The sequence below is a fragment of the Oryza sativa genome, chromosome 3 (assembly GCF_034140825.1).
Source record: "Oryza sativa Japonica Group chromosome 3, ASM3414082v1".
Classification (NCBI taxonomy): Eukaryota; Viridiplantae; Streptophyta; class Magnoliopsida; order Poales; family Poaceae; genus Oryza; species Oryza sativa.
Window position 1 is genome coordinate 14,481,258 of NC_089037.1, and position 139,008 is coordinate 14,620,265.

The 139,008-nt window shown below is 42.1% G+C and overlaps 15 protein-coding genes, 1 long non-coding RNA gene and 1 pseudogene across 24 annotated transcripts in view; 9 read left to right on the forward strand and 8 right to left on the reverse strand.

Moving 5' to 3' along the window:
• The first annotated feature begins 14,107 nt into the window (after window positions 1-14,107).
• Window positions 14,108-17,134, forward strand: LOC4332896 (uncharacterized). 2 transcript variants are annotated; one of them, XM_015776043.3, is made up of 2 exons: window positions 14,108-16,268; window positions 16,391-17,134. In XM_015776043.3, the coding sequence occupies exons 1-2, from the start codon at window positions 14,190-14,192 to the stop codon at window positions 16,862-16,864; spliced, it is 2,553 nt and encodes an 850-aa protein (XP_015631529.1). In that variant the 5' UTR covers window positions 14,108-14,189; the 3' UTR covers window positions 16,865-17,134. The 2 variants fall into 2 exon arrangements, with proteins under 2 accessions (XP_015631529.1, XP_066164510.1); XM_066308413.1 differs by having other exon boundaries at window positions 16,400-17,134.
• Window positions 17,135-17,459: 325 nt separating this feature from the next.
• On the reverse strand, window positions 17,460-18,705 carry LOC136355615 (uncharacterized). Its single transcript, XR_010739938.1, has 2 exons — window positions 18,607-18,705; window positions 17,460-18,531 (listed from the first exon to the last, which is right to left on the reverse strand). It is a non-coding gene; the product is annotated as an uncharacterized lncRNA (long non-coding RNA).
• On the forward strand, window positions 17,853-20,460 carry LOC9267940 (uncharacterized). The gene is made up of 2 exons (XM_015776047.3): window positions 17,853-18,544; window positions 19,712-20,460. The coding sequence occupies exons 1-2, from the start codon at window positions 17,963-17,965 to the stop codon at window positions 20,246-20,248; spliced, it is 1,119 nt and encodes a 372-aa protein (XP_015631533.1). The 5' UTR covers window positions 17,853-17,962; the 3' UTR covers window positions 20,249-20,460.
• A 33-nt stretch (window positions 20,461-20,493) lies between these two features.
• On the forward strand, window positions 20,494-21,439 carry LOC107280292 (protein THYLAKOID ASSEMBLY 8, chloroplastic-like; annotated as a pseudogene).
• Window positions 21,440-21,486: 47 nt separating this feature from the next.
• LOC4332899 (uncharacterized) lies at window positions 21,487-23,886 on the forward strand. Of its 2 annotated transcripts, none has more exons than XM_066308414.1 (5): window positions 21,487-21,957; window positions 22,391-22,469; window positions 22,575-22,668; window positions 22,752-22,901; window positions 23,324-23,886. In XM_066308414.1, the coding sequence occupies exons 1-4, from the start codon at window positions 21,529-21,531 to the stop codon at window positions 22,882-22,884; spliced, it is 735 nt and encodes a 244-aa protein (XP_066164511.1). In that variant the 5' UTR covers window positions 21,487-21,528; the 3' UTR covers window positions 22,885-22,901; window positions 23,324-23,886. The 2 variants fall into 2 exon arrangements, with proteins under 2 accessions (XP_066164511.1, XP_015631534.1); XM_015776048.3 differs by having other exon boundaries at window positions 22,752-22,890.
• A 188-nt stretch (window positions 23,887-24,074) lies between these two features.
• LOC4332900 (sugar transporter ERD6-like 7) lies at window positions 24,075-29,403 on the reverse strand. The gene is made up of 18 exons (XM_015776044.3): window positions 29,006-29,403; window positions 28,795-28,857; window positions 28,273-28,362; window positions 28,134-28,193; window positions 27,983-28,048; window positions 27,610-27,675; window positions 27,447-27,522; window positions 27,315-27,379; window positions 26,804-26,896; window positions 26,416-26,496; window positions 26,217-26,301; window positions 25,860-25,903; window positions 25,562-25,624; window positions 25,392-25,451; window positions 25,002-25,055; window positions 24,755-24,814; window positions 24,532-24,646; window positions 24,075-24,313 (listed from the first exon to the last, which is right to left on the reverse strand). The coding sequence occupies exons 1-18, from the start codon at window positions 29,351-29,353 to the stop codon at window positions 24,201-24,203; spliced, it is 1,602 nt and encodes a 533-aa protein (XP_015631530.1). The 5' UTR covers window positions 29,354-29,403; the 3' UTR covers window positions 24,075-24,200.
• Window positions 29,404-35,795: 6,392 nt separating this feature from the next.
• On the reverse strand, window positions 35,796-40,608 carry LOC4332901 (sugar transporter ERD6-like 16). Its single transcript, XM_015776046.2, has 18 exons — window positions 40,193-40,608; window positions 39,418-39,480; window positions 39,208-39,297; window positions 39,059-39,118; window positions 38,910-38,975; window positions 38,718-38,783; window positions 38,559-38,634; window positions 38,408-38,472; window positions 38,103-38,195; window positions 37,944-38,024; window positions 37,711-37,795; window positions 37,592-37,635; window positions 37,458-37,520; window positions 37,314-37,373; window positions 37,047-37,100; window positions 36,799-36,858; window positions 36,564-36,678; window positions 35,796-36,219 (listed from the first exon to the last, which is right to left on the reverse strand). The coding sequence occupies exons 1-18, from the start codon at window positions 40,457-40,459 to the stop codon at window positions 36,080-36,082; spliced, it is 1,548 nt and encodes a 515-aa protein (XP_015631532.1). The 5' UTR covers window positions 40,460-40,608; the 3' UTR covers window positions 35,796-36,079.
• A 2,224-nt stretch (window positions 40,609-42,832) lies between these two features.
• LOC4332902 (pentatricopeptide repeat-containing protein At5g18950) lies at window positions 42,833-46,468 on the reverse strand. 3 transcript variants are annotated; one of them, XM_015776854.3, is made up of 3 exons: window positions 44,046-46,468; window positions 43,671-43,806; window positions 42,833-43,478 (listed from the first exon to the last, which is right to left on the reverse strand). In XM_015776854.3, exon 1 carries the CDS (start codon window positions 46,419-46,421, stop codon window positions 44,727-44,729), a length of 1,695 nt encoding a protein of 564 aa, XP_015632340.1. In that variant the 5' UTR covers window positions 46,422-46,468; the 3' UTR covers window positions 42,833-43,478; window positions 43,671-43,806; window positions 44,046-44,726. The 3 variants fall into 3 exon arrangements, with proteins under 3 accessions (XP_015632340.1, XP_015632342.1, XP_015632343.1); XM_015776856.3 differs by having other exon boundaries at window positions 44,029-46,468; XM_015776857.3 differs by having other exon boundaries at window positions 44,014-46,468.
• A 129-nt stretch (window positions 46,469-46,597) lies between these two features.
• On the forward strand, window positions 46,598-51,223 carry LOC4332903 (serine/arginine-rich SC35-like splicing factor SCL28). Of its 2 annotated transcripts, XR_001544747.3 has the most exons (8): window positions 46,598-46,906; window positions 48,382-48,459; window positions 48,831-48,995; window positions 49,111-49,178; window positions 49,259-49,298; window positions 50,113-50,388; window positions 50,619-50,799; window positions 50,899-51,223. XR_001544747.3 is itself a non-coding variant. In XM_015776859.3 (7 exons), the coding sequence occupies exons 1-6, from the start codon at window positions 46,689-46,691 to the stop codon at window positions 50,779-50,781; spliced, it is 732 nt and encodes a 243-aa protein (XP_015632345.1). In that variant the 5' UTR covers window positions 46,598-46,688; the 3' UTR covers window positions 50,782-50,799; window positions 50,899-51,223. The 2 variants fall into 2 exon arrangements, 1 of the variants encoding a protein (XP_015632345.1); XM_015776859.3 differs by lacking the exon at window positions 50,113-50,388.
• Window positions 51,224-53,879: 2,656 nt separating this feature from the next.
• Window positions 53,880-58,293, forward strand: LOC4332904 (probable protein S-acyltransferase 17). Its single transcript, XM_015777208.3, has 10 exons — window positions 53,880-54,146; window positions 54,238-54,331; window positions 55,528-55,622; window positions 55,698-55,865; window positions 56,131-56,203; window positions 56,276-56,328; window positions 56,760-56,851; window positions 57,181-57,233; window positions 57,312-57,437; window positions 57,750-58,293. The coding sequence occupies exons 1-10, from the start codon at window positions 53,998-54,000 to the stop codon at window positions 57,993-57,995; spliced, it is 1,149 nt and encodes a 382-aa protein (XP_015632694.1). The 5' UTR covers window positions 53,880-53,997; the 3' UTR covers window positions 57,996-58,293.
• A 261-nt stretch (window positions 58,294-58,554) lies between these two features.
• Window positions 58,555-62,604, reverse strand: LOC9271725 (uncharacterized). 2 transcript variants are annotated; one of them, XM_015777210.3, is made up of 7 exons: window positions 62,360-62,604; window positions 61,551-61,663; window positions 61,218-61,456; window positions 60,856-61,114; window positions 60,064-60,243; window positions 59,275-59,430; window positions 58,555-59,090 (listed from the first exon to the last, which is right to left on the reverse strand). In XM_015777210.3, exons 2-7 carry the CDS (start codon window positions 61,551-61,553, stop codon window positions 58,914-58,916), a joined length of 1,014 nt encoding a protein of 337 aa, XP_015632696.1. In that variant the 5' UTR covers window positions 61,554-61,663; window positions 62,360-62,604; the 3' UTR covers window positions 58,555-58,913. The 2 variants fall into 2 exon arrangements, with proteins under 2 accessions (XP_015632696.1, XP_015632695.1); XM_015777209.3 differs by lacking the exon at window positions 61,551-61,663.
• A 4,053-nt stretch (window positions 62,605-66,657) lies between these two features.
• Window positions 66,658-69,644, reverse strand: LOC4332905 (uncharacterized). Its single transcript, XM_015772929.3, has 4 exons — window positions 69,411-69,644; window positions 67,651-67,839; window positions 67,531-67,570; window positions 66,658-67,027 (listed from the first exon to the last, which is right to left on the reverse strand). The coding sequence occupies exons 1-4, from the start codon at window positions 69,627-69,629 to the stop codon at window positions 66,966-66,968; spliced, it is 510 nt and encodes a 169-aa protein (XP_015628415.2). The 5' UTR covers window positions 69,630-69,644; the 3' UTR covers window positions 66,658-66,965.
• Window positions 69,645-77,066: 7,422 nt separating this feature from the next.
• LOC4332906 (probable serine/threonine-protein kinase PBL15) lies at window positions 77,067-79,444 on the forward strand. Its single transcript, XM_015772735.3, has 4 exons — window positions 77,067-77,922; window positions 78,036-78,171; window positions 78,280-78,416; window positions 78,487-79,444. The coding sequence occupies exons 1-4, from the start codon at window positions 77,452-77,454 to the stop codon at window positions 79,084-79,086; spliced, it is 1,344 nt and encodes a 447-aa protein (XP_015628221.1). The 5' UTR covers window positions 77,067-77,451; the 3' UTR covers window positions 79,087-79,444.
• Window positions 79,445-83,354: 3,910 nt separating this feature from the next.
• Window positions 83,355-91,101, reverse strand: LOC4332907 (stomatal closure-related actin-binding protein 1). Of its 3 annotated transcripts, none has more exons than XM_015773021.3 (13): window positions 90,694-91,101; window positions 88,308-88,622; window positions 87,888-88,016; window positions 87,556-87,648; window positions 87,296-87,436; window positions 86,686-86,754; window positions 86,502-86,585; window positions 85,366-85,546; window positions 84,876-84,992; window positions 84,736-84,794; window positions 84,264-84,398; window positions 84,017-84,166; window positions 83,355-83,909 (listed from the first exon to the last, which is right to left on the reverse strand). In XM_015773021.3, the coding sequence occupies exons 1-13, from the start codon at window positions 91,096-91,098 to the stop codon at window positions 83,871-83,873; spliced, it is 1,917 nt and encodes a 638-aa protein (XP_015628507.2). In that variant the 5' UTR covers window positions 91,099-91,101; the 3' UTR covers window positions 83,355-83,870. The 3 variants fall into 3 exon arrangements, with proteins under 3 accessions (XP_015628507.2, XP_015628509.1, XP_066164938.1); XM_015773023.3 differs by having other exon boundaries at window positions 88,308-88,638; window positions 90,694-90,947; XM_066308841.1 differs by lacking the exon at window positions 86,502-86,585 and having other exon boundaries at window positions 88,308-88,638; window positions 90,694-90,947.
• A 12,049-nt stretch (window positions 91,102-103,150) lies between these two features.
• LOC4332908 (probable mediator of RNA polymerase II transcription subunit 26b) lies at window positions 103,151-106,354 on the forward strand. The gene is made up of 9 exons (XM_066308805.1): window positions 103,151-104,193; window positions 104,286-104,354; window positions 104,433-104,515; window positions 104,658-104,710; window positions 104,814-104,935; window positions 105,094-105,121; window positions 105,207-105,541; window positions 105,634-105,733; window positions 105,914-106,354. The coding sequence occupies exons 1-9, from the start codon at window positions 103,747-103,749 to the stop codon at window positions 106,048-106,050; spliced, it is 1,374 nt and encodes a 457-aa protein (XP_066164902.1). The 5' UTR covers window positions 103,151-103,746; the 3' UTR covers window positions 106,051-106,354.
• A 13,089-nt stretch (window positions 106,355-119,443) lies between these two features.
• LOC107276848 (GDSL esterase/lipase At1g28570) overlaps window positions 119,444-139,008 on the forward strand; it is a 22,810-nt gene continuing 3,245 nt past the window's right edge. The window contains exon 1 of the mRNA XM_015774034.3: window positions 119,444-119,768. Coding sequence (XP_015629520.3) covers window positions 119,513-119,768 — 256 coding nt within the window. The 5' untranslated portion in view covers window positions 119,444-119,512. The remainder of the gene's footprint in view (window positions 119,769-139,008) is intronic.
• On the reverse strand, window positions 128,876-134,970 carry LOC9268223 (uncharacterized). Its single transcript, XM_066308262.1, has 8 exons — window positions 132,691-134,970; window positions 132,549-132,600; window positions 131,003-131,136; window positions 130,803-130,916; window positions 130,613-130,732; window positions 129,483-130,530; window positions 129,200-129,389; window positions 128,876-129,104 (listed from the first exon to the last, which is right to left on the reverse strand). Exons 3-6 carry the CDS (start codon window positions 131,132-131,134, stop codon window positions 130,438-130,440), a joined length of 459 nt encoding a protein of 152 aa, XP_066164359.1. The 5' UTR covers window positions 131,135-131,136; window positions 132,549-132,600; window positions 132,691-134,970; the 3' UTR covers window positions 128,876-129,104; window positions 129,200-129,389; window positions 129,483-130,437.

Here is a 139,008-nt window from a genome sequence, read left to right on the forward strand (position 1 = left end):
TCAGGACCAGGGTGCCAACAGAGATCAAGGCAGCGATTGCACGAATAAAGGCAGTTGAAGCCGACAACTGTTATACAAAGTGTAGTCGATTACAAATGATCTGAGGCCCTACTCTTCAAAAAGCGGGAGAACAGACTCTCCCAGTTCACCAACCTCCTCCATCACGCCCTTACGAGCGTCGTTGGCAGCCCCCCGGTCCAAGGTCTGCTGAAGATCGAGTTTGGGGTGCGCCAGTCGGACACACGCTAGGACGTGACAGGCCCCGTGTAAATCCCGTTTGACGCCTCCTCCACGACCCTGGCCGCATGCTTGGAGGGTATCGCCTCCATCGCCGTAGCCAGTTCCGCAAGTGAGGACGTCAGCGAGAACTCGTCGGGGTTCGCTGGGATGGTTGTCGTGACGCCACACTGCCCGGCGAGCTGATGAAGACCGGTGTAGGTGACCCGCAGCGACCCACGGATCTCCGACAGGTTGTTCTCGAGTTCCGACATCCGGTCCTCGAGTCCCCGCCGTTGCCACTCATTACCGGCCACCAGCTCCCTCATCTTCTGGAGGTCCTCGCGAACCTCCGCCAGGTCGCGTTCCAGTTTGTCGGCATGCTTGTTTGCCGACGACGCCGCCGCCGTCTTCGCCTCCTCGATCTCACGACTCACGCCGCGAGCGCCAGCCTCGAGGATGCGTTTCATCTCAGCTTGGAGCTCCCCCAGGTGAGGACATTGGCAGATGGCCCACGAGTAGGTCTGAGGGCACTGGACGGACCGCTTGGCATCGCTTCATGGCTCTTTGGCGCGACAACAACATCGGTTGAGGTTGCCGCAGGAGACGCTCCGGAGGCCCCTTCGGACTTGTCCTGCGCCGCTCTCGCCTGCGCCGCCCTTGCCTGCGCCGACCTGCAGAAGATCCTCAAATCAAGCCGCCAGAAGAAAAACGAGGAGAGGATCTCGACTTCCGCTTACTTACTTCTCGCCTAGCGTCACCAGCTTCCTCCGCTGCGGAGGTGGCGAAGACGCGTCCACGGCCTGGGTAAATCAAGCGCGAGTTGAGGTGACATCTCTTGAATACGAGATTAACAAGCCAAGGGACTTACCGGTGGGGAGGATGCTCTCCGGCGCCTACCGAGAACGGAGGTGAATGTCCTTCCCGTTTTCGGGACACGGCTGCCACTAGTCGTGGCAGCAGCGGCGATGGCCACGTTAGGCGTCTCCCGAGCGACGCTCTCCTTCAGTGAGGCCGTCGCCTGGTGGTCCGCGAGCAGTCCAATAACGTCAGTCAGAGGGAGAGCCTACACCGCATGAAATCATTTTCCGACCCGGGAAGCAAAAATAGTGAGGTTACCGAGTACACTCACGTTGATTGCGGCTTCACGCTCGATCGCCTCCTTATCATAAAGAGGCATGGGGACGTCGCTTGCCGTTGTCAGGCCGCTGATCATTAATTGGCCGACGCGGCGCTCCACGGTGGCGTCACTCAAGCCTGCAGATCAAGAACAGAATTCGATAAATTAGGGAGAACATGCACAGAAGGGGATCAAATTAAACACAAGAAAAATACCCCGAGGAGAAACCCGGGTCGCGTCCTCCGGCCAAGAGTAGTCAAAGGCTGGGTGGGCGAGAGCCTGGAGCAGCTGGATCCGCCTACTAATGAAGTCGGTAGCGACTTCATACCCCGACAAACCTCGCGCTCAGAGGTCATCAATGGCATCGATGAACGACTGAAGAGCAGGGGTCAAGGCGGGTTTTGCGGTCCAAGATGGGATTTTGTCTGGTTGTTCCTCAGGAACGACAAAGATCGGATCTGAATCCTCTATCTGAAGATAGAACCACCTTGCCCGCCATCTGCTACGAGAAGAAGGGCACTGGAAGGGGATATATCGCGACTTCAGGCCATCTCGAAGTCGGAAACCCACACATCCAGATACCCTAGTAGATTCCATCCAACGCAACTCGTAGTAGAAGCGAAAGAGGTCGAGAAACGGCTCTACCCCAATGTAGGCCTCACAAAGATGTGAAAAGATGCTGAGGAAGGCAATGGAATTGGGGTTCAAATGGAGCAGAGAAAGGCCGTAGAAATTCAAGACCAAGAGAAGAAACTCAGAAGGCGGAGGAAGAAAGCCACAGAGAATATAGTCCTCGATCGCAACTATACGGCCCAGGACAGGTTCAGGTTCAGTACCTCCTGGTTCCCTCTCCATGGCTCCGCGGCCGGGGAGGGCGCCATCCTCCTGTAGCTTCTTAAGCGACGCGCTGGTGGAGGTAGACATGCCGAGATCCATCGCCGCCGGAGATCGCCGGAGAAGGGGCTGAGATGAACAATCTAGGGCTTTGCAGGAGCGGAGGAGACAAGGAACGCCTGGAGGCTGGAGAGCTTTTTTCACAACGGGCGGACTTCAAAATGGATCCTCAAAATCCTCTTAAACAGACGCATTTCCGACGGTGCGAATTTCAAGGAAAGGAGAGAGAGATTACCGCCGAAAATTTCTAGGTCCGTTACGCGCGGCAGTTTTTCAGACTTCAGTTTAAATTCACTCATGACCGTTGGGCTTCACATAGTGTTGTCGATTGCGTCCTATCTCTACGGTTCGCACACCGAGAACGACAACAGCCTCAACACCAGAAGTCGCGATTGGTTACACGAGTCCATTTAAGCAGAAGTCGGGGGCTACTGTCAGGGTTATGGGTAAGGTATACCCTTTACCCTTCAATACATGTCGCGTATCGGTATGGTATACCTGCGCGTATACGGACGCTCTCTGCATACATTAAGGGAATCCATCATGGAGTTCAACAGATGGAAAGAGTCCTACTCGGGCAAGACTGGGTCGTCAGTGCATCATGCAGGGTCCGATGTCTCCAAGTTTTACTTGGAAACCGCTTGACCTGCGATATAAAAGGGACCCCCTGGGAGGACCTAAGAGGAGGAATCTGATAGCCAACATCATCACCATAGCCTACGAAGTCGGAGCCTGCGGAAGCCAGATTGCCGAGAGGTCTAGTCGGATTAACCCGATACGATCTCGTCGGTTTCATCGAGTTCCATCTTTCCCTTTGTAACCTGTGATTTCCATCATATAATCTCATACCAACTGGATTAGGGCTATTACCTATCAAGGGGCCTGAACCAGTATAATCTTCGTCTTCTGTTTGCTTGATGTCGTACTACGTAGACCCTTGTACCAGCGTACCCCAATACTCTCTATATCCGGTCTACGGGTATCACCCATCGACAAATTCTAAATTAGAAAAAGAAAAATAAGAATTCAATTAGGAATACAATTTATAAATAACTAAAATTTGTGATAAAAATAAAGACTATTGAAAGAAAAGACCATCTAAAATACATGACGAGATAAATTAAGTATCCGGCCTATAAAGGAGTAGAGTGGTGGCGATTGATACGACATATAAAAACGTTAATAAAACACCAAATAAAGGAGGGACGACAGGCATGCCATGAAGCAAACGAGCAAGGCAGTTGTCGAGACTTCTAGAAAGTAAAAAAAAACCCTATTGATAATCATATTCGATTTTTAAAATCTCAATGATAATAAAAAGGAGAAGTAGCGGGCGGGATGTATAGAAGTATAGTTGCAGAGCCGCCGACGGTTGACGGGACTTCTAGAAAATAAAAAATAAATTCCAACGATAGTTATGTTCAATTTTTAGAATCACAATGACAATAAAGAGTAGACGGCAGACGGACCGTAGAGGAGAATAGTGGCATCGTTTGGTGAGACTTCTAAAATTATAAAAAAATGAAACCCAACAAGACAATAAACTCTAAAAACTACAAGGTCCAAATTTTTAAAGGTTTGGAACTTCTAAAAAATAATGTTCGATTTTAAAATCTCAATGACAATAAAGAAGGGAGACAGCGGGCGAGCCGTAGAGAAGTACAATGGCAAAGCCGCTGATGGTTTGGCGGGACTTCTAGAAAGTAAAAATGAATCCAAATGATAATTATGTTCGATTTTTAAAATCTCAATGACAATAAAGAGAAGAGACAGTGGACAGGCCATAGAGGAGTATAATGGCAACGTTTGACGGGACATCTAGAAATTATAAAAACGAAACACAACGTGACAATAAACTCTAAAAACTATAAGATCCAATTTTTAAAGGAAGGAGATGACATGAGGGGTAGCAACTGGTCTGACTTTTAAAACACTATATAATTAGAAACACAGGGATGATAAGGTTTGGTCTTTCAAAAACTTAAGACAACGAGATAGCTATTTAATAAATTTTAAATAAAATCATACTAAAATATATATGATTTTATTTGGATGTTAGCCGTGTAATTGCGCGGGTCACCCAGCTAGTTTAAACTATTCTAAAACTAACTGGAGCAGCATTTTTTCCCTCTCGTCTTGTTAAGATTTGGGTTTTCCGGCTAATTCGCGCGCGACTTTTCAGGATAAGTACTTCTCTCCTCTTTAGTATCCCTCTTACCCACCTTTTCCCCCTCCATCCCATTCCATATCTCCATGTGGTTGGGCTCTTTTCTCCTCTAAGAGCAGGTACAATAGCAGGCTATAAGCCAGTTGCAAGCCTGCAAACATATTTTAAGTAGATAAATAAGGAGAGAGAATGGCAGCGAGCTACAGATTCGTAGCCAGCTGTAGCACGGACTCCAAGACACATTGTGTGTATGGCAGGTGGGACCAGGTATTAATAGCGTAGTATGTAACTATTGTATGAATGAGCTATTAGATTGGCTATAGATGAATTGGAGCTTGTAGTAGGCTATACTATTAAACTTGCTCTAAGGCTGTATTCGTTATTCCTTTCCCAACCAGAACAGTACGCATGGAAAATGAAGCGATCCATTAGCACATGATTAATTAAGTATTAGCTAATTTTTTTCAAAAATGGATTAATTTGATTTTTTTTAAGCAACTTTCGTATAAAAACTTTTTGCAAAAAAAAGCACCGTTTAGCAGTTTGAAAAGCGTGCGCGCGAAAAAAAAGAGGGAGATGGGTTGGGAAAAGAGGTGTAGATGTTCTTACCCTATGTTTCCTAACTCATCTCCCTCGTTTTCCACGCTCATGCTTTTCAAACTGCTAAATGGTATGTATTTTCAAAAAGTTTCGATACAAAAGTTGCTTAAAAAATCATATTAATTCATTTTTTTAAAAATAGCTAATATTTAATTAATCACGTGCTAATGGACCATTCCGTTTTCTGTGCGTAGTGTTCTGGTTGGGAATGAGCTCCAACGAACACAGCCTAAAGGCTGTCTCTAGGCTCTATTCACTTTATCCTCACAAGTAAGAGATTGAAGGGGACTGAGGGGATTAATTTCACACCTCAATTGGTATAAAATTATTCCTCTCCCTAAATCCCGCTCAATTCCTTTATGAGTGGGAACAAGACCTAACGGTGGTGTTTCTCTGCTGCCCTTCTGGCTCGGACAACAACAGTGCTACCACTGCCTCCTTGGCCACGACCTCGGCAGCCCAATGGTGGTCGGTGCTCGCCGTCGCGTCTCTCTTGGCCCAATTTTTCCTTTTTCATGAAGATACCCTGAAGCCATCAAGAGAGATGGGCTAGGCCGGTTACACGTGGGCTCACTTACATGTGCTTTCTATGGTATGGTTTGGTTTGTGGCCTAAATAGGCCTTACTAAATTTTGTCAGTGCAAAATTTTGGCAAGTTTTTGCATGACTACTTTTGGTAAGGTAAAGTTGTGTTTGGATTGGAGCCAAAACAGCCTAAGTTCACTATTGAAATGGCCTATTTTCTTAGGCATGCCAAAATTTGGCTTCAAACCAAATAGACACTAAACACTATTGAAATTACCAAATATTGGTAAGCCTAATTTAGGCCTCAAACCAAACCAGCCCTATGTATTTTTATTTTATTTTTCTAACTAGATGTCATCTACATATGTGAAAGCAGCAAGCTTTCTCAAAACTAATAAGCCACGTCATGTGAATAATAATTGCCTTAGGATGAGAGTAGGAATAAATTTAGACCGTTGGATCCATTTATGTGTATACCAATCACACATCAGGAGAGTTCCAGATGAATAGGTCATGTGCATCGATCAGTGCATATACAGATAGTTTCAGATGGTAGTCAGAGCAAAACTAGTATCAACTAAAACCACCTCCAATACTGTCATGGGATCTGATTTAAACGGTTTTTTTCTTTTCAAAGATGCGGGAGGGGACGGTGGTGAAAAATTCTGGTATAGTGGTTTAGGATGTCTATTAAACTCGATATAAAATGAGAAATAGCAACTGGATTTATTCTTTTTAGCATTCCGCAATAGAGAATAGCCGAAAGTATTGGGTCATCGAATCCAATAATATTTTGCAGTGTTTGAGAGATTGTACGCACATGGGCAAGGCCGAAAAGTATTGGGCCTACGTGCTATATTTTCAGATGGAATAAGTTCACTTCGTGACCCTCAACTAACCCTAAACCACAAAACCAGATATCTCGACTCCAAACTCCTAAAACTGTGTAATTTGACTCCCTCGACGGTTTTGGAGGGTGGTTTTGCTGACGTGGCGCCTACGTGGTGATATTGACACACTCTTCGTTCCACGTGGCGTTGACATGGCACTTAGGTGGCATTAGAATTAAAAAATATATGTGGGACCCACTAGTCATTAAAAAAAAGAAATGTGGGCCACTGACATGTGGAGCCTCTTCCATTTTCCTCCTCCCTCTCTCCCTTCTCTCTTTCTCTCCCTTTCTTCCCCTTCAGCCGGCGGCGGGCGGCGAGAATGAGCACGTGTCGTCGGTGGATGGGCGCCGCGACGGCGGGGAGAGGTGTCAGGGTTGGACCGTTGGAAGTGCCGCAGTCCTGGCACGCCCTGATGAGCGCGTAGCACCGCCGCAGCGCGCCTTGGAGCCGCTCGAGGGGCCGCCTGGTGGCCTCCCGCCGCATCAGCTCGGCGAGCTCGAGCTCCCGCAGCAAGCCGCCGACGAGCTTCACGTGCTGCCCCAGCCGCCGGCACTCGTATCTTAGGTGGAGTTGACAAATCTTCTTGATGCTGTCCAAGAAACAGAGACAAAGATGATAGAGATGTCAGCACTTAATCATCTCATATCAACACATGTTCTACAACAAGCTCAGCAGATCCAGTATTTATATGACCAGGTAGAAAATCTATTTAAGCCAGTACACCATATCTGTTATTTGTTTCTTGTAGATTGTCTTCTTATGTGAACATAGATGTAGATATTAGTGGAAAAAATATAAATGGCACTCTTTTGCTGATGTACTGTTAAACATGATGTGTCTGTCGTTTGTTATCATCCACTGATCTTTTTATTGGGATCTTTGGAACACGCATCTCCCTCATTAAATTAAACTTTCCTTTTCTGAATAACTGGCATGGTCTCTACCTTGCATTTCCCTCATAATACCATCTAACGAAATAGGTTATAAGATCTTTAACTGATGACTCAGGAGGTCCATGGTGCTATATATGAAAATTGGCAAGTGATCATGTGCCTTTATCTGTGTGTTTTCATTCCTGATTTCTTATTATAGCACAACGTATGCCTTCTTCTCAGGCAGTTGAAGCTACAAACAATGTGGACCGTGGGAAAGCTGCGACGGCGGGGAGAGGTGTCAGGGTGGCGGCAGCTGCGACGCCTCGGAAGGAGGAGTACGGCGGCGGCGGCGGCTGCACGGCTCGCTGCTCCTGCCCTCGCCCGTCCTGTCGTCGCCGCTCGTTCTCACCGCCCGCCGCCAGCCGAAGGGGAAGAAGGGGGAGAGAAAGAGAGAGAAGGGAGAGAGGGAGGAGGAAGAAGGAAGAGGACTGCCATGTGGGCCCATATTTCTTTTTTTAATGACTAATGGGTCCCACACATATTTTTTAATTCTAATGCCACCTAAGTACCGCGTCAACACCACGTGGAACGAAGACTCGGTCAATATCGCCACGTAGACGCCACGTGGCGCCACATCAGCAAAACCGCCCTCCAAAACCACCGAGAGTCAAATTGCACCGGTTTTAGGAGTTTAGGGGTCGAGATATCCGGTTTTGTGGTTTAGGGTTATAGATTAGATTTCGATCACAGTTAAAGGTCACGAAGTGAACTTATTCCTTTTCAGATTCTTCCTAAATTTCTTCGGCCCATTGACGAACGTCACCTTGCATTGCAAGCGATTTTTTTATTTTTTTTATTTACTTTTTAAAAGATTTAAAAAAAATCATATTTCAAAGTAGTTTAACAGAAATATACTCCTCTCGCTCTATGGTAGGGCGAGACATATAAATAACCTTATCATAGAGCGAGACATATAAATAACCCTACGGTACGACAATCAATGTGACGTGACAACCTATAAGAGAAAAACGATCCATCGCTGGGAAGGGGCAGCCTACAAAATCACCATCACGCGTCCCATACATCACCAAACTATTGCTAATGTCACTAAAATAAATCGTCCAAAAAGGGTGAGAAGGGGTTGTCTACAAAATTACCATGACATGCTCCTCCCACCTTATGTCACCTCACATAGCCCGCTCTACCATAGGGTAATTTATGCCCCGCCCTACAACAAAGCGGCCCTACAACAAAGCGGTTGTAGTATATTTTTACAAAACTTTCAAATGGTATATTTTTATAAATATTTTTTTTAAAAAAAGTAAATATTAAAAAATATCCATTGCAAGGTAGCTAGCCGCCGTGTAGTCGGTAGCTGGCAGTGAAATAATGGCGGATATAACGAGCGCACGTAATTACGTTGGAGGTGATTTACCTCAACGCTGAAGATGTATTCCAGTTATATAATCTAGCATGGAGATGTTACACATGTTAACTACTACTCCCTCCGTCCCATAACTACTAGAGAAGTGGATTTAGTTCATGTTTGTAACCTCTTTATTTTTAAGTTGCAACCGGTCGGGATTACCAACTATGAATAAAAATAATAACGTCATGTGGCTGTCGTCTTTTCTTTTCTTTTTTTATTTTTTTTTGCTACTTGCATATTGATTTCGCACCAAACTCAACGACAAAATCATCTACACAAAACATCACAAAATCATCCATGAATTGACATCACAAATTCATCTACAACTTCACATAAACATCTAAAAATCATCCACAAATTTACATCACAAAATCATTAACAAATTCACAAAAACATCAAAAAATCATCCATAAATTTACATCACAAAATCATCCTCAAAATCAACACAAAATCATTCCAAAATCATCACAAAGTCATCGATACCCTCCATCTTGCCCGCCATCTGCCACCTCTCCGTGTGTGCCGCCGCCGGCTGCCTCCCCTCCGAGCGCGCCCGCCACCCGCGTCTCCCTCCTCTCCCCGTCGGCGCGCCCGCGGCCCCCCCCCCCCCCCCCCCCCCCCGCGCCGCCTCCCGCGCACCCCCGGCCGTCTGTCGCTGCCTACGCCGACGAAAACATCGAGGGGAAGAGGGATCGATGAAGGAGAGTGGAGGGGAGGAGGAGTGGAGGAGTGTAGAAAGAAGATAAGTCTGGAGGCTGAGAGAGAGCGCAAGAGATGGGGATGACGCGGGAATAGAGATATTTATTCCCGGTTGGTATCATCAACCGGAATTAAAGATCTATCTTTACTCTAGATTGGTGTTAGCAACCGGAATTAAAGCTCGTTAGGGGCCTAGCAACTAGTGAACCGGGACTAAAGATATTTTTACTCTCGGTTTCTACTCGAACCGGGACTAATGTGATTTTACCTGACCCAGTAAAGATCACTTCTCCAATAGTAAATACAGCAACCCAGTACCGTATGAGACATTTTATAATGCAACGAATTAATCCGGACATAACTATAAAGTGTCTCATTCGGTACTAGATTGCTTTGATATGCATGGGACGGAGGGAGTAGTTGATACCCCGTGTTATATACCGAAGCGCGCTCAGCCCAGCTTGACAACGACCCCACGCGCGCGATCTTGCGATCGATCGGATTGGCTCGGCGACGGTGGATCCCGGACGTACGTCACGATCGACGCACGGGAGCGCTTGCGCTTGCGCGCGCGCGCGCGTTCGCCGTCGTCCGTCCCTCCTACTTGTTGGACCCGTTCGTCGATCGGTCGCCGCGCGCGCGCGTCTCGTGTTCCACCTCCACACGCGCGTACGCACGGCGCTGAATCGGCCTTCTCTCTCTCACACATACACACAGTTTTTTAAGGGAAGAAGATAACGTTCAATGCATGTGTTCGGCCGGGGCACCGATAGTGGCCTGCATACACGCCAACGCCAAATGCGCTGGTTGAATGGCTACTCCCTCCGCTCCACAGAAAAATAAAACTAAGACCAGACATACAAAAGTGAGTGGATATTCCCTTAAGGAATGGGTTGAGTTCTCCTATATTCTAATCTAATGTTTGTTTTTTTTATGGAGAGAGTACGTTTTTGTGCTGGAGGGCACACTTCACAGCTGCAACCCACGTATGGTCCTTCGTTTAATTTGTCTCTAGATTATTTATTTTTCCTATTCTCCTATACGAAGCTATATACGAGCACTTCTCTGAGACTACTCGTGCCAAGTTTAATAGTTTTGTAGTTTACTTTGAACCGGTGCACTGGTTTAACCACAGAGAAAGAAATCGACCAATTAAACGGAGCTTACTTCACTGCTTGCTTCTGTGATTGGAGAACCATATATAGTACCCCTCCGTCCTAAAATGTAAGGATTTTTCAATCTCGACACAGTCTTTAAGATGCTACTCTGATCAACAATATCTATAAAAATAAAATTTAGTAACATCAATTTTACATGATTGATCTTTTTTTTTGCTATTAATAGTTAAAATTGAAAATGATTGACTTGGCACTATACTAAAAATGCATATATTTTAGTACAGAGAGAGTACTATTCTATATACTAATCTTAATAAGTTCATGACAAGTTGACAACCGGTTTCGTCGTAATTTTATTAATTTTGGATATCCCTGCCATGCAAATCCATCATTCTTCCACGATGTCCATCAAGGGGGATACAGCCGTGAGATGTCAACATAGTAGTATTCTTTTGAACCACGCGATCAGGTTAAACCAATGATGTCGTCATCATCTATTCGTCTCCACGTACGTCGACCAGACGCGCGCCCCAATCATCAGACATTTTCTTCTCCACGAGTCGGGCATTCGGGTTAGTTTAACACTCTTAACTGCCAATTGCCTATACCTTGGAAAAGTCTACTCGTGCACTGTTTTTCCATATCACTCCAAAAAAATCACAAAAGGATATAAAATCTATAATATTATTATAAGATAATTTTGAAAGAATGTATCACGTTCAAGCTAGAAAATCCCACAATAATCAGAAAAAAAAGAGAAATATTTTGATCGTTAGACTCTAGCCGTTTAGATTTTGAGTGATTTAATGGTGCAAATTAACACATCAGAATATCGGGGTTCAACTAGAAAACGACTATATGAAATTGAGACCGTACGGTAAGTTAATTAGACCTTTATGATTAGGAGTCAGATACATCCACATGGAGAGCCTGTAATTAAATACATAGTACAAATCTGATCGTGTAGGACACGTTAACTAACTGTACAAACAAACAAAAAAAATGTCAATCAACCAATACAGAAGGAACAAAACAACGTAGGAATACCATGTATGCATGAGCCAAGTGGCCAGGAACATTAGGCCGGGCGTGCAAACGCAGAAACAAATGTAGTTACTGTAAAGCTTGTCCATCCATCGGAAAATAGGCAACCTCTTATTTAGATTGATTTTTTTTATTATATTGTATAGTGATTGATCAAGTCGTCTCCGCCGTATTGCTGCGTGCGTGCACTTCGCCGCTACCGTAGTCGTCGGCCGCCGACCGCCGCTAGGTCGATCTCCACCTTGCTGTGGCTACATCGATCTCCATCGTGTTGCTGAGCTGCGTGCGCGCACATCGCCGTCGGCCGTCGTTTCCTGCCGCGTGCCATCGTGCCGCAGCTGCCACAACCGGCCATCCGTTTAGTGCGCGCGCGCGGCCGGGTCGCCGGCGCCGCCCTTCTGCGCTCGCGCGAGTTTAGCGATTACTGGCTAAATTAGTTTTCTTCCCTAGTACTACGGTTTTGAAGGTAAAATTGCTTTAAGATGTGTGCATATGTTTGGTGGCAAGATCTGAAGAGGGGTGCCAGGGTCGGCCCTGACTTTTTTTTTTTTGCCCGGTGTAGAAAAAAAAATAAAGACCCCCATTCACCATAAAAATACAAGATAATATTTAAAAACTCAATTTCATTAACGAATTACACACAAATAAGTTTAAAATACCAAAAAGAAATACTCTAGAGTATTTAAAACAATTTATTCTAACAGTTCTAGATGCAAAATCAGTGATGATAGCGTCAATAACAATCTCATCCAGCAGCCTCTTCTCAATCCACAAAGTAACCTATCAGGCTTGGTACCATAGTATACATATTTTGTAGGCCCCTAATTTTTGGAGGCCCAGTGCGGTCGCACTGTCCGTACTGGCCCAGGGCCGGCCATGAGGGGTGCCAGTGCCACACATGCTTTTGTGGCATGAGGTGCCATATAATTTTTTCGATTTTGCTATATCTCACTCGAAAGATTTTTTCTTATCTCTCACTTGATTTTCTCACTCAAATTTACAGTGTATTTTCTTGTAAGTTACAGTGTAATTTATAAAACTTACGCTGTAACTTTTGTAAGTTACACTGTAATTTTTGAATCTTCGCATGTAAATTTTAAATTTTGTATTGGATTTGGTCTTTTTTTGAGGATATGGTATTTTAGTGTTTATTATGGTGTTTTTTAATTGCTTTTTGCTTTTTATTATATCTATCGGATTTTAATCCAAAGATTAAAAATCTGTGTGATACGATAATAAAAATCTTTCGAAAGATGTATAGGTACTCCCTAATTTTTTTCCCGTTCGGTTAGCCCTCAGTGGGTAAAAATCCATGCAATCCCTACCCGATTTTGCTATCCATCTCTCGCGATTTTTTTATGGCATTTGACACTTTTTTGGCCTCCATGCAACCACTTGCAATGCAGCGGCAATTTTGCAGGTCGAACGTTGCATGCAGTGCAGCTCGCCGGCCGGCTGGCACATCGACCAGTGTTACCAAGCTACCCCGCGCGCGCGCGATGATGGAGAAGCACGGTGTCAAGGTGGCCTCTGATTGGCGAGCTGGCCGCCATTAGTACGGCCAACGCTGTTCGGTGAGCGACACCGCCCCTCTCGTCATCGTCGTCGTGAAATATAGAGTTACAGTCCTATATAACTAAAATTACATTTGTAAATTTAGTTGATATGACATGTAAATGCACTGTAATTTTGATAAAAATAATATTTAAGTAAATATATATTTGTATTTTCTTTAAAATATAAAATTACAGTCCTATATAACTAAAATTACATTTGTAAATTCAGTTGATATGACATGTAAGTGGACAGTAATTTTGATAAAAATAATGTGTAAGTAAATATATATTTTTATTTTCTTTAAAATATAAAATTACAGTCCTATATAACTAAAATTACATTTGTAAATTTAGTTGATATGACATGTAAGTGCGCTGTAATTTTGATAAAAATAATGTGTAATTAAATATGTATTTGTTATATTCTTTGGGACCACCTATACATTTGTCGACAAATTTTCTCCTAAAAATTTGACATATATAATTATAGTACAATCGTAGTGTAATTACACTATAACTTGCATGTAACTACAGTGTAACTTGTATGTAAGTTTTACGTAATTTTGAATCGATAGATCTATTACAAGATTTGTTCTTGTGAGGAAGAAAAAAATCACAGCATACACATATATGAAAGGATTTGTTCCCAAGGCCTCAATTTTACCGAAATAACATGTTACGGAGAGATTTTTGAAAGTTACATATAAGTTATATTATAGTTACAGTGTAATTGCATGTAAGTTACTTACGATTGTACTGTAATTACATCTGTCAAATTTTTGGAAGAAAATTTATCAACAAATATATAGCAAAATTGTATTCTTTTGTAGTCCGTTGGATGTAAATCTAAGGGTAGAAAAAATCTAGGTGATTTTTTTTATTGGAAATCACCGGACAAATGGATAGACACAGTCCCTTTCAGGTTCTCTTCCATCACCAAGACACCAACGGAAATCAAGAACTCTTCCATTGTCTGTCTTCTCGCATAAAAGGTTCCACGTGGTCGATGCCTCAGCGTTGTTCTCCTAGGGTTCATTAGCTCGCTGCTGCGCCATGAAGTACAGGAAGGGGGGCAACGCCCCCGCCACCGAGCCCGACGACGACGCCACGACGAAAGGAGGTCACGACGTGCCGCCGAGCATCAAGGTGGACATCGGTGAGTACCATGGAGGAGGTATCGGGAACGGGGACGGTGGCTCGGCCTCGCTCTTCGAGCCGCGGCCGGAGGAGACACCGGTGAGCCGGAGGAACGATCGCGGCGGCGGCGGCGGCGGGCGCGAGCCGCCGGAGAAGCGGCTCACGCTGTTCGCTCTCCGCCTCGCCGTGCTCGAGAAGGCGGCGAGCGGGCTCGGGAAGCTAGACTTCGTGTGGGCGACGGTGGTGCTCCTCGGCGGCTTCGCGAGCGCGCTCAGCACCACCGACTTCTGGTGCGTCACCGTCATCCTCGTTGGCTCCGGGGCGCGCGTCTTCGGCCGCAGCCACGAGCTGGAGTGGCAGCACCGCTCTACGCTCACCTCCTCCACCGCCGGTGGCGCGCTGCGCTCCACCTCCCGCCGCTTGCTCCGCAGCCTCGGGCACTCTCCCGCCGCCAACCCGACCGACGACGGCGGCGCCCGTGGCAGTGCGACCGAGACGCAGTTCCAGCACCAGATCGTCGCTCGCACGAAGCAGCGCGTTTGGCACGTGCCCGACGTGTCGCTACTCCCCTACACCGGCAGGTTGTTCGTCTCCAAGAACATCGGGAGGCTCTTCAGCTGGCTGCAGGTGCTCTCCGCCTTGGCCTGCGTCGCGCTCTCGGTGATGCGCCTATGGCGGCACGACTTCGGCGGCGACCAGCCCAACAAGCGGCCGGCGCTACTGCTGTTCTACACGTTGGCGTTGATCGAGGCGCTCATCTTCCTGCTCGAGCAGGCGTACTGGGTATGGATGTTCTCCCGGCAGAATCTGATCAAGACGGTGAGCGACGACTGCAAGCTCGGAGAGTACTACGGCCCCGACTCGCTCAAGCGCTTCTTCTTCGACGCCTACTCCCGCTGCATCACGGGGAGCATCTTCGACGGCACCAAGATGGACCTCGTCACCTTCGCCGAGGAGCTCATCCTGTCAGAGTTCCTCGGCAATCAGCTCATCGGCGTGCGCATCCTGCAGCAGTTCACCACCGAGGGCTCATCGGCCAACGCCGGGGAATCCAATCTCAACACGCTGCGCAACGTTGGCACGAACGCTCGCTCCATCGAGCGGCTCGTGGAGATGATCAACTGGAAGAGCCCCGGGGAGGAGGAGGTGCGCCGGTGCGCGGCCGAGGTGTTGTCCAAGCTCGCCGACAAGAGCCGGAACGCGCTCCGCGTGTCCGGCATCCCTGGCGCCATCGAGTCCGTCATGTCCCTGCTCTACACCGACGAGAGCGCGCCGGACTCCGCGGCGCCACACGACGTCTCGCCGGCGGCGCGGAGCTACGATCACCAGCAGTTCAAACTGCTCGGCCTGCTCATCCTCAAGAGGATCGCCAGGGACCACGACAACTGCGGCAAGATTGGGAACACCCGCGGCCTCCTCTCCAAGATCATCGAGCTCACGGACGCGTCGCCGGAGCTGCTCCACAACACGCGGGCGCCGGAGTCGCCGGTTCGCATCGTGAGGCGCGCGCTCAAGGTCGTCAAGATTCTGGTGTCCGCGACGAGCAGCACCGGCAAGATGCTCCGGCAGGAAGTCGCCGATAACGTGTTCACGGTGAGCAACCTGCGCGGCGTCCTGCAGCACGGGCAGCAGCACACGGCTCTGCAGAAGCTGGCCACGGAAATACTGTCGCACCTGGCCATGGACGCCAAGGGCAAGCAGGTGATCGTGGGCACCGGTGGGGTGGTCAAGCTGCTGCTGTCGATATTCGTCAACGGCGAGAAGGAGCTCGGCGCGGAGGCCGGCGAGGCGCTGGCGATGCTGGCGCTGGAGAGCCAGGCGAGCTGCGCGGCGATCCTCAAACAGGATGACGTGCTCGACCACCTCATGTCGGCGCTGGAGGGCGACGGCGGGCCGCGTCGCCTGAACGCGGCGAGGGTGCTGCGCAACCTGTGCGCGTACGCCGGCGAGAAGCATCGGCGGCGCCTCTCCACGGTGACCAAAGCGATGCCTACGGTATACATGTGTCTAATATATTTACACAAGAACCTTTCTTGAGTCGTGAGTCGTGACGTAATTTTGATTTGATTGTTAATTACTATACACTACATGTTTTGTATGATGACTTGTTGCTGAAGGTACTGAAGGCCACCATGACGGGGAGCGAGAGGACCCTCGAGGTGTTCGTCGGCCTGACGGTGCAGATCTGCAAGTTCATCGACGGCGTTCGGTTCGCCGGCGAGCTGTGCGGCGCCGGCATCGACGAGAGAAGCTACGTGGAGCGGCTGGCGAGCATCCTGCGGGAGCACCGGTACCCGGACATCACGGTGCCCCGGATGCGGCGGTTCGTGGTGCAGCAGGCCATCTGGCTCATGACCTCGTCCTCCGCCGCCGCCGCCTCCGCCGCCGCTGGCGCAGACTACGTATCGCTTCTCCGGGAGGCCGGGATGGAGCGGCTGCTGGAGTCCATCGCCGACACCACGTCGGAGCTGGAGTGCTACCACGCGTTCTCCGGCAGCGTGGGCATCAGCAAGCACCGGGAGAGCTTCTCCGCCGCCGTGGACGCCGCACTCGAGCTGCTCGGCGGCGATGGAGCTCGAGCTGAGGCCTGAGCTGCATGCAACGGTCGGAACTCTAAAATGGCAAAGGATTTGTGGTGCCACGCTGGCACGCTCCTCCCGCACGTTCTGTGCGTCTTGATGATTGCACAACACAAAAGTCCTATTCTTTTTTTTTCTTAAAAACAAAAAGAAATACACTACACTTATACGAGTAGAAATTTTTACTATAGCTAAAAAATTTGCCACTATTACACAAGGATGTATATATGCACTATCTGTTCATGAGATTCACTGAAATAACATAGTACATATTTATAGTTTTGTCGTTGCTTTGCTTTGGGGGCATATTTAGGTCCTATTTGTTTCAGTTTAAGATTATTATAATCTAGATTATTAAATCAGATTACTCTAAACTGGATTATAATAAGCTGGCATAAAATAAGCTACGAGTTGTTTGTTTCTCTGGATTATTAGAGGCATCTAAGAGTAGTGGGTCATTAGCCACTCAATAATCTGAAAAAAAGCTCCTCTAGAGAAGATTATTGGATTATAGTAATCTGGCTTATAGATTATAATAATCTAGCATAATAATCTACTTGTTTATTTTAACTTGCTCCTAATAATCTAGATTATAATAATTATAAGCTGAATCAAACAGGGTCTTAGTTTTGGAATTTCTAACACAAAAATCTACAGGACATAAGTCATAGCATGATACCCCATGGTAGGTACGTAACCCAGGGGTTCATCAGTTGTTGTGCGCAACTCCGTTTGTACCGGAGCAGCATGATTTTTGAGTTGTGTAGAGTATCATTTTGATCGAGCAATCGATGCGTTACTAGTGCTACTTAGGAATGAAAAGTGCATTTTCTTTCACATTTACATCCCCTCTGCTATGGATGTATTCGAGTATTCAAATCCAGTCGCCCAAATCTCACACGAATTTGACGAAACCCTATAAACATTTCAGTATTTTTTTATGATCGCCGTATGGGCCATGAGGCCCAACAACGGGTGATGCTGTACCAGACGGCCCAGCAACTGCAATCATCACAAGTCTTCGACGGCTGCATCCGGCGGCGACGACGCGGCGGCGGCGGCTAAATCGGAGACCCGCCTCATCGCGGCGCGAGCTGCAGAGTCGCACCAATGGAAGCCGCCGGTGGCGCAGGCGGAGCAAGCGGCGGCGGCGGAGAGTCGCAGCCGCCGAAGACGCTGGTGGACTGGGCGCTGGAGATCCTCGGCACGGCCGACCCCGACGAGAAGGCCCGCCTGGGGGACCTCGCCGCCACGGAGTGGCTGCGCGGCGCCATCCCGCTCCCCTACGACCCGTCCCGCCCCGCGCGGCCCCCTCCCGACCGCCCCGCCCGGAGCGCCGCCGTGCGGCTGCTCCCGCCGTCGCGGGCGCCCAAGCTGGGGAAGGGCGGCAGCGCGCAGAGCCGGCTGGCGCTGCTGCACTCCCTGGCGCACACCGAGAGCTGGGCCGTCGACCTCTCCTGGGACATCGTCGCCCGCTTCGGCGCGCCGCTGCGCATGCCGCGGGAGTTCTTCGACGACTTCGCCCGCGTCGCCCAGGACGAGGGCCGCCACTTCGCGGTGCTCTCCGCGCGGCTGCGCGAGCTGGGCTCGCACTACGGCGCGCTCCCCGCGCACGACGGGCTCTGGGACTCGGCGACGCGCACCTCGCACTCCCTCCTCGCGCGCCTCGCCGTCGAGCACTGCGTCCACGAGGTGAGCATACTATTAATGCACACTATTAATTGGATTAGCATATCATTGCCAAATCGACTCACTGATGATTCGACTGAGGTGAGGGATGATTGTAGAATTAGAGTAGCATCTCATTGCAAATACGGCTTTATTACTATCATGAATGCAGTGCTGGGTTACCTATACTACTTTAGTGTTGTAAGAGCCAAAAACTTGAAAGCTGAGTGCCTTCCATGAAATTCAATTGATAAACAGATCAGTATTTTCATCATATTTGGTTGGTCTCATAATTGTGTCTCACAAGAAGTTGTAGATTTGTGTTTGGGTTAAATAAGCAAATTGATATTTTTGTTAAAAAAAAGACTGTATTTGATACACTGAAATGAATAGGCAGACTATAGAAATTTCCATCATATGTTTCTCTTACCTTTTGTATCAGTAAACTACTACCATTTTACTAGCTGTAAGACTGTAGGTAGTCTATATTTTCTTGCCTCTGATCTAGTATAAGTGTAACCGTATAAAGTACAACCGAATGGCATCTTCTTATGATCGTAAGTTAGATAATGAGCTGTCACTGCCATAACCGTAGCCCCTGGTATCATTTGATTGGTCATGACTTTTGATTCTTGTGACAGTCAATACTTTGAGGCAACTAAAATGAATTTGGACAGATCTAGCATACTGCTTTGCACCATTTACTGTTGTTTTGGCTGTTTGTGTAAGATGTTGATACTCATAGAAAATGAACGATACATTTATCCATAAGCTAGATGTAAACAAAATGCTGACTCACTTGTGATATGCATGATGATTTTAATAGACGCACAAAGTGTATATAAGACGTCGGTAATTCAAAATGGTATTTGAAACCTTGGGCTATGTATGGGGTCAAATGACCTTCCAAATCAGTATTTTGGAATGTTAATTTTGTGTGGAAGGCCTTACACACTAAATATATTTGTTCAATTTGCTGCTCTGCTAGTGTTTTTTTTCCTTGATGCGATTGGCGACTACTCTCTATAATTCGACCCTTAGGAGTTATCCAGTTTTACAGACCTTTAATTTTGAAATGCGATGTAGTAATAATAATATAATTTATGTAACCTATGTCAATATCCCTGACATGATAACTTCACTGAACATTTGTACAAGTACATGACTGATGAAGGTCCATTTGGAATACAGGCTAGGGGATTAGATGTTCTACCTACCACCATATCAAGATTCCGCGCAGGTGGGGATGAACAAACAGCCAAATTACTAGAAGATGTTATTTATCCTGAGGAGATAACACACTGCGCGGCTGGTGTTAGATGGTTCAGATACTTGTGCCTCCGGTCCCGCAATGGTGATCCAACTGCAAGTTCAATTCCGCAGGCTATAACCCAATGCTCTGAACTCCCACGAGATGGTACCGGTGACATCCACAAGGTCGAAGAGGTGGAAGGTGATGGACCGAAAGCCGAGTTAGCACAAGCCTCCAATGGCGATGACAAGACAGTCCAACAGGTGGAGGATGAACTGGCAAAATGCAAACTAGTCGACATTGGAGATGATGTTGAAGCAGCGGTCATTCGGACTTTCCACAGTGTTGTTAGAGAGTATTTCCGGGGACCCCTGAAGCCTCCCTTCAATACGGAGGCGAGGAAAGCCGCTGGCTTCGAGCCTGCCTGGTATGAACCCTTGGCAGTGAAGGAGGTAGAGGGACAAGCAGTTGAGTGAGATGTTTGATTTCTGCCATGTACTGTAGCAGGCTAGAACCTACATGGTGGGCATTACACTTCTGTTGAACCTCTTCTTCCCTGTTCCCTTCTTTTAGCAGGGAAAACTGTACTGAACTTGTGATCATGTTTTGTTTGCCATACGGAAACCGACTGGTCTGTCCGTGGACCAGCCAAACCAAATTAAAGACAGAAACTTTACATTTCATCGCATTAGCTTCGTTGTAAATTTCTTCCCCCAACGCAATGGAGGATTCCTTTTCGTTTAGTTGCAGTAAAGCACAATAGAAGTGGTTTCCGCAATTCTGTTGATAGGATTATCTAGGGCTGTATTGGGACCAATTGGGCCCGCAAGAAACGAGAAGGGAACATAACTGAGACACCACATGTCAGCGTCCTCTCTTCTCTTCTCTTATTTTTCTCTTTTCTCTCCTCTTTCCTTTCGTCTCCTCCCTTCACTTCTTCAGTAGGCTGGGAGGCCTGCGGGTGGGGCGGCGGCGGGCAAAGCAGGCAGGGGACAACGCGGTGGTGGGTGGCAGGCGAAAGGCGAAGCAGACAGGGGGCGGGGCGCATCACCTGCGGCCGCGCGACAACCGAGGCCCGCTCCAGCACGGCCGCTCCCTCTCCACGGAGGCCATCCTTGCCGTGCAATCCCTCAAGCGCATCACCTCTTTTGACCGCTCCCCAGCCGCCGCCGTGCCCTCGACTTCCCTCGGCGCCTCCTCAAGAGCGACCTCCTCGCCGCCATGGCTGAGCTCCAGCGTCAAGGCTGTTGGTCCCTCGCCCTCTCCCCACTCCACGTCGCCCGCATCGAGCCTTGGTACTACCCCAACCCAGCTCTCTACGCCACGTTCGTGTCCTCCTCGCCAGTCACTGAGGATGGCACCGCCGCCGCCATGGACGTGCTCGTGGAGGCGTTCCTAGAGGAGGAGCGAGGCGGCGGGTTCGTGGAGGGGGAGGAGGACGTGTACAAGCTGATGCGGCTTGTGCGCACGCTGGTGGCGAAGGAGAGGGCGCGCGCGGCGTGGAGGGTGTACTAGCTGGCGCGTGTGGGGACTACAGACAGACTTAGATGTAAAGCTGAGGGACTTCAGATGAACTTATTCCGACCGGGAATGCCTGGGCCCAATCGGACCATATACTCCGGCACTGGGCCCAATTGGGCCTGCAAGAAACAGCCCGTCGTCACCTGTGGTGGCTTGCTTTTCTTGCCATTGGAAGGGTGGAGGAGGAGGGGATAAGCGAGGTTGAAGGAGACGCACATCCATCCCGGCGGAGAGGATGCTGCTGCTGCGCGCCGCCAGGGCGTCGCCGGCGATGGCCGCCGTCGTCAGGTGCAAACCCACCAGGCTGACCCCAATCGCGGGCCTCTCCTCCTCGTCGGGTGGGGGCAGGAGGAAGAAGGCCGGGCGGCGGGGCGAGGCCAAGCCCCCACCCCCACCCCCGCCGCAGCTGCGGGGCGGCGAGACGAAGAAGAAGAAGAAGCCAGACGCGAGGACGGCGGCGGAGGCGGCGCAAGGGTTGCAGAGGCATGAGGTCGAGAGGAGGAAGAAGCCGCCGCCGCCGCCGCCGCCGCCGAAGCAGGAGAAGGCGAAGCGCGTGGTGCGGTGGAAGTGCGCGGCCGGGTGCGGCGCGTGCTGCAAGCTGGACAAGGGCCCCGACTTCCCCTCCCCCGAGGAGATCTTCGCCGAGCACCCCGAGGACCTCAAGGTACTCCCAACGATGCAAAATTCTGCCTAATCTACTACTACCATTCTGCAACGTACTACCTCCGTCCCGTCCCAAATTATAAGCATTTTTCGGCTTCGATAACGTCTTTACTAACAATATCTATAAAAATAAAACGTTTTAAATAAAAAGAGTTGTATATTATGATAGTTTGTTTAGTGATAAATCTAGGAACATCAATTTTACAGGATTGATCTTTTTTATTTTTTTCTATTAATAGTCAAAATTGAAAATGTTTGACTTGACACTATCCTTATATTTAAGGACGGAGGGAGTATATACTAAAACGATGTAAAGAAAAATCGACGATTACTTGCTGTTTCTATAAATTGCAATATTGTTATGACTTATGAGGTGATGCAAGCTTAATCAACCAACGCTGATGAATGAATGAAATGATGCTTCACGCCTGCAGCTGTACAAGAGCATGATCGGCGCCGATGGATGGTGTATCAACTACGACAAGTCCACTCGCACCTGCAACATCTACGAAGGTAGTCACAAACTCAACAGGACGAATCCTGTATGACCCTGGTGTGTAATGGGCCATTTCACCTGACACTGTTCTGGTTGATGCGTCGCGAAACTTGCGATCGTAGAGAGGCCTGTCTTCTGCAGGGTGGAACCGAAGGTTTTCGAGGAGTACTTCGGCGTGCCAAGCCGACCCAGCACGTTTGACAGGGAAGCTTGCAGGTTTGCTTCTCCTGTCCTGCCTCGTGTATCGCTGGGTTAGTTCGTCAAAGGTGGTGATTTCGGGTTTGTTTACTTGTTCGCAGTGCTTGTGTGGATACCATCAAGATGGTGTATGGTGAGGAGTCCGCGGAGCTAACTAACTTTAAACGTGTCATAAGGGAAGAAAGTAAAAAGCATGAAGCTAGCCTGAACCAAGATAAATTGTTGGATACATAGCTCCTGGTAAGAACTCTGTAAGTCTATAGTTCTGGCATGGCCCAAATCCTGAATTTTGCCGCCCTTTACATCTGTAAAGTTGACTAGTAACTTGTAAATCATGTGGTTCCTTTAGTGAGTATTGCTAACCATTCATCGTAGAGATATAGAATCTCATCGCATATTGTTTTTTCTTAGATATGCATTCCATATCTTCAATTGATTTGAACATTGTGATACGATGATAGCTCCTTTCTATGATGTGGTTTAGGCAAGAAAAACAACTGCCAAACACCAAAATGTGTGAAAACAGTTCGTCCAAAAGATTATTATCGTAGTGCCTCACTATGCCAAACGGGGCCTTATATATGGCAGTGAGCCAGTGAAGATAATCTTGCAACTTCATACCATGTTAAGCCTTGTCATGACATGTTTGCTGATGTATAGGTTTTTGTTTCAGGTAAATTCAGAAGACATCAATGGCCTATAATGTAAAGGTCCATATATTTATGTTTCCTGCTGTTTGATGTGCATCAGTGCCTCAAATGGTTAAACGTGGAACACGCACCGAGATGTTGAGGGAGTTTTACCTGAGATGTTGCTATCACGGTTCGGAGGAAATGAATTGACACTTGCAAGTTAAGAAGGCAGTCGGATATGCTCAAGTTTATAAGCTTGTTGAGTGAGGGTTGGTGGTATTATTTTTTCCCCGTTATTGTTAACAATTGTTTGCTAAAGCATAGAGCAATAGTTAGCTTGGTTTGAATGCCTTCATCCAATTCTGATGATACTGACCTAGCTAATCTCACTCAGATTTGATTCTGAATGATTAAATCCCAACCTAATCCCATTCACGATTTGGTTTTGGTCTTTTGAGGTGATAAAATATGTTCCCTGTATTTTTTTCCCTTTCCTATTACACTTGCAATATGTTCCCTGTATTTGTTTTCCTTTTTTATTCCACTTAAGAAACATTTCTGCTGGAGATATAATCATATAAATATCGCTCTCATTCTACCCTTACCTTTCTAAGTCATGCCTAGAGGCGATGGTCATATTATTATGCTCTCTCGCCATTATTGTTCTAGTATGATCAAAGATTAAAGGCTTATTTATCAGCAAGCTCTAGTCCATGGCTCTGCCCCCTCACATTCTAGCAGAGCTCCAATAAATCAATAATCTCAAGCATAACACAGTAACACACCAAGAAAAGCAGAAAAAGGAATTGAAATGCCAACAGAAAACAGAAGTTAGTATATATATAGTAATATGAACACACTGATACAAATAATTTGAGAGGATAACGAGCGTTCTACATACAAATCCTCCTCGAGCTGTCATGTGAACGATTCTTGGATCTCTTCGAGTGCCTTCCCTTTAGTTTCTGGCACTAACCTTGCCACGAACAACACCGTGACCAAGCTCGCCGCAGAGAACAGAAAGAAGGTACCTGCGCACAGAAAGTAAAATATCCTCAGAACAATGAGACAATCGGCCATAGAGATATTACAGCTTGGAACCCAACCGGAAGCATATGTTCATCTTTTTCGAAGCTAAATTCGACTGTTTTATTTACATATAGTGCATCTATCCCATGAGATACCGGTGAGGTATGTTTTGCTTTCTCTTCCTATTGTCCTAGGTTTGTAAGGGGTGAAGATGCCTTACCTGCAGAGTTCCAATCCATGAGGAAATTGAATGAGTAGGAAATTGCGAAGGAACCAATCCAGCTAACCAGCGTCACCAAGCTTCCAGCTATTGCTTTTATTTCAATGGAGAATATCTGCGGAAATAAACAAGGGCTCAGGAACACAAGTTCCTGACAGACCTCCAAGAATACGGGAGCATAATAGGAGTACAATATTAACTTGACGGTGTTCCTTTTTCCTACCTCAGACATGATAACCCAAGGAACAGGTCCCATTCCAACTGAGTATGCAGCGTAATATACCTATTGTAGGAAGCAGTGTCAGAGCATGACATTTCAAAAATTCAAAGATGCAATCATCAGAAATATTCGTCTCCAAATGTTTGAAAGAAACTTATTTGGGAATTGGCTGAAAGTTGTGAAATATTTGAAAGATTTTACATTGAAAGTACACAACACTGTAAAAGTTAGGTGTTTATGAATTCTTTACCGATATGCCATAAAGAGCCAATGTTGGAACCAGTTGTGCATACACTCCTTGTGCCTGTAAGACCATGAAACGCGGATCAATCAAATTGGACGGAAAAGTAAATACTCTGCTAAGAATGGTACAGGTATACAGGGATAGACTCCTTGTTCCTTAACCTACATATTATTTAAATTAGTAAATTAATTAAGGTTTATCAAAACTCTTCAGAATTGTTGATTTGTTCAGTTTCATTTTACTGCAAGTTCATACTTCCACCTGGTTATTTAATGTTGTCTGGAGTGATGCTGTCCTGTCATTGTTTCTCCAACCACCAAATATAAGTCGTGCAACGAATTGAGTAATTTGAAGGTAAGCAACTCTGAAAACAGAAGTGTATAGTTAATTACTTACCTTGAAGTAGAACGATAATCCAGTCAGAAAGCAGCCCAGAAATGTTCCAGACGCAGAGACCTTAATAACAGAAGAATCTCACAATACATAATTGATAATTCCAGACCCAGAGAATGATAATTGATCTGTTTCGTTTTATTCAATTGGCTCAGGTTTTGTATTGTTCATACCAGTAGAAGGGCTCTTCTTCCACTTCTATCCATGAGAAGGGCACCAAACAATGTGAGTGGAATCTGAAACAATTGCAGTTACAGAAAATGTTAGGAATGGAAGCGGGGGTGGGCAAGCAGGTTTTGTTTTGCCCATTTATCACAATTCTAGTTAATTTTTCTTCCAAATTTTGTACTACCAAGTAGGAAATGAACTACTATGCAGAGGTTTTTATGTGGGTAGTGGGATTGCCCACTTGCATCCCTAGAAGATGTTATGCCCATTTACTTTCATTGACAGAAAGGACATAAAGCCGACCTGAAAAATTCCAATCAAGGTGGTCCCAAGCTTTCCAGAAAACCCTGGAGTTCAGGAAAAAACAAATTACAGATAGTCCCTCTAATCAGAGAATAACAAATATATCCCTCCGTTTTTTAATAGATGATATTATTGACTTTTGAACATATGTTTGATCATTCGTCTTATTAAAAAATTTTATGCAAATGTACAAGATATAAATCATGCTTAAAGTACTTTGAGTGATAAAACAACTCACAACAAAATAAATTATAATTACGTAAATTTTTTAAATAAGACGAATGGTCAAATGTGTGAAAAAAAGTTAACGGCGTCATCTATTAAAAAACGGAGGTAACTACTTAGGCATTTGAATACCTGCAGAGGAAAAGATATAGCTTGTATAAAATCCCAAGGCATTTATTCCTCCCAGCTGCTGAAAGACCATCAGGCCAACACCCACCTAAGCATCATAGTTTGATGATTATTTTATTTCTGAAAAACAGCATTTCGCATCATCAAGTTCAGATCTTTTAGGGTAAAATGCAATGCCTTTCAACAGCTTGAAACTTCTTACAATGACTGCAAACAAATTCTTTCTCTGAAACAAATCTTGAACCCTGGCCTCAGGTAAGCTACGAAGTGATTCGATATATTCCTGCATAAAACAATTGTTATAAACATCTTCACTACAAACTACTCCCTCCGTCCCCTAATATAAGAGATTTTGACATTTTGCTTGCACTGTTTGACCATTTGTCTTATTCTAAAGATTTTGGAATTATTATTAATTTTATTTGTGACTTACTTTATTATCCAAAGAACTTTAAGCACAACTTTTCGTGTTTTATATTTGCACATTTTTTTTGAATAAGACGAGTGGTCAAACGTTACAAGAAAATAGTGAATATCCCTTATATTAAAGGACGGAGGTAGTACTAGAATGAATTTAGAATGGAATTAACTCTAATCCCAGCAGCCTCTTCAGATATGTCAGCATTCTCCCCTCTAAGCTTTTGCAGTGAAGCATTGAATTCTTTGACTCTCCCTGTATTGGCCTGCCATGTTATTAAACAAAGGACTTCAGTTAGAGACATCCACTATGATAGCTTATGTCAGGGTTTAACTCTTTAACAAAGATGCTACATTTCACATTGGACTGTTATATCATTTGTCAATCTGATTAATTCATGATCTATTTCACCGAAGATGTTATGTTCCCGTAGGTGTCTTCCTTTTTTTTTTCAGTCATGCAGTATATACCTTCGGCTATGGGTTGATTTAACTTATTTTCTTACTTAATGCAATGCTACAAAATTATTTTATGTATTTTCTAAAATGAAATAATAAGACTAACAATATACGTTGCATTAGTTTGTTCCAAAAAAAACACTAATAATCATCAAAAGTTGGATTGATAAAATCAATGTATTTTGGCATCCATATTAAAGAAAAGGGTTATAGTTACTATCTTACCAGCCACCTAGGAGATTCTGGAATAAACAGAAGCCCAACAAGGAGGAAAGCACAAGGCACTAATCCTGGGTAAACATGCAGTATTAGTTTCCTTTAGCGGATATCATAAGACAGATAATGCGTATATCTTACCTACTAGAACCAACGAGCGCCATGAAAGAAGTGCCCCAATAATGTAAGCAGCTGAACATCCTGAGCAGATGAACAACTGCATGCACAGAAGGGCCAATGCTAATGTTTAAGAATTATTAAATTAAATAAACATCAATAGGCTATCCAGTTCCAGTTCTCCTACCTGATTTGAAGATGCAAGACCCCCTCGAAGATCCTTTGGGGCTATTTCAGATATGAACACAGGCACCTGTGCCATTCCATGGTAATTTAAGTGCCTGTAAGATTCTAATGCTATGTTGACAAGACACGAATGATACGTTACTACAGAAGATGTATGTGGGAACATAACTGAGACCGTAAATTGTATTACTCAGCCAAAAGGCTATATATGGATTATGAGATTAAACCATACAAAATGAGATAACATAACCACCCTTGATACTTAGATGGTAGTACACTAGTACCCTTGACACATTACACTAGTACATTAAACTCTATCTTTTCTTTTACAGTATGAATAGTCAGATATGCATTGAGAAATTAGAGATGCTCACCACATAGGAAAGAACTCCAGTACAATAGCCGAGCAAGACTCTTCCAAGATAGAGCATCGTAGCACCCTTCATCTCATTGAAGACAACATTTCAAGCTCATGAAACCACAAATGACAGCTAAAGAAGAGAAATAGTTCGCAGAGGAACATACATTGGCAAAATATATGGTAAACCAACCAACAATGCCAATAATTGCTGCCAACCCCATGGTCTGCAGCAGATGCAATGGAAGACATGTCACGAGAACGAATGGGAATAACTTAAACTAGTCATGAATTCAATCACTTCACCGTTTTGCGCCCAAGACTGTCTGCAAGGCGACCGCTAGTCAGAGCGCCAATCATTGCTCCAATTGTCAACACAGACCCAAATACGCCGTACTACAAGATTAACATGAATCGAGACGATTAAATTTAGAAAACAATGGAGACCATTGAGTTGTAAGATAGTAGCCTCTTGTACAACACTAACTGCAGTAAACAAAAACTTGAACTTCAATGCGTATTCAAATGCTCTCAATTGGTAATGCAGAATGAAAAGGTAAAGAATAAGCATAGGCAGATAGCATGTATTTTTCCCTCTGACCAAAATAAATAGCAATTTTGCAATGCGGGGACTCATTTGATAAAGATCGTGCTACGAATCATAACATATTGGGATGCTTCTTTGACCAAATGAAATCAAGCATGCACCTGGTAAGCTGGAGTACTAAGATTACAACACAACAATTACCCCAATTCCTCAATGCACCCACGTGAAAAGATTATATCCATGGCTCAAGGAAAAAAGATAATGCGTATGTGCTAACCGACCTCTGAATTGGAGAGCCCAAAGTCGTTCACGATTCCAGCTTGCGCTGGCGCCGAATACCCCACCTGAATTTGTACATTCCATCAAAGCACACACATGAACACAAGCAATAGCCGCACGCCTTATGTTTTTTCTTGAGATTTAGCGAGCTCTCAGTGCAGCAACACAAGAGGCATCAAGCCATGGGGAGGAGTCTGGGAGCGGGATGCGTACGCAGGTGCCGAACTCGAAGGACCCGCACACGGCCACCGCGGTGGCGAGGAACACCATCCACAGGGACCCCTCCCCCGCGCCACCGTGGGGCGCCGCCCCCGCCTGCCCCTGGGCCGCGGCTGCGCCACCCCGAGCAGCGGCCGGCGGCCGCAGCGCGCAGCAAGCATCGCGCCGCCGTGCCGCGGCGGAGGCGGAGGCGGCACAGTGCACCCGGCGCGCGGGGCGGCGGTGGTTGCGGTAGAGCTCGAAGGGAGAGGAAGGTGAGTAGGCGGCGGCGGCGGAACGGCGGAGGACGAGCGGCGGCGACGGCGGTGCGGCGGTGGACAGAGGAAATGCGGCAGCCATCATCGCCGGAGCGATCGAGCCGGTTCACATATTTTTCTGTGCCTCATCTGCTTGCATTTTATTGTGTTTTTTTTTCCTTTCATTTGCGAAGGGGACACGGTGTGCACACAGGGTTCACCTTACCGTTTGGGGGGGGGGGGGGTTACCGACCCCCCGCGGTATGGTGGTTACCGCGGTAACCGTGCGGTTACCGTGAAAAACCGCACAAATTTCGTTTCCAAATTTTTGAATTCAAAATCCACGGTATGGACACGGTAACCGCACGGTTTGGTACGGTAACCGCGGTAAGAGGACGGTAACCGCGATATGTTGGAACTGAAATAAGAAAAATAAAAAAAATAATAGAAAAAAACTAAAATGTGAGTATTTTAGTTTATGTTGGAACTGAAATAAGAAAAATGAAAAAAATAATAGAAAAAAACTAAAATGTGAGTATTTTAGTTAATTAAGATGTGGTTATACAACAGAAAAATTCGGCATGACCTACTCTATATTGTAGAGTCCACAGTATAATGTCCACGATTACAATTCTAGTTCGAATGAAAGGAAATAAACAAGGACATGCATAGCTACGCATTCCACTGATTATATGCCATATTTTACTCCTCTGTGGACATGAGCATCAAGCCATGTGAATGTAGCAACCCCGCCTTGTATTCCTTCCAACTTTGACCTGTCCATGATGATGTTGTTTGCCACTGAGCGTACAATTGAGCATACCACTGAGGCTCTTGCCATTCATACACCCATGTAGTAGCAGGATAATCAGAAGCTTGGGGACGGTTGTACACATACGTTGGATAGCCACTTTCAAAGCTAGAGGCACTGAATGAGCTAGAGCTATCCTGTTGTATGTCACTGAATTGTTGCTGTTGTCGGACTCCCGGTGCAATGGTAGTTCGTTGAGAGCTTGGAGCACCATGATCCTGGTCCTGAGTAGCATGAGTGAAGTCGCCCTCACCTGCAAATCAAAAAATTGCAAGAAAATTATCCAGTACTGAATTGGAAGATGAAGGTTGAAATTGCAACTGAATTATATCACACCAGTGAATTGAACGGGGCTGTGGTGATCTGATTGTTGGGTGTGACCCCTAGGAGGCACATTAGTAGTGCCTTGGCCTCCTTGACCATCGTCGTCGTCGTCATCTGTTTCAGTTCTTGAGCTACTATCATTGGACTCTTGGTACTCTGGGCTTCCTTGGGTCTCTTCATCGCTATCAACACTAGTCGATCGTGGACCCTTGCCCTTTACCTTTTTAGATGGACGTGCTTTTGGCGGCTTTCGAGTCTTCCTTTTCCCAATATGAGTGTCACCTACATTCGTATCAGCCCACTCAACAATACTAGAAGCTCCCGTGGTCCTTCGCAGGTCATCCAAGTTGACTAGGTCAGACACAAGTTAACTAGGCAGGGGAGCGTCACTCTCAGCTGAATCTTCATCTAGTTCGGGGCAAGCATTAGAGCGAGCATTGTCCATCCAGGCACTGATATGATTGTTAGTTTCATAGAATGAGAGGTCCGCTAATCTTTGAAGGGGATCATCGTCCTCCACCCTAATTTGGGCATTTGCTTGCTGAATTCGAAGGCGAAGGTTGTAGTTCACGTACACTAGCTTGTTGAGCTTCTTGTGGGTAAGTCTATTACGGACCTTCGTATGTACGAATGCGAATGTGCTCCAATTCCTTTCACATCCACTGGAGGAGCAACATTGACCAACCAAACGCAACGCAAGCTTCTTCAAATTCGGCGTGTCTAAGGCAAACATAGACCACCATTGTGCTGCAAAAGCCAAGTAACATGTCATTTCATAATTCTGAATACATCAAGATCAATTAGATATATCATAGTTCCATGATTAGAAACATACCAGGTGAAGTTTTCCCATCTATGGCCATCCTTCTTGCTAGTGCCCTCCCAAATTCACCCGTCTTACGTCGGTACATCTCAACCTCCAGCAAAGCGGCGGCAGCCGTATCGATATCCGTCATCCACTCGAATGCCTGTCGGAGGTCTTGGAAGACAGTAGCACTTGGAGAATACGCGTAGTGCGTCCTAGGGTTCAATGCGGCAGCTACAAAACATGGCACAGGTTAAGTAAGAGTTACATAATATGCCATGTGGATTATGTTATGACCAATATTTACCGGCATTGATGAGAGTCTCATTGGTTAGGTCGTGCATCCTTCTGTTCACGATTTCCATGTATGCTTCAAACTTGTCCCTTTGATTCGCAAAAAGACTGTCGTACTCCATTTTGAGCAACTGATATCTCAAAAGTACCTCACTCAAATTGGGGTTCTTGTCCTCGTCAGCAAACCGAAGGAATGAGTACATAGGTTGGACAAAATTCACTACTGCCTCTAAGTTCTCCCACCAAGACAGACTAGATAGACATGCATGTGCATATCTACCTTCCAAAGTCCCACTAAATTTGCTTTGCATGAAGACAGAGGAAGCCATCCATTGCATGAAAAGATCTCGCTTCCTAAGGAAACTCTGGAGAAACATGTAGTTTGTTCCGAACCTTGTAGCATTCCACTTAACCAGTTCACCACCTATAGCTAAGACCATCATAGCATGCAACTTGTTATGATTGTATAGCCATCTGCAAATTTTCCTAGCACTCTCAATCACCATTTCGTGGTCTGGCATTTTCCCAACCTCCTTAAGCATCAAGTTAACTGTGTGTGCCACACAAGGTTGCCACACAATTGTCTTGTATTCTTGCCGTAGTAGTCTGCACGCCTTCTTGTAGTTAGAGCCATTGTCAGTGATAATTTGAACAACATGCTCCGAGCCTATTTCGCGTACCACCTTCCTTATCTCCTGCATTGGTAGATAACATAATAAAAATTAGTCCATGCCCCTAGCACTGACGATAACAGGTGATGAAGTAATTTGTTGCATGAACCATACATACCTTCAGCACAAAGTTAGCATCCTGGCTTTGCCCCGGTCGCATCAATGGACTTGTGGAAAAACATTATTCCATTGCAGTATATCAGAAAATTGATGACCGACATACTCGTCGGACCTGTCCAAGAATCACACATTATAGTAACACCGTACTCATCCCAATCCTTCTTGAACCTATCAAATTGCTTCTTCACATCCTTCTCTGTAGAATCAAGATATTTTCCATCTATCTCGTTACCAGTTGGAGAAGGTACACTTTCACCTACAATTGACGTATGAAATAAGTAGTGCGCAATGAGTTAGAAAAAAAGAAGTTCCTTAATAGATGCATACGTACCCCACTTTTGTGTCTCCCGAACGGCGCTCACAAAGTATGGATTATCGGCGTTTCTACCAGGAATGCCGGCGGTAAAGAAGAACCTTGCCCATGACTCACCAATGGCTTGCCTAGCTTGCTTCCCCTTCTTTGTGAAGAATCCTGTGTCAATGCGTGGCTGCACAGGGGCCTTGGCAGATGCTAGGTTGTAATCTCTCACAGCAGGTGACTCCCTATGAGACGTAGCCCTTCGTAGCATATTGGTAATTGGGTTACTTCTACCTTTCCGTGCCTCCGGCTGAGCGGATCCACTCCCACCGCCATGCTCATAAGTGCCACCACGCTCCTCAACATCCCTCCTAAAGTTTTCGTCTTGTCGTGAGGCTACAATGGCTGCTTCCATTTGTTCCTCCTCGTCGGCATCACCTGTTAGGTCATAATAGTTGACCCTTGCTGCTTCAACCCTTCTTCCGCTATCACTCTTACGCTGGTCACCTGCATCTTTTATCCTGTCCAACTCACGGCAGAAGAACTCACGGACATCCGGAGGCACTGAATTGCAATATGTAACCCCCTTCCTTCTTGCAGCCAAGTGTTGCTTTAATCTTGTTGCCCCACCACCGCCCCTCTTTGTATGGCAATACTTACAGCGCCATCCAGGTGGGATATTCTCCCCGTGCTCCCACACAGGGTCCCTACTATCTGACATCTCCACCCTGTATCAAATGCATGAGAAATTATCACTGCTAATTATAAACATACCTCCCATTATGCAATAATACGACGTAATTATATGTACACTGGTAAGCATGCATCCAAATTCTTCCATACTATGACGTATTTAATTTAACCTATATGTACATAGACCAAAGCAATCAAATATACTTCACATGCATGGTTTTAGCCAAGCACGGGCAACCAAATGCCGAAATAAACTCATATTCCCAATGTATTTCACATGCATATTGGTAAAAATATGTTCTATTGACCTAAATCCCAAAATATGTCCATGCATATCACAGTAAAAAATACCATACCACGGTTCAAGCCACGGTAACCACGGTAGGGTGGACGGTTACCACGGTTTTCACACGATTACCGCACATACGTATATCGTCTCATAGATTACGAAGCCGACGGTAACCGTACAAAACCGCACGGTTACCGCTCCTAACCGCGCGAAAACCTTCAAAACGGAGGGATTACCTCTTGCCCGTCGACCCAGGCGGTTACCGTCTCGTACCGCGCGGTTACCGCCGCTTACCGCGCGGGAACCGGCCTCGCCGGCGCGGAGGCGGCGGATCTGGCGCGGGCGCACGCCGTCGCCCCTTCGGTCCTGAGCGCAACTACGCGAGAGAGGGGAAAAACGGTAGGATTCGCCAGAGAAACGAAGCAGAGGCTTCCAAAGATATTTTCCTCCCATTGTGGGCCTTATTGGGCCTCGTGAACAGTGCATACTTGGCCCATTCCATTTAATCTTTTTTCTTTTTTATAATTCACAATAGGTTTTGCGCTCAAATTTGAATTTACCTGCATCTTTTTGATGAAATTGTTTCACCATAACAACATACAAAACAAGCTTTTACATCCATGATTTTTTTTGATTTTTTTCGATTATTTTTCAAATTTTTGAATTTGAGCAAAATTTGCCCAAACCCTACCGCCGGTTTTCGTTACCGACCCCCCACGGTAAGCCCGGTAACCGCGGTTGCCGCGCGGTTACCGGCGAGAAAGTGAACCCTGTGTGCACACAAGCCATCAAGTTTTCAACGGGACGAAGAAAACGGTCGGAAGATGTAAAAGTAAATTAAATATATTCAAATCATTTCCGTTATTTTTTTTTCTCGAATGCAAAATCATTCCAAATCATGACGATAGAGTCAGAAATGATAATGGTTTTACCGGAGGCCGGAGCATCAGAAAATACTATAGACAAAATCATTGAAGTAGAGCCTCAAAAACAGCAAGCAAGTCTTAGTTATATTTATATTGTAAAATACTAGTAACTTGTCTTAGTTATATTTATATTGTAAAATACTAGTAACTTGGTCATTTGATGTTATAGATGTTGGTGTATTTATCTTATCTGTTATCCATAAACTTGGTTAGATTGTCAAAACGCTTTCTTCCTCTCGCGTCGCCCTCCCAAGGGGTGGCTCGGGAGGCAACGAGCTTCGGCCGTCCCCTCTCCCCCACCTCTCTCCTCCACCTCGCCACCGCCTGAGCGGCCGCCCGGCTGGCGGCCACAAGGACCGCGCTCAGGTGACCTGGGGAGCCGCCTTGGGCGGCGGCGACGGTGACCGCCAGATCCGCGCCGCTCCGATCGGATCTGGCGGGGTGGCGGCTGGCGAAGGGGAAAGCGACGGCGGCAGGGATGGCAACGACGACGGGGATAGCAAGCCGCATCGGGTGATGGGGACCGTCGGCGGCGGGGATGGAGATGGCGCGGGGCTGGAGGCGGCGGCGAGGACGGCAACAGCGGGCCGGATCCGGTCGTGCTAGAGGCGGATCCCCCCCCAGGGCGTATCTGGTGCGGGGCGAGCTCAAGCCGGTGGCGGCATTGCGGAGCTCGCGGCGACGGCGTCGGCGACAACGGCGCGGAGCTCACGGCCACGGTGGTGATAGTGGCTGGACGGCGGTGACAGCAGGTGGCTAGCCGACGAGCAGCAGCTGCTGGCTGCCGTGGCAACGGGGGGCACTCGCAGCGGGAGAGGTCGGTGCGGCGGCGACAGCAGGCGTGGAGCTCGTGGCGACGGTGGCGACAGCAGGTGGCTGGCCGGCGGCAGCAGCGGCAGTTGTGGCGACCGTGGCTGCGGTGGGAGGAGGCATGGCCATCTTGGACGGCTAGCCGGGGGCGTGGTAGACGGCCGTATTTGGCCGGCGCGACAGCGATTGGAGGAGGGGTCAAAGAGGCGCAACCGATGGCAGCGGAGGCCGGCACGGCGCGAGTGGTGTGGCCGGCAGTGATGGAGGCTGGCTTGGCACGAGAGGCACGGCTGAGCGGCTGTTGGTGTGAGGGTAGTGGTATATTTTTTCTTTTTTCCTGGTTACGACCTTCTAGGGTTGTAATTTTGTAATTTTTTTCTACTCTATCAATACAACTTCACACTGTCTTGTGCGAGTCGTTCAAAAAAAATAAACTTGGTTAGAAATTTGACTAAAATGACTATATGGAACATAGGGAGTACCTTTCTTACGGATAGACCAGTATACTCACGACAAAACAGCGTAAAGCCTCAGAACACACATATGTGTGTGTGTCCCATATATATATTGCTCAATACAATTCAGAGTGACATGGTATACATAGCTTGCATGCGTAGTAGCCCGGGACTTAGCCTAGCTAGGTATTGAGTACACTACGGCAAAACTGCCAAGAACCGGAGAGAGAAAGATCAGGAGGCTAAAGAGACAGAGAGAGTGAGAGAGAGAGGTGCGTCGAATTTGACGGCGGCTCAGGTAGAAAGAGTGGAGCAAGTGGATCATATCTCTATGGTCTATGGATCCCTCAATCTTGATCTGGAGTCGATGAGCGAGTCCTGAATCTCCTCGAGCGTCCTCCCTTTGGTTTCAGGCACGACCATCACCACGAACAGGATGGTGATCAAGCTCGCCGCGGAGAACATGAAGAAGGTCCCTGCATTTGCACGCACCAATGGCAAAGGGAAAAGAAAACAAAATGTTAAGTGTATCAAGAAAGCAGCGAGGCAAAACATTTTACATTTCTATAATTCATAGAATAAATCTCCTCCTGGTAAACTTGTTGGCATAAATCCAACGGCTCAATTCGCTGATTTATCCAGGTTGAATGAATCTTTCAAAAGGTAAAATGGATGGTTATTTTACATCTTTCAAAAGGTAAAATGGATGGTTATTTGTCCATTTCGCTTAGTTCTTCAGAGATGAAGGTTATTGTTTTTGACTACTGGCATTACAGCATTGGAAGAACTACAGTGCTGTGTTGGTGGAATTTTTACTTACCTGCAGAACTCCAGTCCATGAGGAAGCTGAACGAGTAAGAAATCGCGAAGGAACCTAACCAACTAACTAGTGTCACCAAGCTTCCACCGATTGCTTTCATGTCAATCGAGAATATCTGCACGCAATTCGTCATCCAGAAAATATAAATCACTCTCCTCCTGAATCACTACAGATTGATGAAGAACCTTGTACCATATATAACCATCCAAAACCAACACTATATAATTTTGCATACCTCAGACATGACAACCCAAGGGACAGGGCCCATTCCAATCGAGTATGCTCCAATATAAACCTATTACAGAAACAGCATCAGAAAGAGTATCAGCAGTCTGCAGTGATGTTTATCTTTCACAACATGCTACATGGTGTAGACTACTAAATGTTGCGATTGAAGTGACATTAGAATGTGTAGTGCATACAGTCCTAAAAATTTATGTACTGCAACTGAAGGGAAAGGATGTACATGGATTATGTACTTACCAGTATACCGGTAAGAGCCAATTCAGGAACCCATTCTGAGAATAGCCCTTGTGCCTAGCAGACATGAATCAATTACCATTATATACAGAAACAAACAGAGATGGTCCTCCTTACAATTTGAGCTGTTAATAACATTGAATGATAGCTTTTTTTGGTAGATTTTCAAGGGATTGTCAACTGTATCAAGCTGACTTATGCCAGTCCCGAAATTTTCAAATTATACAATTATCTTTTCATGTACTTTCCTAGGAAAAATGTACTAGTTACCTTTAGGTAGAAGGATATTCCTGTCAGAAAGCAGCCCAAAAATGTTCCGGATGCCGAGACCTAAATAACGAAAAGATCTCACAAAAAATTCTATCTAGCATGCTTTTCTTTGTATGTATCAGCTCAGCTTTGTAGCATTTATACCATTAGAAGAACCCGTCTTCCACTCTTATCCATTAGAATGGCTCCGAACAATGTAATAGGAATCTGAAAAGATCAGTGTTATAAACAAAATGGGCTTATTAGTTAATTTATTAACTAGAAGCAGTGTATCAAACCTGAATAATGCCAATCAAGATGGTTCCAAGTTTTCCAGAGAAACCTGAAGTGCGATAAAATCACAAAGTTCATACAGAACTGTCAGAGGACAACAACAGTGATCACAATATTTACGTACCTGCAGAAGTGAAGATAGAGCTTGCATAAAAGCCTACACCATTTATCCCTCCTAATTGCTGAAATATCATCAAGCCAACACCCACCTGTGTATATAAGATCCAGCAATTATGTCTGGTTCAGTTCTTTTCTAAAAAAAGTTTCACACTATCAGCCTCCAAATTCAGTGGTTGAAGTTTTAATGCGATTGTGATTTTGACATGAAGTAGTTGAAGACTTGAAGTGATTTCTTACAGTGACAGCGTATATATTTTTTCTGAGAAACAAATCTTGAACCCTGGCCTTTGGGAACCTATGGAGTGATTCAATATACTCCTGGAGAAAATGATCAGTCTGAGCAAAGTCCTTCACATTAAATTCTAACATATACAAGCAATTAGGACAGAATTAAACTTTAATCTCGACGGCCTCTTCAGAAACGTCAGCATCCTCTCCCCGTAGCATTTGCAATGAGGCATGAAATTCTTTCTCCCTTCCAACGTTAGCCTGTAATTTAAATGCAGTGGAACTCAATACAAGAAGTGCACTATGAAATTTATTACTGATGCTTCATAAGTTCATGTGTATGATCATGTAACCCCTTCAATTAATAAAGCAAGAAAATCATGGGGTAAATGGTCCCCCACTGACAAAATTCAGAACTTAATTTTGGTGTTCCATAGAGCGTTTGACAAAGGTAGAACTAAGAAGTTCATTACCAGCCATCTTGGTGACTCTGGAATGAAGAGAAGTCCTGTTAATAGCAAAACACATGGTACTATACCTGCACAAAAGAAAATGTATTTATTACCATCCAGCATGAATGTGAAGAATAAACATGTTATTTCTATGGATATGAAGACAAATTACCTACTAACACAAGATTACGCCATGCAACCAGGGCGCCAATTATGTATGTAGCTGAACTCCCAGAACAGATCAGCAACTGCGTGTGCAGAAGGTGCGGAGTGGAAACTATTAGGATTCAATAAAAATGCCTGTCGATATCCAATTTTCATTTTCTGAAACCTGGTTTGAAGTTGCAAGGCCTCCCCTGAGATTCTTTGGTGCTATTTCAGCGATGAACACAGGCACCTGCCATATCCAGCAATATGACGAAGAACATAAATGTGATAATTAGTCAAGGTAAAAAAAGTTGAAACCGATACAAGAGGGGAAGACGGACAGTCAGTGCCGTATTTTGAATCAAGAGATGCATACCACATAAGAAAGAATCCCAGTACTAAAGCCCAACAATATCCTTCCAAAGTAGAGCATGATAACACCCTGTACATCAAAACTCAAATATAAGATACCCACAAGAAACAGATAAGGACCAAGTGCAAGAATCATTTCACCAAGGAACAAACCTTAGCCAAATGCAAAGAAAGCCATCCAAAAATGCAAATAGTAGCTGATATCCGCATTGTCTGCGACAAACGAAAAATATGACACACCTGGAACATCAATTTACAGCAAACAGATAAATCAACCCAATTGAAAAATGGGACTGCTTTACCATTTTACGTCCAAGAAAATCTGCTAAGCGACCACTAGTGACAGCACCAATCATTGCCCCAATCGTCAGTACAGATCCGAATAGTGCAAACTGCAAGGTTAGAATGAGTCTATACATATCACAGTACTACATACGAGAATATTACAGCCGGTGAAAGTTGAGTACAAGTAGCACAGCAGAGCGAAAACCATGGAAGAGAAAATCACTGACCTGCGAAATGGACAGTCCAACTTCATCCACAATCCCTGACTGAGTGGGTGCAGAATAACCCACCTGCATATGAACATGGCTGAGTAACTAAATGATCACATTCGACATAGAGAAGGGGGAAAATAATCAATCAATACATTCCAGTGGACCAGGGATATATAAGTACTAGTAGCATATAGTTGGAATGGGAATATTGTACTCTAGCTGGAAAAGGCCATGAGAACATGTGCACATTTGCTGAGATACAACCAAATGTGGTGACCTGTCCACTTCACAACCCTTTGCACTTCCCATTCCTTGAAGCTTTGCAATTTCTTAGTTGAAGCTAGCAAAATGGTATGTAATTAGTCAGCTCTAATCAACTTTCCGTTTTTTACTGCAGATACTTTGGCATTGTGGCCTTCCTTGATTTTTACCTCTGCAAACTTACCAACTCGAATATACCGTCAGGCGTCAGCTGTCAGATGGCCCAACTGTATTGCCATTTTTGTTCTGCTTTACGCGTTTCTTGAACTCATGGGTCTCACTAATTAAGATTCTTTACACTTAAAAAGGAAAGTAATTAGAGGAGATATGTAAAAACAGAGTGAGAGCTTTTGCCCAGCCAGAATGGAAAGAATTCTCTGCAATGAACACTTGAATTATAAGTACGGTAGAAATTTCTGGGAGGAAACCCCGTCGTGTTCGTATTGATTTAATTTCTGTTTGAATTACTAATTGCTTTCTTGAGTTGAAAACCCTTCCATAGTGAGAGAAAGGAGGGGAAGGCGCTTACGCAGGTGCCGAACTCGAAGGAGCCGCACACGGCGACGGCGGTGGAGAGCATCAGCATCGACATGGACCCTCCTCCTCCTCCTCCGCGCCGACCCCCGCCATCGCCGCCCGCATCATTCTGGATCTTCTCCTCATCGCCCCGCCCCTGCTTGTGCTGCCGGAGGAGCAGCGGCGCCGTCACCTCGCCGCCTCCGCCTCCGCCGCCGCCGCCCGCGGCTCCGGCCACCACCGCGCCCTCCACATCCTCCGCGGCTCTCACTATCCCCATTCCCCCCGGCGCAACACGCACGCACGCACGCGCGCACTCGAGAGCAGCAGCGAGCGGCAATGGCAGCAAAACTCGGGAGGCCCAAGATTGGCAAGGAGCGCGAGCGTGTCGCTCGGGTCGGGAGCTCGGGATCTCTCTCTCTCCCTCTCGGCTCCTCTTTGAGGCAGCGCCGCTATTTATACGGGCGAGCGCGCCAGGGCGGGCCTCACTGACGCGTGGGGCCCAGCAGCTGACACCGCAGAGGCGGCGCGTTGAGCGTAGTGGAGTTAGGGGGGAAGAGAAATATCTCCCATTGTTTCGAAGAAAACGAGAAAAAAGAATCAAAATATCTCCGATGATCGAGGCCGATCGCAAGCACGCGGTAATTAATTACTACCCTCGCATTTCTAATTCATTAACCTTAATATAAATATCAAAAATATTAAAATAAATATGAAAAATATTATAATGACTTATATTATGAAATGGATATGAAATGGATGAAGTAATTAGTTAATCAATTAGTTAATGTGATCTCATTGTCGCGATAACGCTAAAGAAAACTCTGGGAGATCGATAGACGACGAGACGAGACGATAGCGTGATCGATCGATCGATTTTTGCATCTGACTGATCTCTGCAATGCGAGAGCGACAGGAAGGAGACGTAGCTTAGCTTGATTGATTTGGATTAATTATGCAATGGTGATGAGCTATTGAGCTGGAACCATGGCAGCATTCAAGCAGCGGTGTATAGTGCATGGACATGAATCCTCTGCGGTACTGTATTTGCAGTAGCAGTGGCTAGTAGGTGGACCCGATTCCACATGTCAGCGGTTGTTACTACAGCTGATAGTGTATACCTACCCATACACATGTGTGCTATCTGCAGCTAGCTATGCACACTCCAAAGCACATATGCTACTTGATTTTTTTTTCTAGTATAAGAAAATTGTAATGGAAGAATAAGAAGAAATTGTAGCATAGCATTTGTAGGCATATGATGATATGATGCCAAGGCCAGCACGATCGGTCGGCATGGTGGTTCTTGACTCGTCCGCAACTACTGTAGCTTAGCAATACCGCATACGCGCAATTGCGAAAAACAAAACAAAACTTAGCCTCCGGTTTTAAATCTGTGTTCTTGGCCTTTTTTCCAACTCACCATCAGGGATGTGCTCTTCGCCTTCTTTTTCACCTCATCTTCCTCTTTTTCCATGCCTTTTAAACCATAAAAGTTTTCTATAGAAAAGTTGTTTTATAAAATCATACTCCCTCCATTTAGTTTAAGGTTATAAGACGTTTTGACTTTGGTCAAAGTTAAACTTATTTTAGTTTAACCAAGTTTGTAGGAAAACGTAGTGACATTTTCAACCCAAAACAAATTTATTATGAAAATATATTCAATTATTGATTTGATGAAACTAATTTAGTATTATAAATATTACTATATTTGTCTATAATTTTAGTCAAAATTGACCAAAGTCAACACATCTTATAATCTGAAACGAAGGGAGTATTAATCTATTTTTTAAGTTTTTAAGACTAATATTTAATTAATCAAGTGTTAATGAATAACACCTTTTTTGTGCCGGAAGGTAGAATTTCTGAACTCGGCCTAAATACAATACATAACACCGTTAGCTTTTTTAACTCGTTTGGTTATTTGTCTTTTTAGAAATAATAGCTACCCCTACGTAAATAGGCAAACACAAGGCCGGGCACGATCTAGTGATACACTGATACTTTTCTCATTTTACGCAACTAAATAATTGAATGAATATTATTGATCTGAGGGAAAAGTAATGTATGTACTCATGGAATTGAAATGTGTGTTTGTGATGTGTTTGAAATATTAAACAAAAAATATAACAGTCTTTAAGTACTTTTGAACGGACTTTATATGTGATTCTCATATTTTTTTCCAATCTAAATATTTGAAAAAAAAACATTGACAGTTAAATCTTCAAAGGTTTATTAAGGTACGAATAAAACATGTTTTCACGGAATAACCTTATAGGTTCCACTTGGATGCTACTCAATTCTGACCCGTCAGCATGTGTAGGTCAAGAATTTGAACTGAAATTCCAGTGGATGGATGTGCCAAGATTGAGGTTCATGAAGCCGTATTAGTAGGGTGGTCGAACTGTAGAAGAAAACTAAGGGCCTGTTTGGCACAACTCCAGCTCCAACTCCATCCCTCCTCCAACTCTATCCCTCCTGGAGCTGGAGCTCAGCCAAACAGTTTCAGCTCCACCAAAACTGAGAGTGGAGTTGGGTTGAGCTCTCTCACAAAATATACTAGAGTTGTGAAGCTGGGTTTAGGCAGCTTCACAACTCTACTCCAGACTCAACTCCTGAAATTATATTTAGGAGTTGGGAGCTGTACCAAACAGGCCCTAAAGCATCATATTAATTCAAATCCTGATGTTCATATGTACACAACGAGCCCAGCGCTGGTGTGTCTGTGTCTCTTGCAAATGCAGCAAGGCTACACAACGACACAACGCGTTGTGCTCTCCCCAATAATCTCCATCCAACCAGCTCCAGAAATGTGCCACTGACAGCAAGGAAGCAAATGCAGTTCTGGACATTCTTCAAGCCCAGTTGAGACATACAATAACAATTCTATGACCAAGGTTGATGGAAGTCATGCAATGCACGTGTGTACAGTTCTCTGCCAGTTTTGATTACAAAAGTCAGAAAATGACATATCCATCCTACTTAAGTTCAGTGGAAATCATGCAGCTTCAACTAGGGCTGTGGCACCTCTTCAAACCATGTTGTCCATGTAGGATGAATAAAACCAGAGAGAAAAAGAAAACAAGAGAACCTAGCGGAATTGGGGAATCAGCTCGCAGGGACAGGGTAATTGGCAACCTGTCTGTGCTCCATTACCCTTTCCGATAAAACCATAGAAATTGGGGCTCCTGGAGTAGTTTCTGTTTCTTTTCCTTGTGTGCTCTGTTGAACTAATGAGATCATACTTTTGATTCGCATGGATTTGCTCTTTTAAGGAAACGATGAGCAATGAAGAAAGGCTGTGATTTAGAAAGCTTCAGTTTAGCATCCATACAGAACAGCGAAAATAACTTCATTCAGACTATTTACCAATAACTATTCACTACTTATCTTTTATGGATACATGAAAAGTTTAGAAAAACCTTACACAGAAAAGAGAAGTAAACAGTCTAACAGAGATAATATGAAATAAAACGAACAAGAGTGCATACCTTCCTTGCGACATAATGCGGCAATACTGCTTCCATACGTAATAACACGTTGATTATGTAGCATTTCACATAATCTTCTTTACAATTTTATGTTGGTAGTCACCATTAGCCTGAAAAACGAGTTCCTTTGTTGAATCTGCAGTAAATAACAAAGGATGCCTATAAATAATATGCATTTATCTTCTTCCAAGAACTGATAAAAATATTAATTTATGGGTTCAGTGAAATAAAGTGATTGATACATACAGGTTCAATCAGAAATAATTTACTGAAATTTAAATGCAAATGCTTATACGGTGAAAATGTACAATGGCAACCCCACAAGGTGTTGGAATATGCTCACAGGGTGAAAATGTACCAATGGTTTTAACACACCGTTTACTGTTTGAAAGATCATTCAACTTCCATGGGTAGTTAGAAGCAGGTTGCCCCTGACAATGTTATAATTACGCTGCTCCTGCCACATCTGTCTTCATACACGGAACATCTTTTGGTCTAATGTTCTTGACTAAGAACCAACTTCAATAGCAAGGAATTGTGCCAGTTGTTGGTCATTAGGCAAACAGTTGTAGGTAGCAAACCATGATAATTCACTTCAGAATAGAGTCCTTAGCCTTCGATAGAAAAAAATAACTATCTAGATTATCAGTTGTGGACCCTCAGAATTCTCTATCACACTTGCATTGAGCATGATCACTGTATCATGATAAAAAGGTGTTGCAATGCTTAGAATGCATTTAGCAATGCTAGAAACTCTGAAGCTTGAGCATAATTCTGATTTGTGAATGATGATCAACCTTTTTTGACTCATGCTCCAGAATATTGCAAGTGCACACAATCTCCTTCATGGATTTACTGGAATGGCACAATGCAGAGTTACAAAATAGAAATGAACCAAAGGTTAGCAGCAGCATCAATATCTTGAGCATCAGAATCTTCCATTGAATACATAAGTTGCTATCTCAGACAGCACCAACAAAAACATTGTCGTCTAGGAAGCATCAATCTTGGGTGAAACGGAGCAAACACAGCTGTAATTTGCAAGAAAACTGGTGGCTACTTGTTCGCCACCAAAATATTCTCCAACTCATGAGAGTAACATAACTTTCCTGTGCATAGCTGTTCGACAAGCATAGTACAAGCCAAGCTTCCTAGTTCATGTCCAATTTTGAACATTGTATTTAGGACTAACAGTGCATCATCCACCCGCCCAGAGGAGCTCAGCAATTCTACCAGGGAATTAAATGTATGTTCCCGAGGTTTCAGATTCTTCTTTAACATGCCTGCCAACCATGCCATGCCGTCCTCAGGTCTCCTGGCTTTACAGAACCCATTTATGATACTATCATTGATCCGCGCTAACGGTTCCAAGCCCTTAGCATGCATCACCTTAAGCAATTCAACTGCAGCATCAACCTGTCCTTCCTCACACATGGTGTCAATGAGCGGCGTGAAGGTTGACACACTTGGCTCCAAACCAGATGACAGTAGCTGCTCGTACACCTGTATTGCCTCACTCAACCTCCCAGCCTTGCATAAGCCCTGAATCAATATGTTGTAAGTAATCACATCATGCTCAATCCCCTTTTTAACCATTTCCTCAAACATCCCAAGCGCTTCGTCCACCCTCCCATGGGTACAAAACCCTGTGACCAAAATGTTACAGCTGACTGTACTCTCCTTTAAACCCTTCCCGAGCATTTCATCATACACCTTGCGAGCCATCTCGAAATCACCAGCTTTACAATAGTAGGCCACCAGAGAGCAGTAGGCATACTCGTTAGGCTCCATTCCTTTGTCCACCATCTCATTCCAGATTTGCCGCGCTTCGTCTATGCAGCCCATCTTGCACAATCCGTCGATCGCCGTTGTGTATGTGACCGCATCGACGTTGTAGCCCCGCAGCTTGATCTCGTTGAAGACTCGCAGGGCCTCGCTTCCCATCTTGTGCGCGAAAAGCCCGTGGATAATGCGCTGGTAGATGACCGTATCTGGGACACTTCCCGCGGCGATCATGAGGTGGAGCGTCTCGGACACCTTGCCGAAGTTGGCGGCGGCGGAGAAGGCCGCGACGAGATCCGCAACGGCGTCAAGCTGGGGAGGGACGCCGCGGCGAGCCCCGTCGCGGAGGAGGCGGAGGCCGTCGAGCGGACGGCCCTCGGCGGAGCAGGCGCGCACGAGGAAGGCCACGGTGGCGGCGTCGCCCGGGAAGTCCGGGGAGGATGAGAACGCGGAGAAGAGGCGGAAGACGAGGTCGGGGCGCGCGGCGCGGAGGGCGGAGCGCATCGCGAAGTTGAGGGCGCGGAGGGAGGGGTGGATGCCGAGGCGTGAGGCGAGCACCTCGGCGGCGTCGGCGGCGTCGGGCGGCCAGAGCTGGATCAGGAAGCCGTCCACGCCGGGGAGGAGCGGCGGCTCGTGCTCGTGCTCGTGCTCGGGCTCCGCCGGTGCGGCGTCGGGGGCGGCGGGGAGGTGCGAGGAGAGGAAGCGCAGGAAGCGGAGGGAGGGGTCAGGGGAAGGCAGGAGGTGGGAGAGGGTGAGGCGGACGCAGGCCGGGTGGAAGAGGAGGTCGCCGGGGAGGAGCGAGAGGAGGCGGGACTCGTAGCGCGCCGCGCCGAGGATGTTCGCCGCGGCCGTGGCGGCCGCGGCCAGGAAGGTGGCCGGCGGCGGGTTGTTGGCGTCGGCAGCAGCGGCGGCGGCGGAGGTGGAGGTGGAGCAGAGGCGCTGCACGGAATGACGCACCGGCCGCAGCATCGTGGCGGCGGCGGCGGCGGCGCGAGGAGTGTCAAGTGTGTCACGGTGGCCGCGGCCAGGTTTGCCTACGAAGACTTTTCCAGGCTTGGAGGCGGGTCAGATGGGCCGCTGGCCCATGGGCCCATGGGCCTTCGAGTTCTCCTAGATAAAAGCGCCCCGTGCCGTGCTGCATCGTCACCTCTCCTCGCCCAAGCCTTCGTCGACAGAAAGAAAAAAAAATCCAAACCTCAGAGAAACCCTAGGCCGGGTCGCGGCGAGTCGGCGGCGATGGCCGGGTACCGGAGCCGGAGCCGGAGCTACAGCCCGCAGCCGCGCCGGAGGTACAGCCGGAGCCCCCCGCGGTACAAGCGGTACGATGACCCGCGCGACCGCTATCCTCGCGGCGGAGGTGGAGGTGGAGGTGGAGGCGAAGGGCCCCGCCGCGGGTATGGCCGGCCGCCTGCGCCGACCGGGCTCCTCGTCCGCAACATCTCGCTCACCGCAAGGTGCGTAGCCGTTGCCCTCTTTGGATTATTATTTTTTTTTTGCCCATTTGATCTAGGGCTTACCGCAATTTGAATAATTGCTAGTAGCACAGCGCTATGTGGTTTGGTTGATACGTTCAGTGTGTAATCCCTGTGAATCTGCACATTGTTTTGTTTGGTAGTTGCATTAGGCTTGGTTGTGTGCTTCTGTGCTTTTCAGTCTTATATGTGTTTTTATTTGTTGCTGTATTCAGAATAAAAAACAGAGCAGGTTTGTTTTGATGTGGAACTGTTGAGAAAATACGACGGTTTTTTTCCTGATAGTTTGTATGCCAGCAAATGCTTGCTGGACTCATGGTAGTGGGCTGTTTCACACTTGTTGCTCTCTAGGAGAGAACAAATGTTTTGGAAGCCATTCACTAAGGTTGAACATGTTGGTATAGGTAGCTTCCATATTCCATACCCTACCTTAGTAACCTAATGCATTTTTCTAATGGTTTTGCGCATTGGATGTTCATCTGTACAGAGTGCCTTGAGATTCATGCATCAGTTAGACATGCAAACCAGAATTCCCATCTTCAAATAGCTCTTATTGTACATTAAAAATTTCCTAGCACTTTAGGCCCTGTTTGGGGAGCTTGTCCCAGCTGCAGCTTTTCCCAAAAGCTGCTTCTGCTAGAAGCTGCCCCAAACAGTCCACAGCTTCTGAGAATCTGTAGTTCTGAAAAATGAACTAAGAAGCCATAAGCTGGAGAAGCTGGGTTTCAGAGCTTTTCCAGATTCTCAGAAGCTGGCTACCAAACAGCTGCTTCTCATAATCTAAAGCTCCCCCAAACAGGCAGATACAACAGTGCATGGATGTCCACATATGTGGATTAGCATTTCTCTTGCATTTTTTTGTATCATCCAAGCTTTCACCCAAATGTCTTGTTACCAGGTTTTAACAACTCAAGTGTCAGGTTGGATTTTAACTGCATATATTGAGATGGAACATTTTTCAGATCTATTATGAAGTTTTATTTCGGTAGAGGCTAAATTGTAAGCACTAAATTGTGTTCCTTTAAGTGTTCCTAGAATTAATCTAGTTCTTTTAGATATGGCTTTGTTAGCAGAACCGTTGTTTTATGAACTTTGCATCATATAATGCTGCTTATGTCTCTGGAAAACAAAAACAAATGTATGAACTCTGGATGTATTCATATTTGTATATAGACAGTGGTTGCAACCTTTGATAATTCAGATCTTGTAGTTTGGAGACATAATGCTACTGTTCTAGGTTCCCTTCTCGATAGTTTGGAACGCTCAGGATCTTTTTTTTAAGTCAACATTTTCTACACTGCAAGCATGTAGTACATAAGTAGCCAGTGCACAGTAAATCATTCTTATATACAGCTTTCCACAATCACATACTGAAGTATCTTCTTTTTGTATGTAGATGATTTTGCACTGTAGCTACTAATTATGGTTTAATATTATTTGATTTTCGTTTTTTGCAGGCCTGAAGATATTCGTATTCCGTTTGAGCAATTTGGCCCTGTAAAGGATGTCTACCTTCCAAGAAATTTCCATACAAGGTAATAATAACTTATCTTATGTTTCTTACACAATTGTTTTGGTGCATTTGAGTTCTAGTTAAGTCAATATCTTAATTCTGGAACGTTTATCATGTTGCACAGAAGATAAGCAATTCTTTGAACAACATGAAGAAATTGCGTTAATTGAACCCAGTAATTTTTATCATTATTATGAACATTTCAAAGAGCATTTGTTTCCAGGCTGCCTTATGCTTGTGCTTTGATGTTGGTCTGAACCATGTATTCTGCTTGGAAATAGGGTTTATAGATGCTTGTTGCACATTCTGTGTTCTTTTAAGAATGTCTTTTGATGTGTATATTGATTTTGTCTGATTCACAATCACTTCCATGATCGTGTTAAATTGTTGTAGGGAATTACGTGGCTTTGGGTTTGTAAAATTCCGCTATCCAGAAGATGCTGCAGTGGCCAAGCAAGAATTGAATCATCAAGTTATTGGTGGACGAGAGATTTCAATAGTTTTTGCCGAGGAGAACAGAAAAACCCCACAAGAAATGCGGATGAGGACAAGAACAAGGTGCTTAATTTTTTATATTTTACCAACTTCCAGATTAGGCATTTGGAATATATATGATAGCAGCGACTGGAATTTGATGTAACAAAAGAAATGCTTTGTGCTTCTGTCTGTGTAGTGGAAGATACATGGATGGTAGCCACAGAAGGCGGTCAGTATCAAGATCTCCAAGGTCTCGTTACCATTGTAAGTATAAATGTTTGTTATATGAGTTAATATTTTATGATTTTTAATCTCATCACTAAATGATCTCTATTTCCTGTCAGCTTATTCACCTTCACCCTCTCCAGCTAGACGTGACTACAGGTATCATCTCAATATTTTAGTATTTACATATAGCATAGCAAATACGCTTGTCCTCTCCTGTTTGTCAGTGTTTCACTCTTTTTCCTTTCAAACATCTCTGTGCCAAGTTATTTATTTGTGCTTTCGGCATATCCTGATACGCCGTTGACATTTATGATTCATTAATTTTGTTTTGGCGGTTGCGAGTGTATTGTTGTGATAAGGGAAGTTGTAGGATTATATGCCAAATTTATGATTAGTGATCTAGTTTCTTGCTTAATAAATGAGCAATAAGTGCCTTCCATCGACCCCTAATTCCGATGATTATTTTCATGTCCTAGAATATTTTTTTTATCTTGATTTACTGTCAATATATCCTTGCTTGGTTTCAAAGTGTAAAGTAGTTATACTAATTTTATTAGTTCCTTGCTCAACTTCAGTAGAAGTTACGTTCCTAGAGGATTGCTAATCATGGTTGTAATGCTCATGGTGATTGGAAAAATCATCATTAGAAAATGAACCATAGTTATTGATGATATAGGTTGAATGTGCCAAGGAACAGTTGCGTGGAACTCCACCTTTCCTTCTAAATCCCATGGAAATACTTGGATTGATGAATCAAGTACCCAGGAGGTTGTTCACATGATAGAACATAGTAATTTATATTAACAAGAAAATGACCAAAAGGACTTTCTTGTGTGTACACTCCCTGATTAGCTATATGATTGTCAGATTATCTGATTAACTGTTGATGATTTGCTCTTCTATATTTTTCTTCATGAAGTGTAAGGCTAAATTTGCTCTAAATTTGTTGCTTTGATTTGATATTATCCAGTCAAGAAAGAATCTAGAGTCTAAAAAGCCAAAAGAGAATTATGATGTTTGGACAATAAAGATCAACGTGAAAGTACCACGATCTCCAGAGTTGGAGCATGTGAAAGGCATTCTTCTTTAAGATAGAGTGGCACTGTTGCCCGGGGTTTAAAGATAATCTTTGGCTAAGAAACCTGAGGAAAAGAGTTATTTTCAAGTGTGCTGATGCTGTTGAGCTTAGTCCATTGCACATTGCATGTTTGGATCAAAGTGGGTAACTTATACTGGGATTGAACAGGTAAAATTGATATCTTGCATTTGATTCTGTTAGCTTGGGCTAGGCATGCCTAACTAATGGTGCTGTTGCTGTACTGCAGTAGCTCTGCTCTAAACAAGTGCAGTTACCTCAAATCCAGTTTGCTGATAATGCTAATCTTGTTGTATTTGTTTCTCGTCATTTTTTTATTGTACTGCTGCTTGTATCCTTTGTAAATAATGGGCATTTGAACCTCTAATTGTTTGGAACAGGGATCACCGTGATGATTATTCACCTGGGGAATCACTCTCTCCACATGGTCAGGACAAGCGGCACCACAGATCAAATGGTCGATCTGCTAGCCCAGATGAGCTCGAGCGTCATGTATCTCCATCCAATAATGGACATGGTCCTCCAGTTGATGGGAAAAGCTGATAAAGATCTCGCTCCAAGGTTGCTTGCTTGATTTTCTTTTTTTAAAAAAAAAAAAACTTTTGTGCGTTTCTTCTATTGCAAACTGTGTATGCTCTGACATGTTTAATTCCTGTGCAGGCGAGGCAAGCGTTTGAAGTTTGGAGTTCTTGGATCAAGAGTTGGAAGTTGGAACTAGGGAGCATGCAAATTACACCACCATGAAATGTACCGTGGTAGTGCCTTTTATGCTATTTTGTAGAATAGATAAGCAAAGCCTGGTAGCGAAGTAAGTTTGTACACTCCATATGCAGTTTGCCTATCGATACTTAGGTTAGCGCCTGCTGCTTTTGCTTTTGTTGATCTGTTTTAAATGATTTTCTATCTGATCTTTCTTAGTTTGTTTGCTGCCATGCCGACATGCATCTTGTGCCCACTTATCTATTTGATTATGTTCCATGGCTTCTACCGTTTTTCTGTTTTCCCAAGCAGGGTCTTATTGCTCAGCGTGAATATTACACCAAGTACCTAATTCGTCTATTCTTGCCTCCTGGTCAAACAGACTGGGTGACTGAATGTTGTTAGGCGTGGTTAATGAAAAATCATGGGAATGAAATCCTAGTTTGCAGTCCTGTGATGTAGAAATGTGCTAGGATCAGATCTACTTTCAGCCATCATTGTGATGCAGTCTCTATGCTAACATCGAAATGGTGTTCGATGCTCTTCACAGATTGGGGGAAAGAAAAAGTGGTTGAGATAATGCAAGGGCACTATGGCATCGCGCTTGCTTACGAAGCGATCATTTGCAGCTTCACAACAAACCGATGCTTACGTGAATAATAAAATTGATGATGATGACCTATAATAAATTGAATTTATGAAGTAATTTAGGGACGATGTATGACGGTAATTTAGAGAGGAAAGACGATGAAAAGCATACAATGATTAGCGACTCAGCGTTTGTAGCCCAGTGTAATAAGCACATTTCTGGCGTTTTATTGTGAACAGAACCCGGTAAATTTCCAGGACCAGCTTGATCGAGAAGAAATCATATACGCATTTCAATTTTATCTACTTTCGCCGTTCCAAATTAGTACTGTGTTTTTTTACTTTATCCCAAGTCTAACATTGCTAACTTTGGTCATCAATTTTTAAATCTAGATTTACATAGTTTATAACAACATAAATTTAAGATTCATGTTTTTGATTCACCTTAAGAAATACTTTCATAATATATAGTCAAAAGTTAAACCGTATGGATTTATAGAAATTAATTATCAAAGTTAGGAATGTTAGTTTGAAACATATGGAGTATTCATTTCAAATGAATTAGATACATGTAAATAGGTAAACTTTCAGAAGTTAAGATTTATTGGGGGCTGCTAATTCGCGCGTATGCGCCGCTACAATAACTCACACGCACTTCCACGTACAGCGAACCCTCCTATCGTTAATACTAGCGTTAATCACGGAGATTACAGTTAATTATGGTGCTACAGTAATTTCTCAATAAAATATTAAAAATTGATTTTAAAAATTCAGTTGAAAGTATTCAAATATTGACTTGAAATTTTTCAAAATCTAATTTGAAAGTTTTCAAATACTGACTTAAAAGTTTTCAAATCTGAGTTGAAAGTATTTTAGTTTTGAGTTGAAAGTTTTGAATTTTGAGATGAAAATTTTGAATTTTGAGTTAAAAGTTTCAAAATTCGATATGAAAGTTTTTAATTTTGAGATGAACATTTTGAATATTGAGTTGGAAGTTCTCGAAATTTGAGTTGAATGTCTTTCAATTGCAAGTTGAAAGTTTTCAAATTTGAGTTAATTTTTTTTTCAAATTTGAGATGGAAAGTTGAAAGTTTTCAAAATTTGACTTAAAAAAATTCAAATTTTGAGTTGAAAATTTTCAAATTTTGACTTCAGGTATATATTTCTTTTCAATTTGTTAGTTAAAAAAAATCTCCCGAAAAAAAATCTCATTTATTACCATTATTATCTAAGACTAATAGATTAGTTACACTAACTCCTCGCGAAAAATGCGCACTGCCAACACACCACACCAACTAGCATTTTCCGAGATTTCTCGTAACTTAATAGGAATGGCGAATAGTATTGTTGAAAAATACTTCTTTTACAAATCTATATAGTTATATAGTTTAACATCATAAGATTCATGATTTTAGATTCACCATGAGAAGTATTTTCATAATTTATGATTACACGTTATAAAATTGTATGAATTTTTAAAAGTTAATGTTTAATATTTGAGTTAGAACAAAACTGAAAGGCAATTTGAAATGGAAGAAATTGTTGGTCTCAAATGAGTTAAATAAGACGAATAAATAGACAATTTGCAGATGTTAAGTGTCTTTTGTAACTTACGAGAATTATGGATTCTCGTGGGTCCGCAAGCTCCTATATAGTACTTCCATCTCATTTTGACCATTCTTAAGATTTTTTTAGGTCTTTCAAAATTGATCGTCATCTAAACGGGGTCTATTTATTTACTTGTGCATGAGTAAATACTACAGGTGTACATCTATTCGTTTACGTGTGCATGAGTAAATGCTATAGTTGTATATTGGCTTTGTTTAGTTCCATACCAAAATTAAAAGTTTGACTAAAATTGAAAGTTTGATGAAAAAAGTTGGAAGTTTACGTGTGTAGGAAAGTTTTGATGTGATAGAAAAGTTGAAAATTTGAAGAAAAAGTTAGGAGCTAAACTCGGCCAGTGTTTGTTTATCTGTGCAGGAATAAATGACATCGTTGCATTCCCACGCGTATTTAACACAACACTTTTAATCGATAAGGTTTAATTTAAAAAGTAATGATATTTTCTTGTCTTGGTCTTGGCGCCATTTACAAATATGATAATTAAATTGGGATGAAAGGAGTATCGGAGAACATTTTCCATCGGTATTTCTTGTTCATCACATTTTTCTAATTGAACTTTTTAAACTCAACTTATCAACCTTTTCTATAATATCTAATTAATTCATTCGTTTACGTTATTGAATAATCCCAGTTTCATCCGTCGTGTATAAAGAAATATACCCCAGTAAAATCAATCAAAAAGGAAAAAAAAGAGAGAAAAAGATGGCACACGAGAGCGGCGACACTTTGCTTCGCTTGGGTTTCATCGTCGTCCCCTCCTCCTCCTTCCTTTGACCTCGGCTCGATCGACCATCCCGCGGAGGAGACGACGCCGCGGCGGCGGCGGAGGACTCGCCGGCGGCGGGGATGGACGTGCCGTGGCTGCTGGTGGCGCACGGGTCGGTGACGGCGCTGGTGGTGGTGTCCTTCCTCTGCGGGCAGTGGCCCATCTTCGAGGGCACCTTCGTGCAGCGCATCAACCACTTCCTCACCTTCGGCGCCTACCACCACCTCCTGTGCGCGCTGCTCCTCCCCCTCCCCTCCTTCCCCTCTCCTCCCCTCCCCATGGTAACCCCCCGCTCGAGGGTTTTTTTTTTTCTTGCGCAGGCGGCTCGTCCACGCGGCGTGCGGCAATGGGGCCAGGGATCTCGTCCTCGGCGTCGAGAGCTACTGCTGCGACCGGCCCAACCCGATCCTGCAGGTCCGCATAGCAAACTCCGCTACTCACTGGTTGTGGTTGTTCTTGAATCTTAAGCGGCTTTGGGGACATATCGTGAGGAGGGCGTTTGATGATGCATATTTCAGCCCAGACAAATAGACTGTGGTTGATCCTCGCCTGGTGATGAGTTCCATCGGAAAATGTGGAGCTTATGCGGAATGGGAATATGATTTTCGGTTCAAGTTTGGTGGATGTGTTAGGGTTCTTAATGATCGATTCGGCGGTTTATTGACTATGCATTGCATAAGCCTGCTACTTCTGCCGAACAATTAGCTACAAGTTGCCCGAAAGAGGGATATTGAGTTGTGCTGTTGAGTGAGATATAAATTGACTTGTCTTTGTGGTAGCTATTTCTCAACATGTTTTCTAGCTAAAATATATAATTTTATATGGAGGCTGGCCTTTAGTGGAAAAGAAGTATTAAGAATGCTATAAAAGAACACCTATGTATTTTGCCACTCATTGCACGTAAGCTCTTTGGGAATGCGCCTGTACTTATCCCTCATTGGTCATGATTGGTCCATTACTTTGAATGGGAGGGCCGCGCCAACCTTGATGATCTCAGGGTAGAGGTGGTAGGGAGGGAACAAAAACAATCGAGTAGAAAAGAGATTTGGATTGTGGGAAGAATGGAAGTAAAAAGTGGGATAATATTATAATAGAGACATGTTGCTTGTTGGTATCAATTGAAATGGGGACACTTGGGTTTTAGTAGTTGAGGTCTGTTTAGATTCTTTGCATCAAATAGGGTACATCATTGATTACTTTTAAAAATGTATGATAAAGATGCAGCGGTGCCTTATATCCTTATATATTGAAATTTTGGTTAAATGACTATTTTTCTAACACCTAAATTCTTTTTATGGAAAATCCGTAAACCATAGGTCAAACAATGAGCATACTCATGTCCCTTTTTGTACGTTGATTCTATAAGAGCACATGCCATATTGCTGCCAAACTCTATTTTTTTATATATATACCTGATTGTGTTCCTTTTTCATTTATCTTTCTCTTGTTAGTGAGAAAGAAAAAATGTTCCTCCCAGGTATTCTGTTTTTTGTTTGCTCTGTGTGCTTCATTTAATGTTTGAATAACTGTTGGATTGTTTTGTTAGAAAATTATCATCTGTGATCAACACAACTTCCTAATTTTAGTGCTGTTTCTTCTCTCACCTACAGATTTTTTACGTTGCCATAATAGGGGTAACATATTTTATAATCGTCCAGACATCTTTCCAGTACATTCCTGGGTACTATGTGAGTGGACTGCACAGGTAGCTTTTAACTATTAGCCAATTTTGAGACATAACTTTACCGACACTGGATAATCATATTTCTTACTCTTGCAGATACCTGAGTATCGTGGCTGTTGCTATTGGTGCTTTACTCTTCGTGCTGACTAGCTTTTCTGATCCTGGAACTGTCACTGCTGAGAATGTTTCTCAATATCTATCTGCCTATCCATATGATGGCATCATTTTTGAGGAGAAAGAGTGTTCTACCTGCAAGATTGCCAGGTACACTTTAAATGAAATTATCATAGAATAGCTAAAAGTTAAAAACATGTAATACGATATATTCTTATGGTAACTGTTTCAGTATCTCCATAAAATTTTACGAACTAGTAACTATGAGTAATATAGCATAATTATTGATTTGAAGTTATTGTGATTGTGATCTGAAGATAACAATGTAGAACTAAATATCCACTCTTCTCTTACATTCCTCTTCCTATCAGTCAGCTTTGTTTACATCCTATAAGAACAGCTCATTGATTTGCAGGCCAGCCAGGGCAAAGCACTGTAGAATATGTGATAAATGTGTTGCACGGTTTGATCACCACTGTGGATGGATGGTACTTTTACTTTCGATTATATGGTATTGGTTTTGCTTTGTTTGTATATTAAATTTATCTTTATGTGAACAGAATAACTGCATTGGGGAGAAAAATACTCGCTATTTTGTGGCCTTTTTAGTTTGGTAAGTTCTTCTCGGATTTCTGTTCTTCCTAACATCTTTTTACCTTTTTTATTTTGGCATAATTAGACAGTTTCTTATAGACTTATTTTTTTTGCTATCAGATGCATCTCTCTAACCCTTTTTCTACTTCATAATTTTGTGCAATAGCACCCCAGAGTATTTATTATTTTCCTCAAAACACAGTATTTTCTCAAACTTCAAACCACCAACCATAGAAACATTGATTAGTGTGACATGCCCATTGGGCATCCATTAATTCTGAAACCTAGTCAAGATGCTAGCCTGTTGTTATGCCACGTTACTATGTCTGAAATTGTAAGTAGCAACACTGTTAATCTAACTTATCTGCTGGATATCTAACAGATCTAAAATTAAACGTATGGTTTTATTGAGCTACATAACATTTCCTTGTCTGCTGTTGTTTATAACAGGCATTTCCTTATATGTCTGTACGGAGCGGTTATTCTTGGTTTCATTCTTGCTGGTGAATTAAAAGAAAGGAAAGTTGTCTACATATTGACAGGTTACAGTTCTCTTTTTAGACAACCCGCACCCTTATTCATCAGGAACCACTTACTTACATATGCTGAGTTAAACTCTACCATTTATGGAATGCACACAAATACTTTCTTCTGTTGTGTAAGATAAATAAAATTAACCAGAATTTCATCACCAGCTTCCTGAATTTCTGTAGTTTCTTATTTGACTATGAACAACTTCAGTGCATTTGAGAAATCGTGTACACTATGGCTTGTAAATAATTGAGGAATTACATATGTTCTATTCTTTTCCCATTTCATTTTAACTTGTACTTTTTTCCATTTGTAACAAATTCCCTTTTTGTGTTGACAGTTTATTATGGCATCGACAATTCATTCTCTGGGCTATTTCCACATGTTGCACAGGTATGGTATAGAAAGAGACTTAGTCTTTAATTAGAAAACACATTGAATATCTTCTTTAACTCACGATCACTTTTGCAGTGGCTGCTTGCTGTGCATAACACACAGATACTCTTAGCGGTCTTTTTGGCTATAATTGCATTGCTCCTTGGTGGGTTTTGTGCTTACCACACACATCTTTGCTTAACAAATACAACAACGAATGAGGTAAGTCTTAATTTCCTAAACCTAATAGCATATTAACCATTTGAAAATTTGTTCTTTGAAAGCTCCATCCTTGCACTTCTAATTGTTAGATCTTGCACTCAAAAGTTCTTTTCTTGATAGAAGAGAAGAAAGAACATCTTAATCAATGTAGGATAATTTACGCGATTTCTTGCTAGAATCGAGATGATACTAGACATTATCAAGTAACAAATCAGTTGTTCCAAGGAAAGTAAACTAAGCTTCTAATGTGTTACTAATACAAAATTATGATTTGTTCCTCTTTCCAAATTTCATCGTGTGAACATTTTGCAGACATTCAAATGGCAAGACTATATTATGTGGAGGAAAAAGGTGAACGAGGAAAAGGCTGCTGCAAATGGTGAAGTGCGCAAATCGCCACCAAGCAAATGGAAGGCGTTTTTCTCTAGATCACATACTGAGGCCGATGAAACAATTGTGAAAAATAACATATATGACAGAGGCATGATTAGAAACATGTGCGAGGTGTTTGTCCCTTTGTCAGAACGGCAGTCATTTTCCCGCAAGAAATCTGATTGATCTGAATGCTGTTGCAGCTTTGCACCTGTTGTATCACTTCTATGCTGTAAATCCTTGTAGAATATTAGAATCATTTTTTCCATACTAGAGAAGAAACAGTCTGAGGATGGTGATCAGGAGTGAGCATCACACAAGGAGACCCCCCACCAAAAAAAATTCAGATCTGCCCAAGTTGCTTTTGGTTTTGCTCTCCTGGAATAGTAGGTTTGAACAACAGTATACTACCAAGAGTTGATAACTTACTTGATAGAATCTGTTGACAGCATATGGGAATGAGAATTGTACATTGTCTTGGTTATTTCTTTACTTTATTATCCATGCTGGGATTTTTGTCTTAATGAATGAGTATTGCTTCGTTCAATAGTCAAGCGAGAACAGTTAAAAAGAGGGTTTATTTGAGGGAAGCTTAATCAAGCAGTAATGGGCTAATGGCAGAAACCCTGATGTTGTCACTTTAACATCAACTGGTGGTCACATGTCAGAAGTTGCATTGAATATTACAAACATATTCTCATTTGAGACGTGGGCTAGTAAAGAAAATGATTAGGAATTTAGGATATATGTTCAGTGAAGTGAGATGAGAAGAAATTCAATTGTGAGACCTTTTTGGTCATGCTCATCAGTACACAATAGCTGAATCGCCTAGAAATGAAAAGATGCTCTCAAAAGAAAACATGAAATCTATACAAATTCTAAAACGGACAAAAAAAACTCATATTCCTTCATTTCTTTCCTCCTCTATGTAACTTGTGTAGTTCTTTCTACCAAAAGGATCCCTATACTTTTGAAAGGAATAAAAAAGAAACAACTTTCAAATCCCCTTTGTGTAAAATGAAGCTATCAAGTATCAACTATTGGATCCTGATTCCCTCAAAAAAAACAAAAAAACTATTGGATCCTGATGAAATCAAACAAATATCACTTGTCATAATCTGCACCATCAACAAAACGAGCGTACTCTGTCCCATTTAGCTTCTCGCTCACTTCCTCCCAATTATCAACAAGGTCAGGAAGAGGGCTTGTGTGGATCTTCACATGCCTGCTGGACAACCTCATCGCTGGAACTCCAAGGAACTCTTGAACTCGCGACAGTGCCTGCATGAAAAAAAAAATGTTACTGTTTCAGTAATTTGAGTATGGGGAAAAATATGTTACTATTTCAGTAATTTGATGGTCAGTTCAGTAATTTGAATGGGGATTGGTGGTCAGTTCAGTAGCCTGAGGATTCATGTTACTATTTCAGTAGTTACTGTTTCAGTAATTTGTGTGTGTTCAGTACATTTTGGTCGCGGATCACATCCTCGTAGTAAAGGATCATGTGGCGCGTGCTGCTGAAGTGATCCAGGCAAGTTGTGATGGATTGTTCAGCAGATCTGATGTTTGGAATCAGAGTTGGCACGTCTAACTTCGGTTTGAACCTTGCTAGTATATCAGCCTGCCCAAAGCATAAGGTATAAACAGGATTAAGTAATGCAGTAAAGAAGAAATGGATCATCAAACCAGTTAAAACTATAGCATATGAAAAGAGAATTCTGAAGGATGACAAGAACACAAGTGGATGAAACCAACCATAAAAATAATCTACTCCCTCCGTTTCAGGTTATAAGTCGTTTTGACTTTGATCTGTTTCAAGTTTGACTAAGTTTATAGACAAATATAGTAATATTTGCAATACTAAATTAGTTTCATCAAATCAATAATTAAATATATTTTCATAATAAATTTGTCTTGGGTTAAAAATATTACTATTTTTTGTACAAACTTAGTCAAACTTGAAGCAGTTTGACTTTAACCAGTCAAAACGATTTATAACCTGAAACGGAGGGAGTAACATTTTGATCAACAAGAATCTGGACATGTTTTAAAGTTTTAGAAAAAGCAATATTCTAACGTAATATTCCCATTGCTTTATTGCCTATTCAGGACAGGCAAACACACTATTCGGTATCGATTCTGTCATAAATATTACTACGTAATTGACCCATACAAGAAATTCAAGAAAAAGTGAAACATATTGCTTTGGATAATATATCTGAGAAGATTGCATGGGTATGAAAGTGAGAGGCACCTCCTCCCTAGAATGAACATGTGCTTTGTGGGTGCCATTCAACTGCTTTGTTTTTCTGTCGTAGTCGTTAGCCAACACAGATATAATCCTCCTTAATGTATTCCTCCTGAACAGAAATATCACCATGACACCCTTCTTGTTTAAATAATTAACAATGTCGTGATAATGTTCCATAATTCCCTGCAAATTTTGGAACAGATCAGTTCTATACAATCCAACTTTTTTATAACTTTGCACTTAATTGCCTGAGGATAGTTTGGATAGCAAGAATATATGTCGGTGAGTACTGAATTACTTGAGGGCATCTGTTCATGCATACACGGAACAGGCACACAAGCACATTTGCTTAAAATTAGCACATCAGCATTCTGACATCTAGCATCCAATGTTGAGTAGTATCACCTTCATTTTCTTCTTCACAGAACCAATTCCCTTTGTTACAACAATTTAAGTTGTAACTTGTAGGATGCCTTTTTAGTTTTGACCAACAAAGAAAAATCTATTTTGAATAAATGACATTGGGTTTTCTATATGAGTCAATTCGGGTCACTAGTAGTAACTAGTTCAGAAGATTTAGAACTGCCTTCAAATATCTGGTAGAGTTAAATAATTTCTACTCCTATGTGATATCAAGAGGTTGGTGCATGTCTTCATCAATGTTAGAATCAGACCAGAGTAAACAATAATAGCTTGCTCAGTCACATCGGGATCAAAGAAATGATGTGAACTTCACAACAAACTAACTGAAAGAACATAAGCATAGACCCCAAAAGGTTATGCAATGTAATATACCTGATTTAGCATCCACTTCAATCCAAATGCAGCTGTGCATTCATTTTTTGCTGCACTGGTGTGCCAATCCAGATTATAAAGCTTATCAAGCGTCCTCAAGATAGATGAGATATCTTCTCTTCTCTCTCTTATTGAGAAAATTTCGCCATTTGAACTGACATTGGGATGGCTATTTAGCAAAGTCTCAAACCACCCACTTCCTGATCTTTGCATAGAAATGATAACAAAAAACCGAACTGGAGTACACGCGCATTCCCCCCTGTCAATGAGAAAATATTGTCAGAATGCACATGAAAAAAATAACAAAGGAAATGTATAATGTAGCACAGGATTAACACAAGAGATTCTATCTAGAAAATTACCTACTGTAACTCGTAGGTTTTGGAAAGTGCACATATTGCATCAGCTCATTTGGAATTGTATGTCTTCTGCAAAGAGTTCTTATTTGTTCTTCTCCACTGATCAAATTTTCTTTATTTTCTAAATCTATTTGATTAAAGGAGAAGTAGCAGACGTAGAACCCAAATAATGCAATTAAGAAGACAAGAATTGATCGCAGAGGAAACAATGGTCCCTTCGGACTTTTCAAAGCATACACGCTCTGCAATAATGAAATTCAGTAATCAGGTTATGTAAATATTGAATACGTGAAACAAAAGAAAAATTGCATTGCGGCATTGCCTAATAATTTTTACCATTTTCTCTTGTATCAGTAGAGTCTATGCTGCTACATTAACTGACTGCTAATTCGCCCATTTAGTAGCATTTGCAAGTCAACTTCTTTGCCCTCATTGCTAGAGCAGCTCACCTTTTGTTAATGAATAAAATTACAGCGCATTAATGTTAACTGAAATTGTGATTCAGAGCTATAAAAGGCAGAATACAACAATTACGACAACGGTTGTATAAAATGGTTGTGAGGACATATTTGCATTAAAAATTGCTGCCATGTCAGGTTTAATTGCACAAACGCTGATGACTAGTAGTAAAGTGGCATGCAGCATAACTACTTTGCATCTGAAACTGAAGGCAATATGAAGGAGAGAGGAACAAAAAAAAAAAGGACTGAATTTTCTACAGACTTAACAGATAGGCAATCTCAATTGCCCTCAAGAACAGCTTGAACAACAGCCCTCAAAGCAAATCACCAAGCAAAACTTAGAAATTTAACTTGAACCAAGAAAGTCGAAACATTGGGAAATTCACAAAGGCTTCAGCAGCAACACAATGCAGATAAATAAATCTCTTCCTGATGTGCTACAACTTAGAGAAGCCTCAAATACTAATAAATTTAGCTACATATACTAATAAAAGCCTCAAAATCGGGACAAATACCAAGAATCCCCGAACCCCTCTTAATTAACCGGGTTGCTAAAACTGAGCTCAGTAACAATCCCAAATCTTGAGCTGAGCTCCCGCGGTCCAAGAACCGGACTGGAACGAACCTACATCAATGGCGAGACGGAAACCTTATCAAGGCACAAGAATTTCTTGTCCTTTTTACCTGGCTCATCGGCGAGGAGGAAGGAGACGCAGCATTCCCCAGGTTCTCTCTCTCTCTCTCTCTCTCTCTCTCTCTCTCTCTCTCTCTCCTTGTTCTTCTTCTTCTTCTTGGTTTGAACCTGAACAAACGGAGTAGAAGAAAACTGGAGCCCGGTGTGTCGGCTGAGAGAGAGAGAGAAGCAGAGGAGGGAGAGGTCTCGGGAGGAAGCTGAGAAATCGCAGGGAGAAGCAAGAGAAGAGGATTGTGACGTCTCCGGAGTTTGTTTGGAGTACTAAAAGCGATTGCCCAAGAAAGCGAAAGTGTAGGAGGAGTAGGTGAGAGGCGAGGGTGTGAGACCTCCCACGAGAAGAGAGGTGAGGTGAGGTCAGTGGAGAGCAGAAATGACCTGGAGCCTGGGGATTTCGTTGGATTCTGGCACTTCTTTTCTTCTCCATGGACAACCAAATGGCAAAGGATTTGGTGGCCACTTCCAGCTTGGAACAAACTGTGTTAGTGTCATTCCAAAGAAAACAAAAAAAAGAAAAGAAAAGGAATGCGTTACAGTTCATGTGATCACCTCTTCTGTTATGGATTGAATAACTCTGTCGCTTGATAATATTGTGCCTGAAACATCTCCCGAAATTGGTGGATATGTGGTGGTAATAACTATTACTCCTAGGCTTCCCAATTTGCACTAATGGTTCCGTCTTTTTTGTCTGTTAATTTATGGATTGGATTATGTACCACTACATAGTTGTACTATCTGTAGTAAGAGCACCCGCAATAGTAAAGTTTATCTGTAGTAAGAGCACCCGCAATAGTAAAGTAAGATGCTCTCTATAAAACATGTATATCTCAGTATTAGACTAGATTAATAGTAAACCACCTTAATAGTATGTCTACATGGGTATCTATAGCTCTCTAATCCATTGCATCGTTTTTCTCTATAGACTATCTCCATGTTAATAGATAGCTTTGTTCTCTCTCTTCATTTAATCTATTCCAAATAAAAAAATATGCTAACATGGATTTCTTATAGAGAGCCTATAAATAACTATTACGGGTGCCCTAATGCACTACTTCCTCCGTTCTAATTAATTTACTTGTCGTTCGGTCAATCTCACACTAATCTAGGAGGTGTGGCGAGTTACATCGTTATCCTCATTAATTACATCCTAATGAGCTTTCCCCAAGCAAACATTATAATTCTTTGTGGAAGTGGTAGCAGTAGTATGGCTGCATTGATGAAAAGGTAGAAAGACATCTCTAAAACTGTTTTGGAATATGATAACGACAAAATATTTTGATAAAAAATTTAAATGCTGGGACGACAAATAAATTGAAACGGTCGGAGTAGTTTATTCTCTTTGCGAAAACAGTACTCCATATAGGAGTAGTATGCAGGAAACAGCCACCGGCCTTCTTTAGTTCGTGAAAAGAAAATGTTTGGGTGTCACATCGAACGTTTGGCCGGATGTCGGAAGAGGTTTTCGAACACGAATGAAAAAACTAATTTCATAACTCGCCTAGAAACCGCAAGACGAATTTATTAAGACTAATTAATCTATTGTTAGCACATGTAGGTTACTGTAACACTTATAACTAATTATGGACTAATTAGGCTCAAAGGATTCGTCTCGCGATTTTCATATAAATTGTGCAATTAGTTTTTCATTTTATTTATATTTAATGCTTCATGTATATATTCAAAGATTCGATGCGATGTTTTTACTGGTATATCATCAAACCCCTCCTGCCTTGTGTGTGAAACACCAACCAAAGCAATGCACACGGGAAGCATGAGCTCTGGAGTCTGGATATACTATATAATAACAATAGGACATGAAATTTGTTATACAATTCATCATAGGTCCATTTTTAACAGGAGAGCTCAACACACATATACAAGTTCTTTCCCCCCCTCAATGCATGAGTGCCATAATATAATATAGCAGAAAATGTGTAGAATTTATTTTATTTTCATACATGGCAATGCCACTTGACATTACTGCCATATATTTCTGGAGATATGGACGGCAGTTGCAACTTGCAAGGACCAGAAAACCACAACAGGAGGGTTGCATTAAAACAAGTTGGCTGTGTTTAGTTCGGCGCAAAGTTTGGATTTTGGTTGAAATTAAAGATGAAGTGACTAAAAAATTATGTGTGTATGACAGATTGATGTGATGGAAAAGTACTGAAGTTTGGATCCAAACTTTAGATCTAAAAACACAGCCGTTGTTCAGTTTCAAGCAACAAAGAGACAAGTGCCCGTAGATTCAGGTTCGTCCATTAAAAGCCGCTCGTACTATTCTTCCCTCTGAAGTCTCTCGTGTTCATTGATTTTTGCTTCTAATAACAAAACGAGCGCAACAAATGTACAAGCAACAGCAAACTTATGTTGTAATCTGGTGTCTCAGATATCTGTACCCTTTTGATTACGGTACTAGAACAACATTGAGTTGTAGTTTTGGAGAGTTGGACCCTTATACAATTCAAGTTCAGCATGGCTTCCCTTTAAGCCAAGCCAAATTCGTACATGTTGCAAAAGGTACATCGTCGGGGTCGGGGATGTAATACTCTTCCATCATCTGAATTTACGAAGCGCGCGTTCGAATCTGAACTAGTTTTCTGTAAAATCCGTGTGAAATTCAGATATGGACTCCACGGCTTGACATTTGCCACCATCCACACCACTGCTTGACATCACTTTCCAAGTAATTCCATTTATTTTCTACAAAAAGTAAAGGACGATGCTTTCACACTTTTTTTTTCGTCACGAACGGATCCCATAGCTTTTTTGTATTTTCTTATGCAAAAAAACATCACTGTTGGGACGGTGAGCGTTCCATTTGGCAACGTCTACTAAATGCCGTACGTGTTTTCTATGAAAGCATAATTGCGTTAAAAAATAAAAGGTGAAAGATTTTATTTTTGTAGTTGGACTTCACACTTCATCAAACAATAGTACACTAGCATAAAGATATTCCCATATAATTTACTTTATCAATTGGATGACCGTCTAGACTACTATACTATATATTAAAAATCTTATATATATATATATATATATATATATATATATATATATATATATATATATATATATATATATATATATATATATATATATATATATATATATATATATATATATATAACAGTAAATGCACCTGTTTTTTAAGTGATCCCTTTTGCCAGCCATGATGATTTGGCAAACAAAGAAAATCTCTCTAAAAAAATATGAACTTGGATTGCCTGCCATGGTGATTTAGTAAACAAATAAAATCTCTCAAAAAGAAATGAACTTGGAGACTACGAATGCCCCAAGATTTACACAACCGTGCGGTTATCGTGGTTATCACGTGCGATAACCTTTTTTAATTTTTGAAAGCATGATACACCTCAGGATAACCACGCGGTTACCGCAGTAACAGCTAAAAAAGGGTTTGGTAAACCGCCGAAAAACAGTTTGGTAAACCCCAGAATGCCTTGACATGGTGATGCTTGTTATTTCCTCAGTTCCAAAATATAAGAGTATGATCGATGTATACCATCTAATTTTAGGTTATTATATTTTCGGATGAAGTTAGTGTTTAATATGAACATCGAAAGAAAAGTTAAAACAGTTAAATATGTCCCTTAAGGAATTATACGCGATAGATTTGCACCAGCCATGACGATGGATTAACAAAATGATCCAAGAGTAGAATAATTAGCGTAATCTTTGGAGTGGTTGAGGCCGCTGTCTTATCATCTGACAGCGCTTTAGTATATAATGATGGTGAGACTCCGTACGTGATGACACCGGCACTAGGATACTTTTGTACGGCACATTGGAGTGTAGGCTACATAAACGTGAGGTCAACTTTCAGCTTCAGATCAAAGGACATTTTCTTATCAAGATCTCTTATTTCTTCATCACCAACCGAAAAAACAAAACATTAACGATACGTGTCTGTAGTCTACAAACAGTTATATTACTCAAAAGCTTTAAAGCTTAAAGTTTGGGGTTTTGATTTTATACCAGTTTTTTTAGGGAAAGATTTTATATCAGTTTTAGGTGATATCTTCATTGACTCTGTTGCCAGGCTCTCCTTTCATAATTGCTAAGAAGATAAGTAAAATAAATGTACCAAATTATTCTTAAAACCCAAAAGTTAAAATACAAAATCACGTCCCAGAGCTGAAACAGACAGATAAAATTTAACTGAGCATTTAAACAATCAGCTAGGAGAACCCTCAGCGAGAATCATATATAAATCACCTGGAAAACAAGAGTAATTGTACCAGTGTTTACCTGGTGCATCCCATAGGAATTGTGATAACCAATCTGCGAGTAATCATGATTATAACAAATCAGTCATTACATTGATCCCACAGAATCCACAATTGATCCTTTCTCAACATGCTGCTCAGGTACAAGCAGGGGTGCGTTTAGGAGAATATCCAGAACGCACAGGCTTCGGTAGGTAGAAAAGACCAAATCAGTTGGATGGTCAAATCAAGGATTAATGCAATGCCGTTGCCCGGCATCTATAACAGGAGAGAAGCTGAGCAGCAATCCAAAGAGACAAGCTTAGGAGAGTACATATATAACCCACGGGGTTGAAAAGAGGAGTCTGCATCATGAGGACGACATGAAATCTTCGGGCCTTGCAATGGAAACTTCCTCAAACACATTGTCATCTGATGAAAGAACAAACAGCAATCAGGGGTCTAAAGAGAGTGGGAAATCGCAACATCTATTGAGAGAAGCAGTTAAGACATGGTTATGGTAATTTTGGATACAGACAATAAGGCTCAAAGATTTGATTTTGCAGATTTGTCAAGCTGCACTTTGCAAGAAAGAATTGGCGAAGACTTATGTAAGCATGAATTGAAAACCAGCAAAATGGATTCCCCAGGCACAGCAAGATTAATGGAATACGAGTACAGCAAAGTTATCTCCCGTAAACATGAAGTCACCAACACAAAGAAATCTTAGAAAATTTGTGTTTTTTCCACAATAAGATGGCGATAGTTGTTTATGCAGTATGTACGTAAATCAGCCATCGACAGTTTGTGTCCAGGAAGACCAGACAGCAAACCAAAATTCATAAACAAAACAATGAGGAATATATGGTCAAATAAGTGTACATTATTATCATAAAAAAAGGTAAGGCAGTTATGCAGTCAGAGTAGAACAAAACCTTTTCTCAGTGTTAATGCAACAACAGCATCATTTTCAACCTGCAGGCAGATATAGAAAAAATCACCATGTTGTTCCGCATAAAAGAAATGTTCAGAAAATAATACCATTAGTGCAATACCTTCTGATCTGCTAATGTCTTTGAGTCATCCAAAACAACTTCAGTTGTGGCCAACAAGATCAGCTGTTGATTACCGGGAGGCTGATCAACTAATGAATGCAACTTTTGTTTAATGCTTAAAGTCGTCTCTGTTGGGTCACATTGTATGAAGTAGGTAGTCTTGTTCCGTTTCACTCGAATATACATTGCCTGCATAAGGCGTTTCCTCATTGTCAGTAAACAAACTTTCAAATAACTAGTTCAGCTGGCATCACTCCACCTCTATTACTCCAAGAACAGAAGTAGGTTCGGGGTTCCAGTTGTTTTGTTTGGCAACAAGATGGGAGCCTTAACGTAATATTAATACATTCAAACTATCCTACATAAATCTTTCTTTCCATAGGATAGACGCTCCCAAGAAATTGGGCAGAACAAATGTTAGTAGTTAACATTAGTACAATAACTAGTTGTACGTTGTTGGCAATAATACAACAGGAAAGAATAATAGATAGCATAACAGAGTAGGAGGTACATTCTGGTATTCCATTAAAAAAAAGTACACACCAGTATACAATAAACGGAATTCACAAACCACCAGCAGGCATATTCATGAAATATGTTAGTACAGTAGCATAGGACCTGAGATTATCCCATTACCCCTATACATGGCCGTTTTCTTGAAAAAAGAGTTAGTACAGAGACAGACTGCATACGCCATTTACGGAAATTGTAGAAACAGAAAATGTTGAAGTTAAGTAATTTCAGCTTTTCAAGCCAACATTCTGTGAAGCAACAACATGTTTGGTACTGGCGTATTGTGGCCCGAGAACTGCATCTAGGAGTTGGAGAATAGAATCTAGTGTTTGCTGTATGACAACATTGATTTGAACTATACATCGTTCTTAATTCTCCTACTTGTCTTTGTCATGAAAGAGGATTCACAGAAAAAATTCTCAACATGAGATGTTGGCTAAATCTTTGCTAGGAGCATTCTATTACCAAATAGCGAAAAACAAAGAGGTTGATATGATCCATCTAGACATATTACCTCGATGGGTTAATTGTTTTGCAGTCCCAATAAAATGCAAAAAGGAATTCACGTATCTGTACACGAGCGTGCGACAGGATCAAACACCCAGCTAGCACTAACGCGAGATGCAAGCACGCTATGGCTAAAACGGAGACATCCCCCTCGGCTGGCTAAATGCAGAAATCTAACCAGCACGGGACACGATCAGCTGCTCCGATTTTCAGATGATCTCAACCCCTAACAGGCTACACCAAACCCTCTATCCCCACAGCAGAAAGCAAACCCCTAACAAGCTACACCAAATCCTCTATCCCCACAGCAGGCACCAAACCCTCTATCCCTACAGCAGAGCAAGCAGAAACCCACCTAGGGTTCCTCTAATCAAACAGAATAATCGCCACGCGAATCTTCCAAAAACAACCAAAATCCGCATCCCCGCTCGCCACATCAATCCCAATCGGTCCCGAGCGAAGCAAACCTCTCCCGGCACCGGCACCGGCACCGCGCAGGCATTCCACTGCCAGTCTTCTTCCCCCCTCAAATCAAACGTGGATTACACTAACCATCGCGCGCAAGCGCAAGCAAGAACCCCTCTGTGGGTAAGGGAGGGATGCCCACAGGGCAAGCGACGATACGATGCGATGCGGCGGAAACTGCAGTAGGATGGATGCTCGCAGGATGGGGGTTCAGCACAAGCGGCGGGCGAGGAGACGAAATTCGAGGCCGGATGGGGGTGGATTGGGATGCTCACCGGTGAGCGATGGTGCGGCGGGGACAGGAGGAGGACGCCGGCGCCACCTCTGCTAGCAGGATGGAGATCGGCGCCGGCGGCGGGCGAGGAGACGGGAGTCGTCGAGGGCGGTGGGCGAGGAGACGCGATGGATTGGGGAGCCGGAGGTCGATCGTGGTGCGGTGCGGGGCCGTGCAACGCTCTGCTGCCGAGGCCTATGGGCCATACGCACAGGCCCATGAGGCTGGAAATTTTTCATACCGGAAAAAAGTTCACCTTTGTCGAGTTTAAAACTGCCCCGAACCGAAAGACTAGATATAATAGATCTCTGATCTTGTAAAATCATGTCACATTTGATTCTAAGGTATGCTCTTCGGTTTTGTTGACGTGATGGCTGAGTCAGTGTGACACCACACATGTCACCTACTTTCCTCTCTTCCCATCTCAACCCAAAGCTTTTAGGGCAGCCACCAATGGGTAGGGAGAATGGTGCTGGCCCACGGGAAAAGCTCGACGACGGAGGCCGCGGGCCGACATGGCTTCCAACGGCCGGGAGTGCACGCGCGGTGCAACTAGGTCTCTACTGCAACGGCAATGCCGTCTTCACCTACGCGGGCGAGGGCTAGGGCTTCTGCCTCGTCACGCTGGCCAAGCTCCTATCCTCCAATCTCAAAGCCGCGCCCGCCAAGCTACTCAAAAGCCGATGTGTTCAGGTGTCCCCGACCCCTAGCTCTGCCTCTCCTCCACGGAGGAGCACGCGTGGCTCCGCCGCATCGTGTTCGAGGCCAACTCTATCTACTCCACGTTGCGGTCACATCGTCCTCAATGCCTACGCCCTTCTTCCCGCGCTTGCCACTATCAAACTTCTCGACAGCTGCAAGCCTTCTCCCCACCCATCTCCGGTCATCGCCGTCGGGCTTCTACCTACCGCCGCCGCCCAACGGCCGCCACACTCCTCCTTGTCGGTCACCGGCCACCGCACACCTTTCCCGTGATTCAACGTCCGACGTCCTCTTTGTGTGCATGCACGGACACTCATGGAGCCGGTGGTGCTCGCAACCGTGCTCAGGCATCATAATGTACTCCATCTCCTGTCTCTTGGAGATCCTCTCGCCAATCCCGATGGTGTGGCTGACACGTGACCATGACGCGGACGCGCGCGAGCTGCCGCGCACCGACGTGGCGGTGTGCCATTAGGGGACGATGTGCCGAGAGCCCTTCCTACTTCGCTTCTCCGCGCTCTTCACGCGCGCAGGTCCATGACGCGGCCGTTAGCCACCACTCTTCTCCCCACATGTTTCCGACTGCCCTGGAGGTTTGTGTTGAGATGGGAAGAGACAAGAGATAGGTGGAAGAATATTACCGGCTGACATGTGGGGCCCAACAAAAAAAACCATCCACCAACAAAAAGAAAGAGGGGTGATACCTTTGTCGGCGGCGATGGCCATGGCGTCACTAGGAGATAGACGTAGGCAGCAGTGGCGAGATGCCAATGAGGAGGAGGCAACATGCGTGGGTGTGGGAAGTGGGACGGCAGGTGCTGGGGAGGCGCAAGTATGGAACAGCGTGGCGGTATGATGAGGCGAGTTTGGCATAGGGATGGGGCAGGTGTGGCGTCGTGGGCAGCGGAGAGAATCGATGACGGCCGCGATGGGGGAGGGAAGGGAAGGAGCTGGTGTGGGAGGACGACAAGGGTAGTGGCGAGGACGGTAGGGGGGATCGATGGCGGCGGCAGTGGGAGAGGGAAGGGAAGGAGCTGGTGGTAGAGGACGGCAAGGGCAGTGTCGAGGGCAGCGGGGAGGATTGATGAAGCGGTGGAGGAGGACGACGGCAACACCAGCGGTTTGGAAGGGGAAGGGGCAGTGAGGGGAATTGGCGGCGACGTGGCATTCATCGGGGCTGCGGTGGCGCTGCGGAGCTTCGCTGGAGGGAGAAGCAATGCAACAGTGTTGGAGGTGGTTGCGGCCTTGCGGGGGAGAGAGCGGAGCGGAGATGCGGAGGGAGCGACCGAGAGAGAGGGAGGACGCGTGCGTTGCGTGGATCAGGCCTAAGGCGGCGTGCAGAGGAAGAGACGCAATATGATCCATTAGATCTCGCAATCGTACAATTAGTATTGCGTGTGTCTGTCAGGGTTGGAGTCACCGTCACCGCTACGCTTTTTTTATTATTATATTATAGATACGCAGGAGGTCGTTTCATGTGTGTAACCACCATAAAATCCAGTAATTTACCCTTAGGGCCTATTTGTTTTGGAGGAATTTCAACACATAGGAATAGAAAAGGTGGAGAAATAGAAAAGCATGCACACTTCAATCCATAGGAATTTTTCTATGAGGTTTGTGTGGATGAAAAATTTCCTTTGTTTTCTCTCTGCAACTTGTAGGAAAGGAAAAATTCCTTTGGTTTTTCCTATATCTATATCCTTATGAACCAAATGATATTTATAGGAATTAATCCTTAGGAATCCAAATCCCTTGAAATTCCTCCAAAATGAATAGGCCCTTAAACCACCCACCCATCTAATTCTTAATTATATAAGTTTGACCTGTTACACAGTAGGGGCATATAACTAGTTCATGAGAATGTCACTTGTTTTAGCCTCCAGCCAAGAGAGAGGAGGTCAGGCAATGGATGGAAGAACTCAATTCGGCTCGTGAAGTCCATTCAAAAAAAAAAGTTCAGCTCGTGAAAGCTCACATGTAAAGAGGCTTGGCTCGGTTCGGCCTGGTTGGAGTATAACTGAGCTAAAATAGTACTCCTAGAGTCCTAGTTGGGCTCGGTTCGACATAGCTATTGCGGCAGTACTAATTATCCCTCTAAACTTAAAAACCAGATATTTTACACCCTAGACTTCTCAAACCGGACAAATTACCCTCATAACTAATCCAATCAGAAGTGGTTTTGATCCTATTTGGTGTACCCATGGCGCCAACGTATCCAATCTGAGAAAAAATAGAAGAAAAACATGGGACCCACTTGTCATATACACCGTATCTTTGCCTCTCTTTTATCTCTCTGCCGATGCTGGTTGGTATTGCGGGGACAGCGAGCGGTGAGGAGGGCGTTGCAGGGTAGTGAGTAGCGGTGAGGAAGGCGCTGCAATGCAATGGGCGACGGGCAACGGCGAGGAGGGCACGGAGGGGAGGCAGTGGCGAGGAAGGGTCTGCAGTGCTGTGGGCTATGGGCGCGGTGGGGAGGACTAGAAGCAGTGGGCGGCAGCGAAGAGGGCACGGTAGGTGAAAGCGCCGCGAGCAACGAGTGTCGACAAGGGGGGCACGGCGAGCTTCGGCGAGGAGGTGGATCTGGTGACGCCCACGCTTCTGCTCCCATTTCCTCTCTCGTCGGGTGGAGGAGAAGGAAGAGGAGGGAAGACGGGATCCCCTACATGAGCTCACCTCTCTCCCGACCTCCACAGATCTTCTTCGCCGGCCATCACTGTTGTCGCCGCCGCCTTCCTCCACGAGCCATAGAGGGCGCTCGTTGTCTTGTCGCCTCCTCCATGGTCCGGCGGCTCTGACCTATTGGGGATGAAGAGAATGGGGAAGAAAGGAGAAGAGGGTGACATGTGGGGCCATCCATTATTTTATTAAATATTGTTGACTTAATTTTTTATTTAATTTTTTGCCATGTTGGAATAACACGTCAGCTTGTCCAGTTCATAACCGCCTTAAACAATGCTCGGGAGTTGGGGGTGTTAATTGTCCGGTATGAGGAATCAAGGGTGTTGAATGTCTGGTATTTAAGTTTAAAGAGGTAATTCATACTACCATAATAATTTACGGGGAAGTTCAGATTTTTTTTTAGTATCGTATAGTTGAACTAGGACTGATAGGGGGCCAGTGTGGATATTTCTGTAGGGGTGTAAAGAGCCAACTCTAATTTGTATCTCTCAGTCCTCCAAGTCTCCAACCGAAATGAGTGTATGACTACATATGATGCTCTGTATACCATATCTATAAATATACTTCCTAGTTATATACATGTTCGGAGGTGCAGATGTACACGTAGGCTTACCTAATTAAGTGAAGTAATAGTATTAGCTAGCAGTGTCCTTAATTAATTTCTCTGCTTAATTCCATAGCTTGACTGTTGTGTCAGCAAAACCAGTGACACCGCGCTGCCTAGCTAAGAGGAGCAGGTTGACTTAATTAGGGCTGAGAAAGAGCATGCATGCATGGTGGATGGAGATAGGATATATACATGCGTGTCATGTATATCTGAAGCTAAGCTGTTCTGTCGCATACGAGTGGTCGTCGTCAATCGTCATCGTCCACTCCCCCAACTGCTCCAGCATGCAGGCATGTATACTACATACTACAATAATCCAACTGCATAATGCCGTGTTTTGTGCGTCGATCGTCGCATCGACAATGTCGCGACCGTAGCACAAACAAAAGATAGGCTCTATGCCAAAAGCATGTCCCACTCGTAGAAACCATTTTCCTAAACAACTGAAACACGTTTTCCTAGGTGAGTATGTAGAAACATGAAATTTTTCAGGCGGACCATACATCCACACGATAAATTATGCCGTTCGACTGCAAGATAATTTTCGGCAAAAAAAAGTTCCAAAAAGAGACACCCTAGCTCTGTGCGACGCCGTCGCCACTGCCCTTCCCTGACCTCCTCACCACCGGATCTGCTACTCTTGAGGCCGCCACCGTTGCAGCCACGTGGGAGGAGGAGAGGTCGTCTGATCTGCCTCTCCCCTATCGCCACCACTGACAGATCCGTGCGCGAGGGAGGGGGAGATGCTGCTGGATCCATCCCCACCTCCATCGCTACCACATGCGGATCCATATCCCTTGAGGAAGGGGGAGAGGCCTCTGGTGCCGGATCCGCCACCTTCTAGGCCACCGTTCATCCTCATCATGGACACCTCTCCCCCGTCGTTGTTGTCATCGTCGTGGCCTCTCCATAACTGTCGGATCTACGAGGGAAAGGTAGAGACTATGGAGGCCGACCGCTCCTAAGACCAGCGTGCCAACTCTGTCTGTCGTGGGGCCGGTGACAGCGGATCCACCCATCGTGGCGTTGGCTCCTGTCATGTTAAATTAATTTTAAACTGATCTTACACTATTGTAAAGCAAATGCCATATTTTTTTTTATTGTAGTATCTCCTTAGTGCTTACCGTTGAGTGTTAAGGTTGTCACGGATTAACACTAATAATATATTTTTCTGGAAAATACCATTACCTACTTAAATAGAGTAAAAATCACCCAATGCGTTAATATTAGTGATGCAACTTAACACAAAGTTTAACTTTTGTAGCAGTCTCAATGGTAGAGAGACTGTTGATTTGGTAAGAATCGGCTTCAATGCAAAATGGCTAGCAAGTACCCCTGAAGTTGATAAACAAATTGGTAGGTTAAAATTTGCATAAAAACCAAATTGCCTCATTGTTATTCTTTTATATGAAGAATATGCATGTGGCCAACTACGCATCGTCAAAATACATCATCGGTCCTTAATTAAGATTACATATGGTGATATGATTTAGATTCGTGAACCTGTAAAATTCATATTTTTGGTGTATTATTTTATTTATCACGACAGCTCTAAACCTCGGTTGATCGGATATGACCGCGACGTGGCGCTCCATAGCACTTTGTGTTCGGCCTCCTCCGTATCATAACGTGGCAAAGAAATTGCGTTTAGCTCCTTCCTGCTACAGCGCAGCAGTTTTCTTCTCCTTTTCTCTCCCTTTTCCTTTCTTCTCTCTCTCTCTCTTTTTTTTTTCCTTTGTAGTGGCGCCCTAATGTAGTGGTTCAAATTTTCTCTAGTAAATGGAAAAGGTGGAATATTTGGAGCCTAGAACACACATTCAAACACTCATTATGAACTAATGCAGTGATTGTCGCCATGAACTACTCTTTGAGATCGCCATGATTATCACCGAACACTTATCAAAGCCAAAGTAAATAAATCTGTTCTAAGCAAATCAATAGAATAAGAAGAGGAGAACTTTTGAAAAATGGAAGGAGAGGTCTAGAAATATATTAGTATGCATTGAAATATGTAAATTTGGGGGCCGTGTGGTCGCTTACTTCGCACTTATCCACGGACGGGCCTAAAGAGAAGCTAAAAATGTTAAGAGAGGGGGTGAAACGGATGGTACGGTAAAGCGTTTCGGGCCCTCACGTCGCCCTCGCGCGGCGGCTTGGGGGCGAAACCCTAGCCGCCGCCGCCCCTCCTCCTCCCTCCTCCCTGCTTTGCTGTTGCCGTAGCTCGTCGCCGGCAAAGCTGGGCGACGCGCTGGGATGGCGGCGGCGGGGCCATCTCTCTCGGTTCCATCTCGCCCCGACGCGGGTGTGGCGACGATGGCGGCGGGACGGCGAGGTCGCGGCGACGGCACGGCGGTGGGGCTCTCCGCGGCTCCGGCTCCGGCGTCGCCAAATTCGGTTGCCCCGCTTCCAGATCTGGCCAAGGTGACCAGCGACGGACTCTGTCGACGCCGGTGTCGGGCTCTAGATCTGGTTCTCCCCTTCTTCTATGGTTGTTCTTCCGGTGCTCACTGGCGGTGTGGCGCCCGCTCCCCTCTTCTTAGGTGCTCCTCCCTTCTTAGGCTAGGCTGCTTCCAGTCGATGCCGGGGAGCTCCTTGGTTCGGTAGGGGTGGCGTGCGGAGTTGCTGGCGTCCTGTCTCGCTAGTCGTCGGCCGCGCCATAGGTTTGCTGCAGCTGGGTTCCTGTGTGTGAGGTGGTCTCTGGTCGAGCTGCGATGTGATTGACTGTTGACGTGGAGTCTGAGTTGCTTGTATTGCAAGCTCGGCAACGATGACCCTCAACAGATGTCCCGACAATGCGACGAGGATTGGGAGGTTGAGCATTTTGAGAGAGCCTCGGGTGAAAACCTTGCCTAGTGCTTTCCTAGGTTGATTATATCGACGCCTGTGGGCGCCGTTTCCTCCTTGGAGGTATCGTCATGCTGACTCTCTCTTCTTTCAGGTGAAAACCGGGTTCCTTTCAGAATGAGCGTTGACAGCATCCTTGATGTTGTTCCCTTGATGAAGGCTTCGCTCAGAAGGTTTCTGCTCCACTAGAGGATGTTTGGTGGTTCTGGAGACCTCGTTTATATTGTTGAAGCAGCTTGCCTTTGGTAAGCTCGGCAACGACGACTTCTGTGAGGTCTCAATAGTTGGTTTTCTTTTCCTTTTCTCTATAGGTTTTTGCTAATTTCCCGTTTAATTAACCGTGCTTGTTCGGTTTTCGGGCCCGGTTTCCCTTATTAACTGGGTCAATTATCTTCTTCTATAAATTCCGGCAGGAGAAACTCCTGCCGTCGGTTCCTCAAAAAAAAATGTTAAGAGATGGCACATGAATATTTAATTACAGTATTAGTTGATTTCTGAATTATACAACTGAGTTCTCAATCTTGAGAAAGAACATAGATTATTTAAGATAGCCGAAGGAATAATAATAATAATAATAATAATAATAATAATAATAATAATAATAATAATAACAACAATATTTTATTATTATTATTATTATTATTATTATTATTATTATTATTATTATTATTATTATTATTATTATTATTATTATTATTATTATTATTATTATTATTATTATTATTATTATTAGCACATCACGTGTAGCACGCCTCTGTTCCTCCCTTATCATCCAATACCTTATAAATAATGCATGCTCATATACATAGTCACATTCCATTATTCCATTGCTGATCAATCAGGTGTACACATCCTCAGTCAGATCTAGTGTAAGCTAAGCCAGTGTGGCGTGGAGCCGTGGAGACGACCATCTGACGCAAGAGACAACAAGTCCACCAAAGGCCCCCGCTCGATCGAAAAGGCGAGGCCGGTGCTTTGCCATACATACATACATAAGCCCCTCCAAAGAGAGGGAGTGGTTGGCTCGGATCGGAGCAGTTGGCTGCAGCCGCAGTTTGTTGGAGCGGTTGGCCCTCGCACTCGCACTACCCCCCGCCCTTTTTCTCCCGCCATATTTCTACTTCTCCCGGCCCACCCCCCCTCAGCTCGCCCTCCTCCCGCCCCCCACCTGCTCGATCTCCACTCCGTCTCCATCTCCATCCGATCCAAGATGCCGCCGAGGCAGTGGAGGCCGATGCTGGCGTCGGCGACCAAGTGCTGCGCGGCGGAGGACGCGGTGGTGGCGGTGGATGGCAGCGGCGGCGGGGGCGGCCTCGCGCGGTGCAGGCCGGCGCGGTCCGAGTTCTCACGGAGGCTGGCGTCGTTCCGGAAGCTGTCGTCGATGACCAACAGCCCGGCGTCGTCCGTCGCGGGGGCGGCGGAGGGGGGGAAAGACGACGGCGAGGAGGGGGGCGGCGGCGGTGGCGGCGTGTCCGGCCCGCTGCAGCTCTACTCCTTCAGCTTCTCCGAGCTCCGGTCCATCACGCACGACTTCTCCAGCAGCTACCTGCTCGGGGAGGGCGGCTTCGGCGCCGTCCACAAGGGCTTCGTCGACGCCGGCATGCGCCCCGGCCTCCTGCCCCAGCCCGTCGCCGTCAAGCAGCTCGACATCGCCGGCCTCCAGGGCCACCGGGAGTGGCTGGTATGTCCATGCTTACTGCTTTCTTTCCTCCTGCCAATTGGTACTGCTTTTCTCTGGTAGTAGTTAAGCTCAAGTCGATGTCGTCCATGGCGGACATGGCGTGCACGGTGCAGGCGGAGGTGATCTTCTTGGGGCAGTTCCGGCACCCGCACCTGGTGAAGCTGCTGGGCTACTGCTGCGAGGACGAGGAGCGCCTCCTCGTCTACGAGTTCATGCCGCGCGGCAGCCTCGAGAACCACCTCTTCAAGAGTACGCACTTAGCTATAGCTAGCTCCGGCCACATCTCCGTTTCCGCGCCGCCGCCGCCGCCGCCGCCGGCACAAACTGACCGATTCGATCCATGTCCATATTGTGCAGGGATATCGGCGACGGTGCCGTGGGGCACGCGTCTGAAGATCGCCATCGGCGCCGCCAAGGGCCTCGCCTTCCTCCACGGCGCCTCCACCCCCGTCATCTACCGCGACTTCAAGGCCTCCAACATCCTCCTCGACTCGGTACACTACACACCACCTAGCTCCTTCTTCTCCAATTCGATCGATCGCCCGAACTAACTTGAGCTTGCAGGAGTTCACGGCGAAGCTGTCGGACTTCGGGCTGGCGAAGATGGGGCCGGAGGGTTCGGAGACTCACGTGACGACGCGGGTGATGGGCACGCACGGGTACGCGGCGCCGGAGTACGTGATGACGGGGCACCTCAACATCAAGAGCGACGTGTACAGCTACGGCGTCGTGCTCCTGGAGCTCCTGACGGGGCGGCGCGCCATGGAGCATGTCAGGGGGAGGAGCCTCCACGCCGACCAGGTGGTCAAGATCGTCGACTGGACCCGCCCCTACCTCGGCAGCAGCCGCCGCCTCCGCTGCATCATGGACCCGCGCCTCGCCGGCCACTACTCCGTCAAGGCCGCCCGCGCCGTCGCCCACCTCGCCGTCCAGTGCACCAGCCCGCAGCCGCGCGACCGCCCGCGCATGGCCGCCGTCGTCGACGCCCTCGAGCGCCTGCAGGGCTTCAAGGACATGGCCGTCACCGTCGGCCTCTGGCCCACCAACGCCCCCGTCGCCGGCAGGAACGCCATCTCCGCCAAGATCCGCGCCGAGGTCAGAGGCGCCGGCTCCGGCGGCGGCGCGGCCTCGCGGCGGCGGAGCGCCTCCGCCAAGCTGCCCTGATCGCCCGCGTGCGTTCGTGGGCGCGCCACGTCATCGCGAGTACGTATTTGTATACGTGTACGTGTGTGTATATACTTTAGCTGCTGTATAAGATGGCACGGCCGATGTATTGTACGTGGTGATCATCGAGCTTGATTGATTTTTTTTTAGCCATATGGATTATGGATTATTGCGGAATTAATACTGATCTGTATCACCATATGTACGTACTTAGTAGGAGTATTTAGTTTTAGGTGCCATGATGCTGGTAGATCATGCATGCATGTATGATGAATTGTACTTTCATCCACCGATTGCTGATTGCAAGTTCGTGCATCAGTAATCGGTCATTTCGATATTATCTTTTTTTTTCCTTGAAGACTCACGGTGTGTTTGAATCAGCTTCAAGTCTATAGCACATTTTCGTTTTTTATGAGCATGTTTTTAAATAGTTTTTGTTTTTTAAAATATATATATTAGTTACTCTAAGAATCAAATAAATCTATTTTAAATCTACAATAATTAATACTTAATTAACAACATGCCATTGACTTATCTCATTTCATATGCCGTTAATTAGTTCAGCTCACTATCCTCGCCCATAAATTTTGCGGATTCACTGTACCATTTTCACAGAAACGAGTTTATTAACTTTTCTGAAAAATAAATAAAAAAAATCAGGGCATGTAGGATGTGGATAGATTTTCGAGATCGCGATGAAATTTCTTTGTGCTAGCTTGTAGACAAAAATACAGGCATCAGTACTATCAAGCTATCAGCTCAAGGTGAGGCCTTCGATTTTCTTCCTCAGGCAGGAGGAATAGTAGCGCTAGTTCCCAGCAGAGTGTTCAGACCCTGAAAGAGGCATCAAACCAATCGTCTTTTGAGAGAGAGAGAGACCAATCCTTGATTTGATTGGGTAGCTAGCTGCTTTGACGACGGCGCCGGGGAGCTTCGAGGCAGCGGAGACCGCGGGCGGCGAGAGGTAGAGGTCGCTATACGGGACATATTATTATTCCGGTGACACTCGCGACGGCGACCTCGCCGGGAAGCCGACGACTGAATCCATTGTCGGAGTTTGCCTTGTACTATACGTACGTACGTGGAACGTAACCCCACGCCATGTACGCCGCCGTTGATCGATCGGCGGATCGGTCCAGCGGCGGACGGGGTCAAGACGACCGAGATCTCATCCGATTTTTCGCCGGGTTGGCTTGGCTCCCTGCGGCGGGGGCACCTTCGCCGAGATAGCTAATTAGCGATCGATCGCCTGGGACGATCAATTTTTTTCACCACTTTCTTTTTTTTTTCACCGTATAGTTTTTATTTTCGGGTAAGTTTATATAGCTAAATTTTACACACCTAAAAATTATAGGTCAAAAGTTTATATACCCTATTCAAATTCGAATTAAATATTTTATATGTAGAATATTTCTATACATAAAGTTTATGCGTGTATTATTTTCCTCTTTTAGTATGTTTATACACCTAAAGTTTACACATCTAAAATTTATCCACCTAAAGTTTGTAGAGCGAATGTTTAGAGATCAAAAGTTTATATATCCGATTCAAATTCAAATTCGGATTCAAATATTTTATATATAGAATATTTCTATAGGAAAAGTTTATGCGTGCAAAGTTTACGGTATAAAGTCTATGCACATGAATAAGAGTATTAGATTTTTTTTCTAATTTTTTTACTAGATTTGTTTTTTTTTTGAAATTTATGATGACTAGAAAAAATGCCCGTACGTTGCAACGGGTGAAGGTTATTTTAATCTTATTATTGTTACACGGTTTAGTTAAGGTGAAATTCTCTGTAGAAATTCACTTGGATATATACTTTTTCAGAAAATCATAAGATGCAATTAGGAGTCCAATCATCTCAATTTAGCATGCAAGTTTTTTTAAAGAAATTTCTTATACGACTCCTATATTTTCAAAAGCAAACAAATTTAAAAACTGACTCAAATATGGATATGTATTTTCAAAAACGAACGGACTTAAAAATCAACTTATACATGGATGACATACCAAAAATACCGGCAAAAACATTTTCCAAAAGCGAACGAATTTAAAAACTGACTCAAATACAGATATGTATTTTCAAAAGCGAATGAACTTAAAAACCTACTTATACACGGATAACGTACCAAAGTACCAGCAAAAATATCTTCAATTTTTATAATAGTAGAGAAGGAGAGAAGAGAGAGGAGTATAGGGGGAAGGGGCGGGTTGATCGCTGGGAGCGATCATCCACCCATTAAGGGCGCCCCACCTTCACGGCAAGCAAGAGCGTTGGGTGAGACACAAATGGAAATTGCTACGCATACGACAAAATTTGTACTCCCTTCGTTTTATTTTATAAGACGTTTTATTTTTTTCTTAGTCAAATTTCTTTAGGTTTGACCAAGCTTATATAAAAAGAATAACAGCATATACACTACCAAATTAGTTTTATTAAATCTAACATTAAATATATTTTAATAATATGTCTGTTTTGTATTGAGAATATTAGTATATTTTTCTATAAACTTGATCAAACTTAAATAAATTTAACTAAGGAAAAATTCAAACGTTAGTATAATTTTGGTACGATCCTACCATGCATGATTATTGATTGGGTGGAAACACGTTGCTCCCCATATTCGCCGCATACACACCACAGAGACTAAGAAGTATAGTACTCTCATCTTATGGAGTTTTATCGTACGTATAGCTCTGTTGGACACAAATCAATCAAGGTTTACCTTTTTCTCTCTTTTTTTTAAAAAGGGTACGTACAAAGGAGGATGTGCATGCATGCACACCACACCACCAACGCAGCTCCACACACGCATGCATGCATGTCAAACACACGCTTTAAGCTAGAGACTTGGGGTGTGGTTAGTTTACGCCAAAATTAGAAGTTTGGTTAAAATTGGAACGATGTGATAAAAAAGTTGGAAGTTTATGTGTGTAGAAAAATTTTGATGTGATGGAAAAGTTGGAAGTTTGAAGAAAAATTTTAGAACTAAACTCGTGGCCTTGGAGTATCTAAAGTCTCTGGTGCACAGGAAACGAACAATATCACTGGACGTACACACGTGTGATCTAAGCATATAGGACTCAACCCAGAGGCCACAGGGAAAAAACCGTCCCGGTGCGACGTCCACTGCATGATCCAAGGGTTAAACTTAGACGGGTAGCGTGGCCACTGACAAGCGTTACCATCAAGCCGAATATTATCGTGGAAGAAATGGTTAATTACTTACCTTAATAATAAGCGATCAATAAAATCTAGAGAAATCATTCGACGTTTACCAAAAGTTCTCAAGTTTTCATTGAAACTTCTTTTAAACTCAGTGGTAAGGTGCATGATGGTAAGCTCAGTTACCACGGTAAACGACGATAAGCATAAAACCCTGGATCAACTAGAACAAAACCAGTGGTCGGATGCCGTGCCGTCCCGAAACGGCTACCGCCGGCGAGAGCGAAATATGCGAGCGACCCAGCTGGGTGACGACAACTTCGATCCCCCCGGTCGGGTGACACACAGTGCGCGCCCCCGGGTCGGTTTCTTCCTTGACTCGATCTGGCTGGACCGAACCAACGGTTGGCTCCCCCGGATGCACGTGCGCCAGATAGAGAGAGCTGCACGGTGAAAAATAAAAATCTAAAGCTCATACTGTAATTTTTACTTGGCACGGGTCAAGTCAAGGCAAGAAGCAACCTGCAGAGCCGCTCGATCTGCGAGGCAGTTCGGCCTGTTTAGTTCCAAAGTTTTTTTTTCAAACTTCTAACTTTCCATCACATCAAACATTTCATACACATACAACTTTTCTATCACATCGTACTAATTTTAACTAAACTTCTAAACTTCAGTATGAAAACACATACAACTTTTCTATCACATCGTACTAATTTTAACTAAACTTGTAAACTTCAGTGTGAAAACACATTCAAGTGAATTTTATTTCTTGTCCTGTTTTATCTCTTTCCGTGCTTAATTTCTCCATCCATGCATTTTTTACATTTTTGTTTTTACTGGGACAATCTTCTGTAGCGACTGCGACAGTCTTATTCGATCTCATTTTTTCCAGGTCAAACGAAGACTAAAAGGCGAACTTCAGGAAAAAAATAAATTCCCCAGTTTCCTTTTTCAGTACCTACTTGCCAATTTCATGTTTTTTCTCGGTTAACACTGAACAATTTCCTGGTCTTTGGATGAAGTTTTCAGATGCAAAGCACAGGAATATGTGTTATATACAGCATCACCAATCCATACGTCATCACCATTTGCGAATCCGAAGAGAAAGAGACCCATAATATTTCATTCCATGCGAATTTTCTGAATCCCAAATGACAGGGACAATGGATTTTGCATGCACTCAATCTTGTACTACCATTCAATCTTTTGGTCAGTCAAGACAGATGAACAATGTTAGCACAAACTAGCCCACGTTCCGGATCAAACTTTACTTAGCTCAATGTCGTCGTGGTATGTACTACTACCAAACAGACAATACATTATACAGCTATTTTTTTTCCTAGCAACAAATCACAGCCGCAGCAGCGTAAGAACATCAGCATCACGGTGACAGGGGGAGGAGAAAGACGGCAACCGGAGGCGGCTAAAACGGTGCCCACAGGCGTCGCCTTTCAGAAGAACCATCACAAAGGAAGAACCGCATACTAACTGACAAACAGGGCATGATGCAAAACACAATGTGCACCAGAAAATGTACATACAACCGCAGCACGGGGTTTGAAGTTGCGGAGGATCAGAGGATGATGAGCACCGGTGGTGGCGCGCTCGCGTTTCTTCACCATGGAGTCTTGTCGCCTGGACCGGCAAGGATGATCTGCAAACAGTCATGGAGGAAAAAAAATCATGTAGTTGAGGTGTTAGCCTGAGAGCATAGCATGGCAAATTGGATGCAATCTGCAAGGAGTTAGCCTGAGAGCATACATTGCAATCTATGGCGAATCGCCGGGTGAGCATGATTGCGGTGTTGCGTTCTCTCGTCGTTTCGAAGGCCAGGACCATGCTGAGGTCATTCCTCGGCCGCCAGAACATCGCCTGAGAAGCTGCTTCACCGCCACCTCGGACACCGCATAGCTGAAATAGAATTATAGAACAGTTGGACTGTAAGGGAAAAAAAAAGGTACTATGTAACAATGGAATAGAAGATAGATATGACATTCCTGAACCCTACCTGCATTGATGACGAATAGAATTCCTTGGCAACCACTGTCTTTCCTTTAGAAAGCCTCATCCTCAATTTTCCAATATTGAGAACATGAACAGACTCTTTTGGCTGATCAATTCCATTCAACTGAAGCACAACAACCTGCCATGGGACACAAATTACTTGGTTACTAAACAAAGCAATAGTTAAGATAACCACTTGATGATAATGTCAAAATACAAAGCCCTAGAGAACCAAAATTCTGCACTTTCAGTGATTTCGAATATGGTTTAACAATCTTATTGCAATGCAAACTAAAGTAGTGGATGACATATTGAATACTACTGCAAGCATAGAGCAGAAAGCTTTGGAACCATGACAATACATACAGCTTATTTGGTGAAATGAATATGGTCGGAAGACTCTGAATTAAAAGCCTTACATCACACACAGCGTGAAAATAAATGGCATAAAGTGGTAAAGGATAGTACAATCATACATTGAACTCAGTTTCACGTTTCCTTACGAGTGTCTCTACATAATCGACCAATCCAGCGTCTGTCAAGAAACGACAAACACATGTTAGTCATGCAAGAAATGCAGATAATTTTACCCAAAGATGTTTTCAATTAAACAAACCAGGGTCTATTGGCCCAGCTGTCTTTGCTATAGCAATTTCACCACCATAATTAATTTCAGCTTCCAAATACCGTCCAACGTCATGTGGTTCGGGAGCATATACTGATCTTGTGGCACCTAATAAATCCAAGAACAAAAAAAAAGTCAGAAATACTGACACCCTGAACTATTTTTGAAAATCAAACAGTTGATAAAACTTATAAAACTCTAATCGTTTTTTTACGCAAATAAAACTCTAATCGTAAGCCAAAGTTACCCTAATAAGGCAGTTATATTTTACCAGGTTGTGGTTTTCCATATTTGCAATAGTTTATTAGTACTGAAAGGAAAAAAAAAGAAAGAAAGAACCTTTTCTGTGAAACTTTGTTTAGTGTTTAAGAAGACAATAATGTGAATTAAGATTAAGAAACAGATGTACCTTTTTCACTCAAAAAAGAGAAAGATGTGGCTTACTTTGTACAACATTAGAGAGAGAGAGAGAGAGTCCCACCTGAAATAATCTCTTTGTTACTTTCTTTTGGGTGTACACGGAACCACTGGATTGAAATATTTGAGAAATCCATGGTAGTACTGCTCTGAGAAACTATGCGTAGTATTGAGCCTAAGCATTGGAGACCCTCCAAATCAAACAAAGGGATATCATTTCCCTCTGGCCTTTTGTGCAGTTCCAACTGAAAAAAAAAAACAGTTACAATTAGTACTATATATGCATATTTTATTCTACTGTACAGAAAGATCTCTACCCAGTGGAAAGAAATATTTGGAGAAAAAAAGAAGGCACACACAACCACACGTAAACCAACTGAGCACCTGACCTCTCTCCAGATTGATTATCTGTTTCATTATTTATGTTCTTATTGTTGAAGTACACAATAGGTTATATCTTCAGGTTATTTTGTGCTCTTTCTAATTAGCTGTGAGGCAAGAGGTTGCAGTCCAAGCAATGGTGAACACAAAATTATTATCCAATTTAACCAACGTGGGAGATGGAGCTGGGTTAGACTGATTCAACCACACTGTTCAGGCCGATTCGACCACACCATGCTAGCCAAATGCTTTACTGATCCAATTGACAGGGCTGGACTGAACCAGGCTATTATTATGGCCCAAACCACTGGTTTGTTATGATGACCAGACAAAACTGGTTTAGATACACCTATTTACCTTTTTGTAATAGTTCATCCAAGTAGCACCATAAGAAGCATCTATGGTGTCACTGATTGATAATATTCAACATTAGCCAACCATGGCAAGGTCTTTGACATAGACTAAAACACACCGTGTCACTGATTGATAAGAATTTTCATTTATTCCAATTAAATGTTCAACTTGCTTGCTTATTATTCCCGTAGCATTTTAAAACTTACAGAAATAATGTGCCTGAATATCATGCCTATTAGAGATTGTATAGCTGTTTTATACATGCACACAGGTTGATGAGGCCTATTCCTAATGTTCCATGTTTGCTTTTGTATTTCATTAATTCAAGCACACGCTACGCTCTAGACATTTCACATGTTGAGCGATGTATGCTTCATGGCTTCAACCTTGGATATAAAGATATCTCGACCATGTGAAACAGGTGCAAAATTGGAAATAACTGAAGCCAGTATTGGTGATGTATACCTCTTTCAAAAGATTAACACAATCCGTGGACCTCTCAACGAACGTCTTACGCAAAATTTTGATCTCATTTTCCAGATCCATTGCCTAGAGAAGTCACTATATGTGTCATGCATGATATAAAAAAAATAGACTTGGCATATTTCATTCAGTACACCAAAATATTAAGAAGTACACTCAATTATACCTTGCTGGGGTAATGAAGCATTTTGATTCTTCGCGCCTCTCTAACTTCTTTCTTTAGTTCCTCCATATCCTTCCAAACAGCAAATAGAGGTCACATAAACGTTGTAGATTGAATGATTGAAAACAGAGTAAATGAATATGAATGTATGATGTTGACCTATGGACATGCATGAAAGAGCATATGAAAAGATGGTGATAGTAAAGTATAGCTGGTGAGTAGATGTTAAGAATTAGACTAAATGGACTTGCAGGTTTAGAAAGCTAACTATGGTAATTACGAACAGGATCAACAAACTAAATGTGTATGCAGAAGAAAAGCTGCACATGTGCATAACAACGCATTAAATAATTTGTGTGTGCTTCATTCTAAAATTCTTCCTGTAGAGGTACAAACAGATGAATAAGCCCTACGAATTGATTAAATGTTGTAATACACAATTTAGCTAAGAAAGATAACTTCTAAGAAAAAGAAGGTAAAAAAAGACATAAAGAGGAATCTGAGCAACTATGTTGGAAGTTGGAAGTGAAAACACATCTCACCCGTTAGCTTGTAGTAATGGAAATGCAGTGAACTAATGAAAGCAACGCACTGCTAAATTATATTTACATACTTGCTTTCCAGTTGTTCTGGACATCTTTTCATGTTCCTGAAGTGCTTGTTGAACTCTTTGCACAGAAGACCTAGCACTTTCAATCTCTGTATGAGCACTTGCCCTTTCTTCGTCAACGATTTTTTTGGCATCTTCAGAAGCCTACGAGCAAGAGGGGAAAATAGAACAAACTCAAAACTGTAGATAATGACAATGCACAAGTTATCTTAAGTTTGTAAAATTCAATGCTAAGTACTGCAAGTAAACATATTGGAACGTACAAGCTTTAATGATTTTGCTAATTCTGTGACTTCTGCCTTTTGCTGAAGCAGCTCAGCTTCTCTTTTGGAGAGCTGGACAGCAAGAATATCAACCTGCAAAATATTATTACTCTAATCAAACTGCCAAAATTAAGGAATGCACCTCCACAGGTAACTGGATTTTTATAAATAATAATTAACAGTAAGGGAATTGAAAGGACTTCAAATTTTAAATTAGGCTATGTGGAGCATAATATTTTATAAACAAATACAGTTAAATATAAATGCAGGTCAAGATGAAAGATAAACCTAAAGAAAATTATGCTTTACGTACAGAATACAAGGAAACCAACCATAGATATAGAGTCCTCAAGTTCAGCCTTAGTTTTGCCTGTCACACGGCCTCTCAGTGACTCTAATACAGTCTTTAGATTCTTCAGAAGGATATCACGCTCCAACAAAGCCACTTGTCTCCATTTAACCTGAGGTTTCGAGAAAGTCAAAACAAAAAATATATCTTCAGTAGTCTTTCAGTTACTCTTAAACTTCATTCCTCGTGAGTAGGTACCACATAACAAAAGTAATAAATTGTGTTTTCTGAGTTGGGAGTTGTGTTGAGTGGTGTGGGTTGTGTGTGGTGTGTGTTGTAGGGCTCTAGCCCCTTTCTCTCTTCTTAATATAATGAAGCGCAGTTCTCCTGTGTTTTCGAGGAAGAAAAAACAAAAGTAACACTGTGTAATTGTATTAGTTAAACTGAATAGTAAAGTCTGAACCTCATTGGACAGCAAAGTGGCAGTATTGAGACCCTTCTCAAACTTCATTGCAAGCTCACGGACTGACAGACGCTGACGATGATCAAGCATATCCGCAGTTTCCTTGGTGACAGTCTCCTTGAGAGATGGCATTTCAGGGCCATCAGCCAGCTTGACTACTATACCATTCAAACCATTTTTGTAGGTAGGAAATTTAGCCCTGATGATGTTTGCAGGACGTAACGGCCCAGGCCGTAAAGTCTCAGTCTGAGCCTTGCCTCCATAATCACGAGTCTGAACCTTGCCCCCATAATCAAGAGTTACTGCCCGGGTCATCTGTAGAATGAAAAACCTGCAATATTAGTCCCACAAAAAGAAGTTATTGCACAACTCACAACATTTACTGTATTAAATATGTCATGTGCCTGACTAGTTGATATTTGATGACTTCTCCAATATTAAAGAATGCCAAAAACAAACAAAAATGGAATTCAAGAATGCAAAGGTGAAAAGAGTTGGATGAACAACAAAATATGACCTAGTTGAGTTTTAGCACCTATAGTCTACAGATGCGTGAAACAAATTATATACATCACATTATCATATCTTTGAAATGACAAAACCAAGGAACAAGAGGTAGAAATATCTTGAGAAAGAAATAGGATTGAGAAAAATGAAAACATATTTTTTGTAACCAACAAGCACCAAAAGTATTAAACAAACGATAGAAAAATAACAGAGACTAGACCCCCACAAATAATAAATATATTGATTACACGCCAAGAAGTTTTCAGATCACAGATAATTGCAGGTGGTTGGGAAAAATAATGAAGCACAAATCCATCAACCTCTCATATTGTTCTTTTGTGAGGAAAACTCTCATATTGTTGACTAAGCTCTCAGCAAATTTGCATGAGAAATACTACCACCCTTGATTTTTATAGGGTATATTTTAATTTCACAAAGTCTTAAAGATTAACCTCTGACAATTGGTTTCCCATAAAATATATTTTAAATAGCTATGAAGCCGATATTTTGCAAAAAACAATACTTTGAAATATTAATCTATTGGTATAATTTTTATACAATAAATATACTCTTAGTTTGACTAATTGTTGATCAAATACATAAATTTGGCCTATTGAAACCAAAATAGGCCTTGTAAAAAACAGCAGGGGGTATCAAAGTAGAACCAACTACTTTGAACATCACTTTCTCTTGAATTACAATAAAAGGACAGTTTAAGGGGGAACCAGGAATGCAACTTTAATCAGTGAACAATGAAAAGGCATTCCTTCTTCCGCTTTACAGTTGTAGTGGTCCATCCCTTGCTGGTTAGGCAAAATAGAGAGCTAAGGAGGTGACTCAAGGTAGCAGCAGTACAGCATCTAATTCTGTTTAATTGGACTACGAGAAGATAAGATTTTTTTCACGGGGCAAGTAAAATAACAACAGTGGCATGGCTAAACTGTGTGGTACTGGTTTCGGAAGTGAAAACAGAATATCCAAAGAACTGAAGAACAAACTCTGCAGTTACTATTACTTTGGTAGACAAAAAAAAAAAAGTGGAACTCTGGATTGAACCATACGTACTGCAGATGTCTGGAAACAAATAGTAATATATTACTACAACTTTATACTTATATCAGCTCACCATCATATTATTTTCTACTAGTAGTAACAATGAACTTACTTAGAGCTCTTTTAGTAAAGCAATTCTCTGTAAACTAGCTAAGTTCAGAAAAGTGCTCTGCAGCATCTATTTACACCAGCTCCCATTATATATTTATATTATTTCCTGACAAGTAACCACTGAGACTATAAAGAAAAACACAAAGAAATTATCAGCTAATCACCAAAATGAGGCTACAAAGGTTGCTTAAAAAAAACATCGCAGCATCTTACGGCTGTACTAAACTTCAGGCGAAAGATACGGCCGCGTATCGTAGACCAAAGAACACTAAACAAAAAATGCAGAGTTTGCAACTCACTCATACTACTCGTCCCCCCCTCAACGCAAGCATTTTGCAAACTCAGCAAAGGGCCCCCATCACAGCATGATAATAATTAAACAATTGGAATACAGCTGTATCACTCCATCAGTTTGGAGGACGCTACACGGAAAAATTCCATTTCGTTGTTTTTTTTTCCTTCCCCTTGGTTCATGTACTATACTAACCGCCCAACTGCTCCATGCAGAATGCACAACTTCTTCCAACCAAAACAACGAAACCCCAGGATGGATTTGGCAGAACCAGAGCCAAGAACAGAATGCAAGAACTTTAGAACAGCTGCTAATCTCCGAAAAAAGATCCAAACTTAATTTGCACTCCCCGCAACACACCTCAAGAAAACAAACACCAAACAGAGAAAGAACAGAAAGAAACCAACGACACAAGAAACTAACCTCCCGCACGGATCTCCGCGGAGTTCTTGTGCCGATTCGGCGCCGCCAATGGGGATGACGAACTTGAGGCTGGTTTCCCGCGTGGTTTGGGGGATCTTGCGAGGAGGAGGGGTTGGTTACTTGGTTTGCGTCGAGAAGAAAGAAAAAAAAACGCTTCTTTTCTGCAGAGGGAGCTTTTGCTTTCTTCTCCTCTTCTCTCTCTCGTATCAAATGGGGGGATGAGGCTGAGGCTTGAGCTACTAGTCTAGTGCAGCAGCCTGATAGAGGGAGAGGGTGGCAGCTTTGAATGGCCTTATGCAATGAAGGCATCCTTTTTCTTTCTGCTAGGGCCACACAGCGTGCATCTTCTTTGTTGTTTCCTGCCTTATTAGAATGCAGCCAGGACCATTGCATTGCAATTTGCATAGGAGGAAGGGAAAAAAAAAAGGGGCTCATATCCTCACTTTGCTCGCGGCTTTATTTAGGTGGGCATAAGAAGAATCTGTCCATGTATATGCCAGTGTGGTTTTAAAATAGTTCATAGATATGAAAAAGGAAGAGCATAGTTTTGTAGTATGTGCGAGGTTGACGGAATGTTAATTTTCTCTGTATTTCATTGTATGTCACTAGTAATATGTTGTGCTTTGTAACGGGTCAGGTCCATATAATTAGAGATCGGTTGGGTGGGTGGATTGAGGATAACGTATGAGCTAGGCCAATGTAATTGAGGATTGACTAGGTGGGTGGATTGAGGAGAAAGTACGGATTCTACGGTGGTTACGCACACATGACGAAGCACAAAACCTCCGTGCAAGAGGAAGGAAGGAGACAACTGCGATTTTTAAGTTACTTTGATATGACTAAAAGGCTAAAATAATTGTTCAGTATTTTACAAAAGAATTATTGGTTAGAAAAATAATAGTACACTGTTACAAAAATAGCATAGGAGACTACAAGATTAAGTGAACGTATCATAGCAGTATACTTATTTGTAGATGGTAGATTAAATAAGAAAGTTGATAAGTTAATTTAGAAAGATTTTGCAACAATTATACGGTTTAAAAAGCTTAGAAAATATGCACGCGATAATCTTAATTTATAAGATACAAACCACACACCCAATTAAACTAGGTTGCAAGGTAGTATGCCATTCATTAGACTTGTAGCAAAACATCTATCAAAATTTCATGTAGTTATGTTGTACTCTCTCCGTTCTGTTATACCAACATAACCATGGAAGCATTTTTCCATGCATGATAATTAATTGATAAGTGTACTAATGTGATAAACATTTTTATATTACTAGTTCAAGCTTTTAGATTTGTCTGCACGTTCTGTTATCTATTTAAGAACAAGGTGTTATATGCATTATGTTAATTATATTAATATATGTGTAGGTTTATCCTTTTTTCTGTAGTTATCACTCAGTTAATAGATTATTATCATTTATGTTAGATATGGATTACCATTTAAAAGACATAGCTATAGTATCTTAGTGATCTTTAACAATGGTTCAATATCAGAAGGAAAACAAGTAAACATGGAAGTAGGTAACTAGAAGAGAGATAGACATAAAAATAATTTTTTTTTGCGGGGCAGACAAAGATTTTTTTTTTCCAAGAGGTTGACCTCATGTGAAATCTTTTCCAAAAAATTTCTACTCACCCTATCCTAGAATAAGTTTTTTTTAGCTCCTTGTGTTTGTTCCAAATAAGTTTATTTTCTAGTGATAACTATATCAGAATTTGTGAAATAAAGTGGAGAGTAATTGTATTGGGATTTGATAAAGTAGGAATATTCATAGTTTTATTGATATGTGTGAAATGGGTAAAAAAGAACTTACTCTCTCCGTCCCAAAATATAGCATTCTAGCATCGGACGTGACATATCATATTTCTACGAATCTGAAGAGAAGGATATGTCCAATTCAATCCTAGATTCCTATATTTTAGGGTAGAGGGAATATTCTGGAACAGATGGAGTATGTTTCAAACCAATCTAAAGGAATATTGGATGGTTATTTCTTTGATCAAATAGCTATATTCGAAAAAAAATTTAGGATTGAATTCTTAAAAATCTGTTGTTGTTCGAAAGAAGCCATCCTAATTGGGTTATATCTATAAGAGCAATTACAATAGCATGCTATAAGCTACTCCCTCCGTCCTAAAATATAAGTATTTTTGAACTCTGACACGGTCACCGAGATGCTATTTTGATCTACAATATCTATAAAAGTAAGATGTTTTAAATAAAAAGAGTTGCATATTATGATAGTTTGTTTAATGATAAATCTAGTAATATCAATTTTACATTATTGATCTTTTTTTATTTTTTTTGCTAGTAATAGTCAAAGTTAAAAATGTTTGACTTGTCACTATGCTAAGAATGCTTATATTTTGAGACGGAGGGAATAGTTACAAGCACATGTACTCCCTCCGTCCCAGAAAAAAAGACAATCCTTGGGTTTCCGTGTTCAACGTTTGACCATGCGTCTTATATGAAAAAAATTAAAAAGATAAGTCATGCATAAAGTATTAATCATGTTTTATCATCTAACAACAATGAAAATACTAATTATAAAAAAATTTCATATAAAACGGACAGTCAAATATTTCACACGGAAACCAGGGTTTGTCTTTTGGGGGGGCAGAGGGAGTAGATGAGAGGTTAGATGAGGGAGAAAAAACGGACTAAGATTTATAGCCAGCTACAGCATGAGTTTTAAGATATTATGTGTGAATAAGAGGTGGATCAGATATATGTATATTTATAAAACTGTTACTGCATGATGAGCAGGCTATTAGATTGATTGTAGATGATGTGTTAATTTTTTTGGTTAACGGTTGGCTATATGCTCTAAACAGTACTCCGGTGGGGGGTAAATCGGTTTGGGACGCCAAGGTTCATCCACCCCTCGTTGCAAAAGGGAGCAGGGTCCGAGTCCGACCAAGTTACTGTACGGTACCCCAGTGAAGCAGTGGCTTCCGCTGTAGCAACACACCAGCCAAGCCCCCCGCGGCCGCCGTGTGGTGGGCGTGCGTGATAGCCAGCCTTGTCCCCATTGACGGGCTGGGCTGACCACCAAATCACGTGTAGGCTAATTCACCCCCCACAACCCGCAGAAGATCCGGTCCAGCGGGCCCAGCGCCAGCGAAGGGAGCTGCAAAAGGCGATCGCCCGTGGGGGCCCACGCGTGCCGCAAATCCCGGAGCAGCGAATCCCGCCCGTCCGTTCGTTCCCGATCGGACGGACGAGGGATCGCTTCCGCCCGGTGGCGCGAGAAGCTAGTAGGCCGGTAGTTTTTTTACCCGCCGCGGGCCGTGCCCCTTTTGCGGATAGGCCCCTCGCCTCCTCCCTTATTCCGTGGGAGCCCCTCCGCCGCCGTCATCCTCGCCATCGCCGTCGCCGTCGCGGATGGGTGGTTGCTCCGCCATGCTGCGCTATCTGCATGTTACATGTCGGGATATGATAGCTACTAGTAATTAATTAATTAAGCTAATACAGGCCCATGCTATCCCTGCATGCACACTGGGTTGATGTTGAGAGGCGAGGTCGTCTTCTGTGTCATCACGGCTTCATTACTACGTATCCTGAGATTTTCGCTAAATCTAATCATCCAATGAACACGATCCGTACTCTGTACGTAAGTTATTAGTTACTGACACAAGGAAAATTCAGTTTCTGAAAAGGCATTGACAACTTGTCACCACGCGAAACTAATTTAGTACTAGAAATTTTCCCTTTTCCAACTTTCGCTGATCTAAAACTCAGTCCTTTTCTATCACATCAACATATCATACACACATAACTTTTCAGTCACATCATCTCTAATTTCAACCAAAATCTAAACTTTGCGCTGAACTAAACATAAACACAGCCTATAGCTAGTTACTGAAGCTTCATTGCACCGCAATCACAATAATTCCAACCCCAACCAACAGGCTACATGCTATAAACAAACTACTCACTAGCAGCACTAGTGAAACAGTGATATATATATGTGGAGTTTAGGAGAACAAGGACGGCAAAAGGCTCGTCTCTCATCAGTGGTTAATTAGCAACACTGTACATGGAGGAGGATAAGGTTCCTTTGGATTGAAGGAATTCTATTAGAAATTTCAAGGATTTTATTCCGAGCCCCTATGAGTAAAAGGAGTAGAAAAACGAAGGAACATGAAAAAGGTAAGATTTTTTATAGGAATACAACTGTAAAAATAGAGAATTGTAAAATATATGAAAGTTGTGTTACTAGCCCTTTGAAAGGGTATAGAAATTTCACAGGAAAGAGAATGTTAGGAAGTACTTCCTCCGTTTCACAACATAAGACTTTCTAGCATTCCCCACATTCTTATTGATGTTAATAAATCTAGATCTATATGTGTATAAATTCATTAACATTTACATGAATGTGGACAATGCTAGAAAGTCTTACATTGTGAAACGGAGGGAGTATATTAATACATGTCACTTTAGTCTTATCTACAATATCACAATATACATTTTCTTCTAAAAGAACAATAATGATGCACAAGTTTGTCATTTACCTCGATCCTATGTACACATGATGAAAAAAGAGGTTAGGGTGGTTGTTTCTTTTTTCTATGTTTTCCCTGTGAAATGAGTTTCAAAGGAAAATTTACTCTAACTTTCGTATGCCTAATCCGGTGAATCAAAGACTGCTACAGTGCCAAATCCTAAATCCTACATTTTCCCCATGAAATTCCTATGAATCCTGAAAGTATTTCCTATTAGGTCTTTTAGATCAAAGGAATGGAATTTGCAAAATCTAGATCTATGCCCTCTCGTTCCATAGGAAAACAAACATGAGCTCCTAGCTCATGTATTTATTTTCTTTTAGAAGTACCTAATGCACTTGCTCTCTCTACACTCTCTCTAAATGCTTGAGAATTCTTGTGTTTTATTTCCTGCGACCTATCTAAAGGTATTGTTTATTTGTTTCCAGTATTTTTGTGTTTTTAAACCCTGTATGATTTATTTAATGTGTATGACATGTTATTCATGTGTTCTTAAAATTCTAGTAGTGTGTTCCAAAAGAGCCGTCGGAATTGAACCCTTTAACACGTAAGGACACATGTCATTTTGTGTCGAGACAAGATGACCCATGCAACATCTCGCCATCATCGATCGTTGCCGGCCGGTCTCTGTGCTGCAGTGCACAGAGCACACAGTGCAGACTGCAGACATGTGATATATATATATATATGATATATATGTATATATATATATGTATATATATATATATGTATGTATATGTATATATATGTATATATATATATATGTATGTATATGTATGTGTGTGTGTAAATTGCATCCACGGTACAATAACTTGGCAGGTAGGTGCGATATAGTGCAATAACTTAAGAATTGAACGTCCGAGTGCAACAACTTGACAAGTGGGTGCGTTCTAGTAGTACAAGAACTTAATAATTCATTATTTCGGTGCATCAACTTGGCTAAGCATATGCAAGGTGAGTTTTTTTCACGATGTCAATATGCCATTGCATAGTAATCATACGGATATTACCTTATAAGCACATAGTAGTACATTTTACATCCAATTACCTTTAAGATTTTTTTTGTTTTCTTCATCTTATCAAATATCAACCGAAATATAATAATTTCTACATGTAGTTTAATTGGCTTTCAATTATTAGTTATTAGGATAAAAATATAAATATGCTTATACAAATCTGCACTAGTATATTATCAAAATTAGTACTTAAAAATTAAATTTATATAAAAAATGCTCCTAATAATCAAGTTGTAGCATAACCATTTAATTTATTGTATCAAAATCGTAAATACCTTGCAAGTTGTTGCATTTATATGATCACTTATAAAGTTCTTATACTAAACTGCAACTAACTACCATGTTGTTGCACTGTAACACTCATTTCTCAAGTTATTGCACCAAATTACACCCACCTGTCAAGTTGATGTACCGTGGATGCAATTTACTCTCTATATATATATCTTCAGAAGAAAGCAACAATTATGCCAGCTAGCGTAGTACTCGCTGCTGCCTGCCTTTCCTTTGCTTAATTCCTAACTGACCCAATCAAGCACCTCTGCCGTTAGCCTAATTTACTACTAATACGAGTCCTAATCAGTACTCAGCCGGCGATTAGTTAAGCTTAATTCACCTTTGGATTACCTTTCTTGTCGTTTCAGAGTGGACTCAATCATGCTAACATGCAACCTACATCCACACCCACACCCAACATCGCCGTCGCCATCATAGTAAAGACTATACATAATCAAGATCATATATGCATGTACTCCTATATATCAAAGAAAAGCCAAGTATGCGTGTTGTTTTGTATGTATCTGAAATGATACGTCCAAAAAAGCCAAAAATTGCCTCTACATTTCTTCAGATATACAGTCCCTTCCATGCCTATATGTACATGTACTAAGTACTATCCGGAGCTGATTTTAATCTCATTAATTACTAGCTTCTTGCGTTAATTGTTTGTCACTGGATCGATCGTACATTATATTTTTTTAGATTCGTGCTTTGCTAGAGTTAATCTTTCCTCCGGTCAGATCTGAGCACATGCTGGATGAAACAGGAACCGAATCAACTGATGCTAATTAATAAGATGTGACTGAATTTTGCCAAACAATTAAGCAAGCAGAGCTGCAGCAGGTAGATCCAAATTTGCATGATCTTGCCTTCATTAAGCCCCAACGAAAAATGTAAACGGAGAAAACAGTGACCGACAATTAATTAAGCGAGAAAGGTAGCAGGTGCAACGTGCTGTACTACAATGAACTGTTCTTTTCTTTTTATGATGATTAAAGCATTGCTTGCTTACAAGCACGGACACTAGAGATTAATGGTACTTGTCCGAAATTGATCCGGCCAGACAGTCGAGTGATAGACTGTGATAGTACATTAATCACTACTGTCATTACGTACTCCATGCTGCTGCTGCTGCTGCTGCTGCTATAATCCTGTTTATGTACTGCAGTCTTCTAGTATAGCTTTACTAAGCTTTAGCTTTGACTGCTTGATTGACTGCTTCCATGGATCATATTAAAGGGGTTGTTCTGTTTGGAGAATTTTTAATATATAAGGAATAGGGAAAAAAAAAGAACTTCATCCGTTTTCATTTGTTTGACGCTGCGTCAAATATATAAAATGGAGGTAGTATAAAGGAATAGGAGTGAACGCATGCACGCATCAATTCGAATGACTTTGAGGTTTGTCAGTGAATAGAGAATTCCATTTATCTGTACAATTTGTAGGGAAAAATCCTTATTTGATTTATACAAACCAAATAACACTTATAGGAATTAATCCTATCCTTAGGAACCCAAATCTTTTGTTTTTACTCCCAACCGAACAAGACCTAAACTTACACATATCCATCCGATGTGTACTCAACTAACTCAATGTAGCTAGAATTAGGCCCGTTTTGAAACAAAAGAAAAAACATAGTAATTGATGTGTATCCTATGAGAAGTAATCCTATGAAAGTCTTTTAAAACAAACGATTGATACCTATCGATTCCTTTGAAATTCTTATGGAATGGGTTATTGTAGAGCAATCATAAAGAAAAATAAGCATGAGGTCTTACCTCTTATTTTCTTCAAGTCCCGAGTTTTTCGTGCCAATACAATGTTAGTTTTGAAACTTTCATGTATTTTAAAAATACTATATAAATCCAATAAGCATGGTATTCTATTTCTACCTTTTTCTTATCCATATGTGTTTCACAATCTTGTGTTTCAGAGTGGGTCTTATGGGCTATCTGAGAGCTTCTAGCAACTGGATCTTTTTTTTAGGATCAAGAGCTCTCCCAAACAATACAATTTTTCGTCTAGATTTAGGAAACTTGTTTGCATACGCACACCGATAGCAGGGATTCGGTGGGACCCCCTTCTATGAGTTCATTCAGGGGAGAGTCACGTGTGAGGAGCAGCTCGGGTTCCCACTCAAAGTAGAAATAGATGAACAAACAAGGATTATAGAGGTTGGGGTGACCCGAAGTGTAACACTCTACTCCCACTGTATTGGTGGTTGTACCTCCTTTTTTTAAGGAAAAGCAAAAGCTTTGCCACTTCTGTATTGAAAGAGAAGGAGGAAAAGGCCTCAACAATAAGAATTTATAGGGTATATCAAAAGAACAAACCACAAGAAAAAGAGGGACTACGCAACTACTAGCCGGATGGGAATAATTTCTGTGAGCTTTTGCAGCCACTGCCTTGATCCTGGTCTACGCATCCTCCTTGATCTTGGGAATGATGGTGGTTGGCGTAGTAACAACATGCCAAAAGATCCTGGCGTTTCGTTTACACCAAAGCTTCCATGTCACTAGAATAATCATCGGATCTTAGGGCCTTTAGAGTATTTCAATTGTGTATAGGAAAAATTACTAAGAATATATATCTTTGAAACAAATAATTTGTAACCTATGATTTTCTTTAAAATTCCTATTAAATAGACAATTCTACAAAGCTTTTGAAGGAAAATAAGCACGAGGCTCTACCTTACATTTTCTTCTCCTTATGAGTTAAAATTTGTATTTCTCCTATGTGTTAATCAAATGACAGTGCTGTAACTTTTATGTGTTTTCCATTCCTTAAGGAATTTAGTGGAGATAGGCATCCTATTCATAGGTTCTTCGTATTTAATTACTCCTACTCTCTCCGTTAAAAAAAAAGACAATCTAGAAGAAGATGTGATCCCTTCTAGTACAACGAATCTAAACAATAAAAAGGATCATATCTCTTCAATTCTTACGTTTTTTTTAGACGGAGGGAGTATATTTAAAAAGGATCTTATAATGGTTAGTTAATCGCTTAATAGATCGATGGACCATGCTTCTGCTGCTGTGAGGCATTGATGGATGGGGATCATTGCATGACATGAAACGCGTACCATTAATATTCTGGAGGAGATTCGCAGGCACTTCTATACTCCTGCACAGTTGCTACTAGCTCTCCCGCAACATTTATCATATCTCTGTCCTACTTAATTCAATCACTCAATTACACACACTGACAGATTCAGCGTGTACGTGCTTAATTAGCGTGGTCCGTCTAATGTGATGATCGATCGATATTCGGTCGCTAGCTGCCAATGCATTAAAACTCAACCGTTGCCATTGTTTCTCAGCAGAAGCATGAAGTTTCTCTAAGGCTATGGGTTTTGTTTTTATTTAACTACTCCCACTTTTCAAGTTGTTAAACAATATATTTTTTAAATACTTTTTAGCATTATCATACATGTAACTTCTTAATAGCTCAACCTTGCTAAGTTGGCATTGAGCTCTTTGTCGTCCACATCTTTCTAATGATGGTTGGTGATAAAAAGCTTGCCGCGAAAGAGGAAGGAGGGGCTCATCAAGATGGTACTGCAAGGCTTTGACTTTTTGAGTTTTTTGGATGAAAGTTTTACATTTTTTCAATTGAAAGTTGTATACCTTAGAGATGAAAGTTTTATATTTGAATTAAAAGTTTTGTGATTTTGATATGAACGTTTTAGATCCTGCTTTGGAAGTTTGTAATTTTTTAGATGAAAGCTTCATAATTGGCTTAAAAGTTTTCATGATTTTGAGTTGAAAGCTTTGTATCTTTGAATTAAAAGTTGTACGATTTCAATATGAAAGTTTCATAATTTTCAATTGAAAGTTTATATGAATTTCGGGGATGAAAGTATGAAGCACAAATTAAAAGTTTTGAATATGTTTAGAATTTTAATTGGAGTCCGACTCCTCGACGCGAGCATGAGACGTCGTGTGAAGTATCGCCTGCATGCGATACTTGTGTAACTGGTGCTGAGTCAATTACCTCGCTAAATTTAAATCTATGATATGTGATAATTTATACTAACGAGATAAATGCGTAGCTCATTATGGATTAAAAACCTAACTCGCTTTGACTCGTTATAAACTACAAGCTCGAGTTAATTCGACTCGAGCCAATCCGTCTCACGAGTTTAAATTTTTTCTTTCGTGGAGGGAATTTAGGCCCTATATAGCAGAGCTCCAGATATTAGATCACGATAGATTTGATTTTTATATGTTAACTTATAGTGATTTAAAATTTTAAATTTCATCTAAAATAAAAACAAATTGATTTAGTCAAATGTTATACAGGTAATCGTAGATCCATATCTATGGATTTGTGGAGCTAGAAATACCGAGCTCTATAAAATTTTGGATTTGGAGTTGTGCCAAAGAGGATCTTAGGGCAAGTACTATAGGTATTTAAGCATCATATCCTAGGTGCCACCTAAGCTTAAACGATAAGGTGGAGGAGATAGAAGATGAAAGAGAGGATGAGCCACCCCTTATAAAGGGGCAATCTCTTCACAAACTTCAAAGGGGACTACTCCCTCCGTACATATAAATGTTAATGAATCTAAACACATACATATGTCTAGATTCATTAACATCTAAATAAATATGGGTAATGTTAGAAACTCCTTTCGTTTTACAATGTAAGTCATTCTAGCATTTCTCACATTCATATTGATGTTATGTCTGGATTCATTAACATCAATATGAATGTGGAAAATGCTAGAATGACTTACATTGTGAAACGGAGAAAGTATATTGTAAAACGGATGAAGTAGTATATTAAAGGTAATATGATGTATGAGCTGCCATCTAATAAATTAGTTGATATTGTGGACAACATTAGATTGACAAACATCTCCACTTGCCCTTATTCTCGTCATTTTTACCCACGTACAGTGATCAATGTACCTGCAGAAATGGCAGGCAGACGCGTCCCAGTGCACCGTTGGCCTCATCGTGGTCTGCTGCGTTGCCATGCCATTACGTGATCCAGTGTGGGCGCCGCGACACGTACACGCGAGATTGCGCTCTCCGAGGACGACCCAAACGCGCGCGTGTCAGCGTCAGCGTGCGTGCGCGCCTCTGCCCTTCGCGGACTCGCGGCGCTCACTCGCGGGCCGTAGCTATCCACAAAGAGGCCGTCACGGCCCAATTAAAATCCACCGTGTCCGAGCAGCAGTAGGCCGGCCCTTCACGTCGGCCACGCGTGGCCGCTCCTCCTCCTCCCGTGGGACGCAGCCCATAAAAAAGAAAAAACGGCGGAATTTTTTTCATTTTTAAATTTATTTTTTTAATATTTACCGAAATATTATATCGATGGAAAGATTTATAAAATAGACCCTGCCGCCTTCCATTTGGGCGGCAAACTGACGTGGCACACGGCGCCGTGTGCGTATTTTGTGCCTAGTCCCTTGCAGCCCTCTGTAAGGGTAGCAAGGGGCTAAATGCAATTTTTGCCGTGCCAAAAAGCAATTGGCTAGTTCTTTTTGCATCTAAGCCCCTTGCTGCCCTCGCGAATTTTGCACGGAGTCCCCTTGCCGCCCTCGCAGTCCTCCAAAACGACTGTCATGCGTCCATGTGCCACGTCAGCTTGCTGCCCAAATGGAGGTCAGCAGGGTCTATTTTTGTAAAGAGAAAATCTACTGTACGGTCCGTAGACACGGGATAATTGGATAACGTTTTACTCTTATCCAATCCCACTCTTTTTTTTCTCTCTTCCAGATCCTTCGTTATCCTCCTCTTCCGCCTCTCCTTCTTCGCCCCTCCTTTTCCTCTCCCCCTCCTCTCCACAAAAGAGCTTCTATGCAGGCATGGTGATGATAGAGCAGCCCCAAAAATAAATCTAGAGTACTATGCCCTCCTCACTGCTAGATCCAGGGCGAGTGGGCAACACCAATCTCATGGCCACCTCCTCCGTCTCATGTTTTTGAGCCATGGTGACACTCACTGGATCTAGCTCTCATGGCGGCGGGGGCAACTTGGAAGAAACAAGGTCATCAGGAACTGGGAGGATAAGGCCCAACGTGTGCTCCTCAACCTCCTCCTTCAACGTGCGTTGTCGATGGTGATGAAGGGGCAACGTGATGGTGAGCCATCATGCTCCTCGCCCGATTGTGTGCAGGTATGTCTACAATGTATCATCAGCAGCCGGTACTCGTAGGTATCATGTCTGATACCTGTGGTATCGCGGCTGATACATAGGTATCAGACCCGGTACCCCGTATCATGCCTGGTACCTGTGAATATCACGATTGATACCTAGGTATCCGGCCTGGTACCTGGTATCTGGGTATCATGGTTAGGTGTCAGACCTGGTATCCGTAGGTATCAGGCCTGGTACCTGGTATCTGGGTATCATGGTTGGTACTCACACGTATTAGATCTGGTACTTAGGTATCAAGGCTAGGCTGGTACCTGCAAAGTATCAACTATCAACGCTTCCTCTCCTCTTTTCCCTTTCCCTCGGCTCAATCTCGTTCCTTGCTGTTGTGACTAGTATCGTTGCCTACGACACGTAGGGGGTGCGAGCACATGGAAGTTGGGGGAGGGGAATGACGCTAGACTTACGGGAAGAAAGCTGATACGCTAGCCTCTATCAAGTATCCCGTTCGAACGGAATTCCGTTCTCTAGCAACTCTCTTTCGTAAATCTTTTGGTCGATATAAATATTTCTGTAAATATTAAAAAAATAAATCTAAAAATGAAAAAATTCAACGGCGCGTGCCGACGTGGCCGCTGCGGCGTGCGTGCGTGCGCCGTGCCGTGCTGTCGCGCGTGACATGACAATCCACCGGCGGGAATCCGGATTGGATTGGATTGCCCCGCATCCTCCCCCTTCCCAATTCCATTCGCCTTCCGCCCCCGATTCAACCATCCTCCTCCCCCCGTCGCCATCCACCACCGCCCCTCCCTCTCGCCGCGCGCGCGCGCGCGCACAGGCGGGACACGCACCTAGAAAGAAAGAGATAGCGCCACAGCCACACCACTGCGAGAGAAATTCCTCTCTCTCTCTCTCGCTCCCGCGCGCGCGCCCCGCGCCGCCCGCGCCACGAACACCCAAGAAAAGAAACGCCACGCCACGCCATCTCTGCTTCGCCATTGGTGTGGATTGGAGCTTGCTGCGATATCGAGGAGAGTCGCGTGCAGTAATACTACTGATAAATTTGGTTGACGGGGTTAAAGATAGGAGTAGCAAAGAACGTGGAACGATTTCTTGGGCCGCGGGAGGGAGCGATCTTGGGGATGGCGGCGCCGCCGACGCCGTCGCCGTCGCTGGACTACTGGCGCGGGTTCTTCAGCGGGGCGCGCGCCAGCATCTTCGACGCCATCGACGCCGCCATCCGCGTCGCCGCCGCCGACCACCCGGACGCCCTCCGCGCGCGCCGCGACGGCATCGCCGAGCGCCTCTACACCGCGCTCGTCGTCCTCCCGCCGCCGCCGCCGGCGGCGCGGGCGCCGGTGCCCGCCGTCGCCGCCGCGGAGGCGGCGACGCGGGCGGACCGGCGGTTGCTCCTCCCCGACGCCGCGCGCGGCGTCCCTAGCCTGTGCAGCTCCGACCGCGCCGAGGCCGTCGTCACGGACGACGACGACGGCGCCGCCGCCGCCGTCGCTCCCCGCGGTGACTGCCACGACCGCGTCGCCGCCGAGGCGTTCCGCGTCAAGGCCGCCCTCTCCAACGCCCAAGAGAAGGTCCTCGCCTTCCACCTCGGCCGCCATAGCCGCTGATACCATCTACTAATTCATCTGTTTGTTCGTGCGCGTGATCTCGTCTCCTCTTGCAGACGGAGGCCGAGCTGCTCGAGTTGCTCCGTGCTCTGCAGCAGCTGGAATTCACGGTGGACGCCATCAGGGTGAGCCGCCATGAGCTGCTTCTGTTGCTGCTGCATATGCTTCCATGTCCATTGTTCATAAGTCTAGATTGGTTGTAGGTCACTGAGATTGGAACAGCCGTGAAGCCTCTGCGGAAGCATGGTTCAAAGCAGATTCGGCAACTCGTCCGATCGCTCATTGAGTAAGTTAGCATGAATTCTACCAGTTTCCCTGATTGATTTCCAACGGTTTCAGGCGATACAATATTTTCACATTGCTGTAATTTACACTGATTTATGTCATTGAATGTTTCCTTGATGTGTGATGGTTGATGGAAACTGTAGTGGTTGGAAGGCTGTAGTTAATGATTGGGTGAACAATGGAGGTGCTATTGTAGGTGAGGAATGGAAATTTGATGAGCACCTTCTAGTCCTCAATTCTAGTGTTCTTTTTAGATGTGATCTTAATACGATCTTTCTGAACAAAAACAAAAATCACAGATCATACTCCACAGTCGATGGACGGTTCTTGCTTGGAGCAGGAAGAAGGAGGGTTGCCTTCCCCTCCCATGGATGAGGCTGCTTTCTTCGCCACACCGTGTACTTCCATCCAGTTATCTGAGGTACCTGCTATCTACATGTCAATTTTGTTTCCTAGATAAGACCATGATCCTGTTACCTTTTTTTTTTGACATCACTGGAACGTTGTAAGGTTCTATTTATGATCTGACAAAATTCCATCTTTCCTTTTCCTCGGAAACCTGCTTTTGGTTTCGAGAAGTTCTTCGATGAAATGGATGATGATGGAAGTGAGTGGTTGCACTTCCTTGATCCATCCTGTGATTCTTCTTGGTCATGCCTTTGTATTGACATAGGTGCTTCTCTGTGCTTCAGACATTAGAACCAACGGCGAAGAGAGCGCGCAACAACATTATCCTGCAAACCAAGAGCCTGCCAAGAAGCAGCTTCCCATGGGCCAAAGGTATGATCCAGAACAAAACTGGAAGCTTGACCAGTCTGCGATGAGGCAGTCGCAGCCATATGAGCCTTCCAATTGGCAAAAGAAGCAGCAATCCGTCACCGGGGCACGACAGAGGCCGTCAGCTGCAGCACATGGTCCCTGGACGCCTCAGAAGATGCATCTTGAACCGAAATTTTCAGAAATGCGACCTAAGCAGCAACCAGATACCTCTGTGGCTCAAAGAAGACCGAAACCAACTATGGCTGATGTAAGCATATCTTATTGTTCAACAGCTACATGTTTATTTCTTTGTGTATGCTCTTGCTCAAAAGTATATATCAATTTGGTCTTTGGGTGCAGCAACTGTCAAGTCAGGTCGATCAAAATTCAGTTCAGGTGAATGCCAAGCTTGAGGCTACAAAACGGATGCTTCAAGAAGGTTACCAAGAATTCAATAATGGTATGCCTTCTGTTTTCCTCCACTGTCTTGTCGTAAAATCATTCTGTGTTAAGTTGAATGACTGTCTAGGTTTTAGTCTTTTAGATACAAAATCATCAACGAGTGCTTTGATCGAAACATACTATTTCTTGAATCTTGACTCTCGAGTAACTGATGTTGTGAATTCCACGCGCATTGCAGCAAAGAAACAGCGAACAATTCAAGTGGTAGATCCGCAAGACCTGCCGAAGCAAAGGAACCGAAACCTACAACCTAGTTGCAAGCCAAGGAACAGCTCCAGCAACAGCTTGCGGAATCGGCTAGGCATCCGTCGCTGATTCCCATCAAGTTACCACCAATGCTGGAAATTTCTCACCTTCAGTTTCATGCCAAAAGAACCTTACTCCCTCTCACCGACTGGCTGCTGCTTATATACCCTGGATATTTATCGGTCATATTTTTAGCCCAGCACCGTACATTGTCAACAACAAGGCTTCTCTCAAACAAAAATGTGTTGAGATGCATCGTTGTTGCACTCTAACAAACCTTGGGTCATAAGTGGCTTGTTCCAATGCTTGTCAAACTTGTAGAGATCATAGTAGTTCTAGTATATATATAATACACCCATGATATTGCTGAAAATCTGCAGGTGTTTGTGGTTGCAAATTTGCAACGATTTGCTGAAAACCTTGGGTATCTGTTTTTCATTAAAAGGGACATTTTTCTTGCATCCTTTTCTGCCAGACAGGCATATCCTGGTGGTTTGTCTCTCCTAACACAATATATATAGGTCAAGCCAGTTAAGTGTAGCTTTCAGAAGTAAAGACTTGGACTGAAATTGGCAGACAGGTACAAAAACAACTGTGTTTTCAGCTAGGTTTTTTCTTCTCTTGGAACGTGTAGCTCCTCCATTCGAGTGGTCCGGATCAGTGAACCTTGGGTTAGTCAGTTTGACTCTCATTGTTAATTAATTAGGTATAGTTAATTAGTTAATTAATTAATTTGTGGCCTAAAAAGGCTCAGTGAACTAATTAATCACGATGAAGCAGGCAAAGTCGATGCTTTGGTTCTAGATGGTCTAAAACAAATTAGCCGGTCACCCATGTGCAAGATGGAGTGACCTGATTCGTGGCCCAGCTTTCGAGGTGACGTGTCGATATTGTTGCTGCTGACGTGGAAGCCTTTTTCGGTTTGTGGCTACAGCGAGCTGGCAGTGCTGTCACTGTCGCGTGGGTCCCCCGGTCATCGCTTGGCCCATGTGAGCCGTGCCACGTCAGCTATATCCACCCGCGACCGCCAACAGATTTTCATTGAATCGTCATTTTCCTGTTTCTTTTTTCTTCTACTGATAATGGAAATGGACTACTAGTATATCTGTAGCTTCTGCTTTAATTATTTTTCTTTTTCAGTGATGCTGTATTATATTGTGCCTGGATGGAAATGGTGAAATATGTTTGCGTTGTAAAGTGTCGATGGATGGAGGATGAAATTAAGTTTATAGCAATTATCATAGCACACAAACGAATAAATAACTATTACTCCCTACGTTCCATTTTAAGTGCAACCATGAGTTTCCATGCCCAATTTTGATCGTCTGTCTTATTTGAAATTTTTTTATAATTAGTATTTTTTGTTGTTATGAGATGATAAAACATGAATAGTACTTTATGTGTGTCTTATATTTTTTAAATTTTCTCAATTTTTTTTAAATAAGACGGATGATTAAAATTGAGCACGGGAAAACATGGATGCACTTAAAATAGGATGGGGGAGTAGATAAGTTGATATATTAAATTTAAAGAAGTCTTCTAAGAAATGCTGCTGAAGAAAGATTTTTCTAAAGAAATTATCCTGCTCAGTAGCTTGAGAAGTGTATCCATCATATAATAATATATAATTCTGAGTATGTATCTAATGTTCTCTCTCCAATTTTAAAATAAACTAACTTTTATATCCAAATCTAGACATATCAAGAGTATATCTAAATTCTCATATAAAAATAGAGGGTGTAGATGCTATACTACCTCTATCTTAAAATGTTATAAGTTTTGGCTATGCATCTCAACATGATCGAGTACAAAAGTAAGTTATTATATTTCAAGATTAAGTCGTATATTTTTTATATTACTATATCCGTCCCAAAATAAGCGCAACCGTGAAGATCCGTGTCTAACGTCTTACCGTACGTCTTATTTGGAAAATTTATGAAAAATTTTAAAAAATAGTCACACATAAAGTACTATTCATGCATGTTTTATTATCTACTTCCTCCGTTTCATATTATAAACGGAGTATGTCTAAATTCATTAACATCTATATAAATGTGAATAATACTAGAAAATCTTATAATATAAGACAGAAGAAGTAACAACAAAAATACTAATTATAAATTTTTTTAAATAAAACGAATAGCTAAATGTTGGATACGAAAAGTATAAAACTAAATAGGACGGACATACTATCATTTGAAACCGCCAAGCATGATCCTCTTGGGAGCGACGACGTTGACGTGTCCCCATTCCTAAACCGCGGCCTTTTGGAGATGGGCGGTGATATGCTCGAATCAATCTGTTCTTCTTCCTTTTAATTTCCAGCATTCAACACTTGATATCTCTCTCTTCAGTCACCATCAAATATGTCCAATATTTACGGCCGCGTTTTCTTTCGCTCTCCACCAGCCAGCTGCAAAGCACAACAAGATTTTTTGTTTCCCCTTCTAACTTCAGAACCACCAAACTTAGCTTAAGTATACTTGAGTAACATACTCGTGGGTAGGTCAGTACTGCTCCTAAATTATTGTAATTAATATCCACTGTCGATTCTGCGAGTTAAAGCGTTAAAAAGTCAGCTATTGAAGTGTCAAAAGTCAGTTCCAAGTAACGGTGACAATTTTTTTTATTAAATTTCGAGGGAAAGTAACGGTGACAAATAAGTACTAGCTCCACTAAAGACCGTATGTTTTCATTGTTTATATTTAATGTTTGATCATCTGTCTTATTTAAAAAATACTTATGATAAATATTTTTATTGTTATTAGATAATTGTCAGGGTTATGGATACCACATATCTAATAGTAGTTGACTACATCTCGACAGGACCTACCACATACCATGTCTTATACGGAAACTGACTTCGGATATGAAGGGAGTTCCGGATAAGGAAAGACAACCTGAGTTCTACATGGAAACGACAATGACTGCTCGGATTGTATCCATATTGGTTTCCCTAGTTCTACTTGGACAAGGGGACACCTATGGGTATAAATACAAGGCCCCCTAGGAGGAGAGGGGACACACCCACCACAATCTACGGAACAACAGAAGTCACAACATACAAGCCAACATACGCCAAGACAAGATGCCGGATATAGACTTCAGGGATAAGCACGGCTAATCCCCTACGGTGTCTCCGGATACTGTCAGGAAAGACGAAAGCGCTATCTCTGATCTCGCGGGCACGGATTCGAGGAGGAAGACTACCCTGTTGTCGACTACGAGTCAGAACTTCAGACCGCCATGTCGACAATAGTTAGATAGGCTATCCCAAATATTGTACTGATATGATTATGGTGAATAAGAGCAACGACCGGCTTCGGCCAACAGGATGTAGGGTTATTACCTGATAATTCAGGGGCCCGAACCTATATAAAAATCCTCGTCTCTGTCTCTTTTACCTCAGTCTCACATATATCCTAGTACCAACGATCCCCATACTATGCAAATACCGGAATCGGGACATCAAACATCGACAATGATAAAACATGAATAGTACTCCCTCAGTTTTAGATTATAATATGTTACTGTAGAAAAAAATAGTAATATTTTTAACCCAAGACAAATTTATTATGTAAATATATTCAATTATTGATTTAGTGAAACTAATTTGGTATTATAAATATTACTATATTTGTCTACAAACTTAGTCAAACTTGAAACAGTTTGACTTCAACCAAAGTCAAAACGTCTGATAGCCTGAAACAAAGGGAGTACTTTATGTGTGACTTTTTTTTATAAATTTTTTAAATAAGACGGACGGTCAACCGTTGGATATAGAAAAACATAACCGTACTTAAAGTCATTGGTTTAGGCTGTCTTTAGATCCAGGGTGAAAAGTTTTGGCGTGTCATATTGGATATACCGATACACATTTGAAGTATTAAACATAGACTAATAACAAAACAAATTACATATTCCACATGTAAACTGCAAGACGAATTTATTAAGCCTAATTAATCTATCATTAGCAAATGTTTATTGTAGCACCACATTGTCAGATCATGGAGCAATTAGGCTTAAAAGCGTCTCGCAATTTACACGCAATCTGTGTAACTAGTTTTTTTTTTTGCCTATATTTAATACTCTATACATGTGTCCAAATATTTGATGTGATAGGGTAAAAAAAAAAATTTACCCGGGATCTAAACATGCCTTTGCATGGAAGTAGTCAATAAGGCAAAGGACGGAGGAAGAAACAAGTCGGCAAAAGGCAGACAACCAAGATAATGCCGGCAAACTCGCGTGCTTGTCATCATCATCGGTTGGAGAGACAGCCACTGACCACCATTTTTGTTTCCGGACAAAGAGGGAATTATTGATGTGCTTCAACACCGAAGCCGTCCATCGATGATATTATGATAATATAATCGATGATTTTATTATAACTTATTAGATTTATAAATTGTGATTTTAGTATAAAATTGATCGTTGGAATTTTACAAATTCGACGAAATCTTATTGTAAACATCAAAACGGTTGTTTCAATCGCGAAGTCCTCATCGATCAGAGCAGGATATAAGCCGACTACATGTTTTGATAGAAAATTAAATGCAAGAGCTATAATAAGTTATGTTGACTGATATACATAAGCTACCTTTATACATACTCCAAGATAGATATATTAAATATATAAATGAGAGAAAGAGAAAAATAAATAAAAAATAAAGGCAACCTCATAACTAATATATTGTAAATATTAGCTTAGTACTATTTTGATGGGTTTATAGCTACTCCATCCCAAATAAGTTTATTTTCCACCTATTGCATACTCCCTCCGTATTTTAATGTATGACGTCGTTGACTTTTTGACAAACGTTTGACCTTTCGTCTTATTCAAAAAATTTATGTAATTATCATTTATTTTATTGTGACTTGATTTATCATCAAATGTTCTTTAAGCATGATATAAGTATTTTTTATATTTGCATAAAAAATTTGAATAAGACGAATGGTCAAATGTTGGTTAAAAAGTCAACGGCGTCATACATTAAAATACGGAGGGAGTACATACCAATACAAAATTAAAAAAAAATCAGAATACCTCAACTTTATCAAATCCCAATGCAATTATTCCATACTTTATTTATTTCCAATATAAATATTTTCTACTTTCATAAACAGAAGGACGGAGAGTAGTAATTAGCACTACTATTAAACTTGCTCTTAATTATATGTAATCCATTTATTTTTTTTAAAAAAATAAGAAATAAACTTTAGTAGTTCCGACCGGTGGAAATGGGATAGGATTATTCCTACTGTCTACTACTAGTACTTTTTGAAGACATTTCAATCTTATGTGATCAAGAGGATAACGCAAATGATTTAACTGTTCTTCATTCACACTACATTAAAAAAAAGGCAGTTATGTTTTACATATATTTTACTCCCTCCATTTTAAAATATAGGGGCAACTACCTTTTTTTAATATTTAATAATACAATACGGGCATACATGCATGCATATAATTTATGGCCCCGTCATTTGGCTTATTTATGGAATAAGCCAAATGATATATTTGCAAACGAAAGTAATTTGTGAACAAAACTTTTATATACATGTTTTTAGCAATTTAAGATCAAAGGCTAAAAAATAAACTTTGATGAGAAAACCTAAAAATCACCTTAAAATTTAAGGTTAAAAATTTAAATTTTGACTGATAAGTATAAGCATAAACGGAAAGATGAGATCGTAACTAACATCTCTCCCCCCTCTAATGTTTAAATCCTCTAACTTAATATCTCTAATCCCATTAGGTGCGTGCATTATATTTAGATAAATTTTACGGTCGTGGAGATTTCAAGTTTTACACTAAAAATTTGTAGTACCTGCCAATATCTTTTAAATGATGATAAAAATTATCCTTACGATTATTGGGAGATCCAAATGAGGATGTGATAATAATTCTTTCATGGTCTTATTGGTAGTAATTGCATCTTATATTTATGTAGTATTAGCATTAGCCAATAGCAAACAGAGACACAAATGCCTATAAATTTTTAACGCCTTATAATTAGAAATCATGTTGAAAAAAAAGGGCTAGACCAGAGCTGTTCTTCATTTAACACGAATGTTTGTGCCCCGCCGACATGTCCCATCGAGACCATATCCTAACATCGCTGCTAATAATTCCCCGGAATTCCAGAGCTAAACTACCAGCAGAAGCTGATTAAATGGCTCCCAATCCTCTCCCATAACCACAAATAACCCCACTCTCCTGTCTTATCCCCTCTCGCAGTAACATCACCATCACCAAAGAGAAAGCAAGACAATTTAATTGGTCATCAGCAACAGCTAGTGTCACTCCAAATTAGAAATTACACCCCTTCTTTAAACTGAATATATTAAAAAAAATCACTCTAGGATTTATCTCACTTTCTTTTTCGCTAGAATGACATGTAAATTTGAAGCTGTAAATTGGTACTATGTGTATATATAGCTGATAAAAAGAATATGAATGTAGATGATTAAAACAGATCTTTGCAATGCATGGCTTTGGTGATAGGATCATGCAAAATGGAGGTAGAGAAAGAGATGCATGATCCACATAAAAGTTAATGGTGACTCATGAGAGCACCATGAGAAAGAACACTAGCTACCGGCCATCTTTCTTCAGGGTATGGAATGACACCAACAGCTATCTGCTAGGTTCGAGTAGGGGCCCTTTTTCTTTCTTTTTTCTTTGTTTCTTTCAGACTTTCAGTGCTAGTATCGATTGATCAGAGAGAGAGAGAGAGAGAGAGAGAGAGAGATGCATGTGCAGAAGAGAGAAGAATTTTCTTTGTGACCCACTCTGTCTGACTTGATGAGATCGAGTGACCCCAATAGTTGGTGTCAATTGGATCAAATCGATGGGTGGATTGATGCATATCCTCTTTCGATTGCTACCAACCTGAATAATTTTGAGCGATGGAGAGATGATGGATTGTCATTGCACGCATGTGAGATGGTGGTCACGGACGACAGGGAGCATTCAACCTTTGATTAATTAGTTCTTGGTATCATCCATTCATTAATCAGATTCAGATGACAAGATGAGCTACTTGTATACTGATTGATCATATTGCAAATTGGAGTGGACCAACTGCAAATCAAACATGCATGTGATCAGTGGTCATCACTGGGGCAAGAGCATATAGCAAATGGGCAGTTTTCATGCATGTTTTTGTCTTTTTGTTTGCAGTGAACAATTCGAATTTGATTTGGCATTTACAAATGGCAAACCATGTTGGGTTGGTGTTGCTTGAAATTAGTTAATTTTCTGATTACTTATAGCACATTCGATCATCTGAAAACTATGACACATAAAGAAACAGTCGACTATATAGGGTAGTGATATCAAGAATGCTTGTCATGGTGCTCTCATCGTTGGCTTGGTTAATCCCGTTACTAAAGCAATCCACGTACGTGAAGCAGAGAACAGCTTCCAACAGAGGCTTGAATCTCTGAACCTTTCTTCCTGAAAACAAAGTCTGAACTTTTTTGAGGCTATAAAAGGTAGCACACGGATTTGTGTTCGGAAAGACCATAGCTTAGCAGTTAAGAATCACTAGCTGCTCCACCAGATCAGATCAGATATATGTGCAAACCATATATATAGTGTAAACTTAAAAACTATCATTGAATCGAAAAGGAGATGTCTAAGATTCATTCACGTCACAATAAGTAAATATTTTACTTCCAACAAAATTTTTACACGTGAGTAAATTCACATGTAAAATTTTTACTCGTGATAACGTGGACGAATTTTAGATGTCTATTTTCCTATCCAACAGTAGTTTTCGGGTTTTCACTGTATAGATATTTTTCACCGTATATTTTCCCTAGATAGTAGGTACACACGCTGCTCTGCTCCTACACATGCATTGCATGGTTAGACTTGTTCTGATTTCTGCCTTGCATTGATGCACATGAATATATGATGCAAAACTGGAATAAGTTCATTTGAGGTCCCTTAACTTGTCAACGAATCCGATTTTCGTCCCTCAACCGAAAAACCAGACACAACGAGTTCCTCAACTATCAAAACCGGTGCAGATTAGATCCCTCGGCGGTTTTGAGGGCAGTTTTGGCTGACATGGCGCCTACGTGGCTAATTTGACTCGGTCTTCATCTGACGTGACATTGACGTGGCGCTTACGTGGCAATTCGAGCCGGAAAAATAATAAAATCTGCGGGACCCACATGTCAGTCTCACACAAAAAATAATAAAAAAGTGGTGGGACCCGCATGGGCCCCACAAGTTAGTCACACAGAAAATAATTAAAAAATAGTGGGACCCACGTGTGCCCCACATGTCATCCAACTCACCCTCCTCTTCTTCCTCCTCTCTCTCCCCTCTTCTCTCTATCCCCTCTCTCTCCCCGGCCGATGGAGCGGGGCAAGTGGCAGCCGGCCGGCGAGCGAGTCTCTATCCCCTCTCCACCGACTCCTCTCCACCGCAGCATGCCGGCATCCCCCTTCACGCCGCCATCGCCTCGGCTGCGTGTCGCGCGCCGGCCGCGTCGACGCCGCCCGGATCGAGCTCCCCACCGTGTCGAACCTTTCCCCTCATTTCCATTCCCACTGCCACGCGGAGTCGGCCGTCGCTCAGCCGAGCACGGCTGCGCCGGCGTCGCCCGCGGCAGCCTCTCCTCGTGTCACCCTTCCCCACCACGCCGGTCCATCCTCTCCATCCCCACCTTTGCCGGCTATCCTCTCCATCCCCACCGCCGCCGGCCTCCTCTTCTCCACACCGCCGCTCTGGCCTTCCCAATCCACCGCCGCCCTGTGAAGCTCCCCTTCCCTCCCTCCTCTGCTCGGCGCCGCCTCGATTCCTCCCCCCTACGCCGCCTCCTGGCCGCGCAGTGCCGAGCCGCCGCGCCCGGCCGCTGCTGTTGACGCCGCGCAGACCTCCCCGTTCCACCCCGCGCTGATCTCACCTCCATCCCCGCCACCACTGAGTTCCCCGCCGCCGCCAGCCCTTCCCCAAACCCACCGCCGCCCATGGAGCTCCCTTCGCCTTCCTCCCCTTCATTGCAGGTGCTGCGCCGCCGCGCCTTGCTGCGCCGCTCCCTCCTTTCCCGCCGGCAGCCGACCACTGCGTGCCGCTGCCTCTCCGTCGCCGGGAGAGAGAGAGGAGAGGAGAAATAGATGAAGAGGGGAGATGGGGAGAGAGGAGGAAGAAGAGGAGGGTGAGTTGGACTGACATGTGGGGCCCACGTGGGTCCCACTATTTTTTTTTATTATTTTATGTGTGACTGACATGTGGGGCTCACGTGGGCCCCACCATTTTTTTATTATTTTCTGTGTGAGACTGATATGTGGGTCCCGAGGATTTTATTATTTTTCCGGCTCGAATTGCCACGTAAGCGCCACGTCAATGCCATGTCAATGCCACGTCAGATGAAGACCGAGTCAAATTAGCCACGTAGGTGCCACGTCAGCCAAAACCGCCCTCAAAATCGTCGAGGGACCTAATCTGCACTGGTTTTGATAGTTGAGGGACTCGTTGTGTCTGATTTTTCGGTTGAGAGACGAAAATTGGATTCGTTGGATAAGTTAAGGGAACTTAAATGAACTTATTCCTGCAAAACCGCAAAGGCATTGGGCCGACCTGAGAGACGGACGGCCCAGTACAGAATTTGCTTCATTGCTTTCAAGATATATATATGATGATGAGAAAGGAGTGCTAATTAAATTAGTCAGTATATATATTTTAGATAATGATTAGTCAGTATATATATCCAATTAGTAATGTGTGTATTGGGAGAGTAAGGTCTATTATCAGTTTCTAAGTGAAAAATGTCCAAAATGGATACAATAACGGAGAAAAATGTGATACAATAACGCAAAACTAAAGGACAGACTCTTGAATAATAAAATCTTCGGTAAACAGAAAAGAACCTACAGGGTTATTTTATTGAAGCAAAATAATAAGTAGGAAGAGGTGTGGTTCGGGAATTTTCTCACAAAATAATTTACAGTAGGAAGTTAGTCGGGTGTTAAATAAAAAAAAATGGTTGAAGAAACATTGTGAGGTATACAAATACATATACGTGGACATGTGAAAGTCTTTCTCCTTCAAATAATTGATTTCAAAAAGGCTTAAAATAATGTAAAACTTATAATTCATAAAATATTTGCAGAACTCTAAATTCAATATGAGTAAAATACACGACTGATTCTTAAACCTGACCGAGTGTCATCTAGATTTATGAACATGTAAATGTGTATTGGGTTCTCAATCTTGATTTAATATATCATCGAGGTCCAAAATACAGATGATACAGCTCGAGCACTCATTCTCTCGAATTGGCTCCCACCACTCCTGTAACAATTTTTCTTATGTGTAATTTAAAGTAAATTACACTTTGCGCTGGATAGATTAACAATGTTTTTTTGCTTTGCATCGGGTTTGGCCCATACTTTTGCATTGCACCGAGGATAGGAAATTAACTTTCACATAACACCACCTTTCAATCGTCCGCCACACGACCGCTGTTGGCCGCTCTCTGGAGGGAAGTCGAGGGAGAGAAAGTGAGCTTCCACGAGAGAGAGAGAGAGATCGAGTGAGAGAGAGAGAGAGAGAGAGAGTGTGAGCTTCCAGGAGTATGAGGAGAGTTATATGAAATGCAAGGTTGACGATCGGGACATCTTGCATATTGGTCCTCGCAAGATAAGAGTCAACCCGGTTTGTGACTGCAGTTCTATCTTACGATAGTTTTGTCATTTAATTTGGTATTAGAATATGCTAATATTTATTTAAACTTGTAGGTTCGCGGTCAAGCCAACCTCACTGATAGAACAATCCAGTTGTTGGGATATAAGATAATCCCTAGAATAAAATAAAAAGCGAGCAACAAGACTATGCGGGAGCACTATTATTATATTGTGCCTTGTGTTATTTCTAGGACCTACTCCCTCCGTCAAAAAAAAAATCAAACCCTCAGGGTTTGTTTTTTTAGGACGGATGAAGTATGTTATAATGGTCCTAGCTTTTTTTAGTATTGGAAATGAACTAACCTTTCTAGTTTTGTTGCTATGTAATAATAATGTGACATACTTGTGGTGGTCTCTGTTCAGAGTTTGCATATTTAAACATGCATGGCTTAAATGGTGTTATTTTGCTTTTGCAAATAATTGTACCTTTAGTGTAGTATGTTTATAGCAAGAAAAAAAAACTAAACAACTTGTATTGACTGACAAAAAAGATACTTAATGCTACTGGGGCTGCTGACTGCTGAGTAGTGTATGTTATGGCCAGAAACAAGGCAGCAAAAGGAAACAAGGCCCATTAATTACATGGACATTTAGTTAAATAAAGCCCATTTATTTCGTTGGGCACCACCTCAACTCGATTTGACATGGTCTAACGTGTACTCCCTCCGTCCCACAAAAAGTCGAATTCTAGGGGACGGAGTTTGTCCCACAAAAAACCGACTCCTGTGCACAAAACGAGAAACGTCATCTCGAGCACATCGATGGGCCCACGACCTCTCTCTCCTCGCGTTCAGTTCACACCGCTCAATCCTTATCCTCTCCCACCCAGCGGTTCTCCCCATCTCTCTCTCCTCTACTCCTCAGCCTTCTCCCGCTCCAACATCATGTGGAGACGGACGCGGCCTCGTCGGCGGGGGCAGCGGCGGCAAGCGGACACGGCATCGGTGGCGGCGACGAGCGGACACGGCCTCGTCGGTGGCGAAGGCAAGCAGACACGGCATCGGTGGTGGCGGCGGCAACAGGGGGATGCGGCCTCCTCGGCGGTGGCGGCAAGTGGATACGGCATCGGCGGCGGCGGCAACGAGCGGACGCGGCCTCGTCGGGGTTCTTGCTAGTTCATGCGTCGGGGTTCTTGCTAGTTCTTGTAGTATCTCTTTTTCTCTGTTGTTGGTTCAGTTCTTGGTTCTTCCATGTTCTTAGTACTTGCTAGTTCATGTTCTTGGTTCTTCTATGTTGTTGGTACTTGCTAGTTCGTGGCTTCATGCATGATGCAGATGGCAAAGGTGGAGGCTTGCTGGTTTTTGGTGTTGATGCGTTTGGTATTTGGCGTCGTCGTCAAAGGCAGGTGACACCATTACTCAGTGATGCATCGACGGCGAACATCCGGTGGTGGGATGCCTGGGTATCGAGGAAGGGGCTGGGAATGATTTAGTGTTCACATAGATTTTTTTCAAAACAAAAGTGCTAATCATGGTTGTACTTTATGGGGGTATTTTGGTCTTTCACCGCTTGGACTAAAAGTGCAGCGGGCTTATAGGATTCGATATTTTGTGGGACGGAGGGAGTATGCTGCTTAGAAATAGAAATTCGATCATTGCGTGCTCACATCTGAAATTTTGGGGCTGCATGTGTTTAGATGAAAAAAAAATCACCTATTTGCCTTTTTTTCGTTAAGTAAAACAACAAAACTTGCAACTAAAGGTGTTAGAGGTGGACCTAGCATTTACCGGGCTAGAAGGTGACGCCAACAAAAATGACGAGGCCCGCAATGTTTATCAAGTTGAGACCAGATCGAAGAGTCGAACGCCAATGACCCTCTTAAGCTGCACAAAGAACAGTATAAACCCGAGAACGGAAGAGAAACGGGAGAGACCTAACTAGGCCTAAACCTATTCTCTACTAGTGGAGGAAGTAGCAGGACCCCTGCCCGTCGACTGGGAGAGAAGAAGGAAGGGAAGGGGCTGGGAGATAGGAATTTTTTTTTTCGCCTAGTTGCCGCCTTTTGCTAGAGCCTTATGGACGAAGCCATAGGGTCAACCTTGTCCCCACCATCTATGTTAATGTAGGAATAAGGGAATGGTAAATAAAGACTAAAAGTTGACAATAAAGTGTATAAAAGGGATAGTCCAATATTACAAGGCAAACATACATAATTAAGAGAACCAGTCGGCAAATAATTAATTTTTTTTTCCTCAAGATTGTATTTTTTATCTGATCTCGTACAAATGACCGATCTAATAAGCTTATCGGTCGAACGCTAGCAATCAGAAGTACCGTGCACATGCATCTTGCTTAAGCGAGATAATTCGATGTTGCATCATTAACTATTTTTTTTTTTGGTATTATCTGCTTGTTGGGTCGACGGCCGGGGTGAGTAAACTACGTGCATAAACCGGGGGAAATGTTACTGTTGCAGCGAGACCGACATGTTTTGATGGCTCTATTTTCCGTCAAGTATACGGTACTGATTAATTTGACAATTTTGTTAATGATGCTCGCGTATGCCAGCGATCAACATGCAAAAATTATTGACGAGTACGCGATCGATCAATTTTTGCAACATCCAGCTTAAATTGTACACGTACATTTTACTGTGATCGAACATTGACGATCAACATCCAAACTAAAGTTATTGACGATTAAGCGATCGATCAACATCCAAAGCCGCACACGTACAGTTAAACCATGTGATTATTGACGACGGACTACTTCTATACAAGTTTGATCCGTGCTTAGCTTAGATACAAGGTACTAGGTAGATCATCATCGACAATATAATGGCTTCTTCTAGCTAGCTAGCTCCCTCTCCTCGCCGACGACGATCTCGATGACGAAGCTTTACATGCTTCTGCTCTTCCTCATCCTCTGCGGGACGCCGCACGCGGCCACCACCACTGCCGGCGATGGCTTGGGCTCGGGATCATTCTCGCGCATGTTCAGCTTCGGCGACTCCGCCACCGACACCGGTAACGGCGCGACCGTCAATCCCAACTCTTCTTCCAACATGCTCCCCTACGGCGAGACCTTCTTTGGCCACCCCACCGGCCACTTCAGCGATGGCAGGATCACCGTCGACTTCCTAGGTAAACACACATCTTAACTCTTAATATATATAACGGGATGGCTATTTGGCAGTCGCATGTTTTTTCTTGGGTCTATCATTCGTTTTTTAAGCCGTCGGATTTCTTTGTGATTCGTACTGGCTTGTAGTTCATTTTGTAGTATCGGTGTGTGGGCTTATGAGCTTTTTATTTGTGTCTGGGCTTTTGGGCTTTTTTTTTGTGTGTGGTAATTATGTGGGACCCACATCAGAAATTTTTTTCGACAGCTTGTGTGGGACCCATGGGTACTGTTCGAATTTTGAAATCCGCGCTTGTCTTTTTTGTGCCGACGGAGAGAGAGTGAGTCAGATAGAGGGAGAGAGAGAGAGAGATATATTTCTCTCGTTCTCATCGTCTCAGGCGACGCGGCGGCGATTCCGTCGGGCGGAGCGGTGGCGTTTCCGTCGGGAGGAGCGGTGGCGATTCCGTCCGGTGATTGTGCAGTCCTGTTGCGCAGTTTGCGGGAGGTGAAGGTGGCAGATTTATTTTCCATTTTTTATCGATTTCTTCTTCTATTTGTTGCTCTTGTGTTGATTCATCTCTTCATTTTTCTCTTCTCGTAGTCTTTGTTTTGCTGGTGGCTACGACGTGGCTGTGAAGTTGGAGCTGATTTCGGTGAGTTTCCCCTTCGTTTTTCTGATATTCCCTTGTGTTTTAGGTCGTCAATTCGTGGGGCTTGTAGATCTGAGTTTGTTTCGACTCGGAATCTATGCATGTGTTTGATATGGTGAATCCCCTTGATTCATATTCGTTTATGACTCGGTGATCTCTGTGTTCTTAGCCCTATATATTGTCTTCTTGTGCACTAGATCTGCGCTTTTGCTTTTGTCTTCTATATGAAAATTACAGAACATGATGTGGTTGTAGTTGTGAACTAGATCTGTGCTTTTGCTTTTGTGAACTAGTTACGTGCTTTTTTATTTTGTTCTAGAACTGTGTTTTTTGCTTTTTTCTGAACTAGATGTGTGCAAATAAGGGAGTAATGTACATATGTTCACCTATCTGTATGCACTGATTGTTTTTGTAGTAATGCATTCAGGATGTTTTTATTCTAGAAATCTGCAAATGCTATATGTTAATTCAATGACAACCTTATATGAGCAGTTAAATTTGTTATTGATATTATCAGTTGTTTTTTTGCATGACTAAGATATGCTGGTTTGTACTAAGTTTCAAGTTTTATGTCTTTATTAGAATGGTATTTATGGTTGTTAATTTTTTTTTGTCTCTGATGCATGTTCCATGTTCAGGTTCAGTATTCAAAATGAGAAGAGTACTGTTATGTTTATGGTTGTGATTTGTGTTCTTAGCCCTAGATATTGTTTATGTGGACTAGATGTGTGATTCATTTCATTTTAGATATATCTTTTTGTGATTGCTTTTTTGCATTTGTGAACTAGATCTGTGCTTTTGCTTTTGTGAACTAGATGTGTGCAATGTATATTTGTTGACCCTTCTGTATACCCTTGATTTGCATGTTCTGTGCACTGATTGATTTTGTAGTAATGCTTTGATGTCAGTTTCTAAATCTATGCAAGAAAATGCTATATGCTATTTAGGTGGATGTTTATGCACTGATTCAGGATGTTTTTTTTTTCTAGAAATCCACAAATGCTATATGCCATTTGCATTTTAGTTTGGTATTTTTAATCTTTCAATGACAACCTTACATGAGTAAATAACACAAGTTATTGAAGATTTCTGTACTAGAATGTTTTTTATAGTAGTCAATTTTTGTCTCTGCATTTTGCATGCTTAGGTTTAGTATTCAGAAGGAGAAGAGTATTGTTAATACATTTGTTCAGAAGGAGAAGAGTATAGTATTCCTAGTCATCACTATACTCTGATATATGACATGAGTTTGTGCTACACATTTGACACTACTCTATGAAAATAATTATTTCTACTATATGAAAGTAATATTATTTTCGTATGACATGGTGCATTTAACTTGTATGTTTTATTCTGTTTTGTTATATATTTTAGTCCATAATACTTATGTTTTGAGATCTTTTTTTCTCTCCTTGCAGTCATGGGTCATAGAAAAAGATCAAAAGTGGATATTTCTAGTGAATCTAACAGTGACAATGATTGTAGTTTGAGTTCTGATAATCATGATGGTGATGTTCATTTATCTAATCATGATGAAAGTTCTGATAATCATGTAAGTTCATTTGTCATGTTCATTTATCATGGAAGTTTATTTTTTATTTCAATATTTTTTTTGAATCTTCTTGTTTTTTTTATTAAGGACCAACATTTTGAGGAAAATGATCCTTTGCTTCATTTAACTAAAGAAGAGCTTATGAAGAAATTGAAAATAAAGCTTGGTAAAAGGCCATTTACAGATGACCATAAAAAGAAGGTATGATTAATGCATATTTAGATTTTTGTAATTTACATTATTTTTTTAATATGATATTTTTTATTTTCAGAGACATAAAGTTGAATCAGACTCAATTATCGATGATGCATTGTTAGAGATTCACAATGATCTAGTTCTCCATTCTTTGAAAATGAAATTAAGCATGCTTGGTGAACAGTCTAAAAATAAGGTAATTTTATTACCTTATTACATTGGTGAATAATTTTTTCTTTAGTTTTTTTAATTTCTTTTCTTTAAATTTTTTTTGGCAGAGAAAAACCTTTGAGAAAGATAACCAACAAGGGTGTGTTCTGACTGATTGCAAATTATTGTTTTATATGATCATGATCTTTAATTTTTTATAGTTTTTGATATGCTATGGGATAAGCTTGACACTTTTATATTTACTTGCTGAACATTTAGCTGTGATTGAATGCTTGTGCAAGCATGTGCTGCTCCATGTTAGAATGTCTGCATACATTTTTTTTCTTGCAAAATAAACTGTAACTTTAAATATTTTTTCATGTAATTTTTTTCAGTTTCTTCATATATGTAAGTTTTGTACTGTTACTGCAGTCAAGAAGCTGTTAATATTGATGGAGTTCACTGCAAATTCTCATCTTTTGGTTCTTCATTCAAACAAGGTGGAGAATTATCAAATTTTGTAATGTTTGTGTTCTGTCGATATATGTTTAAATCGATTCATCCTTCAAAATCCAAAAGACACTATTTCTTCTCTTCAATTGGGGTTAGTGTTTGTAATTTTTAATTTTTTTATTAAATACAACTCTGTTACTTGCAAATTGAGTATGTATTTTTTTATTTCAGAATGATCTTATGAAACACCCTTCAAAAACTAATTTTGGAATGGTCCAAAAGAGTTTTTCTAGAGCATCACTTGCTAGACCAATTGAGATATGTGACATGGTATGTACTTATGTAATGTTTAATTGAATTAGTTTATATTAGATTTCTCTGTTTTTACATTTGTTTTTATTGTATCATTTTTTCAGCTGTTTTTCCCAATATTGCATTTGAGGCATTGGTTTCTGTTTGTTGTTGATTTGAAAGATGAGAGTTTTGTTTTCATTGACTCCTTATTTGAAGAAGAAGAAGACTATCAATACAATGCTAGATGCAGATTGGTATGATTTTTTTTTTGCAAATTATTATATGTATAGAATAATTTATTTTTATGATTGTTTCATTTTGTCAGATATCAAAATTTTCAATTGTATGGAGGAAATTTGTCTCTGAACATCCAATTAACTTTGCTAGTTTCAAGATAATATACCCACCTCGTCCAAGACAAACAAATCGGTAAATTACAAATGTTAACTCTTTGAATGTTATTTTAATTATAGTAATTTTTATTATTTATGACTTATGTTTTTTTTATTTCTGTTTTTTTAGCCTTGATTGTGGTATTTTTACTCTGAAATTCATGGAAATTTGGCGTCCAAGAGTTCTGCTAACCAACCAGTTCTCTCAAAAAGACATTCCTAACATAAGGATTCAATATGTCAACAAGTTGTTTTTCCATCCATGCAACATTATGCTGAACTCTGCAACAAAGAAACTTGTTACTGACTATTATGCAAAGGTAAGTAGTCATCTTAACTTTTTTTTAAAATATGTTTTTAAAATTTTTTTCTTCTGTTACCTTTACATTTAGCTTTTTTATTCTTTTTTTTGTAGGGCTGATTTGATTCAACAGGAATACTTTGAAAACCAAGATTACTTTAGCTCAACAGTTTATAGTAGATTTGTATAGATACAATTTCTGTGCCATATTGTAACTATTACAGTAAGATAACAACTTGAAAGGTCACATCACAAAAGGTACCAAACTTCATATATTGTAACTATTCTGAACGACTATTACAATTGTTCACTACGCAGGAATATAACTTCTCATACTCAGTATAACTATTTTCTGCTTCACTACTTTCTAACTTCAACTTGAGCCATCTGTCTTTCTTTTCTTAGTCCCTTTTTGCTCCATTAATACTTGTGTTGTTGCTTCTTGTTTTTTTCCCTTTATTTGTCTTCTTTGAACCTCAGTTTGTTCTTCCTCTGCATTCTGCAATTGCAATCAAATTCAAATTAAATATTTTAAATCAAATGAGAATTCTTAAAATAAATACTTTTTTACCTTTTGTGCTGTGTTTTTTGTCTTTCTAATTTTCTTTCTTAGCAAATCAAATTCAATGTGCTTTAGAGGGCATGTTGGAAAAGTGTGATCTGTTCGTTGACAATGACTGCAATGATAAACTTCTTTACTCTGTAATTCCTCTCTAAATGATTTGTATCTTTGAGATGGTCTTCCCTTTGACTTTGCTATGTCTGGATCTATCAAAATTTCTTCATTGTTTTCTTCTGTTTCTTCAATGACTTCTCCATTTGTTGTATCTGTTTTGTCTATCTCCATTTGCTGCTTTGTTCTTTGCTCTGAATTCATTGATATCAATTCTTTTTCTAGCTTGTCAATCTGATCAACTGCAAATTGGAACGAATCAATACTTTTTGATCCTTGTGAGGCTATTTCAGCACATTTCCTTGACAGAATATTGAATCTGAGGACTGAGCTCTCCGATAAAGGTATAATTCTATCTTCAAAATCATATTTTTCTTTGTAATCCTTTTTTCTCCACCGATCAATAATATATTTCTTTGGAATCTTCATAATGTTGAGGTGAAGCATAATTTTCAATATGTGGGAGCAAAGAAGGCCATCTTTCTCAAATTTTGAGCAAATACAAGTGTATTCCTCCTTTTCAGAGTCAACAATTACAAGGTACTTCCTTCTTCTTACTACTTTTATTTTCTGATTCAATGCAAGAAAAACTTCATAAGTCTTCAATTTTGTACGGCAGTGCTTTGCAACAGAGGCACGAAGACCGGTCCTTATATGGCCGAGGTGCTACTATCAAAACCATGCACTCCGAGCCCAGCCTAAAACCATTTTGAGGGTTTTGAATAGAGGGGAGGTGTGAATCCAATTCCACAATGATCCAACAATTCCATAGTGTCCAGGTGATGAGAATATCCCCAAAGTCTAGAGGTGTAAAACCACCTAATGTTGCCTAATTAACCAGCGAAGCATCTACCTAAAATCATACTAGTGGTACCATGAGTAGAGTGTCCACTAGTTGGGGTTTTGTTTATTCTAGGGTGAACAAGGTAATGATAACAGCAACAATAATAAGGTCATAACAAAAGTAAATAGGCATGGCTAGATAAAACAGTGATAACGCGGGAATTTAAATAAAGCGATAATACAATAATTTAAATCAAAATAATTTTATCAACTGGGATTCAATATGTTCAAGGATGATGTGACTTGCCTTGCTCGCTTTCCCAAACGTCGGCTTCAACCTCCACGAAGAGCGGATCTTCCGAAACTGCAGCGTCTACACGACCAACGGAAAATAAAAAGGCTTTTACTCTAATAAACTCCATATAACAAGCAGGAATAAAGCACAAAAATGGGTTCTTGACTTCTTAAGGAAAAATTAGAGACTTGAACGGTCCAATTCCGAGTTCAAATGGCCAAGTTATGGCCATTTGAAGTTTATATGCTCTTTAAATGAATATTTGCGAATTTCTCTATTTAAATTTTAATTTAAAAAGGGTTTATTGCGTCAGCCGAGGGGGAGGGGCGCGCGGACCAGGTCCACGGGAGTGGGGCCCACGCGGCAACCTCACGGTCCAAGGTGGACCGGGTGCACCCGGGCTCGCACCGGCCGGCGCCGTGGGCCCCACACGTCAGCCGCACCCGAGGGCGCGGGCGGCTGACGGCCGGGCCCCACGCGGCAGCCACTCGGCGCGCCCGAGGGAGGCGGCACGCCCACGCCCCGATGGTCGCCGCCGGCGACCACCGGCGCGGCGGAGCGGCGGCCGAGAGAGGGGAGGGAAGGGGGAAAGGAGGCGACGGTCCACGGCTCACCCCGGGGCGACGGCGGCAACGGAGGAGGCGGCCGGAGTGGAGGGAGGCGGCGGCGCGGCTCGGGTCGACGGGGTCGACGGCGTTCCGGCGGTCGGCGCCCGAAACGGAGAGGTGGACGAGGTTGGCGAGGATGCGGCGAACCCGAAGGAGGCGGCGCCGAGGTGGGAGGCGTTCCGGGGCGACGACGGCGGCGGACCGGAGCTTGGCGGCGACGGCGGAGAGAGAGAGCGACGTCGCGAGCTCGAATCCGGCGAGGAGGAAGGGCGGCGAGAGGCGGAAACGGACGGAGGAGGTGCGGGGAGGGTTTAAATAGGGTTGGAAGGGGGAGAGAGCGGCCGGAGGGGAAGGAAACCGGCGCGGGAGGTCCGGCCGCCATCAATGGCGCCGGCGAGATTTGCGGGGGCAAATCCGCCCGTTTGAACGCGAGAGAGAGAGAGGGAAAAATGGGGGGAAAGGGAGAGGGGATCACGGGGAGTGATTCCCCCCACTTTATTACACGCGGGGACGGCGGGAGGCGGCAGGATTCGCGGCGGCGGCGGCGCTAGGGCGCGGGGGAGGCGGCGGGAGGAAGGGGATGATGGGTGGGCCCCACCCGTCAGCGAGGGTGGCGGGCGGGCCCGCCCGTCAGCGGCGCGCGCGCGGGGAGGGAGGCCGAATGGGCCGCGGGGGAGAGGAGAGAGAGGGGGAGGGAGATGGGCCAAATTCGGCCCATTAGAGAGAAGGAGGGATTTTAGGGTTTTTCTTTTTATAAAATTATTTTAACTTTGTTTATTTCTTAACAATTATTATTTGTGCTCTGAAAATTCCACTAAAATTTATTTACGTATTTTAGGCTTTTAGGAAATATACAAAAATCCTCTAAGCCTTATTTGACTTTTAACCTTGCACATTTTATTTGTTGTTGGCTTTCACACGGTTTTTAATTATTCTAGGCATAATTTAGAGGATGTATTTTAGAGTCGTTTTGGGACGTGACAAATTTCTCGACCTCAATCAATTGTAATCTTGTTGTCCTCTTAAGTTCAACTTGGAACTTTTTGAATATTTTTGAATTGTACAGCTTGACAGCTTGGTACTCAATGTAGTAATGAGACCAAAGTTTGCTTGGCCTTTTTGTCCTTGAATTATGATCATCTAGCTGCTCCAAATTCTGAATAGTGTCCATTACTCTGACATATTCTATCAAAAAGTTTATTATACTGTATTGTGGACCAACATCTTTCTTAAACCTTGAATTTGTACCTTCACTTAGAGCTGTGCTTTTTATGAATGGACAAAAATTTGTTTTGAAGTATACTGGTGCAAAATTGTTTTTGAATAAGCAGGTGCAAAATTCGGCTGACAACAGTACTGAAATTGGAAATCAAGCAACAACAAATGTTGATACAGTGGAAAGTAATGATTCAAATGCAAATGGAGAAATGTTGACAAAAGAAGATATAAACAATTTTTTGGATCAAGAACAAGAAGAAACTACAAAAGGAAATAATGCAGCAATTGATGTGAAGTACATTCATACCAGTATACTTCAAAACAAATTTTTGTCCATTCATAAAAAGCACAGCTCTAAGTGAAGGTACAAATTCAAGGTTTAAGAAAGATGTTGGTCCACAATACAGTATAATAAGCTTTTTGATAGAATATGTCAGAGTAATGGACACTATTCAGAATTTGGAGCAGTTAGATGATCATAATTCAAGGACAAAAAGGCCAAGCAAACTTTGGTCTCATTACTACATTGAGTACCAAGCTGTCAAGCTGTACAATTCAAAAATATTCAAAAAGTTCCAAGTTGAACTTAAGAGGACAACAAGATTACAATTGATTGAGGTCGAGAAATTGAAGACTTATGAAGTTTTTCTTGCATTGAATCAGAAAATAAAAGTAGTAAGAAGAAGGAAGTACCTTGTAATTGTTGACTCTGAAAAGGAGGAATACACTTGTATTTGCTCAAAATTTGAGAAAGATGGCCTTCTTTGCTCCCACATATTGAAAATTATGCTTCACCTCAACATTATGAAGATTCCAAAGAAATATATTATTGATCGGTGGAGAAAAAAGGATTACAAAGAAAAATATGATTTTGAAGATAGAATTATACCTTTATCGGAGAGCTCAGTCCTCAGATTCAATATTCTGTCAAGGAAATGTGCTGAAATAGCCTCACAAGGATCAAAAAGTATTGATTCGTTCCAATTTGCAGTTGATCAGATTGACAAGCTAGAAAAAGAATTGATATCAATGAATTCAGAGCAAAGAACAAAGCAGCAAATGGAGATAGACAAAACAGATACAACAAATGGAGAAGTCATTGAAGAAACAGAAGAAAACAATGAAGAAATTTTGATAGATCCAGACATAGCAAAGTCAAAGGGAAGACCATCTCAAAGATACAAATCATTTAGAGAGGAATTACAGAGTAAAGAAGTTTATCATTGCAGTCATTGTCAACGAACAGATCACACTTTTCCAACATGCCCTCTAAAGCACATTGAATTTGATTTGCTAAGAAAGAAAATTAGAAAGACAAAAAACACAGCACAAAAGGTAAAAAAGTATTTATTTTAAGAATTCTCATTTGATTTAAAATATTTAATTTGAATTTGATTGCAATTGCAGAATGCAGAGGAAGAACAAACTGAGGTTCAAAGAAGACAAATAAAGGGAAAAAAACAAGAAGCAACAACACAAGTATTAATGGAGCAAAAAGGGACTAAGAAAAGAAAGACAGATGGCTCAAGTTGAAGTTAGAAAGTAGTGAAGCAGAAAATAGTTATACTGAGTATGAGAAGTTATATTCCTGCGTAGTGAACAATTGTAATAGTCGTTCAGAATAGTTACAATATATGAAGTTTGGTACCTTTTGTGATGTGACCTTTCAAGTTGTTATCTTACTGTAATAGTTACAATATGGCACAGAAATTGTATCTATACAAATCTACTATAAACTGTTGAGCTAAAGTAATCTTGGTTTTCAAAGTATTCCTGTTGAATCAAATCAGCCCTACAAAAAAAAGAATAAAAAAGCTAAATGTAAAGGTAACAGAAGAAAAAAATTTTAAAAACATATTTTAAAAAAAAGTTAAGATGACTACTTACCTTTGCATAATAGTCAGTAACAAGTTTCTTTGTTGCAGAGTTCAGCATAATGTTGCATGGATGGAAAAACAACTTGTTGACATATTGAATCCTTATGTTAGGAATGTCTTTTTGAGAGAACTGGTTGGTTAGCAGAACTCTTGGACGCCAAATTTCCATGAATTTCAGAGTAAAAATACCACAATCAAGGCTAAAAAAACAGAAATAAAAAAAACATAAGTCATAAATAATAAAAATTACTATAATTAAAATAACATTCAAAGAGTTAACATTTGTAATTTACCGATTTGTTTGTCTTGGACGAGGTGGGTATATTATCTTGAAACTAGCAAAGTTAATTGGATGTTCAGAGACAAATTTCCTCCATACAATTGAAAATTTTGATATCTGACAAAATGAAACAATCATAAAAATAAATTATTCTATACATATAATAATTTGCAAAAAAAAAATCATACCAATCTGCATCTAGCATTGTATTGATAGTCTTCTTCTTCTTCAAATAAGGAGTCAATGAAAACAAAACTCTCATCTTTCAAATCAACAACAAACAGAAACCAATGCCTCAAATGCAATATTGGGAAAAACAGCTGAAAAAATGATACAATAAAAACAAATGTAAAAACAGAGAAATCTAATATAAACTAATTCAATTAAACATTACATAAGTACATACCATGTCACATATCTCAATTGGTCTAGCAAGTGATGCTCTAGAAAAACTCTTTTGGACCATTCCAAAATTAGTTTTTGAAGGGTGTTTCATAAGATCATTCTGAAATAAAAAAATACATACTCAATTTGCAAGTAACAGAGTTGTATTTAATAAAAAAATTAAAAATTACAAACACTAACCCCAATTGAAGAGAAGAAATAGTGTCTTTTGGATTTTGAAGGATGAATCGATTTAAACATATATCGACAGAACACAAACATTACAAAATTTGATAATTCTCCACCTTGTTTGAATGAAGAACCAAAAGATGAGAATTTGCAGTGAACTCCATCAATATTAACAGCTTCTTGACTGCAGTAACAGTACAAAACTTACATATATGAAGAAACTGAAAAAAATTACATGAAAAAATATTTAAAGTTACAGTTTATTTTGCAAGAAAAAAAATGTATGCAGACATTCTAACATGGAGCAGCACATGCTTGCACAAGCATTCAATCACAGCTAAATGTTCAGCAAGTAAATATAAAAGTGTCAAGCTTATCCCATAGCATATCAAAAACTATAAAAAATTAAAGATCATGATCATATAAAACAATAATTTGCAATCAGTCAGAACACACCCTTGTTGGTTATCTTTCTCAAAGGTTTTTCTCTGCCAAAAAAAATTTAAAGAAAAGAAATTAAAAAAACTAAAGAAAAAATTATTCACCAATGTAATAAGGTAATAAAATTACCTTATTTTTAGACTGTTCACCAAGCATGCTTAATTTCATTTTCAAAGAATGGAGAACTAGATCATTGTGAATCTCTAACAATGCATCATCGATAATTGAGTCTGATTCAACTTTATGTCTCTGAAAATAAAAAATATCATATTAAAAAAATAATGTAAATTACAAAAATCTAAATATGCATTAATCATACCTTCTTTTTATGGTCATCTGTAAATGGCCTTTTACCAAGCTTTATTTTCAATTTCTTCATAAGCTCTTCTTTAGTTAAATGAAGCAAAGGATCATTTTCCTCAAAATGTTGGTCCTTAATAAAAAAACAAGAAGATTCAAAAAAAATATTGAAATAAAAAATAAACTTCCATGATAAATGAACATGACAAATGAACTTACATGATTATCAGAACTTTCATCATGATTAGATAAATGAACATCACCATCATGATTATCAGAACTCAAACTACAATCATTGTCACTGTTAGATTCACTAGAAATATCCACTTTTGATCTTTTTCTATGACCCATGACTGCAAGGAGAGAAAAAAAGATCTCAAAACATAAGTATTATGGACTAAAATATATAACAAAACAGAATAAAACATACAAGTTAAATGCACCATGTCATACGAAAATAATATTACTTTCATATAGTAGAAATAATTATTTTCATAGAGTAGTGTCAAATGTGTAGCACAAACTCATGTCATATATCAGAGTATAGTGATGACTAGGAATACTATACTCTTCTCCTTCTGAACAAATGTATTAACAATACTCTTCTCCTTCTGAATACTAAACCTAAGCATGCAAAATGCAGAGACAAAAATTGACTACTATAAAAAACATTCTAGTACAGAAATCTTCAATAACTTGTGTTATTTACTCATGTAAGGTTGTCATTGAAAGATTAAAAATACCAAACTAAAATGCAAATGGCATATAGCATTTGTGGATTTCTAGAAAAAAAAACATCCTGAATCAGTGCATAAACATTCACCTAAATAGCATATAGCATTTTCTTGCATAGATTTAGAAACTGACATCAAAGCATTACTACAAAATCAATCAGTGCACAGAACATGCAAATCAAGGGTATACAGAAGGGTCAACAAATATACATTGCACACATCTAGTTCACAAAAGCAAAAGCACAGATCTAGTTCACAAATGCAAAAAAGCAATCACAAAAAGATATATCTAAAATGAAATGAATCACACATCTAGTCCACATAAACAATATCTAGGGCTAAGAACACAAATCACAACCATAAACATAACAGTACTCTTCTCATTTTGAATACTGAACCTGAACATGGAACATGCATCAGAGACAAAAAAAATTAACAACCATAAATACCATTCTAATAAAGACATAAAACTTGAAACTTAGTACAAACCAGCATATCTTAGTCATGCAAAAAACAACTGATAATATCAATAACAAATTTAACTGCTCATATAAGGTTGTCATTGAATTAACATATAGCATTTGCAGATTTCTAGAATAAAAACATCCTGAATGCATTACTACAAAAACAATCAGTGCATACAGATAGGTGAACATATATACATTACTCCCTTATTTGCACACATCTAGTTCAGAAAAAAGCAAAAAACACAGTTCTAGAACAAAATAAAAAAGCACGTAACTAGTTCACAAAAGCAAAAGCACAGATCTAGTTCACAACTACAACCACATCATGTTCTGTAATTTTCATATAGAAGACAAAAGCAAAAGCGCAGATCTAGTGCACAAGAAGACAATATATAGGGCTAAGAACACAGAGATCACCGAGTCATAAACGAATATGAATCAAGGGGATTCACCATATCAAACACATACATAGATTCCGAGTCGAAACAAACTCAGATCTACAAGCCCCACGAATCGACGACCTAAAACACAAGGGAATATCAGAAAAACGATGGGGAAACTCACCGAAATCAGCTCCAACTTCACAGCCGCGTCGTAGCCACCAGCAAACCAAAGACTACGAGAAGAGAAAAATGAAGAGATGAATCAACACAAGAGCAACAAATAGAAGAAGAAATCGATAAAAAATGGAAAATAAATCTGCCACCTTCACCTCCCGCAAACTGCGCAACAGGACTGCACAATCACCGGATGGAATCGCCACCGCTCCTCCCGACGGAAACGCCGCCGCTCCGCCCGACGGAATCGCCGCCGCGTCGCCTGAGACGACGAGAACGAGAGAAATATCTCTCTCTCTCCCTCTATCTGACTCACTCTCTCTCCGTCGGCACAAAAAAGACAAGCGCGGATTTCAAAATTCGAACAGTGCCCATGGGTCCCACACAGGCTGTCGAAAAGAATTTCTGATGTGGGTCCCACATAATTACCACACACAAAAAAAAGCCCAAAAGCCCAGACACAAATAAAAAGCTCATAAGCCCACACACCGACACTACAAAATGAACTACAAGCCAGTACGAATCACAAAGAAATCCGACGGCTTAAAAAACGAATGATAGAGGCAAGAAAAAACATTCGACTGCCAAATAGCCATCCCGTATAATAATATAGTAATAACTACTACTTAAAAAATCAATAACTCTCCGTTCGTCACATAATTTTTGTGTTCGTCAATCCGTTTTTGTCCGTTTCTTTTTACGCGTTCGTCTGCGAGCGATGCCCTCTGCCCGGACAAGGAACAAATTCAAAATTGATGCAAGATTCAATCGGGATGTCGGACAAAAAATAAAATTAAAAACCAATATAAAATCCAATCAGGTAATCAGTTCTTAGAGAACTCAAGCAGAAGGGAGGAAAGAAAAGAAGGAAAAGAACACACAAATCCAATACCCCAGCTAAGCTTGATAGGATTGCATCGGCAGCGCCTCCTCTGTATAACAAAACAGGGAGGAGCTCTATTCAAGCCGGCTATGACAAAATCACATATTGATGCCTAAATTAATACCGACCGCATGCTAGATCGATGCCTAAATTAATAAAATCATTCTATCTAAGAACTGAATCAAACAGAAGAGATATATCGTTCAGAAGAGATATATCGTTCATGTCTCAGTCACACAAAAGAAACAAATAAAAAAGAATCGTTCATGCCCGTGTGGGACAGATAGAGAGGGAAGTTGTATGTGGCTATGAAAGGGAGAAGAAAGAGATAAGGGGGAGGAGAAAGAGATAAGTCTAGGATGCTATGGGCATGTAGATAAGCAGCAGTAGCAGTTTAGCACCATGAAAATAAACTAAGGCTGAGTTTACTTCTAAACTTTTTCTTCTAACTCTCGACTTTTCCATCAAATCAAAACTTTCTTGCACATACAAACTTCTAACTTTTCCGTCACATCGTTCCAATTTCAATCAAATTTCCAATTTTAGCGTGAACTAAACACAGGCCTTGTTTAGATCCTAAAAATTTTTGGCCAAAAACGTCACATCAAATGTTTGGACACATATATGGGGCATTAATTAAATGGGGAAAAAACCAATTGCACAGTTTGCATGTAAATTGTGAGACGAATCTTTTAAGCCTAATTACGCCATGATTTGACAATGTGATGCTACAGTAAACATTTGCTAATGACGAATTAATTAGGTTTAATAAATTCGTCTCGCAGTTTACAGGCGGAATCTGTAATTTGTTTTGTTATTAGTCTACGTTTAATAGTTCAAATGTGTGTCCGTATACTTAAAAAAAATTTACACCCAAAAAACTAAACACACCCTAATGTTGAATATACTACTGGGTCCGCATCTTGTCAGACTGTCTTTGACTGTTTGAACACAACGGTTAATTGGATCATGACACTGTAATTTTTTTAAGGTTTTGTAATATACCATTATTATTCATCTATTTATAATCATACCATCACAATTATATAAGTATTGGAGACATGGCACTTCCTACCTCTTCACTTCACTTGTCGAAATATTTGGACCAAAAGATACCCGTCCCCTTCCTCCCAAGCTCCAACCAACAAACTCTGATGAGCTCGTGCAGCTGCTAGAAGAGCTGCAACGCAACAGGCTGTCCCCCGCCGGGGAAGCTGGTGCGGAGCGGCGGTTAGTTGCGACCTCCACGAGCTGCAGCCCGCTGCGACGCTGGAATATCAGCTAGCAGCAGAACGCTCGATATGCGCAGCGTGCAATGAGTTGCGGCTAGCAGGCAGGCCTGACGACGTCGTACAAGCGCACGAAGGCCCCGGCGATCGAGCACGCCACAACGAGCGTCCAACGGCAGCGCGTTGCCTCGCAGCATACAAGCACCGCGGTGGACGCTAGGCCGTCGAGGGTCTACCCGCCGGAATACAAGCACGATGCTGCTCGTCTGCTCTGCCCACCAATCCACCATGGTGAGAGGAGTCTGTAGCTAAGCTAGCTAAGGCAGCTAGATACTCCTTTCGTCCCAAAATATAATAACTTTTAGCACTTGCTATGTAGGATTTATCCAAAATATAACAACTTCCCCACCAACATTTTTTTCCCAACCAATCACAACACTCTATCATTCACTTTTCTTACCTACCTCCACTACTCATCCAATCATAACCCTACACCATTCACTTCTGCCTACTTTCTTAATAATCGTGTCCAACTCTAAAATTTTTTTATTCTGGGATGGAGGCTGCTAATTGGAGATTTTTTTTTCTCTTAACTGAGTTAACTAATTGAGGAGTAGGCAAGGAAATGGGTGTGATGGGAGAGAGGTAGGAAGATGTGTGATTTGTGAGTGAGACAGACACAAACGGCAAACTTTGCCGTTGCTTTCCTATATGCCACCCAGGGATAAATGGCAGCATAGCTTGCCTCACCAGTGATTATTAGCACCTACTTCCTCCGTTTCACAATGTAAGACTTTCTAGCATTGCCCACATTCATTTAAATGTTAATGAATCTAGACATATGTATGTGTTTAAATTCATTAACATCTATATATATAGACAATGCTAGAAAGTCTTACATTATGAAACGGAGGGAGTAATTAATTAATAGAACCATGTGTTTCTTTCCAAGGAAAAAGAATCAACAAACAAAATCAGCGGTGCAGAGTGCGCAGAACAAAAGAGATAAACTGCTTTAACTGAACATGGATTCTTTTAATTGAACAATATGAACAAGAGCTTAAAAATAAATAAAATTATAGGCTTTAAAAGAATAAAAGTGGAAGGTACAATATGATGACAAATCAAATAAAGATAATTTTCTTGCATCACTTATCTGATATGGTGGTAATTAAGATTATTTGGCTGCTCCATCTATGAAGGATTTTTTTTTCTTTTCATGTTGTTCCTATATCAATGGAGATTAGATGTCCATTCATATTGCTGATGTAAAAATGCGAGAGTAAGCGTATTGTGTGTTCCTCGTGCTTTGATTTATTTTACTAGAGAGAAACATCTAATTTTGTCAATTACTTAGCTGTACTGTGATGGAACAAGCCATGCAGCCATTGATCCTATGTATGGCATGGATGAAAGCAACGGCAAAGACTGCCTTTGGCCTCAAAGGCAGAAGATGCAGACCCATATGCTACAAACACTTGCATGTACATGTAGGCAGGTATATATGCATCCATCCCTTTTACGAAATTACGTTAACCAAACAAGTTTTTAGAATTAACAGACACTTACGATATTAGTGTTAGTTTTTCTTAATAAATTGGTAAGCATCTCCAGCAAAGCCCAAAAAATAAAAGCAGAGCCCCTACTTTAGACCCCATAATAGAAAGGCTGTCAAATTCCCTCCCGTAGCCCCTAGGCCTGGGGGCTCTACACCACAGCCCCTATCAAACTTTTTTTTCTTTTTGGTGCGAGGAATGTTTACACGACGCACGCTCCCTCCCGCGCGATCACAGCACGCCGTCAGTCGTCTTGCGAGTGACTCTACTCTGATCCAGCCATCGCCATGATACGGTATTGGTCACCTGTATGAATGCACGAATGCATGGATGTTTCTGCATATCGATGAGACATGGTTTGGTTCCTGTCAAGTGTCAACAATCATCTGCCGCTGTTGGCCAACTGAGATTTGATCTGGCTGATCTAGGAGTTACTACTACCATTTCCTTGCATATATGCCTGCAGTACTGTGTACGCACTGGATAATCATAGCTGAATCTCGTCCAGCCCATCAATCCATCATATATGATTGTACTCCCTCCGTTTCAAAATGTTTGACACCGTTGACCTTTTAACACATGTTTGACCATTCGTCTTATTCAAACAAAATTGTGAAATATGTAAAACTATATGTGTACATGAAAGTATATTCAACAATAAATCAAATAATATGAAAAGAATAAATAATTACTTAAATTTTTTGAATAAGACGAATGGTCAAACACATACTAAAAAGTCAATGGTGTCAAACATTTTGAAACGGAGGGAGTATATATGCATCCATATATACATGTATATTATTGGATATTGATGATGGGATGATGAACTGCTAATGCTAGCAGCTGCAGCAGATGCACTGATCGAGCATTGCAGCGAGTCATTCATGCACTCACGCTAGTGTGTGTGTATATATATACATGCACAGATCAATGTGATATCACTAGGATTGCCATTTCGATGTTTAAAAAAAGATCAAATTTCAATCTGAATTGTTTGAAATTATTAATTTAAATATGATTAAATTCAATGCGTTGGAAATATTAATATTTACATTGTTGTGATGTTAAACTAGACAAAAAGATACATTATATGATGAAATAAATGAGAAAAATGTAAAAGGGGCTAATAAATAGGGGTTGTTGCTGGAGTTAGAACCATTTTTAAAGTCCTGGAGAAATGGGGACAGCCCCCATTTAACCTTTAGGGATTCTAAAATAGGAGCTATTACTGGAGATGCTCTAAGGTGTTCATCAATGCCAGTTCTTATTAAGGGATGCGAGTGAGAGAAAGTGATTTTTTTATGGAAGAGTGAGAGAAAGTTGACATATACTTCCTCCGTCTCGAAAAGACTCAAATTCTAGAGCTGAAACCTAGACACAGATCATGTCATACCTCGTACTGAGAAATAGCCTTTGTGGCAAATAAAGCAGCTAGTAGGCGACGAAGCCAGCAAAGCAGACGTTGTTTAACGTTTGTGTAATGTTTATTTTCCTGTTGCACATGTCACCATTAGGCGCATCGATGTCGCCCTCGTTGGTGGGAACTTTGATGGAGGAGAGGAGGGAGAGAGTAAAGTATAAAAGGATAAGAAATGTCATGTGGGGTGGGGAAAGGGACTGAGAGGAGAGGAAGAAACGAGCGACGGTACTTTCTTTTTTCCCTCCCTATGACCCTATCTGCTCTCATTCCATTTTTTTTTATCTTTTTCCCTCCTTGTCTGCTTTGTCTCTATTTATTTTACTTTATTTTCACCATCTATTTCTTCATTTCTTCATGTTTGACCTCAAATGCGATTTATAAATGGAAAAAAAATCGTATTTTCCCAAATATAATTTTGAATTTCAATCTAATCTTTAAAACATAATTTTGAAGTTTTCTTAATGTAGTTTATTTTCCAACATTGGCTTTTAAGTTTTATCTGCAAAATATATTTTGGTCATTAATAAGTCGTTACGGCTATAATCAGATTCGACGAACCAATGAGGACAACCATACATCGAGTATAAGAAAATATAATTTTATGTGCCACGATTTGGATGTGTCGATCACTTCAACTTTAGGCATTTTCATCATGTAGCAACGCACAAATATATTCCCACAATTACATTACATAGAGTACAAGAAAATATAGTTTCTATGTTATGTGTCATAATTCGGATGTGTCGTCTGCTCAATTCAACTTATTTTTTATTAGGCTAATCTACTTTAAGAAATATTGATTTTCCGTTCATCACACAAATTTCATTTGTCGTCTCCTGTACAATATCAATCGCATTGCTCGCCCATTCATTCCTCCCATATGCTACATCCATCAGGCCTCGTGTCACGAGCATCATCCACGTCCCGCAAAATATAAAACATATTAATTGTCCAAGAACAAACATGACTTTTTGTAATTATACACATTGCCGATGCCTATGATCATGCTCGGGTGCTTAGATAAATAATTGATATCAAACTTCAGCTACACATCATTATCCGGTGCAATGCACCGGCATTTTGCTAGAGTGTATACACACAGACACGTCGTCCTCTGCATGCATCCAGCTAGCTACTCTCTCCATCTCAAAATATAATATATTTTAGTTGGATGAGATATATCCTAGTACTTCGAATATACATAGGGACACCGTACTAGGATATATTTCATCTAAACCAAAATCTTTTATATTTTGGGACGGAGGGAGCACTATGTCTATTTTAAAATATAGCAATCTAGTATGCGATAAGACATATTTGCTGCTCCCTGTGGGAATCCCTTCGGATATTATGATGCTATATTTTAGGATGGAGGTAGA

Coding starts and splice junctions, on each gene's coding strand:
- LOC4332902 (XM_015776854.3), bottom strand. CDS start 46,421: ATGCTGCGGCCGGTGCGTCATTCCGTGCAGCGCCTCTGCTCCACCTCC.
- LOC4332906 (XM_015772735.3), top strand. CDS start 77,452: ATGCCGCCGAGGCAGTGGAGGCCGATGCTGGCGTCGGCGACCAAGTGC. Junction 77,923..78,035: donor AGGGCCACCGGGAGTGGCTG/GTATGTCCATGC, acceptor TGCACGGTGCAG/GCGGAGGTGATCTTCTTGGG. Junction 78,417..78,486: donor CCAACATCCTCCTCGACTCG/GTACACTACACA, acceptor TTGAGCTTGCAG/GAGTTCACGGCGAAGCTGTC.
- LOC4332899 (XM_066308414.1), top strand. CDS start 21,529: ATGCTGCTGCTGCGCGCCGCCAGGGCGTCGCCGGCGATGGCCGCCGTC. Junction 22,470..22,574: donor CACCTGCAACATCTACGAAG/GTAGTCACAAAC, acceptor TTGCGATCGTAG/AGAGGCCTGTCTTCTGCAGG. Junction 22,669..22,751: donor TTTGACAGGGAAGCTTGCAG/GTTTGCTTCTCC, acceptor ACTTGTTCGCAG/TGCTTGTGTGGATACCATCA.
- LOC4332903 (XM_015776859.3), top strand. CDS start 46,689: ATGGCCGGGTACCGGAGCCGGAGCCGGAGCTACAGCCCGCAGCCGCGC. Junction 46,907..48,381: donor AACATCTCGCTCACCGCAAG/GTGCGTAGCCGT, acceptor CGTTTTTTGCAG/GCCTGAAGATATTCGTATTC. Junction 49,299..50,618: donor CCAGCTAGACGTGACTACAG/GTATCATCTCAA, acceptor TGTTTGGAACAG/GGATCACCGTGATGATTATT.
- LOC9271725 (XM_015777209.3), bottom strand. Junction 61,115..61,217: donor AAACCTACGAGTTACAGTAG/GTAATTTTCTAG, acceptor TCTCATTGACAG/GGGGGAATGCGCGTGTACTC. Junction 60,244..60,855: donor TGAAGTGGATGCTAAATCAG/GTATATTACATT, acceptor CAAAATTTGCAG/GGAATTATGGAACATTATCA.
- LOC4332901 (XM_015776046.2), bottom strand. CDS start 40,459: ATGGGGATAGTGAGAGCCGCGGAGGATGTGGAGGGCGCGGTGGTGGCC. Junction 38,976..39,058: donor TTTCTTTGCATTTGGCTAAG/GTTTGTTCCTTG, acceptor TTTGATGTACAG/GGTGTTATCATGCTCTACTT. Junction 37,101..37,313: donor GAATATCCTTCTACCTAAAG/GTAACTAGTACA, acceptor CATGTCTGCTAG/GCACAAGGGCTATTCTCAGA.
- LOC4332908 (XM_066308805.1), top strand. CDS start 103,747: ATGGCGGCGCCGCCGACGCCGTCGCCGTCGCTGGACTACTGGCGCGGG. Junction 105,122..105,206: donor TGAAATGGATGATGATGGAA/GTGAGTGGTTGC, acceptor TCTGTGCTTCAG/ACATTAGAACCAACGGCGAA. Junction 105,734..105,913: donor TTACCAAGAATTCAATAATG/GTATGCCTTCTG, acceptor CGCGCATTGCAG/CAAAGAAACAGCGAACAATT.
- LOC4332896 (XM_015776043.3), top strand. CDS start 14,190: ATGAAGTACAGGAAGGGGGGCAACGCCCCCGCCACCGAGCCCGACGAC. Junction 16,269..16,390: donor TGACCAAAGCGATGCCTACG/GTATACATGTGT, acceptor TTGTTGCTGAAG/GTACTGAAGGCCACCATGAC.
- LOC4332900 (XM_015776044.3), bottom strand. CDS start 29,353: ATGATGGCTGCCGCATTTCCTCTGTCCACCGCCGCACCGCCGTCGCCG. Junction 28,858..29,005: donor CCTTCGAGTTCGGCACCTGC/GTACGCATCCCG, acceptor GTACAAATTCAG/GTGGGGTATTCGGCGCCAGC. Junction 28,363..28,794: donor TTGGGCTCTCCAATTCAGAG/GTCGGTTAGCAC, acceptor TTAATCTTGTAG/TACGGCGTATTTGGGTCTGT.
- LOC4332904 (XM_015777208.3), top strand. CDS start 53,998: ATGGACGTGCCGTGGCTGCTGGTGGCGCACGGGTCGGTGACGGCGCTG. Junction 56,852..57,180: donor AGTTGTCTACATATTGACAG/GTTACAGTTCTC, acceptor TTGTGTTGACAG/TTTATTATGGCATCGACAAT. Junction 57,234..57,311: donor TATTTCCACATGTTGCACAG/GTATGGTATAGA, acceptor TCACTTTTGCAG/TGGCTGCTTGCTGTGCATAA.
- LOC4332907 (XM_015773021.3), bottom strand. CDS start 91,098: ATGCAAATTGCAATGCAATGGTCCTGGCTGCATTCTAATAAGGCAGGA. Junction 86,586..86,685: donor TGCTTCATTACCCCAGCAAG/GTATAATTGAGT, acceptor TGACTTCTCTAG/GCAATGGATCTGGAAAATGA. Junction 84,167..84,263: donor TCTATTCGTCATCAATGCAG/GTAGGGTTCAGG, acceptor ATTCTATTTCAG/CTATGCGGTGTCCGAGGTGG.
- LOC9267940 (XM_015776047.3), top strand. CDS start 17,963: ATGGAAGCCGCCGGTGGCGCAGGCGGAGCAAGCGGCGGCGGCGGAGAG. Junction 18,545..19,711: donor TCGAGCACTGCGTCCACGAG/GTGAGCATACTA, acceptor TTTGGAATACAG/GCTAGGGGATTAGATGTTCT.
- LOC9268223 (XM_066308262.1), bottom strand. CDS start 131,134: ATGGGTCATAGAAAAAGATCAAAAGTGGATATTTCTAGTGAATCTAAC. Junction 130,917..131,002: donor ATGAAAGTTCTGATAATCAT/GTAAGTTCATTT, acceptor TTTTTTATTAAG/GACCAACATTTTGAGGAAAA. Junction 130,531..130,612: donor GTGAACAGTCTAAAAATAAG/GTAATTTTATTA, acceptor TTTTTTTGGCAG/AGAAAAACCTTTGAGAAAGA.
- LOC4332905 (XM_015772929.3), bottom strand. CDS start 69,629: ATGGGCCTGTGCGTATGGCCCATAGGCCTCGGCAGCAGAGCGTTGCAC. Junction 67,840..69,410: donor CGCCGCACCATCGCTCACCG/GTGAGCATCCCA, acceptor CGCCTTATGCAG/GCAATGTATATTCGAGTGAA. Junction 67,571..67,650: donor AGACATTAGCAGATCAGAAG/GTATTGCACTAA, acceptor ATCTGCCTGCAG/GTTGAAAATGATGCTGTTGT.